Source organism: Balearica regulorum, chromosome 4 (assembly GCF_011004875.1).
Source record: "Balearica regulorum gibbericeps isolate bBalReg1 chromosome 4, bBalReg1.pri, whole genome shotgun sequence".
Lineage (NCBI taxonomy): Eukaryota > Metazoa > Chordata > Aves > Gruiformes > Gruidae > Balearica > Balearica regulorum.
Window position 1 is genome coordinate 80,509,866 of NC_046187.1, and position 125,264 is coordinate 80,635,129.

The 125,264-nt window shown below is 55.2% G+C and overlaps 7 protein-coding genes across 13 annotated transcripts; 3 read left to right on the forward strand and 4 right to left on the reverse strand.

Annotated features, from left to right (window-relative positions):
• Positions 1-555: 555 nt before the first annotated feature.
• On the forward strand, positions 556-17,629 carry FBXO41 (F-box protein 41). Its single transcript, XM_075752837.1, has 13 exons — positions 556-1,088; positions 3,384-4,305; positions 7,360-7,588; positions 7,940-8,019; positions 8,156-8,466; positions 8,581-8,822; positions 9,252-9,367; positions 9,623-9,775; positions 11,864-11,959; positions 12,989-13,107; positions 13,332-13,490; positions 14,216-14,331; positions 15,410-17,629. Exons 2-13 carry the CDS (start codon positions 3,584-3,586, stop codon positions 15,470-15,472), a joined length of 2,406 nt encoding a protein of 801 aa, XP_075608952.1. The 5' UTR covers positions 556-1,088; positions 3,384-3,583; the 3' UTR covers positions 15,473-17,629.
• A 4,435-nt stretch (positions 17,630-22,064) lies between these two features.
• Positions 22,065-34,861, reverse strand: CCT7 (chaperonin containing TCP1 subunit 7). The gene is made up of 12 exons (XM_075752838.1): positions 34,748-34,861; positions 33,229-33,382; positions 31,688-31,794; positions 31,312-31,437; positions 30,599-30,651; positions 29,485-29,656; positions 27,711-27,875; positions 26,412-26,600; positions 25,694-25,791; positions 24,889-25,021; positions 23,580-23,786; positions 22,065-22,712 (listed from the first exon to the last, which is right to left on the reverse strand). Exons 1-12 carry the CDS (start codon positions 34,751-34,753, stop codon positions 22,488-22,490), a joined length of 1,635 nt encoding a protein of 544 aa, XP_075608953.1. The 5' UTR covers positions 34,754-34,861; the 3' UTR covers positions 22,065-22,487.
• A 355-nt stretch (positions 34,862-35,216) lies between these two features.
• PRADC1 (protease associated domain containing 1) lies at positions 35,217-39,319 on the forward strand. The gene is made up of 5 exons (XM_075752839.1): positions 35,217-35,347; positions 36,383-36,483; positions 37,192-37,301; positions 37,737-37,904; positions 38,739-39,319. Exons 1-5 carry the CDS (start codon positions 35,293-35,295, stop codon positions 38,857-38,859), a joined length of 555 nt encoding a protein of 184 aa, XP_075608954.1. The 5' UTR covers positions 35,217-35,292; the 3' UTR covers positions 38,860-39,319.
• A 341-nt stretch (positions 39,320-39,660) lies between these two features.
• SMYD5 (SMYD family member 5) lies at positions 39,661-47,763 on the reverse strand. Of its 2 annotated transcripts, XM_075752840.1 has the most exons (13): positions 47,626-47,763; positions 47,311-47,419; positions 46,465-46,604; positions 46,135-46,256; positions 45,350-45,419; positions 44,810-44,914; positions 44,331-44,393; positions 44,038-44,108; positions 43,646-43,752; positions 43,016-43,072; positions 42,056-42,150; positions 41,723-41,793; positions 39,661-41,138 (listed from the first exon to the last, which is right to left on the reverse strand). In XM_075752840.1, exons 1-13 carry the CDS (start codon positions 47,737-47,739, stop codon positions 41,000-41,002), a joined length of 1,263 nt encoding a protein of 420 aa, XP_075608955.1. In that variant the 5' UTR covers positions 47,740-47,763; the 3' UTR covers positions 39,661-40,999. The 2 variants fall into 2 exon arrangements, with proteins under 2 accessions (XP_075608955.1, XP_075608956.1); XM_075752841.1 differs by lacking the exon at positions 46,135-46,256.
• A 3,319-nt stretch (positions 47,764-51,082) lies between these two features.
• Positions 51,083-52,309, reverse strand: LOC104629240 (homeobox protein not2). Its single transcript, XM_010307615.2, has 2 exons — positions 52,109-52,309; positions 51,083-51,241 (listed from the first exon to the last, which is right to left on the reverse strand). Exons 1-2 carry the CDS (start codon positions 52,238-52,240, stop codon positions 51,083-51,085), a joined length of 291 nt encoding a protein of 96 aa, XP_010305917.2. The 5' UTR covers positions 52,241-52,309.
• A 14,061-nt stretch (positions 52,310-66,370) lies between these two features.
• Positions 66,371-68,757, reverse strand: LOC104638958 (homeobox protein Nkx-6.1). Its single transcript, XM_075750765.1, has 3 exons — positions 68,505-68,757; positions 67,100-67,284; positions 66,371-66,607 (listed from the first exon to the last, which is right to left on the reverse strand). Exons 1-3 carry the CDS (start codon positions 68,755-68,757, stop codon positions 66,371-66,373), a joined length of 675 nt encoding a protein of 224 aa, XP_075606880.1.
• Positions 68,758-79,230: 10,473 nt separating this feature from the next.
• On the forward strand, positions 79,231-124,759 carry RAB11FIP5 (RAB11 family interacting protein 5). Of its 6 annotated transcripts, XM_075752844.1 has the most exons (7): positions 79,231-79,757; positions 95,077-95,516; positions 96,838-97,576; positions 110,494-112,611; positions 113,215-113,355; positions 119,089-119,284; positions 120,393-124,759. In XM_075752844.1, exons 1-7 carry the CDS (start codon positions 79,372-79,374, stop codon positions 120,600-120,602), a joined length of 4,230 nt encoding a protein of 1,409 aa, XP_075608959.1. In that variant the 5' UTR covers positions 79,231-79,371; the 3' UTR covers positions 120,603-124,759. The 6 variants fall into 6 exon arrangements, 5 of the variants coding, with proteins under 5 accessions (XP_075608959.1, XP_075608957.1, XP_075608960.1 ...); XR_012835449.1 differs by lacking the exon at positions 120,393-124,759 and having other exon boundaries at positions 110,494-110,512; positions 119,089-119,220; XM_075752842.1 differs by having other exon boundaries at positions 110,494-113,355.
• The last annotated feature ends 505 nt before the right edge of the window (positions 124,760-125,264 follow it).

A 125,264-nucleotide genomic window follows, 5' to 3' on the forward strand; every position in this document is an offset into this window, starting at 1 on the left:
ATCAAGCCAGGGTGCTTGGGGCCCAGCTGGGGACCAAGCTAAGGGTGCTCAAGGACCAGTCCAGGACCAAGCCAGGGTGCTCTGGGACTCACTGGGGACCAAGTCAGGGATGAAGCTGCGGTGCTCAGGGACTGTGTCAAAACCAAGCCGGGCTCCTTGGGTCCAGCCTAGGATGGGGAAGGAGCGATGCAGGTGCCCACGCTCGGCCATGCACCCCACACCAGCTGCCCCCGCCACCCCGCCCAGGGAGATGCTCCAGGGTGATCCCAGCAGGGACCCTGCCAGGGACAGGGGCTTTGCTGATGGGAGGCAAGGGTGGGATTGGGGGACCGGGGAGACGCAGGATGAGGCCGGCGGGCTGCCGCATGGCAGCAAGGCCCGACGGAGGGCCCGCGGTGTTCGTGGGGAGACAGGCAGAGGGAGCTGTGAAGGAGGAAAGCGGCAGAGAGAAACAGTCCGGGCTCAGGCTGCAAAGGAGGAGGAGGCGGCTGCTAGCGCTCGCCCTCCCTCCATCCCTCCATCCCTCCATCCTTCCCTCGCCCCTGCCTTCGCCAGGCACAGCCCCCCCCCTGAGCCCCGCAGCGCCCCGGGGACCCGCCGTCCGCAGGGTGCCCAGCAGCCCTCACCCTCCCGCTACCCCACCGCGGCCTTCAGCCTCTGCTCCCTTCCTCCTCCTCCTCCTCCTCCTCCTCCTCCTCCTCCTCCTCCTCCTCCTCCTCCTCCCGCAGCCACCACCCTCCCTCCTTCCCCAGGGCCTGGCTGGCATGGAGGTGCTGGCCGCAGGGAGCCGGATGCTTCCCGCAGCTCCTGCCTCCTCCCCGGGCTGCATCCCTCCTGCCCGGCATCCCTCCTCCCCGGCAGAGCCCTGAGCCGCTCCGCAGCCGCCTCCTTTGTGCACCGGAGCGGGTGTGCGTGCTCCATCCCCCCCCCACCCCACCCCGGAACCCCCCTACACCCCCCCACCCCCCCACCCCCGGCTCTCTCTCTCTCTCTCCGCTCGGCGGGGACGGTGGCGGCCGGCGGGGGAGCGGGAGAGATGCTGCCCTCGGCGGAGGAGCCGGGAGCGGGAGGTCGGCGGCGAGAAGCAGGTACGGGGCGAAGCGGGACGAGGCGCTGGGAGGCGGTGGCTTGTCCCCAGGCTGCTCCTCGCCCAGGGCCCCCGGGGAGCGGGGGGGGTGGGGGACACGGGACACACAGGCAGCGGGGACAAAGCCACTGCCAGGAGGTGAGGAGGGACCCCCTGCTCCTTGCTCCGGGGGGGGGGGGGGCTAGATGCACCCCGGTATTTCCTGGCCACCTCTCACAACCTCCCTGCACCTCATCCCCAGCCACCCTCGCCCACCGCGGTGCCACCACCCTGCTCCTTCCCACCCCGCTGCCATTGCAGCCCCAGCCGGGGAAGGATGGGGACCGGCTCACCGGCAGCATCCGCCACCCCGGCAGCCACCGCCACCCCTCTTCTCTCTCCATCCTCCCCTTCAGCCAGGCAGCGGAGCTGCCTTTCTCATTTTATCTTTTTTTGGGAGATGGGGGGGGGGGGAAAGGAAAAATGTTAAACAATGTGAAGAAAGGATCCATGATGAATCGCAGGTAGCGGCGCCGAAGCAGCCCAGGGATGGTTTTCGCCCGCTGCTGCAATTTCCCAGCTCCAGATGCCTGTGGGCTTTATTAGCGTGGCCGCGATAGTAATGACTCCGCTAATAATTTCCTTAAATCCTGGTCGTTGTTAGGGGAGTGGGAGGGAGGAGAGGTTTTGTGGGCAGGGTAGGACCTGCCCAGGATAAGGACCAGGCGATGCGTGCATTCAGACCCGCCTGGGCCAGATCCTGCCTTGGCTTATGGATGGGAATACAGAGCGAGGCTGAGCGGGTACCCCGGGAGACGCGGGCAGGGATCCAGGCCTGAGATATCGGTGGCACGATGCTGTGGCCCCATCCCTACGGTGGAAAAGCGCTTTCTCATTCCGTCGGCAGCAACCAAAGTTGCTGGTGGTGCTTTGTGTTCGCTGGGTTTCGGCTGGGCTGGCGCCAGTGCGAGGGTGCATTTTGTAACAACCCCAAAACACAACCAGACAGCTCCAGGAATCCTCTCAGCACATCTTATTTTTATTTTTTTTGCATGGATTTCTTCCCTTTATTGATTTTTCCCTAAAAAATGGTTTCCCAAACCTCGTGGCCCGGTTGTGCCCTGAAAGGGGGGGTGCTGAGCCGTGAGGGATGCCGCCCTGGGGACAAGCATGGATGGAGGGTTCAGTGCTCACCAAGGCTGGTGGCTGCGGGGTGCAGGGGGGCTCGGAAGGGTTTTAGGGTGGTGGGAAGAGCCCTCTGTAGGATATTGCAGAGGGATGAGCAAGGGATGCTCCCACCTATGGGTGCCCTCGGTGCTTTGGGGTGAAAGCACCGCAAAAATGCACCTTGATGTGTGCTAGTGCCTCCCAGGCTGGAGGAGACCACGGTGACCTCCCAAGCTGGATTTTTGCTGGCTTATCTGATTTCACAAGGGTGGGGTTCCCCACCCACCCCTTCTGATGTCTTGGAGGGTTTTGTGAGTGGGAGATAAACCAGGTCCCTGCAAAATCCCTCACTTGCCCAGGCATGGGAAGCCACCGTGTCTTCTGTATCACCAGGACATGGGAGTCCCACAGCCCTGGACAGGATCAGCAATGAGACCCAATGGCTGGGGTGGGGGACTGGAGAAGTAACTAATCCTGCTGTGAGGCTGCACGGGCTGATCGAGCAGGACTGGGTCACCCTTTGGCTGGAGGAGGTGGGTCCCAGCACCCCAGCCCCACCATCAGACACAGGGATGCTCCAGGGGCCTGGAGACCCCTGGCACTGCAGGGGCTCATTGCGTGGTGGTTAGGCAAGAAAGCACATGGGTCACCCCTCTGTGGCAAGCTCAGGGTGGATGGACAGAGATTTCCCGTGGGATGTCCACTTTCCCGATAGTTGTACTTCTTCCAAATGGTTGTGAACCTTCTGAATGGTTGGTTGTGCACTTTCCCAAGGGCTGTGAGCCTTCCCAAGGGGTGAGCGACCTTCCTGATGGTTATGCACCTTCCCGAGGGTTGCACACCTTTCCAAGGGTTGTGGAAATTCCCAAGGCTTGTGGATGCTGCCAAGATTTGTGCATCTTGCTAAGGTTTGTGCACCTTGCCAAAGGTTTTGAATCTTCCCAAGAGTTGTGGAGCTTCCCAAGGGTTCTGGGTCTTCCCAAGGTTTGTGCACCTTCCTGAGGGTTGTGCACCCTCCCAAGGGTTGTGCATGATTGGGAGGAACATGGGAGGGCAGGATGGAGGCGTAGAAGGGACCAAGAAGAAAGACCAAGGAGGAACATTCAGGGACCTGCCCTCCGTGTATCACTAACCCCGTTATCTCTTCCAGCGCTTGGCACTGGCCGATGCTGACATCCCCCCCAGAACTGCTCCACTTCCATCCCAGGGCTCTCACCCCGCCATGCCCCAGCAGAGCCACGGCCCCATCACCTGGGGCTCCCCAACCCATCCCACATGCCACCGGTCCATCCATCCCGTGCCATGAGCAGGGCTGTGTGGTTCCCCTGCACTGGGGCGTGTAGCTGAGGGATGGCCTCGCTGGACCTGCCCTACCGGTGTCCGAGGTGCGGGGAGCACAAGCGCTTCCGCAGCCTCTCCTCGCTGCGGGCGCACCTGGAGTACAACCACACCTATGAGACCCTCTACGTCCTCTCCAAGACCAACAGCATCTGCGATGCTGCCGTCTTCCCCTTGGCCACCGACGGGGCCCTGCTGACGCCGGCCGCCCGGCGGGACTACTTTGAGAGCACCTCCTTCCAAGGCAAGGACCAGCGCTTCTCCTGCGACCTTGTCCCCGCTGAGGAGCTGGAGCCGGCCCCGTCCTCCTCCCCCTCGCCCCGCTATGTCCATGAGATCGAGATCCCTCTGACGGAGATCTTCACCCGGGGCAAAGCCGTGGCGCCGGCCCCTGCGCCGCCGGCCACTATGGACGCTGCCTACGAGGAAGGCTTGGCCCGCCTGAAGATTCGCGCCTTTGAGAAGCTGGAGGTGGACAAGCGTCTGGAGAAGCTGACGGAGGAGGTGGAGCAGAAGATCGCCTCACAGGTGGGCCGGCTCCAGGTGGAGCTGGACCGCAAGAGCTCGGAGCTGGAAAAGGCAAAGCAGGAGAGCCTACGGCTCAGCCGGGAGAAGCAGGAGCTGGAGGACCGGGCATCTGAACTGTCCCGCCAGGTGGACGTCAGCGTGGAGATGCTGGCCTCCCTCAAGCAAGACCTAGTGCAGAAGGAGCAGGAGCTCACCCGCAAGCAACAGTGAGTCCTTTTCCCCCTCTCCTGGCTGCAGGGTGGGGGGAAATCAGTCCCTGACGGCAAGCCCCAAGACCTCAACACCATCACCACACCCTCAGACCACGTGCTAGGGCACAATCCCCTTGGCAATGCTCATTAGCATCACTGCTCATTGGGTTTTGCCTCTCCTCCCACATGGGCAGCATCCACATAGACCTGAGCCTCAACATGTCCATGACCAAGCTGGGTCACGTCATGTCAGACCTTGTCCCAGAGCCACTGGTGCCCCCAGGACATGGCCAGGCTGTGGATGCACCTGGCCATCCTGCTGTCCTGCCAAGGAACATGGTAGTGACCATGTTGCTGCAGCTCGCCTCTAGTGCCAAAGGCTGTACCCTGAAATCAGGGCTGGATCATCCCCTCTGGCTCCACAGCTGAGTTGTCCAGCCCTGTACAACCTGAACATCCCATTGACCTGTCCCATGGGGATACACATGAGAGGAGCCAGCTTGACCATGCCGAATCCAGGGTTTTTCTCCCAGGAAGGTGGTATAACCCAAGCAGTATGACCTCCATCTGCTGTTGGGACCGTGGCCCTGTCATTCTCATTTTCATCCCATGTTCCCCACTCAACACCCTCTTCCCACCCCAGCGCTGATCCTGAGTTTCCTTCCCGTCAAGTACTGGGTCATTTTGCCAATTGATGTCGCTTAAGCAAAGTAGACCTTGTTCTTCAGGAGTTTCTTAGCAAAACTGGAGACCACTATGGGGTCCAGAAACTCAACGAGCAGCAGGATAATGGGGAACAGTCACGGTTGTGCTGGGCTGGGAGCACTGGTGGGATTCCTCAAGGACCTGTCTTGATCCCCACCATCCTCAGCACATTCATTAATGACTTTGACTCCAAAATAATGACTGTGGCTCAGAAACAAATTTCACAGGATTTGCTGGTGGTAGGGATGGTTCTGGGGTGAGGAGTGGGATGATGCTGGGGCTAGATAAGGGCAACACCTCTTGGGTTGGATGCACGTGTATGGGACAGGCAATGGGGAGGTTGGGGGCTGCCATCAGTGGGTTTGTGCGTGTTGTCCAGGGAGCATCTTGGGGGTGTGTGGTGGCAGGAAGAGGGCCAAGGGATGGAGAAGGCTGGAGCAGAGCCTGGAGAGATGTGAGAGAGAGCAGATGGAGGGTAACCGGTGGGTTAAACTCAATTTGTCCGGTCCTGGGTGGAGCCTGGATGCTGTTGCCACCCAAGAACCTGGGTTTATACCCCAAAACTACCTCCCGGACCTCCCTTTCCTTAGAGGAACCCTCCTGCCCCTTGACTGTCCCCATGGGTCTCCAAACTCCTCCAGCCAGAGCAACAAAATCACTTGCCAGGTTGCAGAGGAAGCACGTGAGGAGCTGATGAAGAGAGACCTCTTTTTCCTAGACGTGGGGAAATCATCAGAAATCATTTTCATCGGCAAAGCTGGTTTCACCCTTCCCCAAGAATAAAACATTGCCCAGGACATTTCCCAGCCCTGCCAGTTCTGAAACACCACCAGGTCGTTGTCCCCGTGGGAGGCTTCTTGCTCCTGGGCTCCCTTTGCTTTGCCGGGGGTGTTTTTCCACCCGGTTGATGGGAATGAGAGAGGTGCCGGTGATAACCATCAGCATCACCTTACACCCACCGTGCCAGAACCCCATTTGCCTTCCAAATCTCCCGGGTGTCCTCGCCAGGAGCCTTCCCAAATTGTTACCGGGGAGCTCCCAGGCTCACCCTGCAATTGCCATTGGGTGCAATTAATTGGTAATTAAATGGCAATTAATAACCAGCAACAGGAATTATGTCACTAAGGGCTGCCCCCTCCTTTTCCTTCGCACTCCTGTGCAGATTGGTGTGGATGGGTGTGCGCGGTCAGGTGTGCACTGTTGGGGGTGTGCAGTTGGGTGCGCATGGTCGAGTGTGCACAAGACAGGCGTGCAGAGCTGTGTTTGCGCATCTGCAGGGGTTCGTGGCGCTGAGCAAAGTGTGAGAGCGGTTGTGCATGTGTGCGTGTGCACCGTCAACTGTGCGGGTGTGATCAGTGCTGGGTGTGCGTGTGATCGACTGTACGCGTGCCTGGGGCTGTGTGCCTACGCCTGCTCAGGCTGCTGCCTGCATGTGGGTCAGGGTGTACATCTGTATTTGTGTTTTCATGGTGCTTGTGCATGCAAGGGTGGCTCTGCGCATGCATAGGGTGCACTTGGGCGTATGCACAACAACTGCGCGTGTGCGCGTGCCTGGGTGTACACGTGTGAGTTCACGGGGCACGTGCATTTGCAGGGGTGCGGTGGCCGGCTGGGTCTGGCTGCGTGTGTTTTCAGGAGGTGTGCACTCGTGGGGGTGTGATGGCTGCGTGTACGTGCCCAAGTTTTTGGGAAGCGGATGAGGTCGGTGCGTGTGTGTGTGCCTGCGCGCACACGTGTGCGGGGTGGGACAGGGCTGCCTTGGGTCGCAGAGCCGCCAGCACTCTCTACCCCAAAGCTGGCTGCATTTTGGGGATGACATCTCAGCATCTCAGCAGGGCAAACCCTGCCCATCCGCAGACTTGATGCTCCCGAGAGCCTGCTAATTATTGTGTTAACGAGGGAGCCAGAGCCCTGCAACTACCGGGCTTAACGGGGTATGGGGCTGAGCGGGGTTTAAGGACTTCAGGCTGGTGTTAAGGTCTTTCCTTTAAGTCTGCCCCGAATGAGGCAGGGTACCACTGCCATCCTCCTCCATCATCCCACCGCACCATCACCATCCTCCTCCCTCCGCTCCATCGCGCTCAGGGGCTCGACTCCAGTCCTGGGAGCGATGTACATCCCAACGACGGGGTGTACATCCCACCCTGCATGCCGGGAGCATCGCTTGGTCCCTGCTCTGCCCCAAACCGTGCCCAGGAGCCGTCTGGGTGGGCACAGACCCAAATCGGGCTGATGATGGAACGGTCCGGATGCGCGCGAGCATCTTTGACCCCCCCCGACCCCAGCTCGCAGAGAGGGATGGAGGTGCTTGACAGAGACGGGTGGGAAAGGATCGGGGTGTCACCCGCTGGTCCCTTCATGCAGGGAGGTGCTGCAGATCGACCAGTTCCTGAAGGAGACGGCCGCCCGCGAGGCCAATGCCAAGGTTCGCCTCCAGCACTTCATCGAGGAGCTGCTGGACCGGGCAGACCGGGCCGAGAAGCAACTCCAGATCATCAGCAGCAGCTGCGGCACCACCCCAAATGGCAGCCTGGGACGCTGCGGCACGCCGGGGGCCAAAGCCGCCGGCCGACTGGTACCTCCGCGGGCACAGGCACGGGCACCCCAGCGGCTTCGGGCATGCATCCTTGTGGCTTCTCTGATGGCTGCAGAGGGTTGAGCAGGGGAGTGGGAAGTGTAGGGACCCCCATCTCGTTCCTGTGAGGAAATGGATAATCCTGGGGTGGTGGATCCCAAAGAGAAGTTGCTTCTTGGTGGGTCTGTATTTCCATGGCAAGCATGAGCAAGGTGCTGGGTGATGCTGGAGATGCTCTTCTGCATCCCATTTGGGGATGACCTTACCCCAAAGTGCAGCTGGGTGAATTATCAGGGTCATCTCCCTCGGTTGCACCACTCACATTTTGGGTTTCACCACGTTGGCTCCTCTTGTCCTATGTCCCTGCAGAGAGACCGGCACCCGGGGCCAGGGGCAGCTGCGCACGGTCCCTACGGCGTATCCAACCAGCGCTCCTCCTCCAGCACCGGGTGAGTCCCCTGTCCACACTGCCAGTTTGGGATTTTAATGGGATGCTTATTTTTGGGGGGGGGGGGGGCAAAGGGGTTATGGGAAAGGGGACGCACACCCCGATGAATGCTGAGGCCAAGCATCCCTGTCCCCCAGTGCCTCAAGCCGGGCGAAAGCCGTGTCGCAGAGCTCGGGCTGCTACGACAGCGACAGCGCAGAGCCGTGCCCCACCGACGACACCGCCGACGGGCATCCCTACCCGGCACGGGACGGCGCCCGGGGCTCGGGGCTGCGCCGGCAAGCCATCCAAAACTGGCACCGCCGGCCCTACCGCAACAGCACCGAGGGCGAGGAGGGCGACGTCTCCGACGTGGGCTCCCGCACCACCGAGTCAGAGGCCGAGGGCTGGGAGCCGGACGGACCCGGATCCGCTGCATCCCGACCCACCGGCAGCTGCCGGCTGACGGGTGAGACCGCGCCGGGCTCTTCTGGTGGGGTGGGAGGATGGGGGACGGGGACGGCATCCCTTTCTGGCCGTCCTCCCCGGCCACCAGTGGCAGCTGACAGTGGGTGTCCCACAGCCAGGACCGAGGGGCCCGGGGGCAAGGTGGGACGGCTGGAGAGGGGCAGTCCGGGCCACTCCAGCGAGGTGATCAGCCCCGAGATCCTCAAGATGCGAGCGGCTCTTTTCTGCATCTTCACCTACCTGGACACCAAGACCCTGCTGCGGGCGGCCGAGGTGTGCAAGGACTGGAAATTTGTGGCCCGGCACCCGGCCGTGTGGACACGGGTGCTGCTGGAGAACGCCAGGGTGTCCTCCAAGGTACCAGGGATGGGGATGGTACTGCCCAGGGCAAGATCTTTCTTCCAGAACGGTGAGGCTGTGCAAGCAGCTCACTTGCGCTGACTCTCACACCGCTGTGGTCGTGGGAACGTGGGTGCACACAGCTGTGTGCTCGCACCAGCGGCTGGATGCATTGCACGTTCACACGTGCATGCTTGTGGGCATGAGCTCACATGTGCACAAGTTTTCATGTGCTTTTGTGGTCACACGCATGATGTTGTTGCACGCATTCTTGCGTGACCCTGTATGTGCATTTTCACATATTTATGGCATGGGTGTGCATGCAGAAATGCCTCTGTGCGTGTGTGCATGCGTGTGCACACATCTGTCCAAGACGACCAAGGAGGGGTGGCATACGGCACGCCGAGGGCATTCCCCCCTCGGTGATGGCCACCCCTGTCCCCCCAGTTCCTGGCCATGCTGTCTCAGTGGTGCACCCAGATGCACTCCCTCACCCTCCAAAACCTCAAGCCACGCCAGCGGGGGAAGAAGGAGAGCAAGGAGGACTACATGAAGAGCACACGGTGAGTCCTCACGTCCTGGGCACCCTCCTCCCTCAGCCAGCACCGCTGGTCCTCAGGGAAGAAGATGCTCCATGAGCCTCAATGTCCTGTTTCCACTGGCGGATGTTCATTGCACACTGGTTCCTGTTCCGGTTTTGGGCATCCTGGAACCATGGATCTCCATGGGACATGTCATCCTCCTGGGGTGGCCCCAGGGTGGCCATGGGGAGTGTGAATGCAGATGTCCATGCCTGACTCTGCCTCCATCCCTGGCAGGGGCTGCTTGGAAGCCGGGCTGGAGTCCCTGCTGAAGGCGACGGGCAGCAACCTCCTCATCCTCCGCATCTCACACTGCCCCAACGTGCTGACGGACCGCTCGCTCTGGCTGGCCAGCTGCTACTGCCGGGCCCTGCAGGCTGTCACGTACCGGTAAGGATGGCCACCGGCATTCCCCCTTGCCCACGGGGACCAGCTGGTTGCCTGGCTGGGAGAAGGCTGGGAACATCCATGGGATGTGCTGGGACTCCTCTGATGCCCGTCCTCATTCCCTGTCAGAACACGGCCCATCTGGCCAGGTGTGAAGGACCCACACTTCTGTGTCCACAGCTCAGTAGCAGCCCCAGTCTCCAGTGTCCCCAGTGCAAGCTGTCCTTGCGACTGTCATCCTCTTCCGGCGTGTTCCCATGCAGATGTTTCCCTTCCAGCTCTATTCCCACCATCCTGTTACCGATCTCACCCCAGCTGCAGGCGTGACCAGGGTCTTGGTATGACATGCTGCTTTATATTAGAGAAGGGTTAAGAAGAGGTGCATCAACACTAAGACCCAGTGAGGTCCCACCTGACTGTCACCCCCTGACAAAGGCTTCTAATGAGAAGAAGAGACCTCAGGGTCCCTCTGTCCTGGGAGGGAGGAACAGCTCTGCCATGGGCTTACTAAGACTCAACTTGGAGACCCTGCCCAAGAGCAAGGACACAACGCCCATGATAGTGTATGTCCTGGAGGAGGTCACAGGTCCTGGAGGAGAACACTGACAGCCCCTTGGTCTTAGTCACCTTTTGAAGAGGCTCTGCATCCCATGGAGACATGATTTAGCTTTCCTGCACTCTCAAGGAGGATGATCCTTGCTTGGCTGCACCCTGCAGATCACTGCTTCAGCCTTCCTTCAGCTTCACCTGCAGCCGATGGGTGTCCTTGTCCAGCCCAGGATGGAGAGTCCTTCGTGTTGGAAAGCACAATCAGCTAGCTCCTCCACATTGAACCAAGCCAGCTTGGACGCGGCTCTGATCTGGAGATCCCACACCATGAGGCAGCCCAGTGCTGCCGGGTTTAACCCAAAGACTCCTTCATCAGCCCTTCCAAGGGCGTTAGAGCAAGCCCAAGCGCTCCTGGCACATTCCTAACCTGTGACTCTGAGTCATGCTCTAATTAACCCGCCGTGCTCGCAAGGGGCTCTTGGCAGGCATCTTCAGTGGAGACGTGTGAAATGCTCAAGATAACACCCATCATTTATTTTTAGGCTTGCCTGAAGTTTTGAAGTAGGTCATTTAGAGTTAGGAAGTGTGGCCTTGGTCTTCAGGAGGGAGCCCAGTGCGGAGAATCGGTCAGGGGCCTCTATTTGGGTTGGTAGCATCAGGACAACACTCTCTGACATCTCTCCTGCATTGACTCGGTGCAGGGAGCTGACGGCATCAGTGAAAGCTCCTCTGAGCCAGTGGCACAAAAGTTGGGTGTCAGGCAGCGTGGCTGTGCCCAATCAGTGCCATGGCTCACAATAAACCTACACCTCCACTATGCACGAATCCAGCAGCATCCCATGAGGCCTGTTTTGATACCTCTAAAAAGACCAAGGAAGAGCCCACAGCAAACCTCTGCAGTGATGTTTGGCCAACAGCCACCTACAGACATGGTAGCACAACCCCAGAGCTGGTACAGAGGCCATGGAGCAGCCACTTTCCTTCACTGAAAGTTACGTCCCATCAGCTGAAACATCTTTACCACCTCCTGGCACCTTCCCCATCCAGGCTGGGCAGGTGGCAAGTGAAACCAGCCCAATGGGATCTGCAGGGACGTTGTATTTGCTCTGCAAGGGTACACTGCCTGGCAGTCTCAGTTCAATCACTTGCCACCTTTGCATCTGGAAGACTTCTGCCTTCACCTTCAACCTCACCTTCAACCACCAACCTCACCTTCAATCACCAACCTCACCTTCAACCACCAACCTCACCTTCAGCCTTACCTCCAAACTCATCTTCAATCTCACCTTCAACCTCACCTTCTTCCATTTTTCTTGACATCACACATCCGTAGGCACAATTCCAGACAGAAAAACCTTCAGCCTTCCTGCATGGGTTGGTGTCAGGACTGTCTGGTTCATGGGCAGATCGTGGCTTATAAATAATGACCAGATTTGTACCTCCAGGTGCAGAGAGATGTAGTAGCACGGAGGCTGCAGACACAGCCCCCAGGGCAGCATCGCTGCCAGTGGGGTCCACCACGTGTTCTCTGTGTTTTTCCAGGAGCTCTACGGACCCCGTGGGTCATGAAGTCATCTGGGCCCTTGGAGCAGGTTGCAGGGACATCATCTCCCTCCAGGTCGCACCTCTGCATCCGTGGTAAGAGTCATGCTAGGAGGGGACCAGGCTGAGGGTGAGGGGCACCACTGGGCTTGAAAGAAATTGGGTCCCTGATCCAGATTTGCTTTTGGGGATGTCCTTGTGGGTTGAGCAGCAATTCTGGAGGCTGGTTTGGGGTACTGGGACCTCAGCCCCACCCCTCCCTCTGAAGGCTGGGAGCTGTTGGGTGTAGGCATCTCCCTGCCGAGCCAGGAATGTTTACTGGGAGGCTGCTAACTTCAGAGATGAAAGGGAAGCGGTGGTGGGTCTGGTAGGTGACACCAAACATCAAATGCTTGTCTGAGCTCCTCACTGCTCATATAACAGCAGCCCTGAAGGGCCTGGATGGTTTTAAAAGCGTGTTGAGTCACTGCTTAGGGAGACGACCGCAGTTGCTCTCGCTTTGGAAAAGCATTTAGGGGGTGTGAAGATGCTGGCAGTTCCCCACCCCGCAGCATCTGGATGCTCAGGAGTTCATGGCTCACAGAGCAGGTCACTCGGCTCCTCGGTTCCATGCCATGGGGCTGCCTCCTGGTCATTTCTTCTTGCCCTGGGAGGTTTGTTGCAATGTCATGTCTCCCATCAGTCTGGATGGAGGTGTACAGAGGGGGTTGTCTCTTAGCAGAAGTTGGATGTCAAGTCCCTGATGGCTTGTTTCTTCCCCGGGGGAAACACCACATGGCATGTAGGCTTCTCTGCCTGAGCTACAGGTTAGGTTCCCTCTACTGTTTTGATCACTGCAAGCAACAGAGCTCAGGGCCTCTTTCAGATCTCCAGAGGTGGAGGGTTTGGGGCAGAAGGACTTCACTGAGAGCACAGACCTGCCCTTCCTGGTTGCAGCACAGCCCATGGTAGTTGCTCAGATGGAAACATCTGCTCTGGAGACACCTCCTTCCAGTGTGGTGGACCCCTGGGTTGGTGGGGTGAGAGAGGTCCCATCCCCAACACCACTCATGAGAGCACTTCTGGTGGGGGGGGGATGAGCTTTTCTGCCAGCCCTCCCCATCTCTTTCTTCTTCATCTTCCCAGCCAGCAGCCGACGCGTTTCAGCAACCGCTGCCTTCAGATGATCGGACGGTGCTGGCCGCACCTGCGGGCACTGGGCATTGGAGGGGCAGGCTGTGGCGTCCAGGGACTGGCGTCCTTAGGTAGGCAGCTCTCCTCCGATGGGACAAGAAGGGGACCTTGCTGGAGGCAGGGTATACTCCTAGGAGATGCCCCATGGGGATCTCAATGGCAAAGGCCACCCCAAGGACCATGGGTGCACACTGCCCCTCCTTTCTGCCACCCATCCCTCCTACCTCCCCATTCCCATTGGTTGTCCTCACCCTTTCCCCGTGGGGCGCTGACAGCGGGTGCTCTGTCCTTCCAGCCCGAAACTGCATGCGGCTTCAGGTCCTGGAGCTAGACCACGTGGCAGAGATCAACCAGGAGGTTGCAGCAGAGGTGTGTCGAGAGGGGCTGAAGGGGCTGGAGATGTTAGTGTTGACCTCCACGCCAGTCACTCCCAAAGCCCTACTGCACTTCAACAGTGAGTAGCAATGCTGGAGGGCAGTGCATAGCATCGTTCATTGACCAAAAGGCCACCAGACATCCAGATCCATGACCCAGACCCTGCCTTCCAGCCCCTCCCACAGGAACCCACTGCCATCACCAGAAGGTCCTGGGAGCTCTGTGGTGGAAGGTTTCTAAGAGGGGATCCAACAACTCCCTTTCAAGGATGACTTAAGAAGAGCTGATCTTGCCTTGAGCCATAGGAAGGATGGAGACACTCCCTCCATGCTCCACTCAGTGTAATCAAGGCCTCAGTGTCTGTGACACACTTGAGGTTCACCCTGGTGTATCTGAGTTTGGAGTCACACCATTTACTGAAGCCATTTGCCAGGACAGGAGCTCTGGGGGGGTGCAGCCAGCAGGAAGGTCTGTTTGAGGTGCCATTCCTGGTAGTCATGGCACATATAACTGTGGTTGGACTTGCTGGGAACCCACCTATGTGGGTAGAAGAGTAAAGGTTTCCCAAATAAGAGGTAGGACTGCTGAATTGGGATGGGACAACTGGGAACCATCTCGTAGACCACCGTTTTCCCTACAGAGGTCTTGGTCACCAAGAATGGATCTCGTCCATCTTCAGGGTGAGGTTTCCTCAAATGCATAAGGCTTTGAGGAGCACTGGGTGGGTTTTAGAGTCCATCCTGGCTATGGGGAGGCTATCTTCTCACCAGGTATGGTGAGGCCAGGCAGTATCTCTGCCCCCAGGTGTGTGCCGGAACCTGAAGTCCATCGTCGTGCAGGTGGGCATTGTGGACTACTTCAAGGAGCCCCACAGCCCTGAAGCCAAGAAGATGTTTGAAGAAATGGTGAACAAACTCCAGGTAAAGCATGCCATTCCCATGTCACCCATGTGCCACCAGTCTTGTGTCCCCATGGGGTCTGAGGACAAATTCTTGCCCACCGCTGAAGTTTCTCAATAGAGAACATTTTACCTCACCAGGGACATCCCAAAGGCTCGCTGTCCTTCAGATACACACGCCCCAAAGGCTGAAACAAGATCTAACATGCTGCGATTCCTTCCCATTGCTTTAACCAGGACTGCTTCTTTTCTCTGTGGGTCTCTTCCCCGGGGACAGAAAAGGGCTGTTGCCTCCTCCACAGGGCCACCTACTTGTCAAACACTGCGAAGTGATTTAAAATCCACCCATGAAAGCAGAAATAGGGTTAATTTCAGTTAGGCTGAGCGGCAGACCTTGCTTGGCTTGTGATGCTCAGCAGGGCTTGGGCTGTCCTGGATCTGTTCAGGGTCTCCAAGGCAGACATCTCCATCTGTGTCCAAGGGAAAAAATAAGTGCCTCCATTTCACTTCATCCTCTGTTGACTTCATCCTGCAGCAGGTTGGGCATCCGTGCGGGCGTAAGGTGAAACTCCCATGAGATGCAAAACAGGACTTGGGGACAGAGGCCCACCCGTGCAGTCAGATGGGGTCAGATAACTCATGCGGTTCCGGCTCCACCACCAAGCCCTGGCAAGGGAACATCAGTGGACAGCGAGACAGACACACGTCCACCTCCAGTCTGGGCTGGGGGGTCACCTTCAGAAAAGAGTCATTTCAGAAGGGCTTTCCTTGTGTGGCCGCTCACCGCCATGCTTTGCAAATCCCATCTGCCCCTCCATGTTGATGTCATCTGCCTCAAACTAGTACTGTCCTCTGGAAACAGTGTTTTTAACCAAGCAGAAAACAAATCCAGAGCTAGCTTCAAGGCCATGGGATTAAGAGGTATTGAGCCAGTCATGCAAGGAAGCCAAATCCCCATGGGATGCAGTAGTGGGGATGGGACCAGGGTGGACCCCTTCCATGGTGGAGATTTGAGATGTCCTCTCTTCTCTCTTGCTCAACCTGCGGGGCAGCGAGACTGCCAGGTCCTGCACCCACCATGCTCTCTGCTCCTCTTTCAGGCCCTGAGGAAGAGACCCGGCTTCTCCAAGATTTTACACATCAAAGTGGAAGGAGGCTGTTAGACCTTCAGGGAACCACAAAGCACATTCCCTCCTCTGCCCAGCGGAGCCAAAGGCCCCACGAAACCAAACCCACCATCTGCCGCTCATCCGTTGCCGGACCTGGAGCACGGAGACACCGGCCCATGCACAAAAAACCCCAAATTCTTGCAGGCCTTAGTGACTGGCAGCTGGCACTCGTCCCCAGGGCCACCTCATGGGCGAGAAGGTGCTACTTAAAGAAATTTTTCAGCTGCGCAAAGAGGCAGGGCTACGCTCTTTCCCGGGAGGGAAGATGTCTTTGAACCCTCCGCGGCTGCTCGTTGCCAAGGATCCTTGTTTGGGGAATATCTTTTTCTTCGAACTTTCTTTCTGGGGCTTTTTTTTTTGCCATTTGATGGTGTGGGAGATGAGGATGGTTCAGCAGAGCGCTGGGCTCGGTGCCGCTGTGTCACAGCTGGACCATCCCCATCTTCTCCGTGGGCTGGTGGAAGTGGGGTGGGAAGGGGTCGTTCCTCCAGAGGAAATGGTGCCCAGGGTTTTTGCTCGTTTTCATTTCATTTGTTTAACAGAAGGGCACCCAAACCTGGGTGAATACTGCCCAGAAACCAGCAGCCGTGACAGATGGCAGAGCTGCATCTTGGGGGCTGTAGGAGCCAGAGGACAGCAGGAGAGATGGTCACTCTTCCAGAAGTTTCCAACCTCACCTCTTCTCCACCCAAACCTTCCTGCAAAGGCAATAAACCGTCTCCAAAATCCTTGTTCACCAGGAAACACGGGTCATGCTTCTGTCCCCACCAACATCCACCACCCGCTCAGGCTTCCTCCGGAGCAAATTGTCCCTTGCAGAGAGAGGGACAGGCATGGGATACCCACGTTTGCCATCTGATCGCCTCCCCGAGCAGCCTGAAGGAGAAGCCCTGGCCAAATTGTCCTGAAATACAAAGCTGCTGGTGAAAGCACCAACCCAGCTGCCCTGGTAGATCCCTTATCTATGGTCATGGCTGGGTTTTTTACTTCTGCTTTTTTCTTCCGGCTGTCTTCTGCCTGCAAGGACATCATCACCCCCCAAAATACCCTTCTTTTTCCAAAGAAAAAAGGTTTTTGAAAGGCATCCAGCAGGGTCAGGTGTCTCCATCCTCCACCCTGGGGAGAAGGTGCCAGGAGATGCCCATGCCATGGGGGACACCCATCACAGCACTGCCAGCAGCAGGGACGCACCGTCCTTAACCACAGCCCCCTGCCACCCCGAGCCCCAACCGGGCGTGCTTGGACCTGACATGCTGAGCTGAGAGGAGCCAACTGGGAAGAGCAGATTTTTGGGGTTTTTCCTCTCCTCTGGGCCATCGTTGGAGGTTTCAGTGTGTGTTGGCCAGCATGGCTGCAAGGAGACAGCCCTTCCCAGGGCATCTCCCCTCCTCCAGCCCTCCCAGGCTGATGGGCTGCCATGGAGCATTCCCCAGGGAGGGAGAAGGCTGCAGACCTATCCTGGTATCATCTTCCTCATCCACGTTATGAGAGATGCAGACCTCAGCCGGGAGCTCCCAGAATGCTGACAGACCTTGTGGACCCTGATAGAAAATAAAGTCTGTTCCAAATTGCTGAAGCTGGTGGTGGACTGGAGGCAGGTCCTGGGTCTCCAACCCCAGAAGGAACCTCAGGAGACCATTTCATCCACCCCTCATCCCATCTACGCTGTCTCCTCCAAAGCAGGGTTGGGTTTTTTGGTCATAATCCCCCATTTGAAGCACCTCCATTCCCCTGCTGACTGCAGCTTTCCAGGAGAAGGCTGTTCCCTGTATGCACAAAATGTGGGAGCTCAAAAAAAAACACCTGCAAGAAACTACCACGTCCCACCATGACCCCATGGGCAACATTGGATGAGCTCCCCGGCACCGGAGACAAGCTCCCCACTGTGCCCGCTGCAGGTTTACCTCCATCCCGGGGAGGCTGGGACACAGGTAATCCAGGGGCAAGAGGAGCAAGGGATGCCCCGACCAGCAAAAAAACCCACCCAGCAAATCTACAACCCCCAGAGGACCACCCAGCTACCATCCCATGAGCGTGGTCCCAGTGGAGATGTCACCATTCAAAACAGCGCAGAGACTTGTGAAATTCCCATTAAAAAAAAAAAAAAAAGGTAAGTATTTATTTCTATAAAGAAAAGGAGAAAAAAAAAAAGATTTTAAAGGAAAATTATATACTCAGCATGTTTATACACTCTATGCTTAAAGACTATCATGTTGGAGAGTTGTGTCCGAAGACTGAAGGTGGCTGCTCCGGGTTTGCTGCGTGCCTGCACCCGGCCCCTCGCCCAGCTCCTCCTGGTCATGGGGAAGGGAGGATGGGTGTTGGGAAGCAGGGGGAGATGTCGAGGACTCTTGAAGAAACCTGTGCTCACCAGCGAGGCTGGTGTGGCTGCTGGTGCCGTTGGTGGCCGTGGCTACTGGTGGCTGTGGTGGTGTGGAGCGTGGCTGGGTGTGTGACATCCCCGTTCCCTCGCTGCCACAACAGTTTTGTAAGTCACGGCAGGACAACCTCACCCAAATTTGGTGCTTCGGTGTATTGCTGAGACCAGACCAAACCGTCCACCTCCCCTTGGGGCATTCCCAAAAAGTCCAACTTCTGGCTTAGCAAAGCCAGGTTTTTACAAAAATCCTATGATGACACAAAAGCTTGAGCAGGTTCAAGGATTGGAAGATGGAAAGTGGGTTTTTTCCCCCATTTTGCCTGGGCTTGGACAGGTCTCGTCCTCCTCCTCCTCCTCCTTGGTTGGGGATGAAGGTGGCTGACACAGTGACACAGGCTTGGTGGTAATGAGAGCCCTTCGTCTCCCTGGCCCTCCCAGTGGCTCCTAATTGCCTAAGTTGTTAATGGCAACGAGCTCATTAACGGCTCTGCATTTCTTCTGCTGAAATGTCATATTGATGGCTTCCCTGCTGCTTTCCCTCCCCATCCCGCCAGCACGTGGCCCCGTTCGCTCCTCCATGAACCCCCATCGCCCACCCCCCATCCCTACGGGATGCTCAGGCAACGCTGCCCGTGGCCGTAGGATTCACCACGTTGGTCGTAGGGTTTCAACCCCATTTCCTCTGCAAACGATGGAGATGCACAGAAATACCAAATCGCCTGGGAAAGCCTTGAAATCACACAGGTGCTGGTAGGGAAGGGACAGCTGCAGCATGAGCTCAACCCCATACTAGACCCTAGAGAAGCCCCAGCGGGGCTCTGCAATGACAATCCCCAGCAAAAGCCAGGGCACAGCCGCCCAACCCGGCACGAGCATCAGCAGCGAGGAGCTTTTCGTTCAGGGTCATGGTGATGGCCAGACCTGGCAGGGGCTGGATGGACGGTGCTGCCGCTTCCTGCCAGACCTGGGTCCTGCAGGACCAGTTTTGGGGGGATTTATTCCTTTTCTAGTGAGTTTGCCCAAAGTTTCCCCACGGCCAACGCTCGTGACATTCCTCTTCTCTTGAATTTGGGTGCTCATCAGGGATCTCAAGAGGAACAACACCAGCAAAGCCAGCTCGGAGGCCAAATTTATCCCAAATCCGTGTTTTTCTGTCTCCCTTGCGTGTTGGATTTTGCTCGTCATCCATCACTCCGAGTCCTCAGGTGCCGGGGATGCTCCGGGGACCGGCTGCCTCCTCCTGCCTCCATCCCTGTGTCCCCAGCTTGGGGGGGGGGGCAGGGCTGTAAGGTCTCGAGGAAAATGGGAACCCCCAGATCGGCTCCATCCAAGATTTTTAAACCTCTTTATCAAACAGAGAGGTTAAAAAAAACTATCCCACCTCTCGCCGTGTGTCACGGTCCCAGCTGCCACCCCAGGCACAACCACAGCTGGGTCTTGGACAGCTTGTTTGGATCCTCCAAAAGGCTCTTGAAATTGGTTAAAACAGAACAAAAATCCCCATGAGAAGCGTTGATAAAGGCTCTTAAAGCAGTTGAACATCACTTTCTCTCGGCTTTTAAGAGGAGCCCACCCCAGGAGCTGGCACATCGCTTCAGCCTCTCATTTTGGGTTGAAAACCTGCAGGTTCGGGTGGAGAGAAAGCATTTGGGAATCCGTGCCAAATGACAAAATGCTTTTAAAAAAAAAAAAAACAAAAAAACCACCAAACAGGGAGTGGGGAGATTTTTGCAACCAGAGATGGTTTGTGACCGAAGCATCGCGGGGTGTTTTTGCAAGGCGAGCGGTGGCGATGCACGACCTTCCCCATCGGTGGGAGGTAAAATAATCCCCGCGGCGGGTGAAACGGTCCCTCCTGCCCCGAGGAAAAGCTGCTGCACATCCTTCCCTGGTGTGCGGCAGCAGGGAGAGGAGGGAAAACTGCCTGAAAGCAGGAAAAATGGGATTTTCTGATCCAGCCTCGGGATTGAGCCCCGTGGAAGGGGGACGAGGCAGGCTGGGGCCGGGGACAAGCGGGTGCAATGGTGCGGGAGGGCTTTTGGGAAGCGAGCGCGGTAACGCACACTTGCTTAGAGATAATCAGAGGATGTGCTCCCCGGGGGGAGAGAAATATATATATATATATACAGGAATCAATTGCAATTGTTTCCCGAAAGCACTTCACAGCGGCGTTTGCTCCAGCGGAAGCTCAGCCCCCAGTGAGCAATTTCCGAGGGGCCCTGTACAGCGACCTCCCCCCTCCCGAAAGGTAGCGAGTTTGCCTCCTAAGTTATTTTTTTAAATCTATATAAATTTAGGTCTATTTTAGTCTTTCGCAGCGATGTGCCAGTGTCTGGAGAACCAAACATCCCTTTTCCCGCCCTGCCCCACGGTCCCTTGATGCTAAACCGGGTCCTCAATGCTGAACCTGCCAGCGGATGCTGCGCTGGGGGGGGAGCAGCGGGGATAGGGGTGCAGCCCAAAATGGGGGGGTGGCAGCAGCAGGGTACAACGAGAGAGCGGGCAACGGGGCGGCTGCTGCCCCTCAGCCGTGGGAGACCGTGGGTTTAGCACTTTGGTTGGTACTATCACCTGTAGATGCACTTTGATGTTGTTGCTTTGAAACTTTGCCGAGTGTAAACAATGTGTATTTAAAGAATTACAAAAAAAAAAAAAAAAAAACAAACCCCAAAACAAAACGTGTAAAGAGCTATTTTATGATTCAGTGTTGAATAAAGACTCTTGAGATTGAGGTGGGGTTTTCACTCTCCTGAGGAAACACATCAAACCAAGGGCAGTGCTGGCCAGCTCCAGCACCAAACCAGTAAGACCAGTTGGTGTCTGGGGCTGACTGGAAGCATCCCGCCTCCCTCTCCCAGCAGGCACAGGAGTTGCAGGGCCCACGGTCTCCGTTGGTCCAGCCCCATGGGGCACAAAGTGGGGTACGGGGACAGTGTTGGGGGATCAGCCTGCCCCGGGTCTGGGCTGCATGGGAGCATTTGGCAGCTCAGGATGCTGCGAGGCCAGAGGGAGCGGTGGGCAAAGGGAGGGCCATCCCCACAAGAGTTGAGGTTGAACATTTTTGTACTAGTTCTTTGCTGAAAAAAAAAAAAAAAAAAAGAAAGTAATAATGATTTCTGAACAGTCCTGGAAGAAAAAAAAAAAAAAAAAAAAAAAAGGTAATTGTTGGTGGAGAAACCAGCCCAGGTAGGTGGAGGATGACTCTGCCACCCTGCAGTCAGGAAGGGGAGTGAGGGGTTGGAGTGTCAGGGCAAGAGCTGGGCACTGAGCTTCCCGAGCCCCAGCAGGCCGGGCAGTGTGAGGCAGCCCTGGGGGCAGGGAGAAGGGACCACACTGTGTGAGCCCGGCAGGAGGAACCACATCCCTCCGGCTCCCTGCTGCGGGAGAGAAACACCCTCAGTCCCCAGGATCTGGGGCAGAGGGACAGGGATCAGCCCCCACTGGTCCTGCTTCTACCCCTCCCAGGCTGCAGGGCTGTTTTCTCTCGGGAGCATTCATCTTGAAGCACTGCTGCAAAGAAACGCTGAAAAGATTACACAGGAGCTCTAAGTGTTCACTTGTCAGTACAGCTGCTCGCACGCTGCCAAAACACACTTTGGCCAAGACGCACAGCCACGAGGGTCACGTTATGGGAGGCGGCGGGTGCCACGAACGGGGCCGGCGCACGACAGCGCTTGGAACAGGGCAGAAACACCACATTGTGTGGTGTAACGCACCATCAACTTGCCCAATTACATGACATCTCAAAGGGTCAATACCAGGGATAACCAAATCTCTTCCGCTCTCTTCCATTAACACTTTCCCCCTACCAGACCCAAATCTCCCCAAGAGAATTTTCCTGCAGAGATGCCCCGAGCACCAGGACCCAGCCCCGAGGCACCACCAGCCCCACAGCCCCTCTCCAGCCCCGGCCACATTGGACACAGCTTCTGTCCTGAACCACCTTTCACGAAGCAAAAGACAAGATTGAAATGGCCTATGAAGCAAGTAGAAATGTCACTGAGCAATACTGGAGATAACAAGCACGGGAGTGATCTGTCTTGGAAGCAGAGGGAACTAGGATGCGCTGGGAGTCAGTCCTGCTTCCCAGCACGGCACCTGCTTTTAAACGGGGCAAAAAAAGTTTGAAAGGTTAACCTTTTAACTCTAACCACGAGCTACCACCCTGCAGAATGAAGCATGCAGCAGAGAAGAGGAACACCCCAGTTTGCCACTGAAACAGTCATCTTTTTATTGTTTGAGCCTGGGTTCAAAACCCCCAGCAAAAAAGAAAATTAAAAAAAAAAAAAAAAAAAAAGAGTATAAATACGAACAAACCCCACACGTTCACTGCACTACCTGCCAGTGTTGAAGAGGGCTCTGCTCAACGCGGCTTCCAAGCGGAAGGATGAGGCAAGCCTAAGGGGATCAGTGCTGTGTAGGAAACGTTGGGGCAGGGCGTCTCGCAGGAGGCTGCCACTGCTGAGGCCAAGATTTGACTCTAATTAAACAAGGCCAGTGGTTGCCTGAAAGGCCTCAATGACCATCTGGTAAACGGCCCGTTAATTAAGCTAGAAATCAATTCTTTTTCACTTTGCACATTGGAGGAGAACGCCAGCCCCTGTCATAATGCTGACGCGGAGCGGGATCTCAGTGGTTGTGGGGTCTCCCTCGACCCCGGCCCCGTCCGCCGGGCGCGGCATCCACGGTGGAACGAGGATTCTTGATGGTTTCGTCCACGGAGACGATGAGGCAGGCGGCCTCGGAGGCCGCCGTCAGCGCATTGATGCGCACGATGGCCGGCTCCCACACGCAGGCCTCGAAATTATCGGCGATGTCCTCGTTGTTCACGTCCACGCCGTACCACATGCCTCCCTGGCGGGAGAGAGGAGGGAAGAGGGTCTCGTTATAGGGCTGCTCAGGACTTGGGGGCCAGCGCACTGGGAAGCGAAGACACGCAAACGTTAAGGGAGAGGCAGAGACCGAACCTTGCTGTACGAAGGAAGAATATTTGAGGGAAACGCAAAGGAAAAAAAAACCCAAAAAGGCTTTGTTGTCAGCAAACAGTGTCAGCAAAGCCTCATAAAGAGGCTGTAGAAGCCTCGGGACTGACTGCCACTCTGCTGCCATCTCACTCCCCTACCCACAGCCCCAGTTTTTGCAGCCCAAGACACAGCCACTCATTTCAGGGCATTCCCCCTAGCCCCAGAGTCATCAGCGGGATGAAACACGGTGGGAGTGACCCCACAAAGCAGCAGCTGCTTCCGAGAGAAGGAGCAACCTCTAACTGCCTGAATTAGGACTGCGTGCGCATGCATGCGCACACTCCGCGAGATCCGAAATGATTGCAAGCGATCAGGACCTGCCGTCGGCAGCTCCTCTGGAAAACACAGGGCTCGGCCAACTTCTATACTCTAATTACTTTAATGTTTAATATAGAAGCCTCCTTCCTGACAAATGATGCATTTTTAAAAAGCAAATCAAAACTCCCAGCTCTAAAAGTCACCCGACAGCTATGATCAAAGGGAAAACAGATCATTTCCTTTTATAGAAACCCGCACCAAGCCCACACTTGATCTGAAAACAAAACACGGCATTTAATCAAAGAGGACACAAGCCTAACATAGGCTTAGTTGAATTACACCAGATCCAGCAGGCTTAAGAAAAAAAAAAAAGCAAGAAAGAAATCTCTCACACTCCTGGTTCTCCCCAACGGCCCTCAGGTCAGAGGTGGGCACCCACCTGTGCATGCTTGGCTCGGAGCTTGTTCAGTATGTTGGTGGCATCAAAACCAGCGTTGTCGCAGAGCTGGCGGGGAATGATCTCAAGGGCTTTAGCGTAAGCACCGATCAGCAGCTGCTGCTTGCCTGGAATGGTCCTGGAATAGTCCCGGAGGTATTTGGAAAGCTCCATCTCTATCGCACCACCACCAGCAACAACCGAGTCATTCTGAAAGAAAAGATGAAACTTCAGTCTTGTTCCAGGAAGGGGGAGAGGAGGAAAGTCTCCTTTCCTGGAAGTGTGGCATGGCAGGGTGATGCCAACACACCAGACCCAAGGGAACTGGAGCCCAGGCTGCTGCCATCCCTGGGAGCTCCAGAAACAGGTCCAGAACCTCCAGGGGCAGCTGCCAGCAGCTCTTTCCAGCTATGTGCGAGATAAAGGGGCGGTTTGGGGATGCTGTACCAGGGGAGGGACAGCAGACCACAGCCCCCTTGTGCTGGGAAAGTTTCCCTTGCTTCTGTAAAACATTCAAAACTGAAGATATTTGCAGCAGCACTTAGCAGCCAAGTTCTGCTATTTTTTTCCCCCCTCCCTATTTGCTTCAGTAGGGAGACCAGGATGTTCTTTCTGAAAGCAAAACAGTTTCAAAAATCTTGACATGCTTCTTCCCATCCCCTCAGGGCACTCAGCCTCAAAGCTGTTTTTAACCAGAAACTACCACATTAACACGTTATTATGCATAACCCAGAAACCCCCGCAGTTAGGCAGCATCTATCACACGGGACCAGCAACTCCACAAGCAGAGCTCACATTCACACGTGGCTCAGGCTTCTCTCCTAGTGCTCCTTCACAGCCAGGGGACAGCGACCCCTCAGACTGGTCACCAAGAGAGTGAACGAGTGGCTTTAACAGGCGCCGACATGCACGTGAGATCAACCCTGCTGTTGAAATCCAATGAAGATCTACCCAACGCACCCAAAATCTTGTGTTCCCTTTAGGATGGGGGTGTTTACAGAACCCACCACGACCCAGCAAGCACAAGTTACGACCGTACTAAAGAGAAGGCAAAAACCAGGCATGCCTGAAAAGCATTTGACAACGCTGCAGAGACAGCACTGCTTTGGCCATGGAACAGCACTTGAGTTAATCAATCAGTTCTGCCCGTCTGCGTGCTCCACTCTACCAGCTGAGAGCTCCCGATCTCTCCCAAGAGACCTCAGCCAAATGCTGGTGTGTGAAAAGGTTTCTAGAAAGAGTTACAGCGGTGCCAGGTTCAATCAGCAACCCAGTGCCAACCCAGCAGGGAGGTATCTCCCCTGGCCCTTACTTTGATTGCTCTCCTGACTATCATGATGGCATCGTGCAGGGACCGCTCCGTCTCCTCCATAAACTGCTCTGCGCCCCCTCGCAGGATTATTGTGCAAGTCTTTGCCTTCGGGCAGCCTGTGAAGAAGTTATACCTGCCAGGCACAACACAAGAAGGGTTAAGGTGACGGAGAAGTAGTGCTACTGCTGAACAGGCTTTGCGCCAACACACCAGTACAGGAACAGAGCTCTTTACAAGGCAGACGCAGGACTGCAACTGCTTCACCCTACGCAGTGCCCTTATCAGATCTCAAGCTAAGAAGGAGCAGAGCAAGGCAATATACAAGTGAAATTCAAGCTGACCCAGGAAAATCCACTCTCTTCCTGTTGCTAGGGCTCTTGTTTTCACTTGGCAGGAAGACAGCAGATGTTAGCAGACAGCCCCAAAGAGGATCTCTCCTCTAGCGATGGGAAGAACCCCATTATATAGCACCCAGCTTCATTTGCACCGGTAATAAAAGTGTCACTGTGGGATATCAGACAAGCGCCACAATATTCCCCAAAAGGTGCTGCTTTTAAGCTACGAATAAAAGAATACCACTATGCTTTCATCGGGGAATAAATATGTATTTTTAAAAGCATATAAAAAAGGCAAGAGATAGAAGAAAGCTTACCGCTGCCCCCTCCCTCAGCCTCGTAAAAAGCAGCAATAACATGATCTTGTTTTCACAAGAGATGCTCAAACCTGCCAACGCTCAGGCCCTAACTTTGCAAACTAACATTAGAGCGCTTACACAGGACTACAGGCTGACGGCTGGTGACCTTACCTCTCTCCTCCAATCTGAGTCTCCTCAAAGAGTTCGCATTGGCCCAGAACATCATCCGACAGGGCGTTGACACTGGTCTGAATGGAACCGCCGCACGCCTGCACGGGAAGGAGATAAAGCGCGGCATGACCAACGCTGACAAACAACTCGAATTTGCCCAGCAGGTTCCCGCTCTTCAGAGACAGCCCAGCCTTTTAGCTGACGCAAAACCACCCTGCAGGCCAAATTCAGGAAAAAACCCTTCTACCCTCCTCTCATCTCGTGCATCTAGGCAGGCTACCAACATCAGAAATAATCCTCGACAGCAAAATAAGATTACGCTGCTTCTAAGTGCTGACTCACAGACTCCAGAGTCCAGCAGCTACCAAAAGAAAGCTTAGGGAAAAAAAAACCACTCACAGTGGAGAGGCAAGAACTAGGGAAAATAAACCTCTACCGATGCAACATACAGACCCTAATATATAACACCACCAGCGAAACAAAACAGCAGCACAAATGCAATTAGCATGCGACTGTTCATTCCATCAAGGAATGGCTTTATCGGTATATGGCGACTTTACCCAATAACCACACTTGGCAAAAGTTAGGCCATTTTAATTTTACATCTTTGTAAGGAACGGTGTGTTCAGTCAGCAAGTGCTGCCCTGTTTGGGGAATGACCAGCCTGGCATTGTTAAAAATAAATCAGAAGTCTTTATTCTGAAACAAGGCAGCTCACCATCATAGTTCGCTTGAGATCTTCTTCCGGGACACGACCAGCACAAAACATGTCTCTGTCTGCAAAGTACTGAGTAGCCACATCACCAATAGGAAGTTTGGACAGGACGACTTTGGCTCCTGACTTGTGGATTTTGTCTAGTTTGTCATACAAGATGTTCCACTCAGCATCCACAATGGCCTGGTAATCCTAGCAGGGACGAGAGAGAAAGGGGGAAGCGCTCAGGTTACAAAGGATTGCAAAAGTCATCCCGCAGCACCTGCAAAGGGAGAGCTCTTCTAAAACAAAGGCAGCAGTGATGCTGCTCTGTGCAGCCCTGGCAGGCAACTGCTTTCCAAGACTCATAGGTGATTTTAGGTCACCCCATTTTATGCCAAAGAGCCATGTCTGTTAAAATGCTTCCAGCAGCAAAACTAAGTCGATAAAGGGGCTGGATGAACTGACAGAGTGGCAGTGACAGCTTAAGAAGAGAGCACAAGGAGGAAGAAGGGATTATACCAATGTCTGAGAGGTGTTTACAGAACTGTGCATGGATGTTGGGGTGGAGAAACGTGCAGTATCTATCACAGAGGAAAAAACACAGATCCTGAGAAACCTCACGCTTTACCAGTGCACCCAGGCTTGACAAGCCACACACACAAGCCTGCTGTGTTCTAGCTGTCAGTGAAACACGGCCAGATGGCTTACCACAGCACACAGCAACACCGCACACAGCAGCCAGCTACAACAGAAAAGGCCATCGTGTTCACCGTAGCAAAGGGGAACTTTAAGGAAACAATTACTGAGATCGCACTGGGGCCAAGACCCCAGCAGCAAAGCACCCGGAGATCTTTATTTACCACAATTACGCAGGAACCAAATGCACGCAATATTGCGGTACTTTCCAAGGTGTCAGAGAACAACCGTGTTTCCATCTTGCTAAAATACCTTTACGAAAGAGAACTGCTGTTTGAATGGCTCCCTTGTCTGCTTAAATATGCAGAAGGTCTTTCAGCATTTGAAGCACTGCTTTAAGCTTTCCCCGGAAGGCCACTTGTCTAGGCGTAAAGAAGTCACCACACAGCTGATGACTTACGGCATAGCTGAGGCACAACAGTCGAGCAGAAACATGCCCTAAACCTGCTGGAATTCAAAGTCTGCCATACACTTCTCCCAAACGGGTCAGCCTAACCCACCAGCTATTTTCAGGGAGGGGGAAGGATGTGCAGAAGGCAATTTCATTTATCCCACTGGCTCTCAGGCAGCCGCCACATCTTGCGGGCATGAGGAAGCAGGACAGGCCCCGCTTTTGGCTCTTACCTCCACCGTGTTTACTCTGACTTCAGCATTGTCCTTCTCGGCTTTGAGCTCCAGCTCCACATTCAGCAAGGCGATCCTGGGAGACTGATACTTCTTGGGCTGCATTTCAAACCCAGCGTAAGAGAACGTCTTCTTAAAGGCAACTCCGGCCACCAGCTGAGAGTCCTTGAAGACAGGGATTTGTGTTAGGCTCAGCCTCCCAAGGTTTTCTCAACAGGGTTAATAACTCCCACAGGAGACTCCCTGCTTTCAGAGTCCTCATTTACAATGCATTCACCAACAGCTGTCTCCTTTGGTTAACCCACTTTTAGAGAAAATAAGCAGGAAATATTTTTTTTTCTCTGTTCACAAAATCAGCTTCTATCACTTCCTTTCTACCCCTCAAGAAGCCACAGCAAAAGGTGCTACATGCAATCTCAACATCAAGGGATGGAGCAATCTGTTCTCTCTCTGATGTCTTTCCCATTTCTACCCTTTGAAGATGGATACTTCTCATCCACAGCCCTACACTCGAGGGGTTTTTTTTTTTGCCTGGTTTGTTTTTTTCCAAGCTCCATCACCACCTCCGGGATTGTTCTGCAGCAGGAAGGCCCTACCCAACACTGCCCCCTTAAGTGAACTTCTTGACTTCATGGCAGGGACAGAAATCAGCATCTAAATCTCCTACCCCACCAGCATCTAACCACACACTGCAGACTTGCCTCTGCCCCACCACTGAAGCCCAGAGGATCCTCGTCCCTCCTAAGCTAGGGGAGGCACAGACTTTCTCTGCTCTAGCTGACGTGATGACCCTGGATCCCTCACAAACAAACCCTGAGAAGTAGCACGCTAAATTATTTGCCCCATCCTGGTACAGGTCTCCAAAGAGTCTGACAGCAGAATACAAGGGCAAAACAATACGGAGTAGGGAAAGACGCTTTGATCCAGAATGGGAGACACCACCCTCCCCAGGGGACCAATTTCTGCAAGCCTCAGAATACCAGTACGCCCAGACACCACAAAAACAGATGCTGAAATGTTCCTCATTCACTAAATTAGTTGTCTGGGCAAGATAATGGCATAATTATACTGTCTCTTCTCAATGAAAATGCTCACGCAGAGCGTTTACAGACAGTAACAGCCACAGAATAATAATTCACAGAGACTGTGGCGGGCTTTCCTTTTCAGCAGAAAGGTCCCAAGCGACAGGCCAAACCCACCCAGGATACAGGCAGGAGAGAGCACGGACACGCCAGCTGTCCCACAGCCCAAGAACAACTCCCTACCACACCCCTGCATGCAGCCCTGTACACGACAGGTATTCCAGCACCGCGGTATAAACCACGCAGCATAAACCATGCAGCCCGCCTGCCCTGCCCACCACTAGATCGGCTCCTTCACAGTGTTTCCTTTGCATTTTTCCCCCGACTTGGTACTCATGTGTACAACCAGGACTGTATGACTTTTGGTTCCAGAGGTAATGAAGACTTCCCACAAAAAAAAAAAAAGTCATTATTTGTAGAGATATAAATGGAATTTGTATCAGTAACAACATTTGCTGCAGAGGTCAGCAAGATAAGGGTGTGTTTGCTCAATAAAACAGATTCTCTACCTACAGAAAAGAAATTCAGCCCTGCTTGCTACGCTTTTTCCTCACATCAACAGCTTTGTTTCACTTTGGTAATTCTCAAACAGGCATTATCAAGCTGGGTTGCGTTTCTGCTAGAGTCAAGCCGTCAAAGGAGCTGTGATCGCTGTCTCCTATCCTTTCAGGACAGGCTCCGACAGAACTTACTTCCAAAGCACCTCCTTGCACCTTCTTTATTCCAATCATTTTGAGTTGTAACAAGTCATCTAACATCATGACAGCATCTACGACCATCTTGGAGAAAAACTCCTTGCTCTGGGAGATCAGCTTAGAGCTCAGGGCTGTGGCCGCACACTTCTCCAGCAAGCTTCTCTGCTCACTGCAACAAAGAAAAAACAAAGCAAGCTCACTAAACATTGTGCCTGGTACGATTAATCCACTCTGATAGATTGGATTCTCCCTTTTAGAGCCTGAGCATCAGACTAGCACTGACTAGGTTGGTTGGCTTTTAGACACATCAGGCCTGAGCAAAACAGCAGGGCTCAGCATCCTCTCCTTCATCCAAAGGCAGTAAGAAGTTTTTTAACATTTTAGAGGATGTACCACCTTTAGAGGGATTGACTCAGGAAGTGTATGCTGTAACAGAGTGGATGATGCAAGAGACATCAGGGAAATACGGACCCAACTCCCCGGCTCTATCACCCCAGTTACTGCTGACCATGAGAACTACTGTATTTTGCATCACAGGATGGCAGAAAGGATACCACTCAATTCAGTTTACTTAAGATGGTTATGCAGTTCAACGCAAAACTTTACTGCAGGTATTAGTAAAGTCAGATCAAGTAGACAAGAGCTTAAAACCCAAGGAGAAAACCAACTCTAGTATTCTCACTTCAGTTGAAGGGATCATTTCCTTACTGCTATCAGCTATCTAACTTCATGCATTCAAGAGCTGACAAGTGATCCGATTTTCAGAGAAGCACTGAGCATTTAACACTGCCACTGATCGCAGCAAAAGGTGCAAGTCCCCACCACCACTGAAAAATGAAATCAGGCCACTTATTTTAGTACCTAGCTTCCTCCATGTGCACTGGAAGACACTGGCCTACATACTTCGCTGCAGCCCAAGTGAGAGCACGACATCTCCCCCCAGAGGAGCAGGAAATTCCAAAAAACCTCGAGAATAACCCTGGTGTGGGGCCACAGCTGTTCAACCTGACCTCAAGACCTCAGCCAGAGCCACAGCAGAAGCCAGAAACGCCCTCACATCTGCTAACTGAAGCCCAGCTACACAACCAGGTCATCTGCAAGGGAAACTTACTCTTTGTCTTCCTTCTTCACTGCAACAGCAATGTCTTTGATCTTGTTTACAGCCTGTCAAAACACAAGCCAACAGCTGGATTAATGATTCATGTTCACAAGCTGATCAGATCTCCATCTTTTCTCTTTGTATGTTATGTTACCTTTTATTCCTTACTTCAACGTCACTGAAGTTTCAAACATTTAAGCTATTCCATCCCTTCCAGCACAGTAATTCCAACACACCAACCTAAGTTTAAGAGGATTGGGAAGGGGCTCAGAGCTGCTCCACTGCATTTAGCAGAGCTCTGGGGAACCAAAGGGCTGTTGAGGGAGTTAACCTCCAGAGAAAGTTCAGGTTAACGAGACCAACGTGCTTCACAAGACATAAGGTTTACCAAGGAGTAGCAGAGATCAGGAGAAAGGGAAATTAATTTTCCTGCTTAGTCTTCCTTGGAGCAAAACCAAAGGAAGCAACAGCGCTCAAGAGGTACTAGCTGGTAATAACAGCTCACTGACACCAAAAAAGGCAGCTGATGTTTGCAGTAAGATATCATGAGATCACTACTGTCACTCCCCACGCCCATTCATTACTGAATTTCTCCTGGAAGGGTGCTATTTTTCCTCTTCCGGCTCAGAACTGCTCTCCCCAGACGCTCTGGTGGAGCCCAATACACCCCTCAGCTCTGCAGCAGCAGCGCAGCCCTCCCTCAGCTATGAGCAGCACTGCCTTACCAGCTGCGTGGCTGTGCGGAAGGCACGGATGATGATTTGAGGATGGAGGCCTTCCTCCACGTAGGGCTTCACTTGTTTCAGGAACTCAGCAGCAAGCAGAGTTACAGACGTGGTACCATCACCAACCTGCATGGAGAGGAAACGCTCTGTGTCATCTACACGCTGCAGAGCTGCTGTGATAGCAGCTTCAAAACCATGCAAGGGCTTCCAGAGGAAATCAGATTTCATGATTGAAGGTGTCAATAAAGAAACCAGAATAAGTGTCAGCACTCCATGAGCTATTCCCACCCATTAACGCAAACTCCACAGAACCACCAGCAAGAGGAAGCCTGCTGTGCATTTTATGCTTCGGAGTGCAGCCAGGTTACCCTCCTACCTCCGCATCTTGAGATTTGGCGATGTCCACTAACGTCTTGGCAGCTGGATGGACAACATCGAGGAGCTTCAGGATGGTGGCACCATCATTGGAGATAGTGGCTTTGCCTAGGAGTGATGTAGAAAAGGAAGTCAAGCTTGACTGCCACGAGTAAAGCCCTGGTCACTGTGAAAGGACACTCGACGTGTAAGGGAGCTTTTCAGACCTCAGAGAGATGTTAATACCATAGTAAGACCGGTCAGTCTCACTGTGCTTCGCAGCCTCACCTTTCAGGTCAAACACGGACCCAACCCGTTATTACGCTACAGTGTTCCCCAGTCAAGCCCCAGTCCTGCATCACTGTGAATTTTGTCATCTCTCAACAACCACAGGCTCTCATCCCAGATCTCCACTTAAAAGCCATTTTTCTTCGGCCGAATGACTTTTTTTTCTCCTATGTGATTTGAAATGTGATCACCATGGTATTTTAACATACTCCTACTGCCAGATACACAACTATTGATCGGCTGAAAAGGAAAGCGAAGGGGTCACCCCTGTGCAGAGGGAGAGCCCAGAACAGCTGTTTCAGAGGGTGTCTCAGAAGGTGCCTCCATTCTGTATCAACAGCGTCTTTTTAGTCCATTTTTGGAGCAGATTAAGTGAAGTTAGTCTGAGTGCAGAACAAGTCTCCGCACCAATGTCCACATCAATTAATAGAGGCTTTAAATTAATTAATTTCCCTCTTACTTCTCAACAGTCTCCCCACACAGATAAAAACAGATACTCTAGTCTGACACTTATGTGAAGAAAGAGACTAGAAATCAAGAATGAGACTAGAAATCATATTAGCTGTTAGGTAAATTTAAGTCCAATTATGCTTTTTAATAAAAGTTATTACAGTTCCTATTTGTAAAAAGTGATGTAAAGTTAATACTAAGCCCTTCCACCCCACCCTTCAGTACCAGCAATAAAAAACCCCACAAACAATACAGTTGTTTGGTGACTTCACACAAGTCTTTTTAGAGAAGGGGGCAAGCCTCATCCCTAAATCACACCAAAAAAATCAATCCAGTAATGTCCACTGACGTCACACTCAGTCACAACAAGTGCTGAGTAACTCCACACATACTATGAGCCTCATTTAAAAAATAAATAAATAGAGATGGTCAGGGATAGCTGAAGACCAGGCTCAAGACAGGCTGTTTCTCCTTTCTAGTATGGACCTACTCGTGTCTAGTCCCACTAGCCCTGGATGTACCCAAGCTCACAACAAAGACCACAGCTACCTTAACCCAGGCTGGTGGGCAGCAAACAGGTAGTTCCTCAGGTAAGTCTGACAATTATCTTCTCTTCAACAGCAGAGGCCGGAGTCAAGGTATTAAATTGAATACTGAGACAGAAACGGAACCTCTGTTGTGACAGCTTAGCGTAGAGCAAGGAAGCTGAAGTCTGCATATATGCAAATGCTGGGTTTAATTGATACGAAGATACGAACTGCACTTGGAGATTGTTTCTGAGTGACTTTTCTACATGGCTGTGAGAGGCCACTGCCCAGTGCTTACCCCGGTCGTCCACAATGAGCTTGTCCATGCCCCGAGGTCCCAGGGTAGTGCGCACGGCTTCTGCGATAACCTGGCAGGCATTGATGTTGCTGACAAGCTGGGGGATCCCCTGCGAGGTGTCCGTCCCCTCCTTCAGCAGGATAACCGGTGTTGGCTGAAGAAAGAACCCACAGCAGAATGGTTACTCCGATCCCAACAGCCTGCAGACAACCTGGAGCTAATCCCTCACACAGCTCAGGAAGCTGCCATCGCAAAAAAAAAGGCAAAACCAAAACCTGCAACCTGCTTAAAATTCCTCTGCCTTCACACAATCTAACTGCTTTCTGTCTCCCACAGCATAACTGGAATTCACCCAACCGTCTCCAGTATACGCTCTGGGACAGCACTGCAACTGTCCCCAAAACAAGCGGGCTTCCTCCACAAAGTTCAGCAAAATTCCAATTTTGATGCTAGACTGGAGAAGACAGTACGTGCAGCAATTACCGAGACGGCAGGGAACTACACGAGCGCTGCAACCGCATCACTGATTTTTTATTATACGACAAGATGTTCAGCAGAACAGGCACAACATCATCACACTTCAAATCAAGGTCCAAGCTGCCCCAAGGATGGCAACTGCTGAAAGACGCTTTCACAGAGAGAATACGGCAGACGAACGCAGTTTAAATGATTACACCCGCCTCACAGTAAACTCTGCTGGAGACAGCTTAGAGGGTACCAGAGGCCACAGCAGACAAGGGCTTCTCGCTGCTCTGAGAAGAGCCTTTTTCAGAAAGCAAACATGCCTTACAGGCAAAGCTCAAAGTCCAGACACAGCCAAAGTTTGTGAGGCACCCAGTTTTAAACAACCACCTGCGGGCAGAGAGCAAAAGTGTACTGTGACTGCTGCACTAGAGAGTGACAAAGCTGGTGGTGTGAGTAGAAGAGGGGTGTGAGGACCACAGTCAGGCCTCTCTAAATCCTGGAAAGATTTTGTGCAGGAAAACGTACCGAGTTCTTCCAGACCCACCACAGCAGAGATCTCAACGGAAAAGAAAACCTGGCGTCCCCAAGATCAGGGGAGAGGCAGACACAGCGCCTTTGTGCCGCAGCCTGCCTGCTCCTGAGCACCAGCAATGGGGCTCAGAGCTGGGGAGCGCCGGAGCCCCAGGGGACCCGCAGCCGGGGGGAAGGGGGGTGCCGGGCCGTGCGGCTGAGGGGGCCGCAGGACGGGGCTCCCGGAGCGCCACGACGCACCGGGGTGCACGACTACAACTCCCAGCACGCACCGCTCCCTCCCGACCGGGCCCAGGACTCCGGCGGGAACCGGGGCCCGACTTGCCCCCTCACGCCCCGGGTAGCGGCAGGCCTCTGCAGCACGGCGGCCTCCGCCATTCCCCCGCCCCGCCAGCCCGAACGCGCACCGACCCCGCCACGCCGCCGCCAAACACGGCTCCTGGGGGGGCGACGGAGGCCGAGCAGGCCGTCCTCGGGCAGCGAAGCGCGGCAGCGGCGAGGATGGCGGCGGATGGTCACTCACCATCATCCCGGCGGCGCTCCTCGCTGCGACCGACCCCGCTCCGACAGGCCCCACCCCACAATGCACCGCGCCCGCCGAGAAGCTTCCCCGGGGCGGGAGGGGAAGCGCGTGTTGCTAGGCGACCGCTTCCGGCCGCGCTCTATGGTACGGGCGGACAGAGCGGCCCCAGCGAGGTGCCCCCCTCGAACAGCCATAGAGAGGCAGGGATGTGAAAGCCGGCCCGGGAGGGCGGCTCACTATTTGCCAGGGGAGGAAGCGGGCACACGGTCTGAGGCGAGCAGCGCTGGCGGATGGAGCTTTATTTGACAGGGCCGGTGAGGGGACACGGAGACCCCGCCGCCCCGGGAACGGACACCGAGCTGACAGGGACCGAGAGCGCAGCGACCGCCGCCCGGCCCTACGCAGGCCTCCGCGCCTGCCCTCCCCTCGTCTCTCAGGAGATTGATGGCGGCGCCGACCAATAGGAAGGCGCGGGGCGGAGGCACCGCCAATGGGCGGCTGGCGGGCCGAGCGGGGCGGGGCGGCTGGCGGCGCTGGGCGCAGCCATGCTCCGCCGCTCGCTCTGGCTCTGCCTCTGCCTCTGCTCCTGCCCGGCCCGCGGTGAGTGCGAGCGGCCCGCCCGGCCCCGGCACCCCGCGCTGCCCCGTCCGGCTGCCTTTCCCCTCGGTACACCCCGGCCCGGCTGCCTTTCCCCTCGGTGCACCGCGATGCGGGTGCATTTCCCCTCGCCGCAGTCCGGCCCCTTTGCGTTTCCCCTCCTACGCCCCGATCCGGGTGCATTTCCCCTCCGTGCACTGCGATTCAGGTGCATTTCCCCTCCGTGCATCGCGATCCGGGTGCGTTTTCTCTCGGGGCACCCCGGTCTAATTGCATTTCCCCATCCAGCCCCTCCTTCTGGGTGCATTTCCCCTCCTGCGCCCCAATCTAGGTGCATTTTGCCTCCATTGCATCACGATCCAGGTGCATTTCTCCTCCGTGCACCGCCATTCAGGTGCATCTCCCCTCGCTGCACCTCAGCCCCGTTGCATTTCCCCTCCGTGCACCGCGATGGAATGCATTTCCCCTCCTGCACCCCAATCTGTCTGCATTCCCCCTCCATGCACCCCAGCCTCATTGCATTTCCCCTCCTGCACCCCAATCCATCTGCATTTCCCCTCCATGCACCCCACCTTCATTGCATTTCCCCATCTAGCATTTCAATCCATCTGCATTTCCCCTCCTGCACCCCAATCTGGGTGCATTTCCCCTCCGCGCACCCCAGCCCCATTACGTTTTCCCATCCAGCACCCTGTTCTAGGTGCATTTCTTTTCAGGGCACATCGGTCCAAGCACATTTCCCGTCTGCGCACCCCGATCCGGGCGCACGTCACCCCTATCCACTCCATGATCCGGCTGCATTTTCCCCTTCCCCCAGCGCGCCCCAGTCCCAGTGCCTTTCTCCCATCTCCTCGCGCAGCACCCCAGGCTGAACCTGGCATTTTGGGTCCTCTGCCCCTGTGCCCGGCCAGGAGCTGCACTGCCAAAGGGCACGTTCCCTTCAGCGTGGTGCCACTCAGGAGCAGCTAGTTGGGTATTTTCCCTTTTTTTCAGGAACTTTCCCTTTTGTTTTCTCTGCCTCTCTCCATGCACACCCAGGTTTACGTATCCACGAGTATTTGTATTTCCAAGTGCTGAGCCCTGGAGACATCCGCTACATCTTCACCGCCACGCCGGCCAAGGACTTCGGTGGCGTGTTTGTAAGTATTAAGAATTTAATTTGTCTTGCCTCCCCCCCCCGCCCCCATCCTACTATTTCTCAATTGCAGGGCCCGGTGATTTGAAGCCTTTTCTAAAAATGGAGCTAATTGCTCTTCCGTGAGCCATCCCTTAGGAAGGAGGCACACATTGGTCCCTGCCTTCGGCCTCAGCAGGCTTTTGGAGGGAGAGTTTGGCCCCACGTGTGTTCAGGGAGCACACACCCCGCTCTTGCCTCCTCCGAGGGCTGAGACAGGCACAGCCATGGCCCAGGAGGGCTGGTTGGGCTCCCGTGAGGAACCGCGGAGATGACCCTTGGTAAGACCGTTCCCTGAATAAACCCGGGGTTGGGATAGGGTTGCAGGAGCAGATCTGCTAGGAAGCACATGGGACATTGAGGAGTGGAGGAGAAGACACTTTCTGGTCTTGTGCAGGTTCCCCAGGAGCACTTGTATGTATGGATGATGTCATGCCTCAGTTTCCCCTTTTCCCCTCCCCACGGTGACAGCAAGATGTAGGCAAGCTGTTGAGTGAGGTCAGGATGGCTCTGCAGGGGCTGGAAAGGGGCAACCAGGAGCCCTAAATCTCCCCAAAAACACACCCCACATGGAGATGAGCAGGGCACGGGACAGCGGGGATGGCCGCAGTGGGGCTGGGGACAGGAAGCAGCTCCGATCCCCCCTCGCTCACCCCTGCCTGTCTCCTCGGAGAACACAAGGTACGACCAGATCCACCTGGTCCCGGCGGATCCCCCCGAAGCCTGCGGAGAGCTGAATAATGGCGTCTTCATCCAGGACCAGATTGCCTTAGTGGAGAGGGGGTATGTCTGGCATCACGGGAGCTGTTTGGGGGGACCTTTGGACAGGAGGGGAGCTGCCCGCGTGGCAGAGGGCGACAGTGCCATGGTCACATTTTACTGTCACCTCCAGCTTCTTCCCATGACTTACCTCACGTGGGTATGCAAGAAAAATGAAACACCAGAGCGTTTCATGGTGTGTCTCTTAGAAAACAGCCTGCACTGAGTTGGAAAAAGCCCTATTTTATTTTATTTTATTTTTTCTTAGGAGAAAGTGGCAGAGTGGGGGCAGCCTGTACCTAAAATACAGGCTCAGAGAAGAGCAGGGTTTGGGGGAGGCACGGGGCCAGGGAGACAGTCCTGCTTCGGGCATCTCCAGGCAAGCTCTGGCGTTTGCAGGTTTTGTACCTGCCAAGGATCTGCCTGTGGCCACCAAAGGTTTGTCACTCTTTACCCCAGGGGTTGCTCGTTCCTGTCAAAGACACGTGTCATCCAGGAGCATGGCGGACGGGCTGTGATCATTGCAGATAACGCCTATGATAACGACAGCTTCTACATCGAGATGATCCAGGACAGCACCAGGCGGACAGCCGACATCCCCGCGCTCTTCCTGCTGGGCAGGGACGGGTAGGTGCCTTGGCCAAGAGCCATGTCATCTTCCCAAGTGTGAAACATCTCATGGGAAGGGCCAAGTGACAGCCTTGTCCCCACAAACCAGGGACACCCCTTTATTTTAAGGGCAAGTTTAGGGTCCTGCACCTAGAGAAGAACAACCCCAGGCACCAGTACAGGTTAGGGGTTGACCTGCTGGGAAGCAGCTCTGTGGAGGAGGACCTGGGAGTCCTGGTGGACAACAAGCTCTCCATGAGCAGCAGTGTGCCCTCGTGGCCAAGGAGGCCAATGGTGTCCTGGGGGGCATAGAGGAGAGCGTGGCCAGCAGGTCGAGGGAGGTTCTCCTCTCCCTCTACCCTGCCCTGGTGAGATCACGTCCGGAATATTGTGTCCAGTTCTGGGCTCCCCAGCTCAAGAAAGACAGGGAGCTACTGGAGAGAGGCCAGCTGAGGGCTACGAGGATGATGAGGGGACTGGAGCATCTCTCGTATGAGGAAAGGCTGAGAGAGCTGGGCCGCCTTAGCCTGGAGAAGACTGAGAGACGATCTGATCAAAATGTCTAGAGAATTGGGCCAGACTCTTTTCAGTGGTGCCCAGTGACAGGACAAGGGGCAATGGGTACAAACTGGAACACGGGAAGTTCCATCTGAACATGAGGAAAAACTTCTTCACTTTGAGGTTGACAGAGCACTGGGACAGGCTGCCCAGAGAGGTTGTGGAGTCTCCTCCTCTGGAGAGATTCAAAACCCACCTGGGTGCGATCCTGTGCAACCTGCTTTAGCAGGAGGGTTGGACTAGATGATCTCCAGAGGTCCCTTCCAACCCCTACCAATCTGTGAATACTTCCAGGTACATGATCAGACGCTCCCTGGAGCAGCATGGGCTCCCCTGGGCTGTCATCTCCATTCCCGTCAACGTCACCAGCATCCCCACGTACGAAATGATGCAGCCCCCCTGGACCTTCTGGTAGCAGCAGGAAGCTGTGGCGGATCGAGGATCCCAGGAGCTGGCCCCAGGGACCAGGTTTGAGGAAAGGGTCCCAACGCGCTCCAGAGATCCCACCGCCCAGCCTTGCCGGATTCAGCAATGGGGAGATCTTTCTGCTGCCGCTGGCACGCGGCTGAAGGGCAGCCACCAGCGCTCGGGGTGGGAACCTTGAGCCTGGCACTGAGCACCCTTCGTAATGACATTCTGGGAGGGAGGTGATGGCCCAGAGCAGGCCAGCACTTCCCCAAGAAACATTTTAACGACGCGTGAGAAACCACCGCTAATTTGTGCTGCTGGTTTAGAGGGATGCAGGGTTACACAGATGCCATCTGACAGGGCTGGGAGGGAGAACGAGATGCAGGCTTGGTCTGTGCTAGCAGGGCTCGCTCAACGTCTGTATATTTTTGTCTGAGCTAATGAAGTCTGAACAAGTTTTAGAGAAAGAGGAGTTTCTCTTTTTTTCATCAGCTAGGCGACAAAGGAACAGATCTCATTCCCTAATGACGTTTTTCCTAGTAAACCTCCCAAGGTGTGTCCTGCAGCACAGCTGTGTGTCCCCCTGTGCAGCACAGCTCAGTCACGCACTGGGGCAGGAATAGCCTCCAGGCACAGCCTTGCCTCCGGCATCCGTCCCCAAGGTCACAGGCCCAGAGCCCAGACCTCGGTGGGCATCTATTCCCTCGTCCCCAGAGCTCCCCATCCCCGCTGGGACCAGCCCCCAGATCGTAACCCTCGTCTCTGCGCTTGCCCCCCCTCCAGTTTAGCAGTACAAACGACACAGCCGTGCTTCTCGCCGGTCTCGGTTTATTACGGACACTGAAGGGCAGGCGGCCCCAGGGCGGCTGGGGACGAGCAGTGGGGTGCAGGGCTGGTGGCGGCGGTAGTGTCAGAGGTGCCCAGCTACAGCATCGCCCTCGGTCCCGCAATCCAGCTGCCGCGGGCTCAAAGGAAGCAGCGTCAGGAAAACAGCTCCCCAAAATCCAAGAGAGGAGGAAAATACCCCAACCTGCTGCCTGCCTGTTGCTTGGAGCTGCCTCCTACCCTCCAGCTGTGCAGGCTGCAGATGGGGACACCCCTCGGGGGTGGCTGGCAGCGTGGAACGGATGACAACACTCAGCTGACGGTGACATGTCCGTGGTGGGCCCGTTAAGCTCGGTGTGGGGAAGCACGCAGCACCACGCTGCTTCCCTGGCCACGGCGGCTCCCTCCTGAAGCAGCCTGCAGCCAGATGGCCTGGCGGGATGGCTCGCTCTCTGCAAAACCCAAAATGGTTTTTTGGGTTTTGGATGGTGACTGCTTACGCAACACCATAGCCCGTGTCCGCTCTGGGCTGGCAGCAGCCTGGCCGTTCCCCCCTCCCCGAACAGCCCGGCAATTGCTGCACGGGGCTTTGCATTGTGTAAAGGACGGGGCCGAGGTGGGAGGAAGGTGCCCGCCAGGGTCGGCTCCACTCTTCCCGCTGGACTCTGGGATCTGAGCCACCCATAAGGTGTCTCTGTCCCACCCGCAAAATCATTTTGCCCCTTGCTGCTCGCCGAGCCAAGGCGTGGAATGGAGTATATATAAGGACCCCAGCTCCTTAGTGTGTAGATAGTGCTAATATAGACATTAAATAGTACCCCTCGTGCACAAACACACGTACGCGCACACACACGTTCCCCTCGTCCCTGTGGGGTAGGAAAGGACATGCTCCTCCGCATCCACGGCCGGCACAGACACAGCAGAGCAGCCTTGGAGGCGGCTGCAGGGCGACCACCGTGACGTGACATCCCAGGGGCTGACTGGACCCCGCTCTCCTCCAGCCCCCCCCTGCAAGCGCCAGCCAGCCCCTCCGGGGACCGGGATGCGGCAGGGGGCCAGCGGCTCGTGGCCTGTCCTCACAGGGAGGATGGGGACGGCCTGACGCACACACACACACACGCACAGCGCACAAGAAGGACAGGCGGGAGCAGGGCCTGCCTCCGGCTCCCCCGCTGCCCCACTCTGCCAGACCTCTGCACCCACCACGGATACGTGGCCTCCCACCCGACCCCACAACACAACCCTGTTTCTAGTATTAAAGCTGCTGCCTCTCGGAGGAACCCCCCCCATCCCTTTCCCTTTCCTCTCGCCCGGGGCCAGGATCAAACGTCAGTCATCTCATCCTCCAGCTCAGCATCATCTGTCTCCCCTTCGCCCTCCTCCTCTTCGTCAGATGTCACATCAGCATCGTCGGCTTGCACTAGGCACTTGGGACACGAGCAGGTAAACAAGTAGTTCTCCCTGGAAAAAGGAAAAGGAGGAGGAGGAGCGATGGTGTTGAGACAGGCACAACCCCAACACTGCTGCTGGGCAGGGGGTCGGGCACAGAGCAGCCAGGAAGGGGCTAAATATGTTAAACCTGGGGGATTTTGGGTTCCATCATGCTGGGCTCAGGTGGGACGGAGGTAGTCTGGGTGGAGAGGGGGATTTCTCAGCCCTGCAGGGGTGATGGGACACAGGGATGGTGACCATCAGAGGGAATCCCTACCCTTGAAGGGCAGGGAAGGAAAAGGAAGGTGGGTTGGGATAGCCAGGCCTTGCAGGAGCAAACTGCAGGGCGGTGCAAGCCTGCAGAGAGAGAGGGGGAGCCCAAATCCCCAGTCCCTCAGGCTACAACATGTAAGAAGGGACTGCAAGGACCTCAAAGCACCAAAAGCACCACATGCTACGTGCACACCCTGCCACAAGCATGCTGGCTTGCACACCAGCCTGGGCACAACCACACGCAGGGCACACGCAGGGCCCCGAGGCGGGGACACAGCCCAGACTGACTGAGGGTGCAAAGGGGTGCCGTGTCCCCCTGGGTTCCTCCAAGCAGCCCCTACCTGAGTATCTTGTTGCGGCTGTGTCTGCTCCGCTCCCTCTGACAGCAGTCTAAATAACTGATGCAGATTTCCTGTGAGCAAAGAGAAACAGGCTGGGCTGAGAATTACTTCCCACGAACCCAAAGCAGCAGGATTTGTACCAGTCCCTCTCAAAGTCAAGCAGAAACACAGGGTCTGGCAGCCCCTACGTGGGATGAGGCGTGAATTCCTCTGCCAGGACAACACAAGACACAGGAGGCACGGGGCTGGGGTCTGTGGGGGATGTAGGGGACACAGGGACCCTCTGCCAAGGTGCGATGCCACCCCAGGTCCATCCGGGCCCCGCTGTCGTACCTCTCCTGCTTCGATGTCCTCCAGAGCCGTCAGATGCAGAAGAAAGTTGTTTTCTGGGAAGGATGTCTCAGCATTGGGGATGCAGCTGTGGTTACCTACAGGGAAGATGGGACGCAGCTGTGAGGGCATCTCCAGAGGAAGGGGAAGGCAGAGGCAGGGTCAGAGACCCCAGACAGCCCACAGTGCTTGTGCCTGCCCTTCTGCACGGCCCAGGCGTGTGGGAGCCAGTGCCTTCAACTGGGAGGGCTGCGGCCTGGCTAAGGATAAGACAGCACGACGCTGTGGCCACCCAAGCGGCCTCAGTGACACCAGCAAGACACCCTCCACTCGCACTGGGGACTACGGGGTCTGGTAGAGCAGGGTGCAGGGCCAGGGCTCCCTTAGACCCACAAAAGTCACTCAGAGCGAGCTGTCCTGGATGAACCCCAGGAATGCACAGCACCACCTCTGCCTCCAGGTGCTGAAGGAAGGATGCACAGGGCAGCACTTATTCCCCACCTCCCAGCTCTCCCAGCAGCCAGTCCCCAGGCCCTGCTCATCCCCACTCTGTGGTTAATGCTTAGGAGAGAAAGAAGACAACTCTGGGTGCTGGGACATCCTCTCCTCCATCCCCATGGCCTGGCCAAGAAAGGCTCCCTCCCTTAATGGTCTGCCCAGCTCTGTTTTGCTCAGACACGATTGGAGATGGTCTCTTTGCCAACTGCATATGCCGCTCCCGAAGCCTGTGTCACATTTGAGTTCATTCAAGCCAGGACTGACCACGTCATAGCAAGACAAGATGCCAGGAGACCCCAAGAGAGCAGCCAGGCCTCAGGGTAGCACTCATCCCACCCCACCCCACCCATGGATGGGAAGCACAAACCCCTTTCTCCAAAAGCTTTTAGGAAGAATCGAGCCAGTCTAGCCCAGGACATTCCAGTCCTCGCTACTAGTTTTCCTCCCAGGCCTTGTGTTACTTACAGCAGCTCTGCAGCACGTAGAGACCCGATCCCTCGCAGTTGAGGAACTCTCCTGACTCTGCAGCACAGAGATGGGGTTTAGAGCTTTGCATGGGCCAGTCTGGCTCTTCCACACGCGCGGCTCAGCGCAAGCACAAAGGGATGTCTGTCAACGCTGAACGCACCCAGCCAGCGCTGCTTTGGGGGCTGGGTGCATGAGGGTGGTTCCCAAAGCACACTTCGCTCCCCACTGGGAAGGGACGGAGGACATGAAGAACTGCACCTCCAGTTCAAGTGTGCGCTCCCTGTCCTGTCCCTGTAGTCACACAGCTGCATCGGTCAAATAAGTGATAAACAGGTCTTTGAACACTCAGTGTAAATGGGACTTTTCTGCACAGGATCCCTCCAGATCAGCCCTCCAGCCATCCCGACCTGCCACAGGTCATGCTGCCCACAAACTTGGACCTGGCCACGTAGCGAGCCAAAGACAACAGACATGGCTCACATGGACCAGGGGAAGTGGGATCTCCCAGTCCCTGTGGGAACCTCGCCTGGTCCCTGAACACTGGGAGGAGAGTCCAGCAGCAGAAACCCCACCATGTCCTGTGAACAGAACTGCCTGGCGCTGCCCACGGTCGCTTCAGAGCCTCACCCTTCTCGATGTCCTTGTAGAGCTGGTCAATGAAGGCATCCAGCTCCTCTCGCTGCAGCATGGGGAGATCCAGCGCATCGCAAGCATGCACCCACTGGCTCAGAGAGCTGTTGGGAAGCAGAGGGATGCCATTACAGTCCCGCAGTGCTGTCGGCAAACGGTGGGACCTCGTAGGGGGGATCTAAGGGTTAAAGGCGGTGGCTCTGAGTGGCCAAGGTCTGGCAGAGGGACGCAAAAGGGCTGGACACAGCCAAGAAGAAGGACTGCTTTTAAGTTCACCTCTCAGTCCCCCTCTCTTATGTCTGAACCCAGGCAGTGGATTTACAGACTGTACATCCCCTCCATGCCACACCTCTGCTGCCCTGCAAGAAGCACCCAGACAGCCCCATTACCTTGTTCCTATGCCTTGGCCATTGGTCCCAACGAGGGCAAAGAGGGATCGAAAGCCTTCTGGAGTGAACCACTGCAGAAGGGAGATGAGAAAGCAGCTAAGCCCAGGCCAGCCTGCAGCAGCACCCCGCTCTGCAAATGTCTCAAATCCCACATGGAGCTTTGGGAGAAGCAAGGAACAGGTAGAGTCCCAGGGGAAGCCCTGGCCTTCGGGGCAGATGTGACCCAGGGGGACTGGCGCCAAGCGGAGGGTCCCGCCATGCTCCTGGGCTAGTCGGCAGGCAGCTTGACTCACCCTGCTGAGATGTTCATCGTAAAGGGCTTCGGTGAAGAGCAACCGCAGCAGCTCCAGCTGGCCCTGGCAGAATACGGCAACACCATCAGGGTTGGGAGATGCCGTTGGCAATCAGACCCAGGCTGACGGCTGAGCCCAGCACGAGCTAGAAGGCTCAGGAGTCAGGCTCCTCGTCCTTCCCTGCAAGGCTGGAGGCTGCTGCAGCAGCAAAAGCCACCCTATGTCCCATCTCACAGCAGAAGCATCTCCACCACAGGAACGAGCAGCGTGTCCCACTGAAGCACCACAAGCCCAAAGCCCTCTAAGCAACCCATTTCCTCTCTGTCAGGTCAGCCAGCCCCTAATGGCGGGCTTTGCGCCCCCACTTTGAGCTTGGGATTTCCAGCATCTCCCATCCCAGCTGTAACAGGGCCCCATGGGCTCGCAGACACAGGCAGGGAGAGTGCAGGCTCAGGGATTCAACACATCCAGGCCCTTACCTTAAATTTGTCCCCCAGCAGCTTGTGCACAATCTCCTCTTCTTCATTTGCTGTCTTACTGCAGAACTGGGAGAAGGTCTTGATCCACCACTCCTTGTCTTTAGCCTGACAAAGGAATCAAGCAAAGACAATGCACCGACACCCCCTTCCTCCCCAGCCAGGAGAGAGCAAGGACAGGACGAGCCCCACTGAGCTCAGAGGTACCCAGCCTGCTATCAGGAACCACCAGAAGCAGCGGCATGGTGGTAGTTTATTGTCAGAGTAAATACTGACAAAGCCAGGCCAAAGAAACAGAGCCAAAGGAAAGGTTCAGTTCTGGCTAACTATTTTGGTATGGAAAATAAAAGACATGCTTGGCTCAGGACATAGGAACCCCCTTTGCTGCCTGCTGTCTCCATAACCAGGGACCACTAGACAGTGAAATCTACTCAAGCAGGATCCCACCAGTCACTAGAAAAGAGATCACTCCTTGGGAATAACAGCCACAACGGGACGAAGAAACCACGCACCAGCCGCTGTGGCTCTGAACTGCAGACCTACCTGTCTGACGGTGGCGACCATTCGGGCCATCAACATGATGCTGGAAGTCTCTGGTGGATAATGCATGTTTCTGGGGGACAAGAATGGAGGAAAGAGATGAGTGGATCAGTGCTGGTATGGAAGTAAAAAGCTGGAGGGAGGCAGAGGCATCTCCCATCCATGTGGTCAGACCCGCACTCATCTGTCACACTGAGGCAGCCAGTGCAGCTTTGCTGATCCAGCACTGCTGAGGGCGAGGAGAAACCTGCACCCACCTGCCGGCTCTGAGCATACAAATAATCCCCTACATTCCTCTTACACTAGAGCCTGGGTCCCACACAAAGCCCAGGACTGCAGCGAGAGCTGGGGTTTGTGACAAACTTTGGGTCAGGGATGTTGTTTCTCCCCTCTGCGCCCATTTTGCCATCTGCAAGCAGGGACAGCAATTTAGGTACCCGCAGGGGTGCTACGGGAGCATCTCGCAGAGCCTGGAGATCTGCAGGACCACTACAAAATTGCAGGAGTGAGGGATGCGCGGCTCAGTGCTTTGTAGCTCTTTACTAGGAGAAAAATAAGAACTTCTCAGCCATGTGTCCAAACCCTTGCACTGCCAACACAAATTCACCTGCTGCCCAACAAGCAGGTAAAGCCGGGCAGCGTCCCACGGCCATCACCACCCTCCAGCCACCCCATGCAGGGATGCAAAGCAAGGACAGTCCTCAGCCCTGGTCCCAGGCAGCATCGCCCAGCCCAGGAGAGCCACCTCCTCTGCCCATGCAGCAACAGGCAGGTGGTCGGTCCCCTACCTCCATGCCTCCTGCAGCTTGTTGAGGGGGTGCGTGGGGTCGTCACGGGACGGGCCAAGGCAGAGGACCTGGTGGTACTGCTCCAAAGCGGCCTGCCTGCATTCAGCACTGCAGTACGTCACCTAGAGCGAGGGGCACAGTGCCCGGCATTGGCTACGGCAGCAGGAAAAGGGGGTCCTAGGCCCATCTGTGTCCCCTCCCTGACCATCTAAGCCCCAGCTCTTTAGCCATCGCGATGCAGAAGGGAAAGGCAGCGCAAATGCCTAGCTAGATGCTGTACAGGAGTCAGCAATCCCAACAAGGCCACGGTCCCTCCCGGCAGCCCCATACCTGGCAGCGGGGACACTGCTGGTGCAGGTCTTTCCGGATGCTGCACTGCTCCGGGTGAGGCAGCACCAGCGAGCTCTTCCCCAGCAGCCGCTGGGCATTTTCCTCCGCCGTCTCCAAAGCCCGCAGGCAGTGATCGCAGGCTGTGGGGAGACAGGACGGATGGGTGCCACACCGAGACCACAGCATTCGAAAAGGAAAGGAGCCAGAGACCAGGGCAAGACAGTGTGACTGGTACCAACACCATCGGAGAGGACCATCTCCCAGCTGGAGGCACCAGTCTCTTACCACTCCCTCCATAGGAAGGACAATTTCTGCTCCAATTTCAACACCCCACCCCAGCCCTCATCTGCTGCCCTATAACGCTGGGAAGTGTTTAAGGGCCGTATGATGGCAAGCACCCCAATGTCGCTGACCCATGATGGAGCACAGCAGAGTCTAGGCAGAACAAAAAAAAGTTTAAAATCCTGTTCTTACAACCCTTGTTTTTTATTCTGACACCTCTGGAGAGTGCTGGCACCTTTACAGGCTGTACCCTGCTGTGGTGAGACTAGGATAGGACCCACACCACTAAGAAAATCGGGGTTCCCACACAGACGGTGCCCAAGGGTGGCACATGGTGCTTCCCACCAGGGCTGATGGAAGTCACCATCCCTCAAACGACACCAACATCTTCAACTTCTCAACTGTTTGCTCAGCACAGAGGCAGAAACAGGAGCAGGGCCACCTTCCTGGTCATGCTGAGACAAACTCAAGCCCTTTCCCTGAAAACCAGGCAGGTCCTTCGGGACCCACAGTCACCTCTCCGGGGCAGGTGATGGGGACGTGCCACCACTGCCAGCCACTCACCTCGGTAGTTGTACAGGGCGTTCCATAGGAACTGGGACGACACCACCGGCCTCTCCACGAAGACGGTCTCTCCTTTGCGGATGTTCTTGGTGGCGAACAAGCCTTTTCCCTGCCGAGGGAGAGGCGTGGGTCAGGGCACGCACCCGAAGCCGAAACACACCCCGAGGCTGAGGGTACATCCCCCGCCCAGCCTGAGGGGAGGCTGCTGGGCTTTTACCTCCCTTTTCCCCCCAAAATCGGCTCTGCCGCAGCGTGAGGGAAGGGAAGAACTCCCGCAGCGGGAAGGGGGGGACCAGCCGGCACCGCCGGACTCACCTTAGCGCTACTGATGAACCGCGCCTCCGCGGCGGCCGCGGCTGCGGCCCCGGCCCCAGCCCCGGCGCGGCTCCCCGGCACGGCGCCGCACACATCCCCCGCCGCAGCGGCCATCTTCGGGCGGCGACTTCCCAGCTCTGACCCGCCGGGGGCGGGCAGCGTCTCTTCCTCTTCCTCCTCCGCCCCCCTTACCCGCCGCCCCGTACGAAGATGGCTGCCACCCCCAGCTCCGGGGTCCGCGCCCGCCATCACATACCGCCCCCCCTCCAGCCCCGGTGCGGGCGGGGGCCGGCGGCCATCTTAGCCCTCCCCTCAGCCCACCGCCAGCCTCAAAAAACACCGCCAAAAAGCCCCGAAACGGGGCTGCGGCGCTTCCACAGCCACTCAGAAACCAGACAGGAGTTTTGCTGCCTCTCCCCTATTAATTATTATTATTTTTAACGGTACAGCCGGGGGGGGGGGGGTGGGGGAATAGCCTTCATATCCCTCTCAGGTGGGAATGCTACGTACCCCCTCGCAGGGTGAGACAGTTTCCAGCTGCCCCTGTGCATTCAAGACTGGCCCAGCTTTTGCAAAAAAACCTTTCAAAACACGCTAACGTGGCCCTTGCACCCTCGCTGCCTCCTGCTAGGTTGTCCGCAAACGCCTAAAATCCACCAAAACGTGTGTTTAGTTATATTTACTAATTCACACCGGTGCTGCCAGTGCCCATTCAGACTCAGTCCCGCTCTCCATCAACCAGGTGGCTGCAACGGGTTTGGGAATGTGGGACGATTTCATATTCGGGGCGTTTTGGGGTGTTTTGGAGTCACTAGATGTCACTGTCGGCTCGTGGCGGGGATGCGACACCGGTTGGTAAAGCTGTGCTGGGTGGATTACTGGATCTGGCCACCTCCACACCCAGGCCAGCAGCCCATGCAGAAACATGGCCACAGGGCAGGACACCTCCCCGGCCACCCAGCCAGTGACAAGGGACAGACAAACTGCCTGGGACACGTTCCCCATCTGTATTTTGGGGTCTGGCCCCGGTGAACCCAGCAGCAGGCAGTGCAGGGCACTGCTCTACCACACAATGCCCATCCAAGGGGTCTACAAGGATCTAGACACGGGTGGAGCCATGCTACCTTATGACTCCTATTTCAATTACATCTTCATCCTAACAGTAGGAAGACTAGTCATTATTGTAATAACAGCATTGCATGGCCTGTTTTTCTAAGGTTTTGGTGCTAAGTGGTGAGGCGTTTCACCCATCGAGCATCAGCAACGCTTCAAACTGTCCTCCATATCTCTCAACCAGCCCCAGTGCTCACAACATTAATGCAAAGTATTTTTAAAGCTGGGCTGGGATGGCTTCTGCTTCTCTTGTTTGCAGAGCACAGAGCCTTGGCTTCAGTTTGCTGAAGCATCATCAGAGCAGGAGCTGTACAAGTTTGGCCGCATCCGCCTGCAGACAGGTCCTTCTTCTCCCAGAGCAGCAGTCTGCACCCAAGCACCCCATGCTAACCAGACGTTACATTTCTTACTATAAATGTAGTTTTCTCTCTACAGGAACTGGCCCAGAGATAATAACTCGTGGTGTCTACTTTCACCCATGATATGGGGTCATCAATCGATTTCCAAAACCACTTCTTTTTTAGCATTTTATTTTGTCCAAAACAGCTTATTAAGAAAAATAAACTCAAACTTTTGGGAAGGATGAAAATACATTGTGATTTATTTTTTTTAATAATTTCAATTAAAAATTAAAAAGAGAGTAGTTGGAAATGTGTTTCCCTCCTGATTTTTTGACACAAGTTTTCAGCTGATCTGTTTAAAAGCTGGTTTTGCTCCATTCCAGATGTTCAAGCTTGAGACGAGTGCACAGGTTTACCAGCAAACGCACAATTGTTGGGGGGAAAAAACCCTGCTTTCATATTTGTATTGGCATGTCCAGAATGAAAACGTGTGAGAAGAAATCACCCTTTCAAGAAGGATCACCATTTTGTGACTTCTGTTGGAAAGCAGATGTTACATTTTGACAACAGGGGTCCTAGGAGGAAGAAAAGGTGCATTTTTGTTTTCTCCTTTCTTTTACTCCATTTCCTCAGAAATACAGAGAAAACTGTACCCAGCAAAAAGGATGGATGGAGGGATGGATGGATGACCCATCCCTGGCAGCTGTGGGGCAAGAAGCCATTGGTTGTCAGAAGCCCAACACTGCCTCCCCCCAGACAGTCCCATCTCTTTTTTAAACACACTAGATTTTGATTAAAAAGCAAAGCGAATAAATAAGTGACACTTATTAAAGGGAAAAAAAAAAGTTATTTCTATAAATAACAATATAAGAGTAAAGTGATATGCAGTGTTGTGGGTCAGAAAGAGACACAATAAATTATCCTGAGCTGGCGGGATGTGGTGCCTGGTACCCTGGGCAGACCTGGGAAGGCAAGGTGACAGCCTGGCCTAAGAGCCCTGAGCCACTAACACGCAGATGGGGAGGGTCGAGTACTTAGTCCTGACCCCCGAAGCCCTCCCACCCACCAGAAACACAACCGCTAACCACATCGGGTGCTTACAGATGTGCTCACCGAACACTCCAGGTGCCGTTTCCCATGGCACCTGGATGTATAATGAGGAGAGAACAGAGCGACTGCCGGCTGGGCCAGAACCGGCACATCTGGACAAGGGGCAGGGGGTCGTCTGAAGCACCAGAGGTGTTGGAAAGCTGCCTTTTTATAACAGCCCCAGTCCCCTCGGCCAGCCCCAGTCCCTCATTCTCTGCTGCAGCAGCACTGGCGAAGTAAGGCAATGCCAGAAAGCAGAGACACCCACCGGGTTCTGACCTCCGGGTTTGGGAAGCCAAAACAAAGGCACAAAAACACCAAGGCACAGGACAAGAGGAGGGGCAGGATCAGACACTGTTCATCTTGTTCATCTTATTGCAAGAGCAATGATACCCTCTGCGGGTGGGAGCAAAGGGCTTTCCAATTTTCTTTTTTTTTTTTTTTTTTTGGGAGGAGTCAAGTTAACCAGGAAAAACAATCAGGGTCGATTCTCCTCCCAGCACAGGTCTCCCTCCTAGGAGCACGCAGCCATACGCAAGCGACCCCATATTCAAACACCCTTATGCTCACAGCCGTCAGAGACACAGTCTGATCGTCACCCCAGCCTCTCTGCTGGAAACTGTTTGTCTGTCCTGATGCTTCAGGAGCAAAGAGGAGATCACGTGCCTTGCCACAGCTATGGCAAGGACAACTGGCCTGGTGATGAAGCCCCAGGAATTACAGCACCAACCAATATTTGGGGGGTTCCTCCCAGCCAGCTGCAGTTTAGTCCTGTAGCTCCAACTCTCAGATCAAGAGCGTAATGTCTCGCTTGGAGCAAAGCAGCACAGACGTGCCTGCATCCCCGGTATCTCCACCAAGCAGACATGGCTCAAAAAACAGTGGCAGCTGAATCTCATCTTTGAACAAGCTGTTCAAAGCTCAACATCCACAGTGTCCTCCTCGTGGTCCTTGATGTCCGTCGAGTCCGCGGTGGCAGGCTGTATCACCCCAAACTGCGACAGCTTTGCCGCCTTCTGTTCCATGCTCTGCTTCCTCCATTTGATCCTCCGGTTCTGGAACCAGACTTTCACCTAGCAGGAAAATGGCACGACACCTTAACCCAAGGTCTCCACGAGCCCCTTGCCAATGGTGGCCATTGCCACATGTTTCCGAGGCATATGTCCCCAGAAAGCAGAGTCCCTTAAAGAGGGGGACATGCCCCTTCTCTGCTGGGGGCACAGGGTGTGTGCGCAGGAGGTGACACTACGGAGGGCAGAGTGGTGCTGGGAGAAAGGACCAGGGGAGAGAGGGACACAACTGCACAGAGGAGGTTCTGCCCAGGGGAGTGAAGGAGGTGCCTCCCCTAGCTCCCACAAGCCACTGAACCCATCCCCAGGACCACGGCTGCCAGGGGCAGGATGAGACACCCACCTACCCCTTGCCCCCTGTGCTGTTGACACCCTCCCTGACCCCCCAGAACCGCCCTTGCTTCACTCCCCCTTTTCCCCAGCTGAATCTGAATTCTACCACGGAAGATCACGTGGCTCCTCCTTTCCACAACAAATAAGCAGCTTGCAGTGGGAGGGGCAGAAACATACTGGGAAGAGCAGAAAAAATTTAGATCCAGTGTCATAAAAAGACACTTAAAGCATAAACTGTTGGTAGAGGATCACAACAATGTAGATACATTAGTCCAACCCAGCTTGAACTCTAAAGCAAGCAGGCTTGTGCTCCTAGATGCTTTTTGTTCCACTTCATGGATTAAGAAAAGGATGTTCTTATTCATAAACCACCTAAACCTATCTTGCATCCCTCCAGGCACGTGGCTTCAATGTTTTGCAGGAGGGAGTCCCACGGGTCACGTCTTCCTCCTGTTGCACTTCACGGCAGGGGAAGCACCACAGACCAAACCCAGATGCCGGATCTATGCCGCCATCCCCAGCTCCCCCATTTCTTACCTGAGTCTCTGTGAGATGCAGAGTTGCAGCCAGGTCTACTCGTTCTGTGCCCACCATGTACTGCTGCTTGAGGAACTCTTGCTCCAGCCGCTCCAGCTGCTCCGGTTTGAAAACCGTGCGGACCCTCTTCATCTTGCAGGGCCCCCCAGACCTCCAAGTCACAGCAGGACCCAGCGAGTTGGCCCCTACACAGTGAGACAACTCCAGCCCTGCAAGAAAGAAGCAGCGATTGAAGGGGTCTGCACGTTTGAGGCCGTTCCTCCAGCCCTGTTGATGTGCCAAACCCAGCTCGCTTCAGCTGCAGCTGAAATCCAAGTGCAGCTGCTCTATGCAATAAAGGGGCTGGGAGAAAGTAGCACCAAAAAGAAGAGCAGGGATGTTCCTGCTTTGTCCCTACCTAGATAATCTCATCTAGGCTTCCTTTCCCACAAAAGGTTGGACTGGATGATGTTTCGAGGTCTCTTCCAACCTATTCTATGATCCTACCTGCAGGTACAACCTAGAACAGTCCTGGACGTGCAGCCAGACCCAAAGAAGTCAGCACTCAATGAGGTGACAGGGTTTGATCTCCATCTGTACAGAATCCTTGTAACAGGATAATAAAGTCCATCAAGAGCTGCTGAACACAAAAACCCCACCTCCTTCTCAAGAAGCCCCTAATCACAAATACCTAAAGCTTAGGGGAATTTAGCCCACACTGGCCCCCGCTTTCACCCTTCCCTTGGCACCCGCGGTCAGCCCATGCCCAGGAGAAAATGCTGAAGCTGGCAGCCTGCCTTGGTGAAGACAAGAGTCACCAGCCCTTGTGCAGGTCCTCATCCTGGACTTTAGTCCTTTGGTCTCAGTAGGTTCAACTGATCCATCCAGTTCCTCATGTGCAGAGGCATTAGCAGGACTAACAAGTGGATCTGGTCTCAGTCTCCTATCTAGCTGTGGCCTGATGATAACCATAATTACCTAATTAACATACAATACACCACCAGCACGGTCACAGGACCAGCCGGCACCAGCCTAAGAGCCGTGCTGTCTCTGGTTTCCAAAGCCCTCACTCATCCTGCCAGCACAGACTGCGCTCATCCACACACATCTCCACGTCTGCGTGTGGTTCTGCAGTTACGACGGGCACAGCGTAGACTTTGCACCTCTGAGTGTGATGCGCTGGAAGGACAGTGGGGCCCCTCCTGCTCGATGCCAAAAGCTTCTGGATCAGAACTCAGCTCCTCAGTCCCAAAAAGACTCCAGGCATTGGACCTGCCTGCAGCAGTGAGACCGCTGGGTGCCACCAGAACACCTCCATGTATCAACGTACGGTCGGGAAGGTATTAGGAACCAGATGGTAAGTCTGATGGTGCCTCAGCTTCTGTCCTGCCGACACCCAGGCTCACGCTTAGTAAGAACCCACCAGTGCGACCAACGGGACTTTTCTGGGTGGAAAGCATCGCACGCCGTACGCATTTGCAGGATCGGGCATTAACGCTCCCCACCCACCGCTGCTGTTCTGAAATCTCAGCCCCGGGGCAACGCGACCCGTCGCAGACCAGCTCTGCCTTGAGCAGAGGTTGGGCTCAGCAGCCCGCAGAGGTCCCTGGGCCGCAGTCATCGCACACCGACACCGGGGTACAGCAACAGCGGCCACGAGGGACGGTGGACTGTTGCGATATATCGTGGCAAGCCAAGTTTCCTTAACTTTTACGGAAATACTGTACATAATGACACCGATTCGCACCCGCTACTTATGTCTCCTTTAATGACTGCTGTCACGTTCTCCAGGTACAAACAGGCACCTTGACCTACTTCGGTTCATTAATTGGGTGTAAGTTCTGCGCATGTTTAAGGATTTGTGGGATGGAGACCTGACAGCTTAACAGCTGTAATTGCACTTAAAACTGTTTTCATCGTTAAAATAATTTCACCTGTCACATTTTTTTCTATTTCAATACTGGGATAATAGCAAGTGTAATTTCAAACATGAAATACTTTGTGGAAATAGCTTTGCAAATTGTTTAACTAACTATATTTTCATATCCGTGTACTTGACATAATACATAGATTAACACACAACTATGCAGATGCTGTCTCGTAAAAGAAATTAAATATATTAAATAGTTATGTGAAACAGTTAAAAAAAGATCAAGAGTAGCAAATACTTTTGGTATCTGAGTATTGTAGCTATTAGGATCAAATCAAGAGTTCCCAGTAGAAGTAAAGTATGTGCTTGGCTGCAGGTTGTGCCTGGGCAGTGAGGAGATCTGGCTCTGAATGCTAAAAAGATATTTAAATTTCAATAAAAGTAAGCTGTTTCGAGTAGAGGCATTTTGTTAAAACAAACGAGCTAATTTTGCTTATAAAGTTACAATACCCCTCGGTGAAAATACAGAGCGCCTGATGGAATCATCCACCACCACTGTGTAAATTTTTCCCCACGGATCAACACCAAAAACCTTTTTCCTTAGGTGTTTTTGCACTAAAAATGCGTACAGTTTTTGGGGCCGGGCGCTGTGAAACACTCAGCGGTTTCATTTCTGCGAGTGGTCCCCGGGAGAGCAAAATTACAGACGGGCGAGGGTGGCTTTGGGAGAAGAGGGGACCCCACACATCAGCGAAGGGGTGCTGGCATGGGGAGAAATTAATTTGGGGGATGAGGTTTTGGGAAATGACAGCAGGTTTTCGCAGGCAGGATGAAAACACGGGCATTGCGGTGACCTGCTGGTACGTGAAAAGAGAAAGAAGTGCCAGTGTGTGCAAAGCAGCCCTTAAAGTGCAGGTGGGGGCACCCGTGGCCGTGGGGGCACTGTCCCTGCCCTGAACCCTGCCCGAAGGATGTAAATCCTGTCATCCGGCTCTCACTTCACCCCGTCTCTGTTTAGTGGTGGCGGTAAATGGCCAATATTAATTATCGATCGCTACAGAGGGGGGAAAATTAGTTAGGACATCCTTCCCCCTCCACTTCCCGCAGCCCCAACCAACTCCCCGCCTTGGGGGTCGGTCGAGAGGCCGCAGGCAACGAAACTACAGCCGGAGCGGGGCAAAAAAAGAGCCATTTTTGGTGACCCAAACGCCCTGGGGTGACACCAGCCCAGCGCCCTGTGGAAGGTCCCGCACCCCCCCCGCTGCGGAACCCCCGCCCGCACTCCCGCTTCCCTGCTCACCCGCCGGACACGCTCCCACGGTCACCCACGCACACCCACCCACGCGTGACAAACGGCAACACCCCTCACACACTCACACACACACACACACATACCCCACGCTCACCTGCACCGCCCCGCCCGGCCGCGGCACAGCCCCAGCCCCAGCCCCAGCCGCCCGGCAGCGGCCCCAGCCCCGGTCCCGGTCCCGGTCCCGGTCCCGGTCCCGGTCCCGGTCCCGGTCCCGGTCCCGCCGCGGACCAACGTGGGAGCGGCGGGGCGGAGGCGGCGGCGGCGGCGGCGGGGCCACGGCGCGGCGGTTCCCGGGCGAGGAGCGCTTCGATGTGGAAGGGGGTCTTGGGGGGCGGCGGGTCGGGCCGGGGGCGCGGCGGGCTGCGCAGCATGGCCGGGCCGGTGTGGCGGCCGCCGGGCCCCGCCGGCTTATATGGAGGGCGCGGTGGGCTGGGATGAGCCGCGCTCCTATGCAAAGCGGCGGCGGGGGGGCAGGGGGGCTGCCCCCACCCCCGGTGGCCTGCAGCGGCACCCCCACGGACACCCCTTCTTCCCCACCGACACCCCCACGGACACCTCCCCTTTCCTACCCACACCTCTCCTTCCAAACCAGCTCCTCCACCGACACCCCTCCTTACACCCCGCACCCCCACGGACACCTTTCCTTCCCTGCCAGCTCCTCCACTGACCCCCACCGGGACACCCGCATCTTCCCCCGCAGGCACCCGTGCTCCTTCCCCACGGACCCCCACACCAACACTTGCTCCTTCCCCATGGACACCCCCACTGACACCCTCACCTTCCCCACACACACCCACACTGACATCAGCTCCTTCCCCACAGACACCCGCACCGCTCCTTCCCCTTGGACACCTACTCCTACTCCATGGACACCCACACCAACACCCACTCCAGGCAGACACCCACGTGGACCTTCCACTACAGACACCCTCTACCTTCCCCACGGCCAACTGCACCTTCCCCCCACAACCTGGCTGGCACCTTCACCTTCCCCCACGGACACCCCCACGGAAAGATACAGCTCCCAACCCCACGGACACCCACATGGACACCTGCACCTTCCCCCCCTCCCTGACACCCAAGCCCCCCTGACACCCAAAACCCCCCCAAGACCCCCACCTTCCCCCCAGGCCTCACAGGCACACCCGCACCATCCCCCCGGCCACACTCCTCAGGCCAGCCCACCCCTACCCGCTACCCACGGACACGGATGTACCCCGGGATCGGCTGTGCGAGCCCGTCCTGCCGCCGTGCCAAGGGGGAACGTGTCTGTGTGTGCCCGCTCGGGTGTGTCGGAGGGTGTACGTATATCTGGGATACGGGAAAAACACATCAGCAGCTCGCACAGCCTAAGAGGCGACTGAGCTGGGCAATTTAACTGTTCGTCTGGTTTGGGTGACGTGATGCCCATGTCATACCCCCGGAGCCAAGCGTGGGCCGATGGAGAGCTGCGGCTGGCACAGACACCTCGCCCAGATGTGAGCGTACTCAGCAGACACACAGGGATTCGCAAGCCCTGCGCACGCACGAACATTCCTGCTCACATCTCTGCAAGCACCGAATTTTCACCAAAGATTCACTCCAGCGTACGCAAACATGCAGAAATGCCCAGACCTGAGTCTCCGGGTTAATAAACACGGAGCAAAAATCCCCTGTGGCTTAACGACCCGGCATTAAACATCTCTGCGTGGACGGGCGAGCTGGCCGTATCCAGCAAACCCTGCCTTGAATCAGGGAGCTGTGCAATTTTCACACCTTTAAAGTTTCATTCCGCTGCTTGAGCTGTAGAAATAGATCTCATCATAAATGAGCATCTCTATGTTTTTAAGCATTTCAAAGCAAATGGAAATTATGGGAATGCGCGGGCAGGATTATCCCACTCCCGAGGAAGCACCCTGGTGATGGCTACGGGTACCTCGAGGAAGAGGATGCCCGCAGGAGACAAAAGAGTCCCTCAAGTTTGCCTTTAAAACACTTTTTTTTCCCTGCCGTTTAGCATCCTGTCTTCCACAGCAGCTTCAAAATAAGTGAATAAATACAGCTGCTGCTTTATTGCTCCTTATCCAAACAGCCAGCCCCAATCCTGCCGCTGTGTAACTATGTGCTTAATTGAAATCACACGTTCAAAGCTGGGCAAGTGCCGAACCCTCTCCCCCCCCCCCCAAAAAAAAAAGTCACTACTGAGAAAAAAAAGCCGCAGATTCACAGATTCACAGCTTCTGCCTTGCTTGCACAGAGGTTGTGTGGATTAAAATATGGGTGTCGTTATACAAGTTTTGGATTTGTTTTATTAAAAGCCTGTTAAATGTCTTAATTATTTTTCCTCTTTATAATAAGTCGTGACTGCGGCTGTAATTCCCGTGGAAAGAGATGTTGGGGATGTTCCGGTTATTGAGGGAGCAGCTTTACATTGCAGTTGTTGGGATGGGAGAGCTGATGGCAGGGCAGGGCGTTACGGTGAGATGCTGCTGGTAGGAAAGAGGGATGGACAGACGGACGGAGGGACAGACAGAGGGATGGACAGAGGGATGGACAGATGGATGGAGGGACAGACAGAGGGATGGACAGAGGGATGGACAGACAGAGGGATGGACAGACGGGCGGAGGGACAGACAGAGGGATGGACAGAGGGATGGACAGATGGATGGAGGGACAGAGGGATGGACAGAGGGATGGAGAGACAGAAGGATGGAGAGACAGGGATGGACAGATGGATGGAGGGACAGATGGATGGAGGGACAGAGGGATGGACAGAGACAGAGGGATGGACAGATGGATGGAGGGACAGAGGGATGGACGGACAGAGGGATGGACAGAGGGATGGACAGAGGGATGGACAGACAGAGGGACGAGCGACTGCCAAAACCACCGACTGACTTTTCCCTTTGGCTTCTCCCGCTCAACCGAATTCGCTGCCTAATGACGCGTCCTGTTTCCCATTAGCACTGTGTGCTCAGCTAATGCATTTCGGTTCAAAAGCTGGAAATTTTCACTCGCTGGTAATTACTTGGGAAATATAGCACCCAGCAGCCAGGCAGAGCGGGGCCCCCTGCCCGCCTCCCCCTGCCCGCGTGAGGTTCAACCACCGGCCCCATCCCCATCCCATCTGCTCCAGCAAAGGGGGGTCTTCCAGGAGTTGGGCAGGGGAGATGAAAGGATGGACCCTTGATCCTCTATTTTTTTTTGGGGGGGTGGGGGGGGTTTAGTGTGGGTGGGTTTATTATTTATTTTATTCCAGTTTTGTTTTTTCAAGAACGTAGAAAATAAAAGGGGAGGGGGAGTTTCTTAGGGGGATAGCAAAAAAAAAAAAAAAAATCCCAACAACAAAACAACAAAAAAAAGCCCCCAACCCTTTGTAAACATCGCCCCTGAGCAAAGGGAAGGGGGTGAAAAGCATTTCCTGATAACTCCATTAAAGAATGAGGCTGCATTAACATTCCAAGTACCTCGACAAGAGATGAAAGTGGGGAACTTGAGCTCAGCCTCTCCTTGCTCCAGATGTTATTATGGGCTCCCTGAAAGGTTTTTTTATTTCTTTTTTTTGCAAAGAGACAAAGATGTTGCCTACTTCAAACGGGGCTAATTGATGCTAATGACTATCAGATAGAGTGGGGGCCCTCATTCCCCCCTGCAAAAGGGAAAGAGAGAGTGCATTTTACAATCCCCTCATAGAAAACGCCCCACTCTTCAAACCAGGTTGGTGCTTTGGGGATTTTTCTTTCTCTCTAGCTGCTGCTTTTTCTCCTCCTCCACTCCCCCCCCCCCCTCCCCAATTCATCTTTTCTGTCCCCCTTCTTCTGGGCACCCCGCAGCTCTCACTTGTTTGCCCATGAGAAATTTCACACCTCGCCTCCATCGGTGGGGAGAGCCTGGTTCCATTTCCATCCTCTCTCCAAACCGCAAAACCATCCCAGCGGGCGAAAGAAGTGGCGGAAATTTCCCCAAACCCACAGCAAGCACACGTGAAAACGTGACAGGGATTTTGTGCATCTGTAATCCGGGGAGTGAGTCCTTCTGCAAGTGGGAAAACATCTTCTCGACCGAGAGCATCCCTTCAGTCGCATCCTATTAGGGAGAAGATGGGTCCCAGGGCTCCCGTTGTTGATTAGACAGGCGTGTGCTTGTGCTCATTAGGGTAACTAGCCCAGCACCACCAACCTAAGGAGTCTGAAATCACAAGCTCATGCTTTTTACTCTTAAAAAAAAAAAAAAATAAAATAAAATTGGCTTAAAAATGGGGTGCTGAACACCAACTTTAGCTTTTAGCTTTGTGTCAGATGTTTGCAGTCATTTCTCCGGTGATAACCCATAGTAATAAAAAACAATAATCCATAATCCAATGATAAAAAGACAATAGGGAACATCCCCAAATCACCTGGCTCCTGGAGCTGGTGATTTGCCCCTTCCCAAGCCAGATCCCACTGAATCCCACGGGGAGAGGGGAACAGGGCTTCATCTTCACTGCAAAAAGAGGAGCATGGGGTTTCTCCCTGGGGGATAACTGATGCATGTTCATTCCTTCATCATAAGGTCTAGAAAAGAGAAATTACTCGGGCTAACGATAATTACTGTGCATGCTCTCTGCTCAGGGAGCAGCCAGCAGTGCCAGGTGCCGGCGTGTTGCCCTGCCTTGGCTTTGCCACCTTCAACGAGGTGCCGGGGACCTGCAGAGAGCTCCGGAACAAGGTGCTGGTGTCGAGTGCTCTTGGCAAACCCCGTCTCTCCTGTTTGTTGCAGGATCGGGCCACGGCTCGCTTTGCCCTCCGGCTCCTCAGCACCTTACAGGGTCCCGTTAACAGACCCAAACTGCGGTGAGGACAGGAGCGATGGCACGACACTGTCTGCACTGTGAGGGTATTACACAGCAATGGGAGCCCCGTCTGCAGGTGGCAAGAGCACGGTCAGCCCCATACGTCCCTCTCCGAGACCTCAGCACAGGGACGGCCACCAGCTCTGGAGAAATGCTTCTTCTGAGAGCATGGTTACTTTTCAGCTGAGCACACCCCAGTTTGATCCGGTGCCCAAGCACTGGACGGGCTGTGAAATCCCCGTGCAAGTAGCAGCATGGGATGGACGTGAGGATTTGGGAACATAAATTTCCTCTAAGACGGCTATGTCAAACACCAGTCTGGAGGAGATGGCCCCGCTCCCCCGTCCTCTCCATCCCTATCACCTTACTCCAGCTCTGGCTTGGCAAACCTCTGGGGGAGCTGGTTCCACATCTTCACGCAATGGAAAGCTAACCCTGCAAAACGCAGGGCCCTTGCGTCCCAGAGGGCAGCATCCTGCATCTCCCCCAGCCCCAGACAGCCAATACACACCCCAGCCGCCCTTCAGACGCTGGTCCCGGCTGCATTGTCAGGTTAATTTGGGATAATGGCCTGCAAAGCACCTCAGCCCCATCCAGGTCTCATTAGCACTTGATAATATCAGGCATCCTGAGGAATTGCGGCTCTTCCCCCTCCTCCCCAGGGCACGGAGCCCCGCACCCAGCCAGGACAGGGTGTCCTTGGGGATGGGCACAGGACCTGCTCCTCCTGTCGCTCCACTGCCAAGCCTGTGGGACCAAGCACCTCTCCCCCCATAGCCTCGGGGCTTTCCTGTGATTTATCCTGATATTTCCAGGCAAGATCCGAATTAAGCCCACGCTGTAATGAGGGTCCTGGCCCGGCCTTTCGGTGGGGAGATGTCCCTGATCCAAGCGGGGCTGTTCCTCGGTGTCACATCCCTCGGTGTCACATCTGGCTGAGATACGAGGCCAGCTGTGAAATGAAGGAGCGGGACCTGCTGCATCCCAGCACCATCACCTTCCTCGGCTGCTGGGAGCCTGTCCACCTGCCTCGGGTCCCTCCAAATACAGCGTGGGTTGAACCCCCGATGGGACAACACCCAGCTGACAGCAAAGGCTGGGTGACCCCCCCAAAATGAAGGTGACGCCCTCCTGCAAGGCCTCGGAGGATGCTCCGTGGTCCTCCCGTCCAGCAACAGACCGCGTTCACCATGTTCACGGGACGTGCGATTGCGGGTATTGAGAACATCCCGAAACCATACATTTAAAATTAATTGGGAATTATAAACAAACTAAAGCATTGAGGCAACCCCGGTACAGTCCTGAGTGCACCATCAGCTCGCTGCTCCCTTCAATTATCTTTTTTTCTCCCACATTGTTCTCTCCTAATGAGGAGACTAATGACCAAAGGATGGTTCATAAGTGGTTCCCAGACTCTCCTTGCCCAGGGCAAACACCGTCCACAATAGGATCACAAATTGTAGGGAGAAGCCTCGGCTGATCACATCAGAAACGGTGCAGGGATTTATCTCTCTGCCTTAACAATAACAGTATGTTCTTAATCGCCACTCCAAAGGGACAGCTAGCAGGGGATCTGCCCGGCCTCATCATTAAAACCTGGCAGCATCTTTGCTAGTGCTGCCCCTTTGTTCATCTTTCATTATTCCGATGCTCCGGCCCCCGTTAATTCCTCTCCATCTTATTAAATCAATAGAGATGGAGTGGGGGAAGGATGAGGCGGAGCGAGGGTCGGATCCGGCTCGGCTCTCTGCAGGGGTGCTGAGTGGGAGCGGGATCAGGCCCGGAGAAGCATGAGTCCAGCCAATACCACACGTGTCCGAGGCTCTATTTACGCAGCTCCCGCAGATGGGGAAACTGAGGCACAAGAGCATCACAGCCTAAGTCCCAGGAGGAGGTTTTAGCAGAGCAGAGCCGGGGAGCACTTTATCTGACTGCCAGTCCTGCACCTCCCAGTGAGATCCCCTTACTCATCCCATACCATCAGGGCTTACCTGATTTAATGATTTAATCAACTTTTAAAAAATAAAATCACACCATTGCGGGGGGGGGGGGGGTGTGCCTGGTGCCAGGATCCCCGATACACCCCCAGTGAAAGCCCAACCCAGCTGCGCCAGGGCAGCAGTGTGCCACGGGGCCGAGGGATTTTGTGCCACAAACCATTTGCAAAGGTGGAGGGTGGTGCAATTTTCATCATTTTTTTGCCTTTTTCCTAACAGCTCCTCTCACTGAAATGAAGCAAACTGGTTTCTGGCAGGCCCTGCCTGCACGGCTGGGACCAGAGCCGGGGAGGGATTTCCTCCCAGTCTTTCCATTTTTGAAACTGGGCTGGGAGGCGAGGAAGGAGCAGGGAGCAGGGGAGCCGGTGGGGTGAGCACCAGCAGCTATTGAAGAGCTGACGTGCCCCGTGACAAACGCAGACCGAGGTTGATGGTGTTCCCTTAACAGACCCCGAACCACCCCGTGCAGCCCTACGCAGGATTTAGGCACGGCGCTGCCTGCTCTCGCTCTGACGGTGCTCAGTGCACGGTCCCGCTCCACAGCCCTGTGTTTCTCGTTGCAGGATAAATACCTTTCAAACCTGGGATTTTTAAACCCAGAGATTTTGGCAACTGCAATGCTGACCCCATATGAGGGGTCTCCTTAGTTGCCCAGTTTCCCCGCTGCGTTTCCAGGCAGGTCACCCCATTTCACCCCATTTTCATGCAGCCGAGAGCTACTTCCCAGCCGAGAGTTTAACGTAAAGAATCGGCGCCTTTGCTTTTTGGCTGAGCAAGGCGGCTTGGGACAAATTCATCCCAGAAAGACTGCAAAAGATGGAATATCGTGATGTTCCCCCCCCATTACTCATGTCTGTCTTTATTGCCACTGAAACCAGGCAGCGCGGAGCTGGTGAAGCTGCCCGGCAGCCTCGGGAAGTTTTATTTGATGTTTCAATCAGGAATTAAAGGGGAGGGAGAAGCAGGGGGAAATGCTCCCTGACCATTTAACAAGATTACACGACGAGACGGAGCCTGGAAACATGCACGGCCGACCCCGGCGCCCCGTGTCCCGGCTCGGGTCGGGCTTTGCCTTGAACCTCCGTCGCCGGCAGGTTGCCCTCCCCAGCGTCACGGCCCGTCCTCGGCACACGGTAATCCCATTTAGCAAAACCCCCCGAACAGAGAGCGCGAGGGGGCAATCAGTTGAGGAGAATGGGGCTGCCAGCTCGGGGAAGGGATGTAAAAGGCGCCTGAGAAAGCAGCTGGGTCACGGGGATTGGGGGGCTGGAGGGGTCCTGCTGCTCCAGCATCCAAACGCCCCATCCAGCAAACTTCTACCGGCCTGAGTAAACGTGACTCGTGCAAACAAATCACGTCCGTCGCCATGTGCTCAGCAGGAATAATCCTGGCAGGAAGGAGAGCAGGGAGGGGGACACAGAGGAGCTGTAAGCTGCGGTTCCACCCAGTTATCCCTTCTCCTATCTCCCCATCCCATCCCATTTACCCAGCCGCCCATTTGCACCTATTCACCAGTGCCCTGCATTCAGCCCCGATCATCCACCCATCCAGCTATCCACATGCCGACCGGGCTGTTCCTCTGGGCAAATAATCCCCCCTAACACACCCACCCACCCACAGGTAGGTCTCATACCTACCTGTCCTCCTACAAGCCGCCTACTTATCTACAGAGGGGAGATTTGCTGGGGAGGGCTCAGCACCACATCTTTAGCAGATAACCTTTATCCTCTTAATAAGGCTGCTTAATTCTCACTTCTTAATAATTATCTTTCCCTGAAAGCCAACTCGTTTTTGCAGACAGGTGAAAAAACAGCTTCCTTTAAGAGAGCAACGTGATACGCAGGATCGGGAAGGGACAAGTGGGGTTTTTGGGATGCACGTGGGGTTCAGGTAAGGACACACAGCCCCTATTCTGCACAGGCTTTCCTGAGGGATGAGAGGAGCCAAGGCTCTGCCCCAGGTGGGCTGATCCAGCCCAAGACCTTGCCAAGCTCTCGGAGCATGTCTCTCCTCTCCCTTATTTTCCCGCGCCAAATTGCTGTGCCCGGGTTTGATCCCCGTCCATGTGCCTCGGCTGAGCTGCCAGGAGTCGGGCTGAGCTGCAAGACCTCTTCCCTGGACTAGCGAGGGAGATATCTTCGATGGGAGAAGGAAACTGCATTTCTACGCCTTTTCTGGGATGCCAAGGCTGGCAGGGGCCTGGCAGGGCATCAAATGACCCAGCTGAATCCGGCTTTTCTGCAAATCGCGAACTCCGTTGTTGTCCCATTATCTGGAGCAGACCTGGGCATTTGGCTTTTCTCATCCCACTGGAACGGTAATCAGTTGCTTTGTCCTGCAGATATGATCCCTTCCCCACCCTAAGGAACCTGCAAACCGGTTAATCACTGGGTGGGAGGAAGGGAGAGGATCACTGGGTGGGAGGAAGGCAGGGGACAGCCTTCCCCGGCACCCGGCTGTCCCCTGGCAGGCAGGAAAGGGGACCCCGGCATCCTGAGCCCTTTGCGCTCCGAGGGACCGGCCACCGCCTCAGGGATCATCACCCAGCATGAGAAAAGCCTCCTGGTCAAAGCCCAAGGTGCCAGAGGGATGGACACGGTTTAATTCACCTCTTATAAAAGTCACCTTTTGAAAAACTCAATCAAGCCCAGCAGTTTTAATTAAAGTCATTTCTGCCCGCAGAGGGGTCCGAGCTGGGCAGACCCTGCAGGAGCATCCCCTGGAGCGAGGACAGGTCCCCCACTGCCCATCCCGAGGAGCCCGGCACCACCGAAAGGCCCAATCCTGCCTGAGGCTGAGCGCTGCCAGCTCCCAGGGGATTAAAGGTGTCCTGAGAACAACTTAACTCTCGCAATCAGCTCGGCCCCTGGCCGGGCGATATTAAACCATCCCCTGTAAGCCCTGTTGTCTCGGGGATGATTGCAATAAACCCACCGGCATGTGAGATTAGCGGGTTAAACCCACTGGCGCAGCCTGGGCTCTCAGCAGACATGTGAAGACATTAGCGCAGTTTGGGCTCTTTGAGACGCGCCGGCTAATCCCGGCTCTGAAAACAGCCGGAACAAAGGGCGGCTTCCGTCACATCATCCTCTTCTCCTGGCACCATCCTCTTCTTCTTGTGCTGTCCCCTTCTTGCACCGTCCGCTTCTTGCACCGTCCCCTTCTTATATTGTCCCCTTCTCCTTGCACCGTCCCCCTCTCCCAGCATCACTCCCCCTTCTCCTTGCACTCTCCCTCCTCTCCATGCACCATCCTCTTCTGCTGGCATCACCCCGCTCCTGGCATCATCTCCTTGCGTTGTCCCCCTCTCCTTGCACTGTACCCCTCTCCTTGCACTGTGCCCCTCTCCTTGCACCATCCCCTTCCCAATTGTCCCCTCTCCCCCTCCCCTTCCATCAGGTTTCACACCTGCTCAAATAAACCCTCCACCTGGGTCCCATCTTCCCCCAGCCCCAAGCCCAGGGCAGTCACCAAAAAAATATGGTGAGCAAGAGCTGGTGCTGCCCAGGCAAGCACCCAGATGTCCTCGTTGCTGCTCTTATCTAGGAGGTCCAGGGCCGTTGGTACTCGCTTGCTTTGCATCCTTGCAAGGAGCTCCCCAGCTCCCCGTGGAGCCCGTCCTTGGCTCATCCCAGGCCAGTGTCCAGCCCAAACCTGCTGGATCTGAAACCTCTACAAGCAATTAAAATTAAAACCTGGCTAATCCTTGGCCAGCTGAGATGGCACCCCAGGTGTCCAGCTCACAAAGCCACCACCAGCTCTGCTCTCCAGGTACATTTTCCCTGGTTTTCCCAACTTCCCTGGCTCCGCACACCCTGGAGGGCGGGATGCCATCCCTGGGTCGGGCTGTGTGAGCTGTGGGCAGAGCAGGGCGTTACGGTGAAGATGCTGCTGGCAGGAAGATGGATGCACCGTGAGATGGAGGTACTTCACAAGGACCTGGGCTCTGTGAAGGTCCTGAGCTATTTTAGAGCACAGGGAGGTATCTGAGCACCCAGCACCTTTGGAATGAGCCAGGCTATGGGGCTGAGGGTGGGTGGGGTGTGCAGGTGGCCCCCACTCCCCCAGACCTCCAGGGCTTGCTCCCATGAAGAAGCCCCCACCGAACACTTGCTGCCACCGCAGGCATGTGCTGTTGTTCCTCCTCCTGCTGCAAAGATGAGCCCGAGAGTTGCATAAATAATTTATTTTCGCACTGCAAAAATAATTGGTGCCCTGTATATATTAGATACACTCATTGTCAGCTATGATACATTCCTATAATACACACGGAAAAGCAGCCCGAAGGGGCGATTCAGCAGCGCTTTGCCACAGTCTGTGCAGGTGCTGCCCCCGAGCCTGGGGAGGAGGCCGTGTCCTCCTGGCCGTCCTCCAACTCCGCTGGGAAGTCCTTGTCCTCCTCGCCATGGTGGGTCTGTGAGTCAGGGCTCCTCTGAGGGGTGGCCAAACCCATTTTGGCCAGTTTGGCTTGTTGCTGTTCCAGGCTTTGTTTCCTCCACTTGATCCTCCGGTTTTGGAACCAGACTTTCACCTTAGGAAGAGGTAAAGCTTGGCTTTCAAACCCAGCTTCTCCATGGACCATGGTCTGCTGAACCCCCACGGCACAGTCAGTGCCCAGACACTACACAAACCTTTCGGTGCTCCCAGCTTCAGACATCCCCCAGCTGGCCAGGACAGAGGTCCCCTGCCATGCTCTGCCCCTAGCAAGGTGGAAAACTGTCCCCTGCAACCCAGGAGCTGAGCGTGCATTGGTGAGGTGGGACCTGCCTGTGGTGGAGAAGGTCCAGCCTTGAGCTGGACACAAGTTCGTCCCCTCCATGTGGCCTTGGGACAGTCACTTTGTGACTCAGTTTCCCCATCTGTGATCCTCCAGCCTTTTAATGTAAACTATCTGCAATTACTACACAGCTCCCGCCCCAGGCTGAGGGACGTGGCCCAGGTCCCACCCATTGTCACACAGGTTTGGGACCCTCCCTGGACCTGCTGGAGGAGGCAGGTGGAGATGGAGCATGGTGGGGCTTACCTGCTCTTCAGTGAGGTGCAGGGAAGAGGCGAGCAGGCACCTCTCCGTGCCCACCATGTACTGCTGCCGCGCAAACTCCTTCTCCAGCCGGGCCAGCTGGTCACTGGTGAAGATGGTCCGGACTCGCTTGGCTTTGCCGATCTTGGCTTTGAAGATGGGGAAGCAGCACTTGGAGATCAGGAAGCCTGGAGCTGAGGGAGAGAGGGGGGGATCAGGGTGGAAAGGAGCCCTTGGAGGGCTCCCCTTCGGAGTGCAGTTTCCCCCCTTGGAAGGTCCTTTCCTGGAGAGGCAGAAAGGATCTTCCCATTTGGAGGCATCTCCTTTGGAGAGGCAGAAGGTGTCTCTTTGGAGGGGGTCCTCTATTTGAAGAGGTGGGAGAGGGTCCTCCATTTAGACAGGATCTCCTTGGAGAGGTGAATACAGGTCTCTCTCGGAGACAATCCCCTTAGACGGGGTCCCCATGAAGAGGCAGGATCTCCGATTGGAGATGTCCCCCTGAGAGAGGCCAGAGGGTCCCATTCCCAGGGGCAGAAGAAGGTCCTTGCTGGAGAGATCCTCTTGGGAGGACAAGGCAGAGGAGGTCCCCCGTTTGGAGACATCTGAAGGGAAGAGGTGGTCAGAGGTGCCCTGCCTCGTCCCAAGAGGTGCCCTTGCAAGAGAGGTCCCCCATTTGGAAAGGTGGCCAATAGTTTCCCCTTGGACAGATGGAAGGAGGTCCTCCATTTGAGGGTGTCCCGAGAGAGGTGGGCATGGGACCCCCGGGAAGAGATCCCCTTTGGAGGGGTCCCCCGAGAGAGGTGGGTATGGGTCCCCTCCCTTGGAGAGGTGAAAGGAGATCCCCATTTGAGATGTCCCCATGGGAGAGGTGGCTTCAGGTCCTGGTTGGAGACATCCCCTTTGGAGGGGGTCCCCTTGAGGAGGCGGAAGGAGATCACCATTTGGAGATGTCCCCACAGGAGAGGTGGATTCAGGTCCCCATTTGGAGACATCCCCACAGGAGAAGTGGACAGGGCCCTCCCTGGAAGAAGTCCCCTTGAGAGGGGTCCCCCGGGAGAGGTAGCTAAGGGTCCCCCCTTGAAGAGATGGAAGGAGGTCCCCATCTGGAGACATCCCCATGGGAGAAACAGACAGGGGTCCCCCTGGAGATGGAAGCAGATTCCCATTTGGAGACATCCCCATGGGACAAGCAGACAGATCCCCCCTTAGAAGAGGTCCTCTCTTTGGGGACCCCCGTTTGGAGAGGTGGCGAAAGGTTCCCCCTTTGGAGTGACGGAAGGAGGTCCCCCGTTTGGAGATGTCCCCACGGGAGAGGTGGAGAAGACCCCCCCCCCCCCTTTGGAGGTGTCCCCCCTTAGGGGAGGTGGAAGGAGGTCCCCATTTGGGGGTGTCCCCGGGGCGGCGGTACCTGTTGCCCCCAGCCGGGCGGCCCAGGCGGGCGGGACCCCGCAGCAGCCGGTGCAGCGGGGCCGGGGGGCGGCGGGAGGCGGCGGCGGCGGCGGCAGCAGGACCCGGGCGGCGGCGGGACCGGGAGCCGGGGGGGACCCCCAGAACGGCGGCGGGGGCGGCGGTGGGAGAGGGGGGGAAGCGCGTCCCAGCAGCGCCGCGATCGTGAAAGCCTGGCCGGGCCGGGCGGGGGGCGGCGGGGCCGGGGCGGGCATGGCGGGCTCTGCTCGGGGCCGCGCCCGTCGCCTTTATACGGCCGCCCCGACCGGCCCCCGCGGGACTCCCGTCCGTCCCCAGGAGAACGCGGGGGGCGGAGGGGACGGGGCGGGCTGGGGCGGGCGGGGACCGATGGCATCGTCCTGTGTCCTGCCCCGGGGGGGGGGGTCCCGGCTCCCCTCCGTGTCCCTCTGCCCTCGGTGGGGATGGTACCCCCGCCCCCTCGTGTCCCCCTGCCCTCCACCGGAGCGTCCCCTCAACTTCCCCCTGCCCCTGGAGTGGAGACCCCCATGTCCTCCCCCAGGGTGGAGACCCCCATGTCCCGTCCCGTCCCGTCCCCCCCCGGGTGTCTTTGGCTCTGAAATGCTCGGGCAGGAACATCCGGGCGCCCAGGGGACACCCCAGGACAGCCAGCGTCACCCCACGGCCACCAAAGCCCCCAGGGGGGCTCGGGGTCCCCTTGACACTCTTGAGTCCATCACACTGGCACACACCCCACTGCACAGCTGCTTTTGGGGGGGGGGGTACAGCTGCACCCCGGGCCAGCAAGGTGAAGGGATGGGACCAGGGATGCTCTGAGAGGCAGTGGCAGAGGAGGGGGGGGGCTATCCCTGCACCCCCCCAGCTCGCCCCTCTCTGCTGATGGGATTCAGATGGTCATTAGGGTCTGAGATTCTTAAAATCGTGCAGCTTTTCCTAATGAGCTGGGAAAAGTCACACCTCGGGCCCGGCGCGGCGGGGGAGCGAGCCCCGGTCAAAGGACTCCACCGGGGCTCGGGGATTTATTGGGGAGGAAATGGGGCGCGGGGGAGTTGGGGGGCCGGGGCCCACATCTGCACTGCAGCAGCCCCCCTCGCTCGGCTTTCACGAGATCCCCGGGACCCAGCACGTGTGTGTGCAGCCCCCCAAGCTGGGAAAAAAAAAACCAACCCCAAGGGATCATTCCGACCTGAGAAAATCATTACGGGGCTCTGCCCCGGCGGGGAGCATCCTCCGCTCTGCAGCTGCACGGCCACCTCAGTGACAGGGATGGGGACACCCCCCCACCCCAGGCACCACGGTACCGGGGCACATCCGAGCCCGGTACCAGCAGGTGAAGGATCCCCGGGGGTGTCTTTACTTTACAAAGCCATAAAAAGCCCACGGTGGGCACCACGCGCCGGTGGCGATGCCCCGGTCCCCGGCTCATCGCAGGGACATCACCACACGGCTGCTGTGGTGGGGGGCAAATAAAGAAATAAAGGCCTGGGGGGGGGCAGAGATGAAAGGGCGGCAGATTTGGCATTATTCGTTCTTAATTACGGTCTTGAAAAGGCCGAGATAAAAAGGCAGGAGGCCCTCGGTGGGCTCTGGCATGTTTGGTTAGGAGGTGCTTTCCTTTTTTTTATTCCCTTTTTCCTCTCTGTCTGTTTGATGGAGCTCAGCAAACACCCAGGGAGGTGGCCCTAGAATTTGGGGGGGGTCCCTGGCACCCCCGTCTTGGATGGGATGCTAATGGCATCCACGGGGTTGGGATCCAGGTGATGTGGGGCCAAAATGGGGATACTGGTACCCAGTGATTCTTTGGGACAGCCAGGTGGGAAAATCCTGTCCTGGAGAGATGGGGAGGGGGTGTTAGTAATTTGGGGGGGGGGGGGGGTGATGCCGTGCAAGCAAGGAGCACGGGAGGGCTGGAATTGGGGGGCTCGCCACCCACAAACTGAGCGTCTCCTTTCATCAGGTCTGGATCTGGAACAGGGACCTGAACCCAGGGATGGTTCCTGCCTAATTTTGAGGCAAAATTGCCCCAAGGCTCCAGCTCCTGAGCTAATTAATAACAATGCTGCTCATTAGCCCGTGGCTGGGCTGTCTGGGCAAGGTGTGGATTGTCCGTCTGCAGAGGAGTGGGGCCCCCAGGGTCACCCCCCCCCCCCCTTCCCCAGACAGCCTCAGGGGTGACGCTGGAGCCCCAGAGCCCCACCTTGGCCTTGTGTCCGTCCCCTGTCCCGCAGCATCCCTCCGTCTGGCCGTTGTCTGGCCGTCCATCCCAACTCTCAGCCTTTCACCCACAAAATCACTTTGCATCCGATTGCCGATACGCCGAGCGGGTCCTGTGCTGGGGGCTGGGGGCTGCGGACACCCACCATTTGCAGGGAAAAGGAGTGTTTTCTATCAATTCAGCTGAAATTATTGGAAAAAAGCAAAGTGTTCGGACACCCGCTGCCATCAAGTGGCCGAGGAGGACCCAGGCCTGACCCTCTGTCCCTCGGATCATTTTATCTGAATGCCAGATCTCCCCCCCCAATTAAATCCACTCTTCCTCTGGTATTATTAAAGGTCTCGCCACCCGGATTTGGGACGCAGAGCAAAGCCCTCCCTTAAGCATCGTAAGATATGCAGCTCCGCTTCTTCTCTCGATACACTTGACCCAGCTCTAGGGAGGTTTTCTCAAGCAGGACTTGTACGTGCACAGGTCACTGCCACTTGGGTGGAAAGACAGGAAAAAGGAGAAAGAAAAATATCTTTATTTAAACCCTGCGAGTGGTTCACCTGGGGAATTCCTTGGCTGGGAGCTCTTGGAGGTTGAGAGCTTCAACAGAGGAGTTTCTGCAAATAATAACATCCGTAGCTGGATGATACAGGCTAAAATACGCCGTGCCCCGAACCGGGGGAGTCTTGCAGCAGAGCTGGGTGGCCCAGGGCTGAGGCAGGTCCCCTTGGCGCTGGGGTGAGTCCCAGCGGGATATAGAACTGAAGCAGGAGGGACATGTCTTCTTTAAAGGTTTTGCACCTTTTCACGCACCTGAAGGAAAACTGGTGGGGGTTTTTCCATAATTTTCCTTATTTGTTTCATGGGTTTTTAGAGCTGTGGCTTGTGGGGTTTGTGGCTAAGGACAAATCCTGCCCTGCCCACTGCTTTGCTCCCACGCTGTACCAGAGCGCTCTCAGATGCTGGTGGTGGCAACACAGCTGCTTCCAGCAAAACATCCGCTGCTCGGAGCATCTGGAGCCGATTCCCAAAGGCACCTGAAGTGCTGAACATCTCTGACCCCCGCGGACCCGGGAGCATCCCAGTTAGTGGGGATCCCAGTTAGCAAGCACCACTGTCAGTGAGTATACCAGTTAACAGGCATCCCAGTTAGTGAGCATCCCCAGTAGCAGGCATCCCAGTTAGTGAGCATCCCAGTTAGTGAGTATCCCAGTTAGTGAGCATCCCCAGTAGCAGGCATCCCAGTTAGTGAGCATCCCAGTTAGTGAGTATCCCAGTTAGTGAGCATCCCCAGTAGCAGGCATCCCAGTTGTTAATGAGCATCCCCAGTGCAGGCATCCCAGTTAGTGAGCATCCCAGTTAGTGAGCATCCCCAGTGCAGGCAACCCAGTTAGTGAGCATCCCAGTTAGTGAGCATCCCAGTTAGTGAGCATCCCCAGTAGCAGGCATCCCAGTTGTTAATGAGCATCCCCAGTGCAGGCATCCCAGTTAGTGAGCATCCCAGTTAGTGAGCATCCCCAGTGCAGGCAACCCAGTTAGTGAGCATCCCAGTTAGTGAGCATCCCAGTTAGTGAGCATCCCCAGTGCAGGCAACCCAGTTAGTGAGCATCCCAGTTAGTGAGCATCCCAGTTAGTGAGCATCCCCAGTGCAGGCATCCCAGTTAGTGAGCATCACAGGTAACGAGTATCCCAGTTAGTGGGGATCCCAGTCAGCAGGCTCCCAGTTAGCAAGCCTGCTAGTTAGTGGGGGTCCCAGTTAGCGAACATCCCATTTAGCAGGGATCCCAGTTAACAGGCATCCCAGTTAGCACAATTCCAGTAGGCAGTGCCAGTTGAAGAGCGTCCCCGTTACCAGCCATCCCAATTATCAGGCCACGAATCAGTGGGGATGGCAGTTAGCAGAGATCCTCCCGAGTGTATCGCTACTCATCGGAGATCCCGGTAATCGGGGATCCCAGTTAGCAAGCATCCCAGTTAGCGAGCTCCCAGTTAATGAGGATCCCAGTGGGGAGGTACCCCAAGGGGCAGGGTCCCCGCGGGGTCCCCCCGGGCTCCCGGCCGGGCCGTTCCCCCGTTGGCCGGCAGAGGCCACTGCCCGACCGCGCTGCGCCCCGGCGGCACCGCTGGCACCGGGGGGGGGGGGGGGACCGGCGTGGGAGGGGACACACCGGCGTGGGAGGGGACACACCGGCGTGGGAGGGCACACACCGGCGTGGGAGGGGACACACCGGCGTGGGAGGGCACACACCAGCGTGGGAAGGGACACACCGGCGTGGGAGGGGACACACCGGCGTGGGAGGGGACACACAGGCGTGGGGGACACCGGGCTGGGACACGTCCGGATGGGTGACACCAGGGTGGGACACACCAGCGTGGGAAGGGACACACCGGCGTGGGGGACACTGGCGTGGGAGGGGACACACAGGCGTGGGAGGGGACACACCGGCGTGGGAGGGGACACACCGGCGTGGGGGACGACACCGGGCTGGGACACGTCAGGATGGGACACACCAGCGTGGGGGACACCGGGCTGGGACACATCAGGATGGGTGACACCAGGGTGGGACACACCAGGATGGGACACACCGGGATGGGACACACCCGGGTGGGGGACACCAGCTAGGGGGACACCAGGGTGGGACACATGGGGAAGGGACAGATCGGGCTGGGACACACTGGCGTGGGGGACACCAGGATGGGGCACACCAGGGTGGGACACACTGGTGTGGGGAACACTGATGATGTGGGGGACAAGGGGCTGGGACACAGTGGGGTGGGACACACCAGTGTGGAGGACACTGGGAAGGGACACACCAGGATGGGACACCCAAGGCTGGGACACCCAGGATGGGACACACTGGGAAGGGACACCCCAGGGCTGGGATACACCAGGCCGGGACACCCGGGATGGGACACATCAGGCTGGGACACACTGGGCTGGGACACCTGGGGATGGGACACGCCATGATGGCACACACCAGGATGAGACATTCCAGGTTGGGATCGTAGAATGGTTTGGGTGGGCAGGGACCTCAAAGCCCATCCAGTCCCACCCCTGCCATGGGCAGGGACACCCTCCACTAGCCCAGGTTGCCCAAAGCCCCATCCAACCTGGCCTTGAACCCTGCCAGGGAGCCAGGGGCAGCCACAGCTTCTCTGGGCAACCTGGGCCAGGGCCTCAGCACCCTCACAGGGAAGGATTTCTGCCTCCCATCCCATCTCCATCTCCCCTCCTGCAGCTTCAGGCCATTCCCCTTGGCCTGTCCCTCCCTGCCCTTGGCACCAGCCCCTCTCCAGCTTTCCTGGAGCCCCTGTAGGGACTGGAAGGGGCTCTAAGGTCTCCCCAGAACCTTCTCTTCTCCACACCAGGCTGGGACACAGCAGACTGGGACACATTGGGGCCGACACACTCCAGGACAAGGGGTTTTCTCCCGAGACACTGCGTGGATAAAGAGGGTCCATGTGGAGGGTGACAACCCGTCTCCCCTCTGTGCACGGGTGCCACCATTGGCCACACAAGCTCTGGCTGAACTTTTGGGTGCTACAGAGATGATGAGGGGAAAGCCAAGCACAGTCCCACCATGCGTGCAAGCAAGCCAAGGGCAGACCAAGGACAACATCACTGCTCTGTTGTGCCCCAGACCGTGGGTGTTTTTAGGGGCTGAAATCTGCCCCGGAGCTCGATCCAAGCTGTGTGACTTCAGCCAAGCCACACGAACTCTGCCGGGATGGCTCCATCCACAGCATCCCACTTGCTGGCTGATCCCAAGGTGAGCCGGCCAAATTCAGCCCATCACTAGCCAGAAGAACCCACGTGGGCTCCAACCAGCCCCCAAACCCCCATCAATCAGCCCTAAAAGGGCACATCCCTGGGCAACACCGTAAGGCCGTACCCGTCCCCACCATCCCAAGGGGCAGCGTCAAGTGGGGCCGCCGGGAAGGTGGAGGTTTGTCCTTCCCCACGCGCTGGTTATGGGGCAGCCGAGCCAGATGTGCCCCACCACGGCGTCTCTCCTCCGATTTCCCCCAGGCTGGAACCAGGTGCAGGGGGGGGTTTGCAGCATCCTCAGGGCCAGCAGCATCTCTGCGGGTCCCCCCTTTCACCCTACCACCTGTCCCCAAAATCCGGGGGCGAGTCAGAACCCCCCCCCCCCCCCCCGTCCATCTGCCCAGCCGGGAAAGTCAAACGCAGTGTCATTGCCAAATCCAGAGGCACCCGTAGAATTGATGGCGACGGATTTCCACCTTTATTTGTCAACAAGGCTTGCTGGCCTTCCCCCCAACCCCGCAAAGCCCCGTTAATCTCCGATACAATTGCAGTTTGCTGTGCAAACAGCTTTGGGGAGGGCCGGCGTGGGGTTTGCATGAGAAATGTGTCATTTGGGGGCGGCCGGCAGCCTTGTGGGTAAGCCAGCGAGTGAATCGCGGCATCTCTAACGCCGGATTGAAACGATTTCGAAGCAATTGCCCTTCAATAACCCTAATCCTTGGCCGTGAATGGGGGTTTTTAACTCCTGGCCATTATTTCCACCTTATTATCTATTGATTGACTTTTAGAAAGGGTAATAACGTAAATAGATTGATGCTCTGAATCCCGCTCCGAGATCAAACGGAGCCAACCGTTGATTTTCTGCGTGAGATCTGGTGGATAAACCCCGGAGCTTTGATTTTACCACCCAAAGCGGGGATGGGGGCGAAGGGGTGATGGGGGGCAAGGAGATGGGGAAAGGGGAGGGGGGCACTCGTAGGGAGCGGCAGCCTCCGTCCCTCCCCGCTCCGCCAGACAATCAGAATAAAAGCAAATTATTTCTCCTATTTTCCTTCCTGAGATGAACGATAAACTGTCCATCCCCGAAAAGAAACTGATAACGCCTTTAATTTTACTGGAAGGCCTAAAAATGCCATTTCTACGCAAAACAGGGCGCCGCTCCCCTCCCCGGCCAGCCTTTGATAAATGTTGGTTTTTTTTCATTTTTTTTTGCCTTTTTTTTTTTTTTTTTTTTTTTTTTTTTTTCCCTATTTCCCTTTCGGTTTGCAAGGGGAAATGCCCCTGGAGCTACAAACAATGCACAATAAAGCAAAATAATATTTTAGTCAAAATAGGCAGACGGCGCTTGCAGCCAACTTTCAAATTAGCATTTTGAGGGCAAATATGCAGACAATTTGAGATAATGAGGCCTGATTATTCAATCCAATGAATGTTAAATAGGCGGCGAGGGCGCCCACGTCTTATCTCCCCTGCTTTCGATTTATTTTAGTTTAGTTTAGTTTTAATCGTTTCCCATTTGAACTCTTTATTTGCCTTGGCTCCAGCCCCCCCCCCCCCTCCCCATTCCCGGGCATCCCTGCGCTGCCAGCCGGGATTTTGCAGCGGGAAATCGCCGGCACGGAATCGCCATCCCTTTTGCAACCCAGTTTTGGGGAGAATTTTGCAGCTTGTTTCCCAAAAACTTGAATCCTGGGGAGGTTTGGGTGCTGCTGTCAGCCCTGGTCTGTGTGTCCGTCCTCAAACCGCGGGGGGATGTTTGGGTGCTGTTTTGAGGGTGGCGCGAATATCGCAGGGACGTGCGTCGCCGCCGCAGAGGTTTGGGGTGATGCGTCGCCAACTCTGGCTCTTCCTTCATCCCTCATCTTTAATCCCAGGGCTGTTTGTGCAGGCGATGCCGCAGCGGGTCTCAGCACCCATCGGCAATAAAATGGAGCCCCCCACCCTGGGGAGGAGAGGAGGATCCCAGCACCCGCTGCCAGCCCAAAGCAAAGCCCGGCTCAGCATCCCGCCCGGCTCAGCACCCCGTCGTGCAGCCCCCCCGTGACCTTCCGGCAAGATTTTGCTTCACTCCTGCGGAAATGTGCTTTATTTGCAAACCCAACGTGGTGCGTCTCCCAGCCCCGAGCAGGGAAGGAGCAGCTCCAGGCACCGCCGGGGCCACCGCGATGGAGAGCGGCATTTTGCACTAAAAATGGGGGGGAAAAAAAAAAAAGCAAAATCATGTAATTAGCATCATTTTCCAGCGCCTCGCTGGCAAGGCGGCTGGGTTAGGCGAGAGCCCGCGTCGAGGATGCCGTTGCAACGACGTTTAGGAGAGCGCCGGGGTGAGCTGGGGGAGATGAACGGGTGCTGCAGAGGAGGAGGAAGAAGTAAAAATTTAAGTCAAAGCAAAAATTAAAGTTGAAGCAAAAGTTAAAGCTGAAGCAAAAGTTAAAGGCAAATTTAACCCAGCCCACGCTCGCCGAGGACGGTGCGAAGGGCGCCCGTAAGGCAGTGACGCGGCCCCCCACGCTAACCCCCGTTTTCCCTGCGATTCAAGAAAATAAAAAAAATAATCGTTGATTTCAAGGGTAATTAAAAAAACCTTTTTATGCCTAAAATGCAAAGGTGGAGGTGAAATCAAAGAGAGGAATAAATAAAAGCCGGGAAGCTGAGCGGGGTGGGGAAGGTGAAGGGAGACAGAAGGAAAAAAAAAAAAAACCCAATTATAGGGGCAAGGACGGAAAGTGGTGGAGAGGAGGAGATACAGTGAGAGGGGAGATAATCGGAAAGCAAAAAAAAAAATAAAAAAAGGGGAGGGGGGGGAAACAATCAAAAGAAGGCAAAATAAAAAGCAGATGCTGAGGAGGGATAAGAGGCGGCTGGCGGAGCGGGGCCGGGCACCGGACTGGAGGGATAATTGGATTTCGGTTCGTCTTGGGGGCGATAAGAAATTCCCTGTGTCGCTGGTTGTTTTCCCAATATGAAGCATATTTTAATGGGAGATTTGAATACGGCTGGGGCAGCGCATCCTGCCTGACAAAATACGGGTTGCTGAGGGGTTTTTTTTTTTTTACCCCATTTTCCCCAGTTTATGCACTTGCTGGGAGGTTTTTTGGGGCAGAACGCGGCTATTTCTGCCCTCAGCAGCTTCAGTCTCCTCAGCAGCCATTTGGGGCGAGCAGGAGCGGTGCGAACCCCCAAAATCAAGGAGAGGGGATGCAGCAACCCCAAAGGGGCCGTTAACATCCGTTGCGACGCCCCACAACCCCGTCGGGGCACCCCGCGTCCCCGCGGCCGAGCGGAACGGACCGCCCCGGCCCCCCGGGGAGGGGACGCGAAGCGAAAGAAGGTAAAAAATAAATAAATAAAATAAATGAATCGCTGATCCCGGAGATGGGAGCGATAGAGCAGAGCAGCCCAGCGCCGGCTTATTAACCGGGGCGGCCCCGAACGCCCCTTATCTCGACGGCATCGAAGCCCCGGGGCCCAGATCGCCCCGTCGTAAACCGGCCGTGAGCACCCAAAATGCCGGTACCGGGTACGGTACACCCCGGCACGGCTTTTCGGCGTGACCTTGCTTGAGGGGCCGGGGAACGTCGGGTTTGGGCGTGCGATCGAGTTCTTAGGGTCAGCGGAGAGGTTTGTAACGGTTTATTAGGACTGGGGCCCCGTCGGGGACGTCGCTGGCCCCCCCCCGCCCGGGCGCCGCGTGGGAAACGCTGCCGGATATTTAAAGCAAAGTTGGGGAAAGGGAAAAGTTGTGCCCGGTTTGATGTCACCATCGTCCCCGGGAATAATCCGGGGCGGGGGAACCGGGAATCGGGTCCCGCGCGCGCCGTGGGCAAGGGTGACGCAGCCTGCGAACCGCCGGTGGCGCGGGGGCTCCGCGAAGCCCCCGGCAGGGGTCGGCCCGGGGCGCAGGGGGTGCGCCAGCACCCGTCGGTGCACGCGCACGGATGCTCACGTTTGCACGTGGACGCGGGGACGCCGCGCTCACGCTCGCGCGTGCACGGACGCCCAAGTGGATTTGTCCGCACGTGGATCCGCGTGCTGGCGCTTACACGTGCGTGCAAGCGCGTGCGCATCGCACGCTCACACGTGTACGCGCGCCAACTCGCCCGCCTGCCCGCCCGGGCACCTTGGGGCAGGGTGCCAGCGAAGAGCGGGGGAAATGCCGGTAACGGCAGCGCCCGCAGGGGCCGGGGGGTGCGGCGGGATGTCGGGACACACAGACGCGTGTGTCCCCCCCCCGCCTCTTCCCAGCTCGCCCGGCCGTGGGGGTCATGTCGCGACACTCGGGATGGCCCATCGTGACTTTGCGGTGCTCCACCCCGCAGCCCCGGGGCACGCCCCCCGGTACACGCCCCCCCCCCCCCCCGCCGCACGCCCAGCCCCGTTGCACGCCCACCCCCCCCCGTTACACACCGCCGCCGCTGCACGCCCCCCGCCGGTGCACGCCCAACCCCGGTGCATCCCCCCCCCCCGGTGCACGCCCTCCGCCGGTGCACGCGCCCTCCCGGTGCACGCGCCCTCCCGGTGCACACCCTCCGCCGGTGCACGCCCCCCGCCCCGCCCCTCGCCCCGCCCATTTCCCCCCACCGTCGCCCCGCCCCTCGCCCCGCCCCTTTCCCCGCCCTGTCTCTCCCCTCAGGGCCGGCGGGGGGCGGGGCCGGCGGGCGGAGCGAGGCGTGGTCGCGAGGCGGGGGGGCGGTGCTACGCCGGGGAGCGGGGGCGGGGCTGGAACTGAGCGGGGGGCGGGGCGGCCGGTGGGGCTCGCGCTGCGGCCCGGCTGCGGCAGCGAAGAGAGGTTCGGCCCGATTCGGTTCGGTTCGGTTCGGTTCGGTTCTGTCCGGCCCGGCCTAGTCCGGCCCGGCGTCTCCTCAGCGTCCCGCCATGGCGCTGCTGCGGGCGGCCGCGCTTCCCGCTGAGGGGTCTCCGGCCTGGCTGCCCACCCACGTCCAGGTGACGGTGGTGCAGGCCCGCGGGCTGCGGTGCAAGGGCGGCGGCAAGCCGGGCACCACCGACGCCTACACCATCATCCAGCTGGGCCGCGAGAAGTACAGCACCTCGGTGGCCGAGAAGAGCACCGGCAACCCCGAATGGCGGGAGGAGTGTGCCTTCGAGCTGCCCCCCGAGCTGGGTGCCCTGGCAGGCCCGGCCCGCGGTGGCCTGGTGCTCACCGTCATGCACCGGGCCCTGGTGGGCATGGACCGCTTCCTGGGCCAGGCCCTGGTGCCCCTGGAGCCCGCCCTGCAGCAGGGCCGTGCGCCTGACGAGCGGTGAGTGGGTCCCACCGGGCATCACCCAGCGCCCACGGGGGCAGAGCAGGGGAGGCCTCTGGGATGGGCGTCACGGGGTCCCTGCGTGCCCCGGGATGGGCGTCACGGGGTCCCTGCGTGCCCCTGGATGGGTGTGATGGGGTCTCTGCATGCCTTGGGTTGGGCGTCACAGGTTCCCTGCGTGCCCCAGGACGGGCTTCACGGATCCGTGTGAGCCCCAGGAAGGGCATCGCAGCGGATGGGGTGTCAGGGGGTCCGTGTGAGCCCCAGGAAGGGCATCGCAGCGGATGGGGTGTCAGGGGGTCCGTGTGAGCCCCAGGAAGGGCATCGCAGCGGATGGGGTGTCAGGGGGTCCGTGTGAGCCCCAGGAAGGGCATCGCAGCGGATGGGGTGTCGGGGGTCTGTGTGAGCCCCAGGAAGGGCATCGCAGCGGATGGGGTGTCAGGGGGTCCGTGTGAGCCCCAGGAAGGGCATCGCAGCGGATGGGGTGTCAGGGGGTCCGTGTGAGCCCCAGGAAGGGCATCGCAGCGGATGGGGTGTCAGTGGGTCTGTGTGAGCCCCAGGAAGGGCATCGCAGCGGATGGGGTGTCAGGGGGTCCGTGTGAGCCCCAGGAAGGGCATTGCAGGAGGCAGGGCGTGGTGAGTTCCCTGCATGCCCAGGAAAGGGCTTTGCAGGATGTAGGGTGTCACAGGGTCCCTGCATGCCCCAAGAAGGGTGTCGCTGGGGACAGGGAACTGTGGGGGCCAAGTGTTCCCCAGGAAGGGCGTTGCTGGAGGTGGGGCATCACAGGGTCTGTGGGCACCCTAGGGAGGGTGTCACAGGGAGTAAGTAGGGTGTTGTGGGGTCCAGGCATGCCCCAGGAAGGGCTTTGCAGGAGGTTGTCCACCATCATAGGGGCTGTGCACGCCGCAAGAAGTGTGTGACGGGGAATCGTGGGGTCCATGCATGCCTTGGGAAGGGTGTCAGAGAGGATGCGGTGGCCTGGGCTCCGTGTATGACCCAGGAAGGGCATTGCAGGACACAGGGTATCGCAGGGCCCGTGGATGCTCCAGGAGGGGCGTCCCGGGGGGTAAGACGTCACGTGCGCTCCAGGATGGGTGTTGTAGAGGACGGGGTGTCTCAGGGTCCCTCTGTTCCCCCTGGAAGGGAGTCGTGCAGGACAAGGCATCACAGGACCCTTCCTCCCCCTGGGCAGGGGTCCCAGGGGACAGAGTGTTACGAGATCCTCCATGTCCCGGGAGGGTCCCCCTGGGGTCTGTCACTCCTGGGAAACCGTGGCGGTGCCACGGTGGTTTGTCCTTCTGAGGGCTGCTGTGGCTTTGCAGCCCACACTAGCTCAGTGGGGCCATCGGTGTGACCTGGTTTGTCACGGCGCTGCTGCGGGAGGGTTCCCTAGTTCGGAGGACTGAACCCCAGCCCTGTGTTGCCTCCAGTATAAATCTCTGCGTGTTGGGGACTTACTGTTCTTCCCCCAGAAGGGTTTAAAACAATAACAATGTTTTCTAGCCTTTGCCAGGCAGAGAAGTGCAGGAATGTGGATGAAATTCCTTTAGGGAAGAAGTTTTTTGAGCTTTGCTCTACGCAGACCTGGCTGGGCTGCTGCATGCCTCCGGGAGCGTCCCCTCCGCTCCCTGGCTCCCTGGACCCCAGGAATTTGGCTGGCTCTCTGCCCAAAGCTGCAGGCTGGGAGAGGAGCCTCCCTCACCCTCCTACCCAGGGCACAGCCGGGGAGGCGGCAGAGGGAACGCCAGAGCTTGGCAGACGGCGCAGCCTCACTCCGGGAGAGCGGAATTAGCGTGAAAAGGTGTCGGAAAAACTTTTCCCGTGGAGAAGCGTGGCTCGTTTGCATCTGCAGCCTGTGGAGACTCCTGCTTACCCTAAAATGGGAGCATGGGCACAGAGGAAAAGTGACTAACCCCGGAGTTAGTGTCTGAGTGTTTCCCTGCCGGCGTTTATTTTGGCTTTTATTAGCGCTGCCTGGACAATGGGCGGCATTGGAGGAGGTGGATCTGAATTCTTTGGGCCTAATTCAAACCAGCATCGTGCACGGACTTCAGAGCGAGCCGATCAGTGGCCTTTTGGGAGTGCCGGGAGAGACGTGTTGTTTTGGCATGGGAGGATGTGAAATAACTTTCCGTCCTCCTTGCGGTTTGGGTAGAGAGCCCTTTGCCGGGAGCCGGGGTAGGAGCTGTGTCTCAAGGAAAACTGCGCTCCTGTTAGAAGTTTGTGAAGCTGGGCAAAGCAGGGGGCCCTGTGGCGGTCCTGTGAAGGTTTCAGGAGGCTGAGCCTCTGGTCTCGTCTCAAAGGTGTCAGCGTCAGGGGCCGTTAATCCCGCGGGTACAACGTCCAAGGTGGCTGGACCCTGTGCTGCCTGTCGCAGCTGCTGCTAACCATGGTGCAGCCCAAGGAGGGAATCTGGACTGCGAGGCAGGAGAACCCCAGGATTTTTGCTGTCCATCTCTGTCCTTTCCTGTAACTTTGCTTGCATAAGGAAAATTAACTTCCCCTCACGCTGTTCAGGATTGCAAGAACTTTTAAGGCTCTTTATCTTCGCTCGTGGCCCCCAGTGATGGAAGCAAGCACAGAAAACGTGACTGAGAGCTCAAACCCTGTGCCCCAAGCATCTCCGTTCACTCGAACCCCTGAGCTGGAAGATGTCTTGAGGGTGGGTGGCAGGTCTGCAGTGTGGAAATGGCTGCAGTTATTTTTAGAGGGGGGTGGTCCTGAGTGTGTTCAGCTAGCTGGGAGAAAGGCTGGGGGGAGCCCCAGGGGTCTGGCTCCGTGAGCTGGCTGTGCGTAAGCTTCCAACTGACTTCTGGTTCAGCCTCATTGCCAATAACTTTGTTTAGGAGGAAATTTTAGTCCCAGATTAAAAAATAGCAAAACAAACACAGGCTCCCCTTCTCCAGGACTGCACCGTGGAGCGCACCCAGGCCTGTGCAGTGGAGATAACTGTTGGCCCCCAAACAAGAGATAGCTGAGTTGAGTCTCCACCACATGCTGGTTTGTAGGACCCCATCTGCGGTCCTTGCTCCTGGGCATAAAACTGCTGCCAGTTGGAATGGGACCCTGCTTATAAAGAAGGCCTTGATTGTCGGTGTGTTGACCTTGCTCTCGTTTTCCTGCTGATTTTTGTTGCACAGAAACTTTACCGGCAATGATTTTTATACTTGTTTTCAGCTCGATGGAAAATGTTCCGTCAAACTTGGACTCTTCTCCAGGAACGAGCCATCAGCCGGCATCCGGGGGTGTTTATGAGCTGCCTTGTTCAGCCGAACGTCTTGGTCATTTCAGTGTTTTGCCTGGGAGAAAATCAACTCTTGGAGTTGCACAAGAGCAGCCTGAGAGCTCTCACGGCCTTTTTGGGCATCCCAAGGCTTGTCCCACGCTCAGCGAGCTCCAAGGCTTGGGCTTGGCAAGCAAAACAACAGTGCCGAGCATCATTTTTCCCTTTCCACTTGGGCCGTGTAGTGCTTTTATTTTTCACCCTTTTTTCACTGCCCTGTTGAGCCTGATGTGCATCGCCGGACACAGTACCTTTCTCCATCAAAAACCCCTGTGCCGGGCGGGATGCTCCTGGTCCTCGCCTCTCCCTCCTGTGACCTGGTCCCTGCAGCTCTCTGTCCTGCCTCATTTTTTTTTGGAGCCCAAAGCCTGGCGCTGTTGGCAGGATGAGACCGTGCAATGAAGTCCTTGCGTACTGGCATGCTGACCATCACCGTGTCCAACCGTAACGGTCTGCTGGTGGGTCCTCAAGTGCTGCCGGCTCGGCATAGACACACGGAGAGACGCAGTTGTTCGGTGGGGTGGCCAGTCCCTCCAAAACAAGGGCTTGGCCCAGCAGAAGAGGGTTTTTTTCTGTATTCGTAAGGCAGCTATCGCTTCTGCTTCCTGACATCCAGGAAATGCTGTTGCAGTCCCCTGCGGGGGCTCATCCTGCCTTCCCTGCGGTGTGGCAGCGAGCCGGGGAGCATTACCTCCGCATCCACCCCTGTCAACAGAGCATCTGGGAAGGGTGGAAATGGCTCCAGCTAGATAAGAGCTTCATTCCGACGCCCATCGGGCTGTTTTCCCCTTTGGCCATCGTGGTCTGGTGGGTGGCATGGTGGGGGCTTGGCGTTGGGGAGGACAGGAGGTGCGCGGTGATACCTGCGGGGTTGGACCTCGGATCTGGCTGCGTGGGGGCTCAAAGGGTCTTGATTTTGCTCTGCAGGCTGTGGGGACGATGGCAGGGAGGGATGGTGGGCACCGGGAGTTTCCTAGGCTGGGGAAAGAAAACCCCTAATTGTCATTACCTCCTCTCTCCCCCTTTGAAATACCATTTGCATTTGCTTTCTTTCCCCTCAGACCTCACAGCCCCGTGGCAAAGGGGAAAGGTTAAAGCCATGAGCCTTCCAGGGCGAAGCTCTGCTTGTCGTGCAAACACCAAGCTACTGGAGCTCGATCTTTGGAGAGCAAAATTCAGGGCTTTGCAGCGCTAATATCCTGTGGGTAAGGGGACAGTAAACGTAGCAGAGGAGTTGCAATTCCTGGCTCTGGTGTTTCCCTGCAGTGACTTGCAGTTGTTTGCTGGCTGCTGCCTCGGACGGGGAGCAACAGCCGCGAGTGGCCTTTGGTGTCTCTGCGACAGGGAACTTGTCTTGCGGAGTCGTTACCTGTGTAAAATTAGCCCAGCTCCAAATTCCCCAAACCTCTACCTGCTGCCATTTCTTTTACTTGTTCCTGTCCCTCCCCAGCTGCAGAGGGCCTGGGGCCGGTCGCTTGGAGGGGTCTGGGCTTGCGCGCAGCCCTTTGCCCGGGCAGCCGCAGCATCTCTGCCCTGGCAGCAGGAAAGGGACACTCTCCTTCCCGCTCTCCATCAGTGAAGAAGCTACTTGGGTTACAAAACCTTTCCTCTGGGTACTAAACCAACCCCTCTGGACTGCTGTCAGCCCATGGCGTGCTTGTGGCCGTCGCCCTCCCTTGTTAAATTAAAATCAGTGGAGATCATTAGCAGCAGAGCGTGCGCTGTGGCCTGCGGGCTCTTGGCTGTGGCATCTCTCTCAGATGCGGTGGTTTGTACTCATCGCCGTTCCCACCGTGGCCTTGGCTTTTGGCTGCATCTTTTAGGGGAGATTTTCGCACACAGGGTCAGAGCTCGCTTTCTGCTCCCTATCAGGCGTGAGCCGAGGCCAAATTGCTGAGGCCGTGTCCTCTGCACGGCTGTCCTTAAGCCTAGGAGACGAAAAGACCTTGCAGCGGGGCGGAGAGGAAATAGCTGCTCCCTGATGGTTTTGGGATGGAAAGTTTTAATACAAGGGCAAACAGAACCCTGGCAACTCTGATCAGAGGCGCCCGGCAAGGCTGGTGAAGGTCTTCAGGGTGGCCGAGAGCAGCGGCGAGCTCCCTGGATGCCGTGGGCTGTGATGAAATCCTTGTTTTGGGGCTGGAAAGGCAGCTCTGAGGGGTTGTTGCATCTCAGCCAAGCCAGGAAACGCCCTGCTGTGTTGAAACACTGCCGAGCAGGGGGAGGAGAGGGTTAGTCCTGCCAAAAATCAGGTCGAGATGCTCTCTGCTGCTGGAGGCAAGGCTGGGCAGGAGGCAGCCGGGCCTCGGGATAGGATCCTTGGCCGCCAGCTTGTCCCGGGCAACTATTTGCCCCTAACTGGTAGCCCAGGGGAGAGCACCAAGGTGGTGCGGTGATGCTGCTTACGAAATGGTGTCAGAGCTTAATTTTGTTTCTACCTGCCCAGTTAACCCCATTTTTATCCGGTTGCCAATGGCAGTTTAAGGCCCTTGCTCTGTTCTGCTCCAGGAGGGTTCTGCTTTTGTTGTTTTTTAAAAGGTATTCGAGCAGTTTGATCCCAGCTTTGCAAGTCTGGCACGTTGGTTTAGAACTGTCAGCGGCCGAGACCACTAGCCTGTCACCCTCCATCATCTTAAAAACCAAAAATCTCCCAGATTCAGGTTTCTTTCTTTGTTTCATGCTAATCTTCAGAGCCCTAACTGCCTCCAGCTGTCTTTGTCCCTTAGCAGCTGCACAAAAACCCACAGCCAGCTCGGAAATACCTCGAACCTGTTGGTACAAACCTCCAGATGCGGGTGGAGCTGGTGCTGTTGCATGTGTTGAGTTCAGCTAGCACTCATGCCATGCTCCACGAGCTTCGCCGCCTCAGTTCTTCTTTTCCAAGGTGACTCCCTCCCTTCCCTACAGAGTCTGGCAAAATATTTCTTCCTCTCTGGCTACCAGAAAGGCAGGGTGGGCTTGGTTCTCTGCTCCTCTCGCCCTTCAAGGGGATGTGTCATCACGCTGGGCTAAGCTGGATGGCTCAAAGGCAGCATCCACAGCAGAAGAGGGAGTTTTCGGGGGATGCTCTTCATGGTTCCTGGGGGAATCTGCTCGATTGTGGCATTGCCCCAGAGGAGAGCATCTGCGGGCACCCTCAGCTGGACCCCAGCAGCACGGTCCCTTGGAGCGATGTGTCACAGCTCGGGGGTCTGATGGAGACACCCCCCTGCTTTGTCACTGTCACTGGAAGAGGAGCATCCCTTGGGGTGGAGAGCATGTCCATGCCATGGCTGCTGCCAGGGAGAGTCTACACTGGGTTATTCTGCCCGTCCGCTGTAGCCAGCTTGCAAATGCACTTACGTAGGTGCCTGCACGAAGGGAAAATGGGTTCCTTGCCCCCAGTAACCCCACGGGCTCTGGGTGCTCTGCTGTCATCTGGTCTGTTAAAATCCTCTTGCTCTGGACAGTGCTCCATGGCAAGCGTGCTGGCCCAGGGCTTTCTTGACAATTGGGGTCCAAAAAAAGACCTTGCATCCTTTCTGCATGTGGTGAGTCGAGTGAAAACGGCTTTGAAACCTTTGCTGCCGCCTCTCTTCACGGCCCGGGGCTTGTTGGAGCCCGTTCTCGGTGAAGGTGTGCAAAAAACTGCCATGGGAATTTTCTTTCCTTGTCAGAAGCTTGGCTGGGGACGTGGGGTTTGGGTTTCCAGTGGGACAGCCTTTCCAGCCCGGCTGGGGTTTTGGGAGCAGCATCCCACGGCCCCCCCAGCTCTGTGTTTCCAGTGCACGGGTCTCTTCACCAGCAAGTCCACCGAGGATAAAGCCGTGTGTAATTAGAGAAACTTGCTGCTGGGCTTAAGATTTATTCATTTTTCCCTTTTTCCCCCTTTTTCATGTGCGTGACTCATGCCCGAGAGCGAGTTGCGATGTCTGTTGATGCGATGAATGAACAGTCAATGCATGACCTGTTGCCAAAGCAGGTGTAGCCAGTACTTTAGGCTGCATGGAGCCCTTGGGGTTGTGTTCCCCTTTGGAGGACAGGCCCTGCGTTCCCAAGCCTTGCGTAGCCTCTAGGTATTAGGTTCTCCGTGCAAGCCCTGCCGTGATGCTCTTCCCAGCTGGAAGTGGAAGAGGATTTACAGCAAAAACGAGTTTCTCCTGCCCATCCCGTGCACGTCGAGTTGTGCATTAAGTAGCTCCCCAGGAGCAGGTGCACTGGGGGAACCTGTGGAGCTGCAAAGTCAGCTCGGGGCTCGGTTTTTCAGCTTTTTTTTGTGCCCTTGGTTTCTCGTGCAGTGGGTCGGTGGATTGTCAGTGCTGCCTCCTCTCCCGTCCTTGCACGGGGGCCTCATTCCCTGGTCCTGCTGGGCCTGGGCAACGCTGGCCTGGCAGTTCAGGTCATTTGGTGACCACAAATGCGGTTTATTGGCTTGTTCACAACTTGGAGGACACAAACCTTGGATGCTGTGGAGCATAAGCAGATAAATATAGCTGAGGAGATCACTTTCTGTCTCCTGCTATTACTATCTTCTCTTCATTCATTCATGTTTCATGCTCTGTTTTACAGCTCCTTAAATCTTCCCTCCCTTCCTTTTCCTACCTGCCCATCCCATGCTAGAGAGGGGAAAGCCTCTGATCTTCTTAGCCTAAATTGATTTGCGATGAAGTTACCCAACCTTGCTGTCACGCCAGCACTGTCCCGGTGGTTGATAGCTCTTCGCCATCTCTGGTGTGTATCCGGCTCCTGAAACCGTCCCCCTCTGTGCTGTCACACGCCCTTGGTTGCTTCTGCCAGCCAGCACAGAGGCCGTAGGGGCAGATTTGGGGGCAGTCCCCCCTTAGTCAAGGGGAGGTGGTAGGCAGCAGGGTCCTGTGGGGCACCGCTCCGGCTGGGATGCAGGAGTGAGGATGCTCAGGACCTTTCCGGGTTGGACCTTGTGCACAGAGCACTGAGGTGCTGCAGGATACGTGCCAGCTCCATAGCACTGCCTGGACATTGCACCAGGCTTGCCAGTGAGCTGTGGACACAAGCAGGCCTGGGTTTTTCATCATGCCTTGCAGGTTTGTAGGCTGTTCCCTGCCGTCGAGACCCACCGGAGTGACAACGTCTCTGTTCCTGGCCTGCGAGTCATGCAGGGCACGGGTACGGCAGAGCAGGGGCAGCTTCTCTGTCCCGGCACGGGTATGACCGGTGGTGGGATTTTTCTCATGCAGGTTCCGCATCGGCTGCGGTAATACATCTCTTGGAGCACCAGCGCAATGTCTGTAGCTCCCTCCTCTTGCGCCCCTCACTGCATACAACTCCTGCTCTTTGTTTCTGACTCCCTTGAGCAGCTGAGTTGGTCGTGTCAAAGCTGTAACCCATTAGAGGAGCTGTGGGGGGTTGCTTTGTCCAAGTTTGTTTTCGAGCACTTCTCAGAGGAACGTTTGGAGAGATGAACTTCTTCCCATCTCAGCTGCTCGAGCCCTTTCTTCCCCATCCACAGGGGAATCAGCCTGTGTTTATTTTCCATCTGTGCTTTTAGTAGCTTACAGGGATCACCTTGCAAAATAGGCCATCCAAAACCAACACAAAATGAACCTACGCTGCAGAAAAGCTTCCCAGCACTGGTGGGGGAAGCTGTGTCAAAAACACGAAGCCAGACAGAAAGCACAAAACTCCCCAGGGTTGGGTTGTTTTCCACCCTATGCTTCCCTTCTCGGGAAGGTGAGCTTCCTCCCGTGCATGTTTCCGCAGGGCTGCTTCAGCTCTCGTCTCACTCAAATGCCTCTTTGCTGCCCGGGCCGTGCCCATCGAGGGGAGCCATGCCAGGAGGAGCTGTGCCCCTTCTGCCAACATTCGTGTTTTCCCAGGATTGCCGTTTCTGCGCTCCATCCTGCTCGCCCTGTTGCTGTAGGGGCCCAAGTAGTCTTTAATTAAAGACTTGGGGCTCTTTTCATAAGCAGGGGAGACCTTGTTGCAGGGATGAATCAGCAGTAAATGACAGGCTGGTGCGGTCGGGGAAGAGGCATTGGCTCCGCGTTGGGCTGTCTCTTGTTCTGTACTGCGGCTCAGGCAGCTGGCTTGTGCGAGGCAAGGGTGTCCCTGCCCGTGGCAGGGGATTGGAACTAGGTGATCCTTAAGGTCCCATCCAACCTAAACCAGGCTGTGATTATAGTTTCTGCTCAGCTTGAGGTGAACCTTGGCCACCTTGACAACACCGAGTGGTTTTGGGAGGCTTTTGGGAAGCGTCTGACTGTTGAAGCGCTCTAGAAACGCTCCAGCTGTGCATCCTTCCCTGCATGTGTCCATGAATGCCAGGAGTTGCTAAGGGATTTAACCACTCCAGGAAGCTTTCTTGAACCTGCTGCTAGTAGAGCACTGGGACCAGTCCAGGAGTGAAACTGGAGGACCGTTGCTGAAGGTACCCAGGGCACGTTGGACAGGTCTGTCGGGGTGAGGTGGGTCTGCCTGAGCTGGAGGGTGGATGGGGATCTCCTGGGGACCCCAGCCAGACCCATGGGAGAGCATGGTGATCCTCCTTGGAAGGACCCACGTCCTCCCTGAAAGTAGGGCAGGATGGTGCCCTGATGGTGCACACAGCACCTCTGAGACCCGTGTTGCACGCGCTGCCCTGCTTGCCTGATCTTATCCCGGTGTCGCGACTGTAGTAATCCCAAACCAACAAAATGAGCTCAATTACTGTGGGGCTTCAGGATAATGACCTGGAAAGCTGCTGACAGGATTGGGGCTTGGGCTTCGTGCTGCTTGGTTTTGTGCTGAAGGAGTTGCTTGATCAGGAGGGGGTCGTGGAAGGGACAAAGTGACAGAAAACTGGAGGTCAGTCTCCCCTGGGATCCCCTTGCCACGGTCAGCATTGCCTTTCTGTTAAGGGTTGGCTCCGTGTCGCCCCGGTCATCCCAGCAGCTTGGCTTCCCATCCCGGGAGGTGCTGGGGCAGCCCCCACAGACCAGGTTCCCAAACATCTTCCCCTTGTAGTTCGGATACCCAACAGAAGGTGTTGGTATCCAGAAGCAGGTGCTCCCTGTGGCCCCCATAAACCATCACCTACAGCCTGACAGAGGATGAAGAGCAGAGGAGGAAGGATGGCGCAAAGCAGGTGCTAACCCTGAGCAAATCCATCCTGTCAGCATCCTCCGTGGGGTTGCCTTCCCTCCTTAACAAACAGCTCCTACGCTCTTGTTTCCATGCCGGGGTGGGTTTTTTTTTCCCTTTGCTCAGCACTAGTTGGCTTTCCTGTATGGGATGCTGCTGGAGGATGGGGGAAAGCACGTGGTTTTTGGGGGCCCGGAGCTACAGCAGCGCATTGTGCTCTGCTCTCCGTGCCTCTCTTGCTGCTCTGATTGATCCTGGCAACAGCAAATGTAAAAATAGATGCCAGGCGCTCTCTGCCTTTCCTCTCAAACCTGCCTTTTGGCAGCCGTGCTGCGTGGCTCGCCGTTCTCCTTGACTCTCAGTGGAGGCGAGTGGGAGGAGAGAGGAGCCTTTTGCACAGGAAAGGGTTTTACTGAAACTGTCTGGAGGCAGTTTGGGCGTGCTGATTAAACGCGATGACCTAAATGAGCATGCACAGCCGCGCAGGGGGGCCGGGGAGCCCTCCACCACAAGCAGTGGTGCTCACAAGCGGTGTTACTGCAGCAGGATGTGAGCTTGCAAACCCCCAGAGCACATCTGACTTCCCAGGAGCTGCCCCAGACCTCAAAGGGGCCTCTGGCTGCTTCCCCTTTCGGGGGCATCTGCAGCAAGTTTTCTGTTTGAGGTTTCCTTTCCCGTCCCTGTGTGCTGGGGTGGCTTGCTGCTTCCTTCCCCCTGCAGAGATCCCCGGGGCTGGGTGCCCGCCTGCCCCTTCCCTGCCACAGCATCCGTGGATGGCAGATCCCGGGGTGGTGCTGGGAGAAGCCCTTTGGCTTTTGAGGGGATGTGCACCCAGTACGGTGCAAGCAGTTACCCCGTGCACAGAGGTGCTGGACCTGTGGGGCATAAGAAGCAGGAATATAGGGATTTTTTTTTTAGCAAAAGTTAATTGCCTGTACCTGCAGCTTGTGTCTTCAAGCTGGCTCAAGCTGCGTTCCCAGGACGTGCCGCATTGGAGATGTCTCTGAGCAAGCTTGGCTCTCCATATGGCCAGGGCCGAGGTGTCTCGGCAGAAGCATCGCCTTGTGGTGGAGGTGGGCAGTAGCTGGCGGGTCAAAAGGAGCAGATCTCCCTGGAGCAGAAGGGTGTTAATACAGGACCAGCAGGCTGGGAAGCTGCGGGTTTCATGGTGTCATCCTCCGCTCCATGTTCAAGGGGGAGACCCGTTTCCAGTTGTAGGGAGCAAGGCAAGGAGCACAGACTCAGACACCAAGCATGTCTCCTTAGCTAGGAGCAATCCTTCTCCCTGTCCCCACCAGTTCTGGCACCAGGACAAGAAAGCCTCTTTAACTGAACATTTTTTAACTAGTAAAATCCAGGTCAGACTGTGGCCCCTCCAGACCTTGCTAAGAGCAGCACCCCAGGAGTAGGTGGCCAGAGATGGGTGGCTTGTCCTGGATGTCCTGTGCAGCGAGGAGCTGGACCCCAGCTGGTGACACCTTCCTCGAGAGAGGCCTCTAAACCACCTCTGAGAAGCGGGTCCGTGCATCCTTGCAGACCTGTCTCCCCAGTGTTGGACATGCTTAGCATGGCTTCCTCGATCCCCCCGCGCTCCTCGGTGCCAGCACCTCTTCCACAGTCTGATTAATATAACCCAGTTAAATCCAGAACAATTGGTCTGAGCCCGAGCTGCGAAGCCCGCAGCTGCTCTTTCAGGCCTGGAAAAGGGTTTGTATGGGCAGAAGCTGGTTTGTTTTTCCAGGCACATCGTCTAGTTCCGTAAAAGAAATCACGTCCTCCTCCAAGACTTGGACTCGGGTGGCCCTAATCCAGACACCTCCCACCCAGGGCTTCCTCCCTGAGGGCATCTCATGTTAGAAATGGAAACCAAGGGGTCTGGGATGGGGTTAATAGTAAAATGATGCTGCGGGAGTTTGTGTTTAGCTGGGCTGGGCCTTGGAAACCCGCCCTGATTCTTCTCTCCTGCTGCATCCCAGCTGAGGCAGTGTTTGCACCTTTCACTGGCACTGTTTCATTAGAAAAAAAAAAAGAAAAACCCAACATGGAACAACTTAATCCTCCCAAACACTCATCTTGTGCCATAAACTTACAGCTTAGCCTAAAAATAGCTCTGTTCCCTGTTTGAGGTGTAGTCCCGACTGCTTGCCGACTGCTGATTAGGTCTTGGGAACCAAAAATAGCTCCTTAATCCAGCGCCAGCATAAGCAGAGGTTTTTCCTTGAACGGACGCTTTTTGAAGCAGATCAGGTTTTAAGACTTGTTCTTTCAAAGGCGGCGCCGCCAAGCACCCAAATTAATTTTAATGACCGTAACATTATAAGCGATGGGACGGGAGATGCTGAGGGTGCATCCATGTGAGCTGAGCCAGTGCAGGGCTCTTACGGACTGTTACATCTCATCATCCTCAAGCTTGTGCCTTTCCTTATGTTAATCTACCCAGATCTTCTCTTTTTTTTTTTTTTTTTTTTTTTCCACGGGATGACTAAGATATAAAAACTATTTGTGAGGTTTTTTTTCTTTTCCTGCTAAATGATTCAGCCCCCAAATCTCTCCTCTCCCAGCTGGCAGGCTGCTGCAGCCCTTCCCTCTTGAACTTCTTCCAGGTCTTGCATCAAACTGAGCAACATAATATTTGATGTGCTGTTCCAAGCAGCCTTTTCCTTCTCCGCTCCTACGGGAAGAGTCCGCCTGACTCACCTGCTCCCGCTCCCTGCAGCGGATCAGCCTTTTTGGGTGTCTCTTTGCAGCCGATGACTCGCTGGAAGGGGTCAATGCTGCTTTTTTTCCATGTTTTTTTTTCTGCATGCCTGGATATCTTCAAACTTGAAGCCTGGGTACTGAAAATTTTGCAGCAGGCATCGTATGGGAGTGGGATAAGCAAGTTGTAGGAATAGGAGTGGGTTTGTGGGGGATTTAACCCCGTGTCTGTGCCCAGCAAAGTCCCTCCTGTGTCTCGGTGGCAGCTGAATCTGCTGGTGAAGGACCTGGGTACTTCCAGCTGTACACTCCTGTTATTTATCCTGGCATCCCAGCAGGGAATTAGGGGTTTTGTGTCCCCCTCCCAAGGTACCGTGTAGGCTTTCCAGCTTTGACTGAGATGCGATAACTTCCCCAGCAGTCATTCAGGAACTTCTGGAGGACGCGATTCAAGTTTTCTCCTCACCCTGGTGATTTCAGCGTAGTCACACCCATCTCCATCCCTTCACATTTTCCTTCCCTTTTTTTTTTTAATTTTCAGTGACTTCACTTTTCAAGTGGATGTAAAACACTGCTGGGATATTTATTTTTCTGGGAAGTCACTGGGAAATTGTTAACTCAGGTCTAGAAATTTCTTCCACCTCCCATTGCTGCCTGCTTCATCTGTGAAGCACGTCATGGAGAAATACAGTCTGCCCCGAACCTGCAGACTTCCTCGCGCCTTGTTAAGGGGAATTTTAATACTTTGATCCGGGAGGGATCAGAGCTGCCGAGGCAGTGGCTGTGCTGGAAACCCAATCATCCTGCTGCAGCCACCCTGGGACCGGGACAGAAAGATGGGGTATCTCACAGGAGGAGAAGGGAGCGAAGGACTGCTGGGTTGGCAGCGGTTTTGGGGAAGAAATGGTTCCCTCGTGGCCCACGTTTTGAGCTGCCCATCTGGACGTGGTACCTCTGTGAGCTGGACAACTAGAAGGTTTCTCCAGGCATCTCTCGCTTTGGTGTCCTCTCGCCTGCTGTTCCTTCCAGCTGGCAGGAGGCAAGTCCCCTCTCCCAGCACGTACCAGGGGCTGCTCCGTGCCCTGCCAGCACACAGGCTGTTCCCTGCAGGGCAATGGGGCCCTTAATGGAGGTTGGGAAGTTTTTTCCCTTCTGCAGTGAATGTTTTGGAGGCTTTTCCCATGCTGCTTCCATCTCTGTGTGCAAAGCTGTGGAGCAAAGTCTGTGTCATGGGTTTTGTCTGGGGCAGGGCGGCGGGGAGCATCCCCCGGTAACCTGCTGCAGAGTCGGTTGAAGCTTTTGCTCTGGTGGATATGGTCAATATCTCCTTCGGGAGCTCTCACCAGCCACAGCAGCGTGGTGCTGGGCTTTGGTGGCTGGCACGAGGGGTGTTAAAATAAAATCATTTTCCCTCTCCAGCTCAGGTTTCTGGCTGCTTCAAATTTTACAGATGTTTCAGCAGAATTAAGGGATTTGGAGGAAGGCAAAGCGATGGGCGTATAAGTTTGCTGCATCCTCCACTATCACTGATCACATCAGATCATCGCAGATCCCAAGCTGTCCCACAGGCTGGAGACTGCCATCTGTGGGAATGCAGATGTCTCCCAAAAATCCAGCAACCTGGGAAGGCTTGGGTTGGGTAGGTGCTGCACGCCAGCTCCTCCTGCCCTGCTCCCAGGATGCAGCATCCTCTAAATGCTTGATGCAAGGACACTTCTAGACAAACTTCAGCATCTTTATTTAGGGCGCAGCACTAAGGGTCTGGCATGAAGTTATTTTAATGAATGCTGTTGAGTGTCTTTGCCATTATGGTACTGTCACTGACTTGAAAGGATTTGTTCTGAGTCACTGGCTCTTGAATATTTAAAATGCAAGCATGAAAGACTGTCTTTTTTTAAACACGAGCTCACAGCAATTTATCAACTGACCGTACAAAAATTTGGCCACCAGTAACGTCCCCCCTGAAGCACGGTGGTATCTGACGCCAGGGTGAGCGAGATGGTGTTTGCCAGGTTATTTAGTGGAAGTGCTTTAGGACGGGGATGGAGACAGAGCTCTTACAAAGCCGCTGCAGTTCAGGGAGAGGTCTGGCTCCGTGCGACACCTCTGTGCTTGGTGTTTGCGTGTGTCTGACTCAGGTGACTTCTGGGGTGCTTGTGCTACCTCCCACCCAGTAGCATCCTCCTCAAGGTCTTCCTGGCTTGTGGCTCAAGGAAATGACAAAGAGGCCTTTCCTTTTCTTTCCTCTCCGGCTCCAGGTGGCACAAGCTACACTCCAAGGCTGGGAAGAAGGAGAAGGAGCGTGGTGAGATCCTGGTGAGCATCCAGTTCACACGCAACAACCTTACAGCCAGCATGTTCGACCTGTCCATGAAGGACAAGCCGCGGTCACCTTTTGGCAAGCTGAAGGACAAGGTGAAGGGCAAGAAGAAATACGACTTGGAGTCGGCCTCTGCCATCATCCCCAGCAGCATGGGCGCCCTCGACGTGGAGGATGACTATGACATCGGGGGCAAGAAATCCAAAGTCAAGGGCTTCTTCTTGAAGAACAAGCTGCGCAAGTCGTCCCTGACACAATCCAACACCTCCCTGGGATCCGACAGCACCATCTCTTCTGCCAGCCTGGTCTTGGCCACAAATGTTCCCGAGGTAACCAAATCCCCAAGCAGACACAGCAGTCTGTCCACAGAACGCTCTGGTAAGAGGATAATGGTTTTAATCCCCCCCCCCCCTTCCCCCCCCCCTTCTTTTCTTTGTAAGGGGCTGTTGGGCCTTTCCTGCAAATCTGTTAACTAATTGCTTACCTAAGAAGCGGTGTCCTGCACAAACCCTCTGAGATCTTCTGCGTGCTGGCGGCAACGTGCTTGCCAGAACGGGAGGAGAGATCTAAGATTTTCCTTTTTATGCTGAGCTGTATACGAACAGCCTGACTTACATTGATGCCGCATGTGCTCCCTGCAGCGCACCACAAGCTAGTGGGCTACGAGGGTTCTTTAGGACCGTTTCTTCTCTGTCCCCTAAAAGCAGATCGCTAGTGCTGACTCGTAGCAGTCAGCCCCTGGGAGAGGGCTGGGCGAAGCAGAACGTGTTGCTGTTGCGCTGCCCGGCTGTCTAATGAGACGCCTCCGGCTTGGAGGCAAAGCTGAAACAGTGACCGGTTCCTGGTGATTAAAGCAATCTGAGTCCTTGGCGCTCGGAGAGTGGCGATTTGCAAACAAAAAAGGTCCTTGTAGTGAATTAATTCTTGCCGTCCCTTGAAAACAAAATATATAATTAAATGGTTTAATTGGCCGGAGACAGCAAATTCCCATATTGGGTGGGAGTCCCTGGGTACGTGCAGCTTCTCACCGTGCACGTGATGCCTCTCGGTTTCTGCTGGGTGACGTTCTCGTGCGCGGCTGGAGAGCGAGCGGAGGCACCGGTCTGGCCCCATCATCCTCACATCGTGGTGAAGGAGACAGCATCTCTGGCTAGGAGGGGAGAGCAGCTGCGTGTCACCTGAAGTCCAGGCAGTCCTTCTCACGGGGCTTGGAAATCTGCTGAGCGTTAGCAATAGCCGCGGGGTGAGGCAGTGGGAGGGAGCAGCAGGCGCTGGGCCCTCCTGGCTTATATCACGCAAAGCAGCCTGGCCTGTCGGAGCAGAGCTCGGAGGCTTGTCGTCTTTTATTCAATGCAAACTCTTAAATCCCACGGCATAAGCCCTTTAAGTAACTTCTGGGTAGTTTCTTGCATTTATTATCGATCTCGGATCCTCTCAGACAAGGGGGTTGTCATCTTGTCGATCCTGGAGGTGATGTGCGTGGGGAGAGTATCGTATAGCTTGTATAGCCACATAGTTGTGACCCATGCTTTGCATTTGTAGTAATGTAATTATAATCCGGTAGAGCTTGGGAGGGAGAAAGCCAATATGAGTTCACAGATCTCCTTAGTGTTTGCAAGTAGAAGATAACAATGCTTGTCATACCTGTGCCTGTTACTCAGATGGCCTCACCTCTGTTTTGTGTTTTATTTCCCCCCAGTGAAAGATTACTTGCCATCTCCAAAGCTGACCCACAAGAGAGCATTCAGTGATGATGTCTCCCAAGTCAGCCCGGTCCTGGAGCCAAAAGCAATCCAAAGCCTGAAGCCAAAGAACGATCCCGTGTCCCACTCTTCCCTCTGCATCAACGGGAGCCACGTTTACAGCGACGAGCCTGCACCAAAGAGCCCCGTGTCTGTCCCGCCGAGCTCGGCGCCGCTGTCCGTGCCCAGCATCCCCAGACGGCAGGAGGAGGGCTTCGGCTTCACTCCCCTCCATCCCGACTCCCACGAGGTGCCTTGGGGGGTCAGCAGCTTTGAGAGGACGCAGCAGAGAGACGAGCCCAGGTTCATCCCGTCTCCTCCCAGCTTAGCCTTGCAAGAAGAGCTCAAGGTCTCCACGAAAGCCGTCACTCTCAGTAACCATCTGGGCAGAGCCAAGATGGAAGAAAACAGTCGCTTAGAGAACAAACCGACTCAGGCTGCAGCACCCATGGTCTTCTCCATGGAGATGATGAAGGACAAACAACCTGAGGAAACGAGGAAGGAAGACAAGAAGGCGAAGGGCGGCCTCTTCCACCACGGTGGCAACAAGAGCGACGCGGGGACCAAAGGCCAGGGGGAGAAAGTGGGATCGTCCCACGGCTCGTCCGTCCACGCGACGGCAGGGGGAGATGAGAGGAATAAAACCAGCAGCTGGTTCGGTTCAAAGGAGCCCAAAGAGTCCCCTCAGAAACCCAGGTCAGTGAAATGGGTGTGTTGATGTCTAGGCCATTAACTAGCTGCCCCAGCCTCCCATCTTCAAGGGCTGCACAGTTAAATGCTCTCCAGCATCAGTGGAGGACTGGTCCCTACAAGACGATAGCGGAAGAAATGCTTCCTTGGTCTTAAATGTCTAAAGGGAGGAGGATTTTTCCTGGATCCTCCCCGGCTTCTGCCACAAACCAGCTCCATTTGCCCTCCCGGGCCGTGTTTCCTGGTTGGGGAAGGGAGGGATCCCCTTCGTGAAGAGGGAGACATTTCCCTTTGCAGAGGTGAGGCTCAGTGTGGTCATGACAAGTGTTTCTGTGGCCTCGAAGTAAAGGATCGTTATGTTTTAATTAGCTAAAAAAGCTTCCCTGGCAGTCAGTGTAGGATGTGGGATATAGTGACATGTAATTGGATTTTTTTTTTATTAACCTCCCACCCCCTCTACGTCCCTGGTCTGGCCTAGGGGTGCAGTACTTGAGATATTGTTAATATTTCTGAAGTAACTAATCCCAGCCCTGCTCTTTCCTCTTCCCATCCCACCCCAGCCTTCCCTCCTCCCGATTATGAATCTCTAATTGTTCTTGCTTCGCGTGATGATTCATCCCTCCAAATCCTCAGCACTGTACTTGTAGCACACAAAACGTGGTGTTCCTGCTGTTTCTGTGCGGGCTTTATCGCGACAGTGTGTCACCCATGTCCGTCCCCGTAGCCCCTGGCAGCTGAGCTGGGTGTCCAGAGATCGACCAAGAGCCCGGTGTGGCGTTATTATTGCTCAGCGAGAGGGAGAAAACAGGGTTAAAAGCAGCCAGAGAAAATAACTTGCAGTTGAGAGCTGGTTGAATCTAGAGGGTTGATTTGTTATAGGGATTTTCTAATCTGGGCTGACTTTAACCTAATTTATTAAGCAGAAGGATTTTAATTCAGTCTAAGCCTCCTTTAATGAGGAGAGCACTCATGGTTTATTCAACCTAACCAGATTCCCACACGGGTTAAACTGCTTTTAAAATGCTGCTCGGATGTAAGGAGGGGGCGAGCACATTGCTCAGCATGGCTTCAGAATGGGGGCAGCCCCAAAAGTCCTCCTCTGCTCGCCCTACAAGATGTCGTGCTCGTAGTGGTCTTTAAGGCCAATGGGAGGCAAGAACGTGGTGCCACCCACCCTTCCCAAGGACGGAAAGCCACGTGTCCTCGTTCTGCCTGCCTCGAGAGGAGCACGTGCTGTCGGCACGAGGATGGGAACGGAGCCACGAGGGTTGGCAAGGCTTGGTCCTGCCCGCTGTCAGTGCTCCAGCTGCACGGGCAGAGCGGGTGGCACCGAGGCAGGTGGGGAGCTGCTCCCCCACGTCATGAATACCCCATCTCAGGGGGCACAGAGCTCTTTCCCCCAAAGCTTTTTGCCGGGGAGCGAAACCCGGCTTGCACGGGGGAGGCGATGGGGAAGGGAAGGACCAGGCAGGATGCGGTTTCTCTGTCCTCGAGCTGCTCCGGCAGCAGGAAAGATGAACGCGAGGTCCTGGGACTGCTGTGGCTGCCGTTCCTACTTACGGGTCTTTCACTGAAACCCCGGTAGATATCTGGTGTCACATCCCGGTGCAAGGTTTGTTTCTGGATGAGACTAAAGGATTCAGGTCTCTGAATGCTGTGATTGAGGAAGGATGGAATATTACCACCCAAGATGATTATTCTTTTAATTTTTTTTTTAATTTTGCGATAATAAACCTGCTGTTTAAGTCCTAGAATAGAAAAGATACAGTATGAAAAATAAACCTGTAAAAAAATCTTTCTGCATTCTCCACAAGCTGCCTGAGCCAACCAGCAAAGTACTGAAAGCCTGTAAAGGACGTGTATGATGGGATGCCCTCTGCATCTCCCTCTGCAGCCTTTTCCTCGATAAATGGGTGAGAAACCTGCAGGTTTCCTCCCGCTTTGCAGTTCTAGGACAGGCCTGACGTGTGAGCCCTGCCTGCCCCGCTCCTCCGCTGGATGCTGCTGCCTTCAAGGCAGGGATGTCCGATCTGGCTGTGAACTCGGTCCCGAGTGCCTGTAGCATCCAACCCAGTGGATAATCGCTGTGAGTGCAGAGGTGCCCTTAAACACTGCTGGTTTCCCACAACCTTCTGCTTTTTTTTTTTTTTTTTTTAAAATGACAGCTGCTGAACCCATTCCCAGCATTATTCCCTTCCCAGAATTCAGTTTTCACTCTGTGGTTTTTTTTAATCTACCTCAGTGCTCACAGTTTAATTTCAAGCGAAGCTGAACCTAAGCTTTGCTTAGAGTTGGTTTGCTGTGGCGTGCCGAGGACCCCGTCCACAGACGGCTGTCTTGTGAGGAGAAACGTGGATGAGCCACACCACGGCAGCTCCTCTGGTCGGGGTTTTCTCTCCCGAAAATAGGAATCGCTTTGAAGGGGCATGGGCTGGAGGGAACAAATTCACAGGGGCCACTTTTGGGATGTTTATAAGCATCTGAATGGGCTTTAATTGCAGTTTGCAATTTGAAAATGGGAAGTAATGAGCTTAAACTGTAGCAAGGGAGATTGCAGGTAAACGTTAGGAGCAGTCTGATGGAGGATGGTGAAGTGCAAGAGCTGCCTGGTTTGAGGGGGAAGCCCAGCGTCTGGGGCGTCAGTGCCGGGGTAGATGAGCACCTTTGGTGAGCGTTACAAGAAGTGTTTGTCCTAGCATGTGGCTCAGGCTGGGCAGCAGGAGACGGTGACTGAGTCATTTGATGCAAAAATGGCCTTTCCATCATCACAGGGAGAATGGACTGTCTCTAGGCTGGCTTTCCTGGTTCTTCATTTTTTTTTTGACCATTAATTACAACATCATTACTTATTCTAATTATACAGAACTAACTTTTCTGATTTTATTCTCCTTCCTTACACTAAATGACCTTGTGGACTATGCCACTCATCCAAGTCAAGGCTGTTGAAGAGCTTATTAGGTCTTGATGGTGTCACGTTGAACGTACAGTCTGGTGGCATCTGTATTGTGATAATCAAATGCGTCTGGTCTCTCAAGCGTGTGACTGAAAAGTTAGCAGTGCTTATCTGTGAGTGTTTTATGGATGTCCAGCTGCAGCTGGACGAGCTATTCAGTTACCAGTGTAACTTCTAGAGCTGAAAACGGATTAACCTTTGCTTTGTAGAGAGAACCAGCCTCTGAATTGAGCAGTTTTAAGTCTTTGACTTATCTGCAGAAAGCGTTTTTTTCCCCTCCCACTCTCCTGAGTCTGGACACTTCAGCTTTGTGGCTTCTATCAGCTGAGCAAGCAGCATTTTCTCACCTTTTTGCTCACCGTGGATAGGTCAAGTTTCACCCGGAGCTGAACCTGGGGAGAGAGCATCAAAAGCAGTCACCTTTGCGAGACCAAAAAACTCAAACCTGTAATTAGTTAAAAGGTCTGTAATTAGAAAGATGCTTTACAGTTAAGGTTTAAATTAGCCTGTAGCTAAGACAAGTTTGGCACAGCTTGTCTTTAACCACTTGCTCTTGCAAAACCACACCCTTTCTAAAATAAGGAAGCCACTGACTTTCAGCTGGTTTTAACTTCAGCTTTATAAAAAGATTTTCTGTTCTGAGTGATTTTTGCTGACCTATTGTCAAGGTTTAACCCCAGCTGGTGACTGCACAGCCGCTCGCTCACTGCCCCCAGGTGGGATGGGGGAGGGAATCGGAAGGCTAAAAGTGTGAAAGCTCCTGGGTTGACATAAAAACACACTATCCTTTGATACAATACGCAGATATCATTCCCTTTGTCTATGGACCACCCTTGTGAAATGTCCATAAATGTGCACTGAGTGCATTTAGCCTATGACTTTGGGCTCCACCTGTTACGGTGGTCACTCAGGACAAGAGAGGTGATGTGAATCCCGATCGCTGCCGGGATTCCCGGGTGGCCAGGGTTTCCCAGACAAGCCTGCTGTGTGATCAGTGCGACTCACTTACTCCACATAGCACTAGCTGCAGGACGTGTAGAGGGGACCCTCCCTTTGAACATCCAGCCCAGCGCTGGCCCGAGGGCTGCTGCAGAACAGTCTCCTGTTTAACTTCTTTGAAGGCTTGGTGCTGCTCAGGGCCCCGTTCAAAGTCGTTCTTCTTCCAGGTCACTCGATAGAGAGGGCTTACAGTCAGACTGTAACCTGGAATAGGCATTCTCCAAAAACCTAAGAAAGCTTCTGCTTTTTTTTTGCTACTCAGTGGAGACATGGCTGCTATTTTATTGATCACATCCATTAGGATATGACAATGCCCATCTTGCCATTTTATTCCTAAAACCTGAATTTCCTATGCAGGTCCCTTGACCTTACTTTGTTTCATAATGAAACTAGCTTTCAAAAGAATCAAGATTATTCTTCTTCCCTTCTCAAACACTTCCTCTGCTGCGTTGCCCCACACGATGATGTCATGACTATACTGCAGGTGTTGGGGTGCTTCACCCCGTTCCAGTGCAGCCTGGATCAGCCCATGACAACTGCTGGGGCTGGGTTTCCACCCCGGGGCAGTCGATTCTAGATGTACTGGATGCCCCTTGATGTGAAAGCAAACGGTGGCCTGCACTCTGCTGCCAGAGGGATCAGGAGAAACGCAGTCGCAGTATCAATTGTTGTGTACCATTCGGCGGCCTTTGTTTCCAGTTCATATTGAAGTTCCAGCACGTCCGACATGGCAGCACTCATCGGCGGCATGACTTCATTCAGGCCTCGACGGTCCGGTGTTAGCCTCCACTCTCCGTTAGATTTTTGCACCAGCCATATGGGACCTGTGAAAGGGTGAAGGAGTCTTACTGATCACTCCTTGACTGTCGCGTCAACGGATCAACTTACGGATGGGAACCAGGGAATCTCGATTGGTGCGATATTGTCACCGGTGCGACGTCATGGTGGCAGTTGACACCTGCTGTTCTTTATCCCACAGCAAGGCCACCACAGATGGATCCTCTGAGAGACCAGGCAAGCTGGACAGCTGTTTGATCTTCTCCATACTCAAGGCAGCTATACCAAAAGCCCACTGGTGCCCTTTTGGGTTTTTGAAGTACCCTCTCCGGAGGTGGTCTGTGCCAAGGATGCACGGAGCCACCGGATCAGTCACAATAGGATGCTTTTACCGCTCATTCCCAGTTAGGCTTACCTCAGCCTCCAACATGGACAGTTCGTGGGATCCTCCTGTCACTCCAGAAATACAGACGGATTCTGCCCCTCTGTAACCTGGTGGTATCAGAGCACACCGCGCACCGGTGCCCACTAGAGCTTTATACTCCGCTGGGGCTGATGGCGAAGGCAGGGCCCCTCTGTTCCTGGTTGGAGTCTTCATTACTTGATTTTTGTAACTGCAAAACAGAAGTCCCTTCAAAAGGGTCAGAAGTGCCCTGCTACTCTGCCCAACAGGCACCGGGGCAGTGATTTTTTTGCTTTTTGGCTGTTGTTTTTCCTTGCAGCTCCTGTCCCCAAACGTTTAGGCTCCAGGTGGGTTCACCATCCCACTTCCTCACATCCCCCCACTTTGGGAATTTCCAGGTTCTTCCCTGAAGGGATACCTGTCCCTCACACTTGGCAGGAGTCGCCGCCAGAGACTGAGGACTCCTGCCCTTTTTCCAGTCCCTTTGTCAATGGCCTTATCCTTAGGAAGGGACCCCAGCTGCCAGGCTTCCTTACTCCCTAATTCCCCACTACTGGCCCCAGTATCCCGGCATCGGAAGTAACCAGCTGAGAATTAGCTCACCTGCTTGATGGCTAAAATCTTTCTGCATATCTCACAGCTCACTTTGGGATAGGGATCGGGTGGTTTCTGTCTCATTTATGATTTCAGTCTCTTCCTCTTCCCATTCCTGTGATGCTCTGCTGCAGAACAGGCTGTCTCTTCTGGTTCTTTCTCCTGTTCCCTCTTAGGAGAAGCTTCTTCATCCCTTACTAAATGAGCTGACATCACTAATTACTACAGCGCACAGCAAAAGCCAACACCAATCTTGAACAGGTACATCAGAAAAAAAAAGCTTGGCACAGATCAGATAAACTAATATCAAGAATAGATGAATCAATATTGTGACCCACAACTGTTAACAGATATCAATTCCTTCTAATACATTCTGGTCAATCTGTTATTATCTCAAACCCTTTGTGCCCCACATTGGGCACCAAAAAGGACCGTCACGGTTTAAACCCAGCCGGCAGCTCACCCCCACACAGCCACTTGCTCACTCCCCCCGCGGTGGGATGTGGGAGAGAATTGGAAAGGTTAAAGTGAGAAAACTCCTGGGTTGAGATAAAGACAGTTTAATAGGTAAAGCAAAAGCTGTGCACAAGCAAGGCAAACCAAGGAATTCATTTCCCACTTCCCATGGCAGGCAGGTGTTTGGCCATCCCCAGGAAAGCAGGGCTCCATCACGCGTAACGGTGACTTGGGAAGACAAACGCCATCACTCCGAACGTCCCTCCCTTCCTCCTCCTTCCCCCTAGTTTTATTGCTGAGCATGGTGCCATATGGTATGGAATATCCCTTTGGTCCCGGCTGTGCCCCTTCCCAACTCTTTGTGCACCCCCAGCCCACTCGCTGGTGGGGTGGTGTGAGGAGCAGAACAGCCCTTGGCTCTGGGTGAGCACTGCTCAGCAGGAACGAAAACACCCCTGTGTTACCAGCACTGTGAAGAAAATTAACTCCATCCCAGCCAAAACCAGCACACCCAGCAGCAAGCGTGCGCGAGCTGGCACTGCCCTGCGAGCCACGAACCTGCCCGCGCTCTTACCCGGGAAGAAAGATGGACGTTTCTGCCTTCAGCCCTTATTTACACACTTTTGTTCGCTGACTCTTGACGGGGAAGCAGGTCCCAAAGGCTGTTGCTTTTCACCCCGGCTTTGCTAATCAGCAGCAGCTACTGGGCTTTGATACTGGCTTGAATAGAAGCAGTAGGAAGATAGTGTTTGCTCTTTGGAGACCTGAATAAAAGACTGTTTGGGGTTTGTTGTTTTTAAGGTTGTGCGGTCAAGGGTTGTATGTAAGGAAGAAGCTCAGCAGGTTTATTTGAGGCAAGGCCTGGGGCTAAAACAATTGGTTTAACTATTTTCAGGGTTTCCTACAATGTTATCAGAGCTCCTCAGGTCCTGCTTCCTGCAGCATGAATCGGGATGATAAAGTGGGGCTGTCTTGTGCTTGACAGCAGGAAAAAAGAGAAATTGCCCTGTCTCTTGTAAAAATAATTGTAATAGTGCCATTTGCAGGTTAAAGCCCCTTCCCTCTGTCACTGCTTTCATGGGGGGAAAATGTAAAATCATTCCCCACCTTGATCATCACTCCTCTTTCCATAGTCCATACCCTTATGTCCAGCATTGAGACTAAATATTGACCCAAATTCCTCAGTCTTCGTCATGTACTCCTAAAAAGTACATTTCCTAAATGCTGAAAACGGGAAGAAGGTTTTGAACAATTGGAGCACGATGCTCGGACAGGCTGGCAGTGGGGAGCGGCGCAGATGGACCAGGTGAGGTTGTCGGTGGGCTTGAACACCGATGCGTGTGACAGCCCCCTCCAAAGCACCATTACTGGGAACTTTTGGAGCAGAACCTGGGAGGCTGCGGAGTTTGACGAAGATGAACACCGTGCCATGAGAACCAGGGCATCGCGCATAATGGTGACGCTGCAGATAAGTCTATCGCAGGAGCCGTCAGGGTCACACCTCTGGCACAGGTCTTGTATCCACACGAGCTGCAAAGCTGCACGTCTGCATTGGATCAGTCGCAGGGTAAAAATGATCAGGGATGGAGCTGGACATTTTCCCTCTGGCACGAGGCGTACGGGAAGCCCACAGGGGTGAAAAATGGCTCTTAGAATGCCTCTGTCTTCCCTTTGTCTGCTGAGCCCGCATTTCCCAGGGAGGGACATGAAGCAGGATGGTGAATCGGATCCTAAGCTGGCACCAGCTCAGCCCTGGTGAGACAAATCTGCTTTGTAGCTGTCCAGGTAGAGCACAGCCCCGCTCCCACCCCTAGAAGCAGGTATTGGGGTTGGCACTTTGCATCTATCTGGGCTCCTACTGCCCAGATCCTCTCTCTGCTATTTTTTTTTTTTTTTTATTCCTGTGGTTTTGGGGCAAATCTCTATAAAGCAGGACTTGTCCGTTTTAATTGGGATGATGTGCAGGTGAGGACCAAGGGGAAAGAGAGTAAAGCAGTTATTGCACAGATAGCTAAACCCCTTGCTCTCACCTCTGAAATTGCTATTTAAAAGCAGCATTTGCGTATATTCTCTGACTCCTTCCCACTTGGGTTCCTGTACAAAAATGTCCCGGGCTGCCGTAGCCATCTCTTCTTCCCAACCTCTTTCTGCACAAGTCCTCCTTTGCCGGTGGGAGGAAATTCCTGATCCCTGCCAGGCTTTGAAGCTGCCGCTGGGGCCTCCGGCACCCCGGACCTGCTGGTTTTCCACCTTGCCCGGCTCACTCGCAGCGAGCCCCGGCTGTCTGCTTGTCTATGGAGAAATGGCGCAAAAAGCAGCTTGTAAATGGCAGGGTCACGGCACTCCCCTGGATCCAGCCCTCCTAGGAGGGACTTTCCACTCAAGATTCAGCGCAGCTCTCAACCTCAGCACATTATGGTTGGATTTGAGCCTTGCCCTCCCCAACCCCCTGCTTTTTTCAGCGCATGTGCTGTTTTCTTTATCTTCGTGGTGCAGAGTTACCCACCCTCTTGCAGATGGGCTGCGATGGCTGGGGACGGTGCTCTGTGACTGCGGAGCTGGGGCAGCTGCCTTCAACCTGAAATTCAGGCTGTGATGTGTAGGAAAAAAGAAAAAAAATCTCCCTGCATTGAACAAGCTGTTTGAAATAGACTTTCCATCAGGGGGTTGCTCAGCAATATTTTCTTTTTTTTTTTTTTTTTTTTCCTGTGCTGAGAGGCTAAAACGCGTCTGTGAAGTGCTGCCAAACAAATAAATGAGGGCAGAAAGGTACCCGCTATTTATTTTGGCTGGCGGAGCTGTGTGCTGGGGTATGGGAGGAGGAGGAGGGTGAGTCAGCGTTTCAATGCAGCAAAGATCTTCCACCAGGCTGCTGCAAGCGGAGGTTTCCCTCTAGAGGAACACGCTGTCCTCGGCTCCTTGTTTCGCTGAACACTTCCAGCATCCTTCATCAGAGAGGGGAAACGGGGTTTTTTGTGGGGTGGGTTATTCACGGGGAGAGCAGGGCTCTGCTACCAGGAGTTTGCAGCTGAGAGGGGTTTGTGCAGCCCCCGAACAAGCTCCAGTGGGTCCCAGCAGGAATGGGATGGGCAGTGGGAACTTCAGTAGGGGGTTTTGGAGGAGGAAAACTGTAATCCCCCAAAACAAGGTGGATTTAAGTTCTGTCATATCTTTAGGTTGGCTCGGGCTGCACATGCTGGGGGAGGATGATATGGGACTGCTGGCTGGCAGGGGAGAGATTTGGGTCCTCCTGTGCTGGAGCCAGAGGCTGCATTGCTTCTGGTTTGCTTCCCTCCAGGAAAAGATTCACATTCACCCACCTCGTTCCCCAGGCAAAGCGCAGCCTTCGTTTCGCTGCATCTTGACACCGATGTGTAGGTTGCAATGACACGGGGCAGTCAGGGACTTGCTGAAAACACCATCCCCGTTCCTGGTGGCCCAGACCATGTGGGCAGCCACTTAGGCCTAGGACCAGCTCGCTGGCAGGGCTGAGAGCTGCTCTTTCTCAGCAGGTCCAGCACCCTGTGAGTCCCATCATGACTTGGGGAAGGAAGACACAATCATCTCAAGTGGGTTTGAAGAGACCTTGAACCTGTTTCTCACCTCTGTGGGTGGGGGATCAGTGCAATTTGAGGCACTGCCCACCCATTATGTCTGCCCAAGTGAGGAGCTGCTCTATCATCAGCCATCCCCTGGGGAACTTCAACCACTCAGTCTTCTGGCAGCTGTGAAGGTCGTTACCAGTGAGCACTCATTAGGAGCCTGAAGCTGATGAATGTTCTGTAGCTATTTAGTGCTAGAGCCCAGCAGAGCTGGCTGGATCAGGCCTTGGTTGCTCTTACTCAGCACTAAATGCTGTTTAAGCAGAATTATGAATGAGGGATATTAATCTGGACCAAAACATTAAAGCAAGTGCTAGTGAGAAGGAGCAGTCACAGGAGCAAGCAGAGGTAGGGCAGTGGCGGGTGCTGTTTGCAGCCACCCTGAGATGGTGGTGGTTTAGGTTGGACCTTACTGCCTTCCCCTTCCAGCTGGAAAGGCAAATTTGTCACATTTTGCCCTGTTCCACCATAGATAAAACCCACTTGTGGATCCTGTGAACTCACTTGGCTGGATCTGGGGTCATGGGCAGCTCTGCTTCTCTTCTGGAGACCTTAATGTTGAGGGTGATTAGGGAAAAAGATTAATTTGCAGCAAGTGATAGTGAACAGGAGCCTGTGCTCCAGCGTGTGTGTTCAGCTGAGGAGCATGGAGCCACCCAGCAGCTGCAGGCATTTGTCTGCACCTTCTGCATTCAGAAAACCAGAAGAACTGAGGGACCCTGTCAATATGAGCCACAGCCTTGAGGCGTTTGGGATGGCAAACACCAAATAGCAACGACAGAGAGTTGGGGAGAGACGGGCTGTCCTGTCTTCTTGCACAAATGCCGTCGTGCTGCACCGCTGCTGCCTCATGGATGGTCTTTTGCAGAACAGCAAGGATGCCCTGTGGCGTGGGTCTTGTGCTGGAGGCAGGGTTCAGGTGCAGAGCACCCCAACCACTTGCCGATCCCCAGGTCACAGCATGCCTGGAGAGGTTGGGTCCGAGGCAGAGAGCAGCTGCCGGTCTCTCTGGGGTGGTTTGTGCCTGAAGGTCCATCAGCTTCTCCATCAGCTTCTCCCATCGCTGCTTCTGGAGGTTTTCTGTGCTCGCCGAGACCTCAAAACACCCGGAAAGAGCTGGGCTTCTCAGAGTTACCTTCTGTGGAGGTGCGTGCCCGGCCCATAACGGGTTTTCCACCCTGTTACAGACCCATGGTCCAAGCGGGGGGAGGATGTGGAGACACGGTGGAGCGAGGTTTGGGCTGGATGGGGACAGGGACGGGCACCTGCGCCATGGCCACCACCGCTTAGTGACAGCAGGAGAGGGCACCCATGAGCTGTGTCTGCCTGCAGCACCAAGTGAGCTGCAGGTTTGAGGGGAAATGAAGGGTTTGGGGGTTTTTTTTTGTGCCTGAATTACTAGTTTTTCTGATAGTATCTGGCATAGTGTCTGCTGGGTGCTGGAGTTGAGCCCACTCGGCTGCTTGCCGCGTGTGTTGCGTCCCTAAAAACTGGGATGGGGGAACTTTGGTGGCATTGATTACACAAACAGGCACCTTTCCAAGGTAGCTGCTCAGAAGATGATGTGTGAGGGGGGCTTTGAAGTAGCCGGGAGTGGGGAGAAGTGGGTCCTACCCCGCTGCTGCAGTGTGCACAGGTTCCTGCCTCTCCGTGCATCGTTTGTTTGCTGGCACCTAACCTAGCCGGCTTTAAAAGTAGCTGATGCTGACTGCACCTTCACACGTCGTTAACTTTTGCCTCAAGATGGCATTTTTGCGCTTTAAAATGTGTCTAAGGCTTTTTGTGACATCCGTAACAACAGATGAAAATAGTTGTCCAGCAACTTTGCCATTTGACAGCGTATTCACCGTGATCTTCCAGTGCCATCTGTGATCCCCACCAGCAGCTCAGGTGAGGCAGGAAAATACCGCGATGCAGCCCCAGGACATACCCTGTGCATTTTGGCAAAGCGATTACTTTGTTCATTCCTCGTTAAACTTTAATAAGCCCAGTGCTGGCTGATCGATGTCCGTATTTCTCCCAAACTGAGACTGGGGTCTCTATGAAGCTCAGCTGCTCGTGGCCAATGCAGAGGGAAGTAATCCCACCGACTTGGTTACGGGGCAGCGCAGCCACACGTGCCGGTGCTGGGTGCCCCCATCCTGGGGATGGGTCTGCTCTTGGCAGGGGTGAGTTGGGGGGACGGGGGCTCAGGAGGAGGGAGTACGGCAGTCGGAGCACTGGTTGGAGCGTGGGGTGTCTGCGCTTCATGATGTGAAAACCTCCAAGATGGCCAGCCCCAGCATGGGAAGTCTTCCTCGGGGGTGGTGATGCTCATTGCTGGAGGAGTTCCCAAAGGAAGATCAATGAAATCCTAAAGAAAGGTCGGTGTAGTCCCTCTTGAAAAGGCAGCAAAGAACTGGCCGCCTAACTCGGGGTGAGGTGCAGGAGGAGGCTGACAGTCTGAGGTGTGCTGAATCCCTTCCTCCTTCTTGGGGTCCCTGGCGGGGTTCGGGCATCTCGGGACCTCAGGCCAGAAGTGATGTGATGAGGGGTGTGCGGGGTGGCTGGGCAGAGTCAAGAGTGGAGCCAGGGCCACATCCTGGCCGTGTGCTCCTCCTGCTCGGCTCTGGTTCTTTGGCCACCCGCAGCCACGCTACCCCCTGTGCAAGAGGGAGCACCATGTCCGCTGTCGTCCTGATACGTTGCCAAACAAGTAACGAGACACTGGGGTAAACTGGGAGAGACTCACTCCTGCGTGCTCTTACTGGTTGAGGTAATCTTGATCCAAGAGCCCAGCCCAGCTCCTCGTGCACAGCCTGCCCTGGCCACGCACCAGCGTTGGGACAAAAAAAATGAGCTGAGTCCTCAGGCCGCAGGAGGCGGGAAAAACCTCCCGGGCTCCTGAGCCTTAGGGCTTGCTAAGGCAGAAAGGGGAAATTTGGAGGACTGTTCTAGAAGAAGGGCTGCCCTTTCCTTTTTGTCGTGCATGCCCTTTCCACGCCTTGACTCCATAATCATTGCTCTGCCTAACAAGAGAGATGAGTATGTATTTGATCGTTGCATTGCTTTGAACTGAAGCATTTGTAGTGTGTGTGGTGTATGCTTACAGCACTGTCACAGCATTAACCAGGAGGACTGTTTTGTCTTCCCTCCACAGCCTGGAAGTGTCTCCTCAGGTAGAAACCAGCTCAGATGCTCCTTCTCATTTTCCTCCCTGCTCCCCTGCCCAGTTTCCTCCTGCCGCTGTAGCCCATCTCGCTAGCATGCCGAGCTCTAACCTCTCTCCCGCTATTGGAGACAGTCAGTCCGGATGCTTGTCCCCTACCAACCCATTTCTCAACTCCCTGCAGAGCAATCCCTTCTTTGAGGACCTCCTCGCTGACCAGGTACTAAATTCTCCTTCACCTACTCACTTTTTCTCTAGTTTCCCGTCTGAGCCGCATGCTTCAACAGAGGTCGCTGGGAGCTTTTATTCCTCTGAGGATTGCAATCCCTCTGCCTCCCTAAGACACAAAGACCCGGAGTGGGAGTCTCCAGCCAAAAGCATTTGTGTCCCCGTTCCAGAAACTACTCCCCCATCACAAGGAGACCTTCCTCCTCAGGATGAGAAACCCGCCGTCCCTCCTCCCCTCTCGGAGTGGGATGACACCTTCGATGCCTTTGCGACCAGCAGGCTCAAACCAGAACTGAAGAAGGAAAACTTCTTTGCTTCAGTGGTGGCGGAGGGCATGGCTTTCATCGACGATCCCGATGCAGCCAGCCCAACGGAAAGATTGGCCGAGCCAGCTCGTGAGAAGGGGACAAAGGTATTTGAAAAGGCCGATTCACAAATCAGCAGTGAAATGCCCGCAACTCTACGGTCTTGGACAAATTTCTCCAGTTTAGACGTGGGGGCAAACTTGGTGAGCACAACCCAGGAAGCGACCGTGATAGAGGATGTGCTGAGCCCTGTGTCGGCGGGGTCAATGGGAAGGAGAAGGAAAAGCAGCACGCCTACAGTTTGGACAGCTGCGTTTGCATCGGGAAATCCAGGGGAAAAAGACGCTTCAACATCGCTAACTGCTGAAAATAGTACTAGGGAGGAAGGGGACAGTAACGAGGAGGAAGCCTCTAGTGCAGGGACAAATGGATGGATGACCATAGCCACCGAAACCGCTCCTGACCTGTCGGAGAGCGCCCAAAGTGTGGCTGAGCAGGAGCACGTGGGGCAGGAGAGTGTGTTCGGCCCACGGCCGGCCTTATTCAGCGAAGGCTCCTTCGAAGCCAAAAGCGGATCTCGTGCTGCCGCTTGTGTGTTGCCCAGAAGCACCTTCGCCCCCGAGCTCGCCTCTGAAACCCTGCCAGGCAGCAACGTGGCGGCCGTGCCCCCGCGGGTGCTCACAGATGTGGCAGCACGACGGTTCCCTGTGGCCCCTGAGCCAGGGACAGACCCCCAGGGTCCTGGTAGCGAGGAGGAAACATTTGACATACGGACTTCAGTCTACCGGCTCCAGGCTAGTATGCGGCTCGAGGCCAGTGAAAGCCGTGTAAAACTCAGCTCCGACATTCGCGAGAAGCACGTCGTCCTCTCTCCATGGACGGGTACCCGAGAGAGGGAGGAGATGGCGGCTGGCTCAGCCACGCCGCCCCCCAAACCTCCGAGGTGGTTCGCAGCCACAGGCAGCAGAGGGGACGGTGAGGAGGAGGATGCCTGTGACCCGCAGCCGAGGCAGCGAGGCAGTGAGGAGCGATGGGAAGACACGGAGGGCCTGAAGGCAGACGTGGAGCTGCCGAGGAGCCGTCTGAGCAGTGAGCCCTCTGTCCCGGCGTCTCCCAGCCCGCCCGCACTGGGAATGGACGCAGCTGAAGCCGGGAGCGAGTTCCCAGTCTCCAAGGATGCTGAATCCGCCACTGCGGACTCAGCAGCTAATGAGGAGGCGAGACCTAGCGAGCTGGCAAACAGAGACACCTGTTTGGGGGAAGACTGGTCAGACATGACTGAGACGGATGCGGCTGAGCAGTTTGAGACTTGCCTGTCGAAGTTGTCCCTGGGTGGATTAGGCCAGTCGAGTGCTAAGGAGAGCTGGAGCCAGCCAGGTTTATCTCCTCTGACAGGGGCTGCAGATGGTGCCAAGTGGGAGATGGCCTCCCAACAGGAGCCGTTCCCTGAGGAGCCCAGTATGTCGAGGCTAAACCCACCTTCCAAGCTAGACCTGGGCCAGCCGGAAATCTTCTGGACGGCTCTGGAAGAGCAGGAGGCAGCCGCGGGTCTCGGCCCGGCAGCACGACCCCAAAGGTTAGCGCGTGGGGAGAGTCCACCCCAGCCAGAGCCGGCGTGGGGTGGTGGTGAGGGGCAGCACAGGTCAGCGGCCGGCCCCGCTGGGCGAGAGGAAGGCCAGCCTGAGCATTGTGCCCCCGTGGCAGTGGCCGGCTCCCCCCGGGAGGCAGAGCAGGGCAGACCCCCTGCCAGTGAGCCCGAGGGGCCGTGGCGCCGATGCTCGGCAGACAGCAGGATAGACTTCAAGAAGGCCGATTTCTGGAAGCCAGATAGGGTGGAGGAGAGGCATGGGCAGGACTCTTCAGCCCTGAGAAATCCCTTTGCTCCGGCACTCAGCCCAAATTCCCCAAGCAATCCCTTTGTGGAGAAGCCACCAGACTCTCTCCCTGTTCAAGCTGTGCTGCCCGAAAGGCTCGGTCAGGGAGGCTTCAGCTTTGTCAACCTCCATGAGGAAGCCCTTGGGCAAGGCTTCCAGCCCACTAACCTCCCCAGGGACCCGCTAGCCAAGCCTCCTTTCCTGCATGACAGCCAGCCCTTGGCCTTCTCCACCCCTTTCCTTGTGGCTGCAACTAACCCTAAACAGTTTGATTTCCCTTCCCCTGTTGCGTGCCCCGCGAGCAGCGGGGTCCCCGCCGCGACCAGCCACGCAGCCGCCCAGCCCTGCCCTTTGCCGCAGTCCGGTGACACACAAGCTTCAGCACTCGTGGTTTTGCCCAGGGAGACACAGCCAGCTGAGAAGCCCTTTTTCCAGCAGATGACCAGGTGAGCACTCCGGGGAAGGCGAAGGGATGTGTTATTTGGTAGGGGTGAACCCTGTCTCCCTTCTGCTCTTATCGGGGGGCCGATAAGTGGACCCCGGCTCAGTGTCAGCAGCTCACGGTTGACTGCAAGGAGGCTGCTCCACATGTTGCTGTGGGTCCTCTTCCCTCACCTTCCCGTGGTCCCAGAGAGTCCAGCTTGAACAGCTTGAAGCCTCAGCTCTCTTGGATCACGGTGGGGAATGGTCACTGGTGTCCTGTGTTTGCTCTAAACTAGGGCAAATGGTTTGATGCATCCAAGACCTGCCCCAGCTGAAAATTCAGCCGCGTCAGAACTGCATCCGCATTTCACTCAGTGCTAATTTTGGCTCCATCATCTTCCCTGTGCTTGCAAAATAGGTGCCTTTTCCATGTCTGCCAGGAGAGTTTCCAGCCGTTGATGCTCTCCTGAGTTCCTTCATGGCATGTACACAGCTCTGCCCTTCCCTTTTCATTAATTCAGCTTTGGTTTCTTTCCTTTTTAAACGACCATCAGGTACTAAAAACCTTCTTCTCTCCAAAAAAAACCCAAGGTAGTTTCACCAGGGTGGCGACAAAATGCCGTTCTCCTCTCCCTCCTGCCGAGACGCCCATCGGTTATGAAGCAAATGGGACTTAGCCTTAAGGATAACGGGAATGGGAAGGGGGGTACCGTGGCAGTGCATCTGAGGAAAGAAGGGGCTGTTCCTCCTCCCAGGTCAGTCTAGGGCTTGTAGAAATGCCGTGAAGCAGAGAAGGATGCTGGGTTTAGGGCGTGGAGTCTTGCTCTGTGTCCTTCGGTTCATCTAGTTGTCCCAGTACACCTCCTGGTCTGCCTGGGCAGAAAATTGTCACAAGCTCTGTCATGGGCATCAAGGATTGAGCTCTTACGGTTTACATGGGGACATGGGGTCTTGTTGCAGAAGTGAGGCTGATCAAATAAATCACTGCTGCAGGAGGCAAATGGAGCTTCGTGGGGGGACTGAAATGATAAAATCCCATCTGGCCCAAAAATAATACTGGTCGTGTCCCCAGGGAGAGAGAGGGCAAGAGGATGGGGACCAGAACTTAGCTGAGCTCCTGCCCTTCTGTGTGGGGATCCCTCCTTGGCTCGAGTGTGGATTTGATGTGCAAAATGACCTCGGGAGCAAAGACCAGCAAGAAATGAGTCCGTTAGGTGATTTTTTTTATTTTTTTTTTAATTTATTGAGGCCAGATCCTTAAATCATTCTTAATTGGATTATTCATCCTCCAACAGATAAACCTGTTAAAATCTGCAGATACCAGGTATACAGAAACCTACTAATTTTGGTGGTTTGTTATGTTTCATGGAAAGAGAAGTGTCCTGCAATCCCAAAGGGTAAAACTAGGCAGTGAGAAGCTTAGTCCCAGGGCTCTCTTTGTCAATAGTACGCGCTCACAGTCATCTTTGGACTTTGTGCATCCATCCAAGGCCTGGCTGGCTCGTGGGAGGAACATGGGCTCGCACCTATGAGCTGGTTGTCATGTCGGTGCTGGCTTCTGTCATGAGAGACATCTGAGAAGTCCTTGAACACCTCTGCTCTGGTTTCTCTACCTGTAAAACATGGATGTTTTGAATACTTGCTGCTGTGATTGAAGAACCTTGGAAGAGTTACTGAGGTCTCTGTGGAAGGCTCTGAGGATCTGCACTGCTTTATAAGGTTGGGGAGATGGGACTAATTGTCATGGAGGGAGAGAGGAAGGGTGGAAAGGCCCTTCTCTGGGTCCCTGTGGTGATGGTTGCCTTTCCTAGAACCATCTATTACGCTGGTCAGTGGCACGTAGACAAAGAAAAGATGCGGAAGGACAAAGGAAAGACTTCAAACTTAGAACAGGCACGAAGGCTCAGCTGGGACAAAAGTGTCTTTCTCCTCCATCAGATAAAGGAGGAGCTGGTGCCTGGTGTGGATTACTGAGAGGCTGGTGTGTTGGGTTATGTGCCCTCCTCGGGAGGGAGGGAACCTGGGTGTGGGGACCCGGGTGGCCAGAGGGGCTCTGTGCTGGCGGTAGATGGCAAGTTGAATGGTAGATCTGTGTATCTGAGTGACACCAGCACGTCCTGCCCAGTCTGGCCAGGCCTCCTCCTGGTCACGGTGAGCTCGGAGGCTGTGTCCTCCTGGAACAGCTTCTGGCGTGCCAGATTTAAAGACAGTGCTGGGGAATTCAGAGACCAGAAGAGCATGTGTCGGGATTGCATTTGCAGATCCTTCCCTGCTCTCCAAACTGTGTCTCCAACACAAAACTGTTGCTGCTGGGGTAAGGCAGGTGCTCGGAGCAGCAGTTGCAACACTCAAGTGTACGGAGGCTCCCCTTTCTGCTCTTTGGGGAAGGGTGGGATAGTGCCTTCATGGCTGGGAAGGTGTGTCTGGTCACATCGCCTAGTACAGGTGGGACTTGAAGGACAGCCCGTGACAGTGCTCTGGGGACTCCGGTGCCTTGGAGGAGCCTAGCAGTTGTGCAGCTCCTCACCCATCGATCGGAAATTCAACTGTGACTATTGCAGCATGTCATGGCAGTTGTAGGTGACGGGGTTGGGGACGTCACAGGTGCTAAGGTGGTATTGGCACACGCTGCTTTGAGCCTTCCTGATGTCAGGAGTGCAGCAGAATTGTCCTCTTCTGAAAAGGAGGTTTCAGGTTAAGTCACGTGCCAGTCTGTCATCTGAATGTATTCCTTGTGGGGCCCTTGGAGCTCAGAAGTGGCTCCCCATGTCCACAGACAGAGCTGGGAGAAGACTTGCTGATCCCGAGTTCAGGCATTCCCGTTCCTCCCGTAGACCCCTTCTCCACGGAGGTCTGCCCCTCAGGTGCTGTGTGCTGCCGCAGGCACAGCAGTGTACCCTCGAGAGACTGATTTCCATGGATTTGTTGTCTTGTTCTCTGTGAGAAGCATTTTAATGGGTTCATAAAGACTTAATTTCCAAGTTGCTGTAGGGGAATCTCCCTGGTTTTTCACTGTGCTCAGCAGTGACCTTGGGAGCATCGGTGAAAGCTGCGCTGTGACACAGCAAGGCTTGCTCAGAGAGAGGGACCAGGGCTGTGCCACCGTCACCCTGAGATGTTCCATCTTCGACCTGTTAACATTCATGGTAGACTTCTGTCTGCTCCGAGATGCAGTAGCGGACGAGGCATGCTGTCGGTGTGAGCAACTAATTCCACTCTCAGGTTCACATTCATCAACCAGCAGATGGAAACAGGTCCAACTTCTCTGAAGTCCTGATGGATCTGCTGATGTAGCTGTGAGCCGTGAAGCAAGCTCTGCTCCCCTGGAAGTACCCGGTGCCGACTGTCCCTGGGCGGGACGCAGGTGGAGGAACACCTCCTGCTTTCGGATCTCCTCAGAACAACAAGCCGAGGGGCAGGAGCCCTGCACACACTATCCTCTCAGCCAGAAGGAATGGGATAACAATTTTTTTTTTTTTTAAATACCTTTTCCAGCTCTGCAGGAATTAATGTGTTCCCACTGACAATGGGGCTGAAAGCTGCCTGCAACCAGACCTGCAGTGGGAAACATCCCCCTGCTTTCAAAATGCATCCAGGCTATCCCACTGTATCCCACTGGCATCCCAAGGCTTGTTGCTGGTTTCCATTCCATAGAATGACCTCGGTAAGTTTGGTCCAAAAGAGGTCCCTTTTAGAGGTGTAAAATGGTTTGGGTGACAGCCAGCCAGTGCCCTGCAGACCTTTTGCTTAGGGGTTTCAGTCTCCTGCTTCTGCAGCCGGACTCTGGTCTTAGCCTCAGGGATGCTGTGGGGACGCATGAGGCAGCGATGGCATTTGGGGTGCTTACCTTCAGATCTGGCTGTGATGAGCAGTCCTGGCAGCCCCCTGCCACTCTCCTCCCACCGTTCCTCAAAACACAGTGTCTGGGAAGTCCTACAGTGGTAGCAGAGCTGTCTTTCCTCAGATCCTGCAGAGAACCCCACTCATTTTGGGCTAGGAAGGAGGCTAGCAGTGGTTCAAGCAAGCAAAGTCATTACTTCTGGTTTTTAAAAGACGTGGGAATGAGCAGTTTTTCAGGATCTGTGTACGACCTCCGGTCCAGTTCACTCTCACCCCGTTTTACATCAAACGGAGAACTGCCGGACCGCTTGTAACGCCGTATCACGGTGTTTGCAGCTCTGCTGGTGAAGGGTGGAGAGTGCTTGAGGCTGACATGCAGAATGGCGACTTCTGCAAGTCCTGGCGCTGTCAGTGGGCTCCCACGCAGATTTGTGGGCTCCCTCTCCATCCTCTCAAGCTGTCCGGGAACCCTTGGCTCTGTGCACGTGCTTGGACAGCTCTGACAGGGGATATTGCTCCTTTGGCTTGTTGGAGCTGGTCAGTGGCTACCATTGCTGTCCTCTCCTAGTAAATGGGTGACAGGAGGCATCATCGTGGTTGAAGAGGACTTCCAGACATGCTGTGTCAGCACAACAGGGAAATTGCTTGGTACATCCTGATCCCATCACCACTGACAAGGTATGGGGACAGCAGCTTTGAGGACGTGGGCCTCAAGGCCACCTGATGCCTTACATGATGCTACCTTTGTCCCAGCCTCACCCATCATCTCTGACCAGGAGCAGGGTTGAAAACCCCTTCCTCTGCTTTCAGAATGGAAATAAAGCACCATCGAGCGGTTACAGCACAAGCTGGACTTGAGAGGGGCCTGTCCCAGCCCAGCCATCAGCTCACGGAGTGACTGTGGGTGTTACTCCTCCTCCTGCAGCCCGTCCCACCAACACCTTGAGGTCCCCATCTGTAAAGAGAGACTGCGCTTGGCTGCCCTGCTTGAGAGCTCCTGCCAGCAAGACGTCCCCCTTCCCCCGCGGTGTTGTTCGGACTCTCAGCAGTTGGGATTATCACCCTTTGCAGGGTGGCTGCCACATCTGATGAGCGCAGAGGCTTCGCAGAGCTCCTGGGTAGATTTTACGAGTACGGTGCACAGGTCTGCCTGTTCCCTGCAGGAGGACAGCATCAGGTCACTTCTCTTTCCATCACGCTGAAAAGCAAACTCGCTTTGTGAGCCCGGAAATAATCTTTTGGGTGAGGAGTGAGGCAAAAAGAAATGCAAATGTAATTCCCCCTTAAGTGACAGAGAAGGTGCATTCAGACACCATCTCCTCGCCCTCCCTTTTGGCTAGTGGAGGGGGACAGATTCTGTGGTGTCTTCCAGGCAGGTGGAGTCCAGTTCTTGAGCTGATGCAGCGCAGGAACTGATGCGCAGTGGTGCAGGAGCATCAGTGGTGACCCCAGACACTGATCTGGGGGCTCCTGGGCAGCAAAATGCCCCTCTGGGCAGTGGCTGTAGCAGCCCCCAATTACATTGGACCTGGGTTACGTTCCCCCAGCTGTGCCAACATCTGGCAGCTGGGAGTTTGGACCCACAGCCCGTCGGTGCGGACAGAGCAGCATAGCTGTGGGCATGGGGACCTGACTGTATCTTGGCCGAACACACGTCCTGGGGCTCCTTATCTCATCTCTGGGTGGAAACAGCGGTGGAGGGTGCTGTGAGCTGCCTGCTCTGAAGGATGGTGGCTCTCCCCTCTCTCCTCAGAGCAGGTGAGCTTTGAGCAACACAGACACAGATGATTTAGCTGTGTGGAGCTGACTAAATTTGATAAGTGGGTCCTATCCCCTTAAAAACTGTAGGGAGAGGCAGCAGCGTCACTCCCCAGCTCGGCAGGGTGTTAACTGTCCAACCTTCTTGTTCTCCTTAGTCCTCACCCAGTGAAACCCATCAGCACTGTGGTGCAAGAGGTCTCCAGTGAGAAGAAGCAGCAGCAGCAGCACAGGTCCAGCCTGACCAGCGCTCTGAGCAATGGCCTGGAGAAGCTGAAGACAGTCACCACGAGCAGCATCCAACCTGTGGCCCCATCCTCTCACCCAGAGAAAACGGACTCAAAGACGTTAAAGGTAGGAACCTACCACTGAGCTGAGAGCTGCGTTCCCACCTGCTTGAGATGTTCTGTAGCTGGTGACAGAGGTGCAGAAAACTGGTGTTGGGGGAGGTAGAACAGGGTCCTGCCATGGTGTGAGCGGAACCATGTGTGTTAACCCCTTTGATCCTGGTTGCCCAGCCTCCCACTCACCTCCCTTCCTCCATGACCTGGCCGCTGGACCTTCTCACCCCATTGTTCTCCTCCAGTTGCTTGCTTTGGTTTGGGGTTTTTATTGTACAGTGTATGAGCGAATGCCTGGTTATCCGCAAGACCTGAGGGATGGGGCATGTGATAGCTGCCTGATTGAAGGCCTGAAGGGTTTTTTTCTCCTGACAGAGGGAAGGTGCTTCCTGGAGCATTGCTCAAATGCGGCTTGCCTGGCTGTATTTTAAATTCTGCCATGCTGAGACAAGCAAAATACCTGTGTGATATGTCTAGGCGCAGAGTCTCACACGATTGCCTTCTCCTTCCCTTTGTCCACTGCTGCTCTTTTTGCCTCCCCAACTGGATATGTAAAATGCTGCTGCTGGGCTTCACCTGAGTGGACTCCTCTGGGGCTCTTGTCCTCTGGGAGCTCCTGAGGGGTCTTTCAGCTCTTAGTTCTCTTCTCTTGCTGTCATCCAGGCCTGCTGCTGGAGAACTGGGGAAGGGGAAAGTAGCTAATGCCAGGCCTCGTTATGCCAGGCTAATGGGCTCCGTTGTGCCCATGCCCTTAGCTTCTAACTGCTGGGGGAAAGAGGTTTGACACAATCTTTGGGGGAAACCAGTTAAATGACTCACTCAGCTGGTGGCAGTGCTCAGCAGTCACCTCTAGCCGATGGAGAGGCCTGCATTGGCTGGGTGTCTGGGCAGTTGTTCTGCCTCCAGTATTTTTTTGGCGACTGCATGGCATGTGGGAAAGCTGCTTTGTAAAGACACGACATGCTAGCTGCGCAATGTCTCAGGCTCGTCGGGTCAGTTTTGGAAAGCAGGCAGACATAGAAAATACTGGTTGCTTTGGTTCTTGCTGCACCTTGCAAATGCTAATGGGACCAGCGGTTTTTGTTTGACTTGCTGAATGTTCCTCTTGGTTTCTACCACAGGATCCCACCGCACCGGACCAGTCAGCCAAGTATTATCACTTGACCCATGATGAACTCATCCAGCTCCTGCTGCAGAGAGAAAAGGAGCTGAGCAAGAAGGAGGAGCACATCCATGAACTAGAGAACTACATCGACCAGCTGCTGGTGCGCATCATGGAACAGTCTCCCACGCTCCTCCAGATCCCGCTGGGGGAAAGCAAGACCAAGTAACCTCTCCGCAGAGACGAGCATCACTTGCCTACAGCACTTCTCCAATAAACACGCTGCAAACATCCCTGCGCTCCCCCCTTCCTCTTACAAGAGGGCTCCAGTGGCTTCTGTTCGCAGAGTTTAGCGGGACAGGTTATCTGCTCCTCCCCAGCCCAAGCTTATCCCAGCTCTGGCTCCAGGGAGCTACAGGGTGGTGGGCTGTCACCCACCCTGTGGGGAGGAGCAGAGCCCTCCACAGGAGGCAGACGCCTCCTCAGGTTCCTGTTGTTGTGACCAAGCGGCATCTTCTCAGGCACTCATCCTGCCAATGCTTTAAGTGGTCCACAGACATTTGAGAGCTGGAAACCAACCACCTCACCCACCTCCTGCTCCTGCTGCTCTTCTGCCCACACTCTTCCACATCTCTTTTTCTCTGAAGTGGTGTAGCCTGGCTGGTGAATGGTGTCAAATTGGTTGATGACATCAGGGATGCTTAACCAGCGTGTTCCTGTCTGCTGAGCCTGCTCGGCCAGGCAGCTAGGGGAAGGGGCTACTGTTGGATGCCTCTTTCCCTTCCTGCCCCGTATGTTGTACCCCCAAACGAAGGGTCTCTGTCTGAAGATCCAGCTCCAAGTTGTGCCGGTACCGTATTGGAGATGCTACCCAAAGCCACTGCACCGGAGTCAGAGGCCATAAAGGACTCAAGCCAACGTCACCGCCTGACTGTGAGCGGCGTCAGTTCCTTCGATGTGCATGCAGAGTCGTGATGCTGCCTCGGTTCCCCAGCTCAAAACTGAACTCGCAATACGGGAGAAGGGCCAGTGATGGTTTGTGCACCGTCAGCACTGCAGGAGATCATCTTGCACACCTCCCAACCCGTCACCAGGCTGGCTGGCACCAGCGTGCCCTGGGCGGGGGACTCTGTGTATAAACCACAGCTGAATTTTCTACTCAGTATTACACTCCTCCTTCCCTGCGCCTGCAGGAATTGCTTTCCACTGGCAGCCCCCCACCATTGACTTTGTATCGTCTTTCTCCATGCAACAGGAAAATGCCATCGGGACCGAAGCTCGTGTGCAGAGAAGGGGCTCTGACCGCCCAGCCGCCTCTATGCATGACATCCTGCTAGGTCAGACACCCGCCAAACGCTCTGTCAAAGCTAGCAATCCAGTAATCCTCGCAGGCCCCCTTCAAGCCGGTATTAGTACCAAACACCGCTCAAATTGTATCGCATCAGCGCACCAGTGTCGGGTCTCTGGTGGCCTGGGCCCACCCGTAGGCGTTGTAGGCCAGCTCTCTCCGGAGTTGAACGCTTCTCGCTACTCATCGCTGAGTGACTGTCTAACGGCCTCCGATTCACCCGGTTTAACAAGCGTAGATGATGTTAGCCTCAGGCTGGGGAGCGATGCTCCCGGCTGCACCGGAGTACAGCGCAGCTTTTGGTTTGGAGATGCTGTGGAAGGGTGTAGAAAGGATGTTGCTCCCTCTCTTGTTCTGCCAGGATTTGGGCTAGAGAAGGTGCCCATGCAGGCAGAGGGTCAGTTGGTGTTGGACTTGAGCTGTCTTGGACATGGAAGGCATCTTCTCTCTCCTGGAGATCTCCCAAAGTTACTGGATTCTTTTAAAACCTTCATATTCTTTTTTCCTTACTTGCTTCAATGCATACCATCACTTCGAAAAATCGTGCCTTTTGCGATAGAACAATAGCAGTTTCCTACCAAAAAAGGCTCTGAAATCCAGTTCTCACTTTGCGGGCAGCTTTCTCTTCCGTTTGCCTGCTAATCCGCACCAGGTGAGTTTATTTTTAAACGCAGACAGCAGAGCCTTCTCACCCCTGCGCGCAGGTTGTGCTTTTGGTCTTTGGCAGGAGTTCTGCTCGGGCAGCTCACGTGGCGTGGGAGGTACAGATATTGAGATGACGCTGGGGGAAGAGCAAGCCCAATGTTCCGAGACAAAATACAGCTGGATAAAGTCAGTATTGGGTCAGGTGCAAAGTCTGAGGTCAGAGAAGTAGGCTGTAGGGTTAGAGATACCGGCTGGAAAGGAGATTTGGTGTTGCTGTCTCTGAAAACGTTTGGTCATATCTAGCCCGTAGACCATCATGGGAGAAGGAGGGTTTGTTACCGGGGAAGGTACCTGCCACGAGCCTTTAGTTCCTGCCTGCCCTTTGTAGGAAGTAATCTGGGGTTTTGCACTTCTCTGCCTGCATCTTTGTGTTCCCCTTCCCTCTGTGTCTCTGCTGCGGGGACGTTGTTTCTGGTGTAAGATGTGAGGGTCTGAGGGCAGGTGTTTCTTCATACAGAAAAGGACCGGAAACCTCTCTCTGCCTATATATTCAAGAGATCCCATGGCCTGAGCGCTGGGTTCCTGTTCTGCGTGGATATCTCTTGTGGAGAAGCTCTCCCTTTTACCTGGCAGCGGGCAGGGACAGCTAGAGAGCAGTCCAGAAGAGCGTCGGGGGGCGGGAAGGAGGGCGGGGAGCAGGGGCAGCCCCGCCGAGGGGCAGGGATGCTGGGCAGGGGTGCTGAAGGCTTACGCCAGGCGGGCGTAGAGCCGAAATCTCCCCCGAGAGGCAGGGGCCTGTGCTGGCTCTCTGTTCTCTCCAAAATAGTGGCTTCCTGGGACTTCTGCCCCGTCAGCGATCAGCGTTGCAGGTGCTCCCCCCACACAAGTGCCAATGTTTATAGGGATCTTGCTGCCCCTCCTCCTCCATCGCCTCTCACCACCTCCCTAATCCCCCCTCTCCCTTAGTCAGCTCTGCCTTTTTTTTTTCCCCCTCTCCAAAACTCGAATGTTTTGCACTTTATATATTCAAGTTAATCTCAGCTACAGCAGGCCGTATCGGGTGTACGGCCTTTTCAGCAATACGTGTTTCCTCCTGTGACCTGCCTCCATCGCAGCGGAGCAACACCCTCCCTCAACTGCCTTCCGCGGCAGGAGCCCGCGCCGTCTCAGCCGAGGCTGGAGCAGAGCAAGCGGGGCTGAAACGTTCTTCCCTCGACTTGGTGATAGCAGGGAGCGTCCGAGGGCCGAGGCGGGGGTACGGCACAGGTACCTTGGCATCGCCGTGAGACGGGGCTTAACGGAAAAGACCAAGCTGTAACGACAGCCAAGGCTGTCCTGACATTTCATGTCTGTCCTTGAGCGTTTAGAAGTTCAGAGGTATCTACAAATGACAACTTGTGTTTAGGAAAAGGCATCTTAAAGATGCTTCTGTCTTCGTTCTCTGTTTTTCCACCCTGATGTCCTGCAAGTTTGTGGTTTTGTTTGGTTTTGGATTGTTTGGGTTTTTTTTTCACCCACCACAGTTTTTACTTGCTGCATAAAACAAGCTTCACTTCCCCACACAACAGCACTGAAGCCAGAGGCTGTATAATAGTTTTTTGTTAAAAACCTCAGGAAATGGTTTTGAGGACCTAGATGTATTCTCGTAGAGGGAGAGATGAGAAAAAGAATCGGGGGAAACATTCTCAAGTTGCTCATGTCCCAAGTCTCCCTATTTAGCAATTTATTTGCAAAGAGAGGGAGGGGAGCAGTTCTTCTGCTCAGCGTGCAGGGTAGCAGCCCGAGGGCTGTCGCTCGTTGCTGAACCGAGCAGCCGAGAGGGTTTTAATGGACTTTTTGCCGGTTCCATTTTAAACACGGCCATAACAATTACTAGTTTTCTTTTGCTTCCTGGTCCTTCCCTTTCCAAGCTGTTTCACAAGGTCTTCCGCAGGGTGCTGTTGCTCACAGCTGCGCTCAGCTTTTGGTTTCAGCCTGCAACTGGGTTTCTTGTTTTTAAAGAACTCTGGCCAAGTGATTTATTTTTGCCTTGACTGGCCCTTCTGGCTCAGAGTTACGGGCCAGAAGAACCACCGAGGTATATCCTTAAACTGGAACAAACCTGAAAGGATGTGGATACTCAAATGTCACGTAGACGCAGCCTTACGACTTGTCTGTGAAGAAACCGCCGTGTGTTTTGTGTTCTAAACGTGGGGTGGAAAAACATCCCAAAAGGGGAGAGAGAAGCGTCGGGGGTTTTTGGAGTTGTTGATTTCCCTGTACTTCGTGTACGCAGGAAGTGGGTTCTGTGTGTTTCATGTTTTAATAGTTGCAACTGATGTTTATAAAGAGCTTGTTATTTACGTTTTAAGCACTTTAAAAAAAAAAAATAAAAGTTGTTCAAGCTGTTCCTAGATACTTCTGATTTATTGACAACAGCGTCTGTGCTGATAGCACTTGGACAGTGAGTGACATTTATCTGTTTATTTTCTGAAGTAGGATGACGGTGTCCAACTCCTCCGGCAGCTTTTCCAGCATCGTTAACGGTCCCCGAGCACCCGTCACCGTGCGGTGCCTGGTGAGGAAACCCAGCTCCCTCGGTGCCGCTTCCCGGGGCAGCAGGCAGCCGTTACCCACCCTCGGTGGGCACGAAGCACTTGCGTCCCCCCCTCTGCACAGCAGCTTTCGCTTGGCGCAGGGCTGAGCCCCAGCCCAGACCTTTGCCTCCCATCCCTTTCCCTTCTCTAAGCCTCCTTCTTTCTCCATTCGTGCCTTTTTCCTTCCAAAAAATTAACTCCCCTTAAGCTGCGGTAAATGACTTTGTTGCTCCAACAGAAGAGGTTTGGCTAGCTCTAATCCTGGTTTATTTTTTTTCCAGCTGGATCGCAGGCCATTAGTGAGCTCAGCACCTGTCCGGGG

Excerpts from the sequence above, each read along its gene's own strand:
- RAB11FIP5 (XM_075752842.1), top strand. The coding sequence starts at position 79,372 with ATGGCGCTGCTGCGGGCGGCCGCGCTTCCCGCTGAGGGGTCTCCGGCC. Across the intron at positions 95,517-96,837 it reads TCTGTCCACAGAACGCTCTG|TGAAAGATTACTTGCCATCT; the intron begins GTAAGAGGATAA and ends ATTTCCCCCCAG. Across the intron at positions 113,356-119,088 it reads TTTTTCCAGCAGATGACCAG|TCCTCACCCAGTGAAACCCA; the intron begins GTGAGCACTCCG and ends TGTTCTCCTTAG.
- PRADC1 (XM_075752839.1), top strand. The coding sequence starts at position 35,293 with ATGCTCCGCCGCTCGCTCTGGCTCTGCCTCTGCCTCTGCTCCTGCCCG. Across the intron at positions 37,302-37,736 it reads ATTGCCTTAGTGGAGAGGGG|GGGTTGCTCGTTCCTGTCAA; the intron begins GTATGTCTGGCA and ends TCTTTACCCCAG. Across the intron at positions 37,905-38,738 it reads TTCCTGCTGGGCAGGGACGG|GTACATGATCAGACGCTCCC; the intron begins GTAGGTGCCTTG and ends GAATACTTCCAG.
- FBXO41 (XM_075752837.1), top strand. The coding sequence starts at position 3,584 with ATGGCCTCGCTGGACCTGCCCTACCGGTGTCCGAGGTGCGGGGAGCAC. Across the intron at positions 8,020-8,155 it reads CGCTCCTCCTCCAGCACCGG|TGCCTCAAGCCGGGCGAAAG; the intron begins GTGAGTCCCCTG and ends CCTGTCCCCCAG. Across the intron at positions 8,823-9,251 it reads ACGCCAGGGTGTCCTCCAAG|TTCCTGGCCATGCTGTCTCA; the intron begins GTACCAGGGATG and ends CTGTCCCCCCAG.
- CCT7 (XM_075752838.1), bottom strand. Across the intron at positions 25,792-26,411 it reads ATCTCAAGCGAACTATGATG|GCGTGCGGCGGTTCCATTCA; the intron begins GTGAGCTGCCTT and ends CTTCCCGTGCAG. Across the intron at positions 25,022-25,693 it reads ACTCAGATTGGAGGAGAGAG|GTATAACTTCTTCACAGGCT; the intron begins GTAAGGTCACCA and ends TGTGCCTGGCAG.
- LOC104629240 (XM_010307615.2), bottom strand. The coding sequence starts at position 52,240 with ATGAAGAGGGTCCGCACGGTTTTCAAACCGGAGCAGCTGGAGCGGCTG. Across the intron at positions 51,242-52,108 it reads TGCATCTCACAGAGACTCAG|GTGAAAGTCTGGTTCCAGAA; the intron begins GTAAGAAATGGG and ends TTTTCCTGCTAG.
- LOC104638958 (XM_075750765.1), bottom strand. The coding sequence starts at position 68,757 with ATGCCCGCCCCGGCCCCGCCGCCCCCCGCCCGGCCCGGCCAGGCTTTC. Across the intron at positions 67,285-68,504 it reads CGCCCGGCTGGGGGCAACAG|GCTTCCTGATCTCCAAGTGC; the intron begins GTACCGCCGCCC and ends CCTCAGCTCCAG. Across the intron at positions 66,608-67,099 it reads TGCACCTCACTGAAGAGCAG|GTGAAAGTCTGGTTCCAAAA; the intron begins GTAAGCCCCACC and ends CCTCTTCCTAAG.
- SMYD5 (XM_075752840.1), bottom strand. The coding sequence starts at position 47,739 with ATGGCCGCTGCGGCGGGGGATGTGTGCGGCGCCGTGCCGGGGAGCCGC. Across the intron at positions 47,420-47,625 it reads GGTTCATCAGTAGCGCTAAG|GGAAAAGGCTTGTTCGCCAC; the intron begins GTGAGTCCGGCG and ends CTCCCTCGGCAG. Across the intron at positions 46,257-46,464 it reads AGCAGTGTCCCCGCTGCCAG|GTGACGTACTGCAGTGCTGA; the intron begins GTATGGGGCTGC and ends CCCTCGCTCTAG.